The 144,179-nt window shown below is 36.3% G+C and overlaps 7 protein-coding genes across 12 annotated transcripts; 3 read left to right on the forward strand and 4 right to left on the reverse strand.

Moving 5' to 3' along the window:
* Nucleotides 1-877: 877 nt before the first annotated feature.
* On the forward strand, nt 878-9,639 carry rnf5 (ring finger protein 5). Its single transcript, XM_065284370.2, has 6 exons — nt 878-1,187; nt 2,466-2,484; nt 3,273-3,385; nt 3,583-3,637; nt 3,738-3,849; nt 7,459-9,639. Exons 1-6 carry the CDS (start codon nt 988-990, stop codon nt 7,575-7,577), a joined length of 618 nt encoding a protein of 205 aa, XP_065140442.1. The 5' UTR covers nt 878-987; the 3' UTR covers nt 7,578-9,639.
* Nucleotides 9,640-11,736: 2,097 nt separating this feature from the next.
* slc44a4 (solute carrier family 44 member 4) lies at nt 11,737-33,735 on the reverse strand. Of its 2 annotated transcripts, XM_065284350.2 has the most exons (23): nt 33,540-33,735; nt 26,099-26,147; nt 25,714-25,787; nt 24,630-24,708; nt 24,442-24,541; nt 23,180-23,311; nt 23,040-23,100; nt 22,772-22,895; nt 22,246-22,263; nt 20,749-20,832; nt 19,126-19,238; nt 18,696-18,818; nt 18,502-18,601; nt 18,321-18,413; nt 18,109-18,211; nt 17,767-18,026; nt 15,353-15,447; nt 15,144-15,247; nt 14,913-14,986; nt 13,158-13,228; nt 12,983-13,077; nt 12,546-12,630; nt 11,737-12,426 (listed from the first exon to the last, which is right to left on the reverse strand). In XM_065284350.2, the coding sequence occupies exons 1-23, from the start codon at nt 33,583-33,585 to the stop codon at nt 12,320-12,322; spliced, it is 2,190 nt and encodes a 729-aa protein (XP_065140422.1). In that variant the 5' UTR covers nt 33,586-33,735; the 3' UTR covers nt 11,737-12,319. The 2 variants fall into 2 exon arrangements, with proteins under 2 accessions (XP_065140422.1, XP_065140431.1); XM_065284359.2 differs by lacking the exon at nt 22,246-22,263.
* Nucleotides 33,736-34,685: 950 nt separating this feature from the next.
* Nucleotides 34,686-51,642, reverse strand: ehmt2 (euchromatic histone-lysine N-methyltransferase 2). 3 transcript variants are annotated; one of them, XM_065284313.2, is made up of 28 exons: nt 51,494-51,641; nt 50,933-50,969; nt 50,766-50,840; nt 50,353-50,543; nt 50,195-50,270; nt 49,872-49,960; nt 49,626-49,790; nt 49,492-49,545; nt 48,762-48,894; nt 48,580-48,678; nt 48,336-48,469; nt 48,109-48,252; nt 47,263-47,567; nt 46,948-47,181; nt 46,293-46,375; nt 46,101-46,207; nt 45,812-45,934; nt 44,240-44,338; nt 44,056-44,160; nt 43,832-43,986; nt 43,545-43,712; nt 43,330-43,474; nt 43,171-43,248; nt 38,242-38,357; nt 37,964-38,050; nt 37,110-37,188; nt 35,632-35,807; nt 34,688-35,392 (listed from the first exon to the last, which is right to left on the reverse strand). In XM_065284313.2, the coding sequence occupies exons 1-28, from the start codon at nt 51,518-51,520 to the stop codon at nt 35,212-35,214; spliced, it is 3,465 nt and encodes a 1,154-aa protein (XP_065140385.1). In that variant the 5' UTR covers nt 51,521-51,641; the 3' UTR covers nt 34,688-35,211. The 3 variants fall into 3 exon arrangements, with proteins under 3 accessions (XP_065140366.1, XP_065140385.1, XP_065140374.1); XM_065284302.2 differs by having other exon boundaries at nt 34,690-35,392; nt 44,240-44,341; nt 51,494-51,639; XM_065284294.2 differs by having other exon boundaries at nt 34,686-35,392; nt 43,832-44,160; nt 44,240-44,341; nt 51,494-51,642.
* Nucleotides 51,643-51,894: 252 nt separating this feature from the next.
* Nucleotides 51,895-57,709, forward strand: zdhhc3b (zDHHC palmitoyltransferase 3b). Of its 2 annotated transcripts, none has more exons than XM_073812650.1 (7): nt 51,895-51,959; nt 52,808-53,147; nt 54,271-54,395; nt 54,492-54,588; nt 55,562-55,643; nt 55,814-55,944; nt 56,139-57,709. In XM_073812650.1, the coding sequence occupies exons 2-7, from the start codon at nt 52,839-52,841 to the stop codon at nt 56,295-56,297; spliced, it is 903 nt and encodes a 300-aa protein (XP_073668751.1). In that variant the 5' UTR covers nt 51,895-51,959; nt 52,808-52,838; the 3' UTR covers nt 56,298-57,709. The 2 variants fall into 2 exon arrangements, with proteins under 2 accessions (XP_073668751.1, XP_065140399.1); XM_065284327.1 differs by having other exon boundaries at nt 51,938-52,046; nt 52,810-53,147.
* Nucleotides 57,710-59,960: 2,251 nt separating this feature from the next.
* tmem42b (transmembrane protein 42b) lies at nt 59,961-64,279 on the reverse strand. Of its 2 annotated transcripts, XR_010543671.2 has the most exons (4): nt 64,025-64,279; nt 63,462-63,608; nt 62,174-62,413; nt 59,961-61,434 (listed from the first exon to the last, which is right to left on the reverse strand). XR_010543671.2 is itself a non-coding variant. In XM_065284280.2 (3 exons), the coding sequence occupies exons 1-3, from the start codon at nt 64,208-64,210 to the stop codon at nt 62,270-62,272; spliced, it is 477 nt and encodes a 158-aa protein (XP_065140352.1). In that variant the 5' UTR covers nt 64,211-64,279; the 3' UTR covers nt 59,961-62,269. The 2 variants fall into 2 exon arrangements, 1 of the variants encoding a protein (XP_065140352.1); XM_065284280.2 differs by having other exon boundaries at nt 59,961-62,413.
* Nucleotides 64,280-68,575: 4,296 nt separating this feature from the next.
* Nucleotides 68,576-90,865, forward strand: osbpl10a (oxysterol binding protein-like 10a). Its single transcript, XM_065284268.2, has 13 exons — nt 68,576-69,013; nt 73,633-73,808; nt 76,807-76,886; nt 76,988-77,056; nt 77,506-77,697; nt 79,801-80,020; nt 84,332-84,462; nt 84,963-85,106; nt 87,072-87,573; nt 87,970-88,156; nt 88,247-88,429; nt 89,940-90,093; nt 90,369-90,865. Exons 1-13 carry the CDS (start codon nt 68,793-68,795, stop codon nt 90,411-90,413), a joined length of 2,304 nt encoding a protein of 767 aa, XP_065140340.1. The 5' UTR covers nt 68,576-68,792; the 3' UTR covers nt 90,414-90,865.
* A 4,025-nt stretch (nt 90,866-94,890) lies between these two features.
* Nucleotides 94,891-108,377, reverse strand: slc39a4 (solute carrier family 39 member 4). Its single transcript, XM_065281562.2, has 12 exons — nt 108,068-108,377; nt 105,759-106,070; nt 105,439-105,637; nt 105,136-105,278; nt 103,908-104,079; nt 101,780-101,952; nt 100,670-100,837; nt 100,366-100,461; nt 100,207-100,261; nt 99,972-100,124; nt 97,980-98,167; nt 94,891-95,692 (listed from the first exon to the last, which is right to left on the reverse strand). The coding sequence occupies exons 1-12, from the start codon at nt 108,266-108,268 to the stop codon at nt 95,564-95,566; spliced, it is 1,989 nt and encodes a 662-aa protein (XP_065137634.1). The 5' UTR covers nt 108,269-108,377; the 3' UTR covers nt 94,891-95,563.
* Between the last annotated feature and the right edge of the window lie 35,802 nt (nt 108,378-144,179).

Consider the following 144,179-nt stretch of genomic DNA (forward strand, 5'->3'; position numbering starts at 1 on the left):
TACGGTTTCTCGAATCGCTCTCGCGGTACTTTGACGTTATTCGCTTGTAGTCGAACATGCCTATTGGCTTTCTTGCCCTCCAGTCCCCTGGTAGGTCACGTGACTGAAAACTTAGGCAAGCATGTGTTGTTTAAACCAGCAGAGGGTAGCATTTACACTGCAATTATATTTTAGTAATTCAGCAGATTACTGTCTCACTCACATTGAGATTATGGAGGTGAAAAGATCGACCATAAAGTGACTCAATGCCTAATTTAATCTGCTCATGAGACAGATGTTCATGTCCCATATTTTGACCTACTCAGACAAGTATGTTTATGCTACTTTCTGTTTAGGTAGTTTTAAATTTAATAATTTAAGATGGTTTCATATACTTACAGTTTAAGACAATACAATATGTACATAAAAGCACATAGCAAACATAAAGAAACTGTAAAGTTGTAATGTGAAAAATGTTTTTCAGGTATCGCATGAAGTCGAATACAAGTTTTAACTTCAGTCACTTAGAATGATTTTTTTTATTAAAAGTTAAACTGGTTAACATTAATAAAAAAAAACAGGTGTACTTGTAGATTAATTGTTAGAGATGCAGAAGGTCATAGGTTTGATTCACAGACTGTAAGTTCCTGCAAGTTTATGACTTGCTAATCAAAGATAAAAGCGTCTGCCAAAAGCATACATTAAACACATATGGCTTGTTCACCATAAACGACACGTCGATGACGTCAAAGTGCCGCGAGAGCGCTTCAAGAAACGGTACGATGAAGTTTAATTTCGACTCGCTCTCGCGGTACTCTGACGTCATCTTTCTCGTTTCGTTTTGGGGAACAAGCCGTTTGTAGTCGAACACACCTATAAACAAAACACCCGTTCCCGCCCCCTCATACTGACTTCACCGGAAGTAGCAGCCCTGAGCGTTCACGGGCGGCGTGACGTTACGTCCGCGCGAGAGCGATATACGCAGCACCGAACGAGGAACGCGAGAGGATGGAGGCCGCGGAGCAGCAGCGGAGCTCGAGTGACGGCGCGCCCGCCAGAGGAGCGGGGGTCCCGGGCAGCGGCGGTGGAGCGGAGCCCGGTGGAGGCGCTGAGGGCGAGCGAGACAAAGATCGCGCAACATTCGAGTGTAACATTTGCCTGGACACGGCCCGTGACGCGGTTATCAGCATGTGTGGACATCTCTTCTGGTATCTATCAATAACCGATCACATATCAATACACATGCCAGTGTAGATCAGGGATTGATTGACAGTTTGAAGTACAGAGCCCTTACGCATATTTACCATGGTAACCACATTTTGCCCTAAAAATATATCAATAGCAATATTGTTGGAGGTGGTACTGTCACGCTGTAAACACAAACACATGACAGACAGACAGACAGACAGAGAGAGATTGACATGTTGAACAGGGATGATGATGAAGATGATGATGATGATCTGTGTTAACGATGTTTGACGCTAATTTATACATAAAAATTACTGCTGTTCATATAATAAAACTCTGTTAACTTTATATAACACTTTGCTCACGTCAAAAGTACATTAGCACAGTGTTCATTGCTATTAAAGTATAAGAATGTGTAAACAAACAAGGAAATCTGTTATTATATCAAAGTGCAATGTTATTGCTGATGTCATAACTGCACTCTGAACCTGCACGTGGATTTATTGTGTCTGAATTCAACAGCATACACTGAGACCCCAGCCCATAGTCATTCAACTGAGCAGGAAAATGTTGTTACCATGGTAAAAGTGTGTAATATGTGTGTGTTACATTGTTACATCGCTGAGTGTCTGTAAATGTCAAGATGTTATATTGTGTTGATGAGCAAACATTTTCTGCTGAGGATCAAACATGTGATGCACGTAATGAGATGATATGAAACTCTGCAGTCCTTTGATAATTCGATTAAAGCTGTTTGGAGATTTGTGAGATGTTTTGTCAGAGATTCTGATGGAGAGGTACAGAGAACGAGCTGAAGTGTGATGTGTGTTTATTGTCAGTAATGATCAGGTTAATGACAGATTAAACTCTACAGCAAGATTCAGGCCATCCAAGCTTTGGTGTAGTGAAGGATTAAAAATAGATACACAATACAAACCTCACTCAGTTTATCATCAAAGCAGAGATACCGACCGAGTCTGACGTGTTTGTGTTGTGGGGTTGCAAAATACTGGGAATTTCAAGGCTGGAAACTTTCCATGGGAACTAACAGGAATATATTAATGGGAATAATTTGACAAAATTGGTTTGGAAATTGGAAAACTGTTTGGTTCAGATCACACATTTGAGCTGCTTTACTGTTGTCATGAATCAAAACTGCTGGGCTAAACAAGTTTATCAGAAGTAAATAATGATGATGTCACTCTTTGATGGTTTCTCTCTCTCTCTCTCTCTCTCTCTCTCTCTCTCTCTCTCTCTCTCTCTCTCTCTCTCTCTCTCTCTCTCTCTCTCTCATGCAGTTGGCCGTGTCTTCATCAGGTGAGTATCCAGCACTAACATGTCTCTATATTTTATATTCAGTTTTTGAAAACATAGATACATACGTAGATACAGGTCATTGAAAGTGCTTGAATCTATTTTATGCAAGAAGTTTTCTGAAAAAAAAAAATCCATATTATTCCCTGTGTAGTGTAGGATAATATCATAAAAATTCTAGACTTTTTAAGCACACATGCTAAACAGTTTGCTTTAAATGCTTATATCTTCTGTATGCGAATGTTGATTCATACCAAAATGCTTTTTTGCAAAGTTGTGTTTGACACATGAAAACGTCTCGGGTTACGTATGTAACTGTTGTTCCCTGAGAAGGGAACGAGACGCTGCGTCTCCCTTGCCATACTTCCTGCGTCCCTGTAACGCCGTCTTTGGCAATATTTCAGATAGCGATATACTTCCTGACTCCTACATCACCCTGTCTTTGTCGTTAAGCCTCACCATTGGTTGAATTTAATATACACATTCAGACACACTTACCCCTGGAGGCGTCCCCAAAGTGTCACTACAGTGACGCAGCCCGAGTTCCCTCGAAAGGGAACTGTAACAATGTATCTTAAAAGGTAACACGATGTACCCTTGCTCTCACTTGAAATGTGTCCCCACATTTAGTCCTTGAATTTGAGGGTATTGCACCTGGAAAGTCCTTGAAAGGTCATTGAATTTGAAGTTAACTAAGGTGTCTATATTTTAGTGCAGCAGACGTGATGTGCATTTACACCCATGTCTTTATTTGCATTGTCAATGAGATCAGTGATGTATTTGTTTATTAGTGGTTGGAGACGAGACCCAGTCGACAGCAGTGTCCCGTATGTAAAGCAGGAATCAGTCGGGATAAAGTGATTCCTCTGTACGGCCGCGGCAGCACCAGTCAAGAAGACCCCAGGTACTGAATGTCATCTCGACGTGCTGGTTAATAAATGAACACAACTGGTAAATGATTGTGTGTGTTTGTTGTGGCTTCAGGCTTCATGATTTGTAGTTGCTTGTGTATTTGAATGTGTGTGTGTGTGTGTGTGTGTGTGTGTGTGTGTGTGTGTGTGTGTTTGTGTGTGTGTGTGTGTGTTTGTGTGTGTGTTACAGATTGAAAACACCTCCTCGGCCTCAGGGTCAGAGAACAGAAGCAGAGAGTCGAGGGGTGAGCGACTTTAATCATCATCATCATCATCATCATTTTGATGAAGAATGTTGAGCTACTGCATGTAATAATCTCTCTCTCTCTTTGTCTTTGTGTGTAGTTGTTTCAGGGTTTTGGCGACACAGGGTTTCACATGTCTTTTGGAATCGGTGCTTTTCCATTCGGCTTCTTCACCACAGTCTTTAATACCAATGACCATTTTCACAGAGCAGGTCAGTCCTAATCTTCCTGTAATGTCTGTTTACATGTTTATGTCTTCTGTCACATTTGCACATTTTTATAAAATGATGTCACAAGGACTTTAATTTGAATATGCAGATTACAGTTATTTAATAAAAAAATTTCTACAACTAGCTCAGTGATTGTCACTATTGCACATTTTGGCACAAAATACTGAAATACTTTGATTGATGCCATTATAAGCTTGATTTATAAGCATAATTCATTTTTCTTTATTTTAAAAAAGTGTTTTTTGTTAGTTTGTGGTTGTAAATGTTCCAGTTGGGACAGAGATAAAATGTGCCATTTTCAAAAAGATTAATGAAATGTTCATGTTATATATTTTGGTTGCATTTGTAAGTTAAAATGTAACAAAATTATATCTGTAAATTAATTGAATCAAATCATAATTGCATCGTTTTTTTATGTATCGGCAAATAATGCATCGCTGGCCGAGAAAATCGATATAAAAATTTATGTGCAATATGAATTTTAAGTTATTGTAATTTATGTTCAAATCTGCAAATGCAATTTTAAAGGACAAGTTCGGTATTTTAGACGTAAAGCCCTGTTTTCAGATTGTTTATGATGAAATAGAACGGTTTTGACTGAAATTTCAACACATGCGGCTGCCCTGAGAATTTTCGGATGTTTGTGTTTCACCTCCCACCTCTACAATGGGTTTAATGGTGCACTGGAACAATCCTTCCTAAAATGCATTAAACTTTCGTTTACAAAGACGTGAAACTCACCGAGTGGTCAGGGGTGTTCACTGATATGCTCACACAAAAATCGCTGCAAAAGATGCTTGATTACTGCCAACCAGCGGTTACGCATGTGTTTGCACGTCGACACGGACGGCGACGCACAAGTATAAATGAAAACCGACGCGGAACCTACGCCGTAGGACCTACGCACGACTATAAATCACCCTTTACACCCGTACATTCTTCCGCTTAGAGCTTGAATAATAAACACTCCAGCCCAGGTGGTGGCGCTAATCCGCCATTGCCAATTGCAAAAATAGAAACAAAGTTCCCGGCGCGGAGTAATACCGTACCTCACAGCACAACTAATACAAGTCAATGGAGTTGGCAAAAACTACGATAAAACCTGTTGGAATGCGTCTTTTGCAGCGATTTTTGTGTGAGCATACCAGTGAACACCCCTGACCACTCGGTGAGTTTCACGTCTTTGAAAAACGAAAGTTTAATGCATTTTAGAAAGGATTGTTCCAGTGCATCATTAAACCCTTTGTAAAGGTGGGAGGTGAAACACAAACACTCAAAAATTCTCGGGGCAGCCGCATATGTCGAAATTTCTGTCAAAACCGTTCTATTTCATCATAAACAATCTGAAAACAGGGCTTTAAGTGTAAAATACCGAACTTGTCCTTTAAGTCAATATATTTGAATTTACATTATATGCACTTATGCGCTAGTTGCCAATAAAACACAGACATTTGATTAGGGATGGGTATTGTTTGGGGTTTTTTTCGATACCGGTGCCAAATCGGTACTTTTAAAACGGTTCCGGTGCCTAAAGCGGTACTTTGAAAAAAGAGTCACAAAAAGATGGTAGATGAAAGTACAGCATTAAACACAATGAAAATTCTTCTCTGTTTGTCACAATTTGTTTATTAATGTTTGCCTAAAGCACCATCATCTTTTAAGACCTGCATTCTGGATTTCTTCTTTGAGATTTTTGATTTGTGAATTAAATAAAATCTTCTCAACACTACACTTTGAGCTCAGAAAAATGTTCTATGATTGGTTGTTAATAATCTGTTCAATGATTGGTTAAAGCCTACGCAGCTGCCGCTCACAAAAAGATAATGGCTGAAAAGTGATCCTCTCTATGGCCTATTCCCTTCAAAGATCAGATCTCTTGAACTCCAGAGAAAGTTGCGCAATTGCGTCTCATAGTGTGGCTAATTAAATGCACTTGGCAAATGGAGCAATAAAATACAGCGTGTTTTCAAATTTATTTGAATCGACTGTTCATGCGACATCCTCCCTTTAATGGCGCAAAACGGCATTTGGAATTCACCCCAAATATTTTCTTATCGGTTTGCGAAACCATTCACATTTTGACGTGATGAATGTTTGTCTCCGATGAACTTGACACCCGTGACTGCCGCGGCCCATCTCAGGCCATTATCAGCCGAAGTACTAATAAAAACATTACTGAGGTAATATGTTTTAGCAAATTCTCTGAAGAAATTTTACCATATTAGCAAAATAAGCTCTGCCGTCAGATCAATAATTTGCGGCATTCACGTGCTCCTCTGAGGATCTCATTTTCCAAATTGTTCTTTTAAGTCCGAATATAAAAATAACCTGGACATATGTTCTTACAAATTTTTGTTCGATTTGTATTTTTAGGGATGTGCAGATGAGGATTTTTTCACATTTTAAACACAGTGCATATTTTAAATGAAAATATATATGGCAAAGACGCTTAAAAGTTGGCTACATTTAATCTTTAACATTAGATTATTTAATTTTCCATTTATTAAAAACATATATTTTTTAAATGTTTGTTCATTATTACTCTTAATGAAAAACTCAACCCTAATAAAATAGTAGCTCCAATGACAAACTTGCTTAAACAGCTTGTTTATTAATAAAACGAATTTGACGGATGGTATCTGCGTTAAACACAAATAAATGAAAGATTTCATTGACATAATTTTTCATTACTACGAATGCTTATTTGTTCATTATAATTTTTTTATTAAAACAAAACAACAATAAATGAGTAAAATGACTCGCTTATATTAAAAAAAACGTTTAACAAAAACGAATAGACGGAAAACATTTTACCCGCCCTATAACATAAATAAATTTAAAGATCCTTAGATTTTTCAAAACAAATGATTGGTTTCCGGTTTTTTATCAATATAAAACTACAACAATGTAAAATATGAACAAACTCACCTAAGTTAAGCGAAGAAATCAAACTTGAATCCTATGTATTATCAAAGCTTTCCGACTTTCACATTCACGTGAATTTTGTAAGTAAGGAAATGATTTACACCATATGAGTGCAGTATAATTTAACTAGAGATTGTGCTGTGCTTGTGTGATTATGCTTTTTGCGCTACAGAGAGCAAAATACTTCAGTCAACCGTTCATGCATTTAAGAAGGAGCACTGAAATGAGGCACCGAAATCTGTGTTCATTTCGGTACCCAACCCTACATTTGATGCAGTTTTACTTACCGCCTGCGACTCATGACCTGGTTGGGACTTGTTTAGCATGAGGATTACAACTCTTTAACTGTGTTAATAAGTCAAAATGCATGAAATGGCATTAACCACCCCCCCTTTAAACTTTATGCAAACGATGAACGACTCTTCTGTTACTAGAATGATCAGAATTAGGAACGCCTTTGACAACCTCTTTGAAAGAGACGGCGATGCCAAATGCATGAATATTAAAAGTCGTTTTTTTTTTTGCTTTTAAATGCATATATGTTTTAATTTTGGCAATTGTTGACACTCAGATATTCATCCTGTTAGCTAAAATTTCTAAAAATACAGCATGATGTGCAGTATGTCTGATGTTGATTTAATAAGGTTGTATTAACTGTCTGCGCAGACCCTCACTATGCAGGCGATCACCACGGCAACGGAAATCCCAACAATGGCAACAACTGGCAGGACTCGCTCTTCCTCTTCCTCGCCATCTTCTTCTTCTTCTGGATGTTGAGCGTGTGAAGGGCTGAAGTGATGGACACACACACACACACACACGCATACAGAGGTGGATGTCGTCTTCATTCCACCTAACTTTTATTGACGCAGAAGTGAAATGTGTTTTCTGCGCAGACAAATTCTTCATCTTCTCTGTCTGTCTCTGCACATGTACATATATGCACACACACACACACACACACACACACACACACACACACACATCTGCGGGTTGAATTGTGGCTCAGTGTTGAAGAACAGAGACAGTATTAATGAACACTATCAGAAGAAACAGTTCATTCACTCTCATATTGTTTCAAACCCTCCAGATTTACTTTGAAACACAATAAGAGTTTTTATCGATGTAAGCTTATAAGCACATAACAGACTCATAAATGAGTGACTCGTTTTACCAGTCATAAAAACTCAATTCAACTCATTAAATCTCTTTTTAAAAATCAAATCATTTAATGTCATTTTGTGAATAATAATAACTAAAGCTATCGTATGACCTCGAGAGATTTGAGTCTCGACTTTAGTGACTGCTGTTATTTGATGCAAATAAGCATTCATTTCAGAAATGTGTTTTTGGATAAAATAACAGCAGAGGGGTTTGAAATAACATGATGATTTTTAAAAGGAAAACTGTTCTTGTCGTGTCTGTGAGATTCTGATGCCAAAGAAATTCGGACCTTAGAGAAATACGAAACGAATGAGAGAAGGATTTTATGTATGGTAGGTTCATTTAGGAAGAGTTTTGTCTTATCTTCAGGCCATAACACTGTGCTGTCAGTATAAATAAATCTGATGGATGAATGAAATCTCTTATAATGTGAGTCATGTACTCATGTATTTAACATCAATCTCATGATATCGAAACATAACCGGCTTCTTTTTCACCACGTGCAAAAATCAACAGATGTTTTGCTTAAGGAAAATCAAGTCTGTTTTTTGCATTGTGACATTATTGTCGTCCAAAAGTCTCATGACTAGTATTTGCATAATTCTTAAAAGTATTTATATACATCATCATGGTAATATTTATTTTATTTTACCGACCACTGATTTAAATGAAAGTAATATTCATATTTGTCATGAAAGTAATGTTACAATGCAAAAAGAAATCTTTAATATTTTATGATGTTACTGTTTTATATTTTCCTGTAAGAATCTAAATGGTTTGCTGGGTTATAGTAAGATGCAAACTAGTCAAAAGTAAGCTAAACTTGAGAAGATGTGGATTAACCCGCTGTAGATGGAAAATATATGCGTGTTGTGTCACATCTCACAGACCCACAGCAGATGTTTTCACAACAATTCAATCTGTTTGTTGTGTAAAGCAGTTTCAACGACACACTTTTTTAATCTCCTTGACATAAATCCTAAAAGTTAAACTATGAATCTGATTTATAGGGTTAATGATAAAAGACAGTTCACTGATGGAAGAAACTATATGCAGCTATTGAGTTAATGTCATTTATTTTAATATCCCAGAGGATTAAACTCAATAGAAAACATTAAAAAAAAAGTCAACACATTTTAATTGTTAACAATGTAATGAATAATGTTATATATATCTATACATCTATCTAATATGTATTTCTCAGAGTGAGACGTGTTGTCTCGTGAGTGTGTGTGTATATATGGATGTTGTAAATGATGTTTTAAAGCGTCTGATGTTGATTGACAGGTGGTGGGGAGGTGATGGTTTGTAGTGATGTGTGTTTATCAATGCAACAAACATCCTGTGAACATTTCCGTTTTCCTCTCTCGATGCAGATGATTGGCTGGTTTAATCCTGAGCCAATAGATGAGTAGAAATATGGCCACGCCCAGTTTTATTATGTCAACACAGTTCATGTTGATTGACCTCTGCTGGCTGTGGGTTATAAAGGTTTTGATGATTTCTTACTGGTTGATTTAGGTTGAATTTGCTCTTCTTTGTCTTTTTTTGCATATCACTGGTTAATCAAAGCATATGTTTGTATAGAAAGTCTTCTTTTGGTAGATAATAATTATTGTGCAAATGGGGATGAAACTAACGTGGCCTGTTTACTGGCACTTGATAAATAAACATTTAATATGGTGCGTGTGTGATTTGTCTGGTCATCGTTATAGACACAGCCTTTATTTGTGCCACCATATGTTTCTAATGATGTGAAAAATGTAAATTTAATAGTTAAAGCTCCTAAAAAAACGTCTGCGTAAAAATAAAGTAAAATGTAAAAAATATTTTTGCACTTACATTTTTATCTCGTCAATTAAGAGAAAATATTTGCATAAAAATTGTTCCTGATGAGGTTTTATGTTAATCTGTGTTTCCACGATTATCCACTAGCTGGACCATTATAAATTGCGCACTTACCCAATTTATTAAAAAACTGAAGCAATTTTTTTCCAAATTTAAACTTTACAAAAATGCCATTATTTCACATTTTTGCTATATATATATATATATATATATATATATATATATATATATATATATATATATTCATTTATTTATTTATTTAAAGAAAAATACCCATATTTAGAGTTTATAAGCATAGAAAAAAATATAGATAGGATGATTTCTTTTCCCTGTTTTGTTTGTTTGTTTTAAAGCAGATGGTCTGTTCTTACATTTGATATATTTGTATGTTTATATATTTTTAGAAGAAATTTTTCTGCAATGCATTTTGTGAAAATTACAAAAAAGTTTAATTGTTTCACAAAATGCATTTTCAGAAAAAAATTCTTCTAAATTTTTTTTCTTCTTTTTAAAAAAAGGCTGAGGGCAAGTTAAGAAGTTTAAACAACTTGGATTTAGAAGTAATTTTAACTAGTATTAACTTGGGATGACATAACTATAGTCAACTGGATTTAACAAGTTACAGCAACTCTTCACTTGTCAAGATAGTTAAAAGGACTTATAAGTCCTAGTTGATTAAACTAAAAAAACCTTATATATATATAAATTAAATATAATATTTGTAAAAAAAAAACACTGTAAACAAACTTTTTGCACTTTTTAAAACAATATTTATTAAAAAAAAAAAAAAAAAAATTATCAGGACACTATAAAAATGTTTGCACTTTTTTTTTTACTTGTCATTTCCCTCTCATTTTAGGGTTCAGTTGGGGTGGGTTTAGGTTTTATTTACAAAAACCTTGTCCTTCAACAGAATATGTTGCCCTGAGGACATCTCTCACTTGGCAAAATCAGGTCAAGCACAACACAACTATTTAAAAATCTGGAATCTGCACTGTAAAAAATACTTTGCTGCCTTAAAATATTTTGTTAAATCAACTCAGATTTACAAGTCATGTCAACAGAGATGAGTTGTCACAACGTATACAATATAGTTGAGAAAAGTCAACTTAATTTTATAACAACTCACCTGTAGTTATAACAACTCATCTCTAGTCAAGATAAATAATAGTAAGTTGAAAAGACCGAGTTGATTCAACAAAAAATTTTAAGGCAGCAAAGTATTTTTAGAGTGTGAGGGTGCAAAAAAATCACAATATTGAGAAAATCATCCAAAATGAAGTCATTAGCAACACATTACTAATGATAAATACATTTTTGATATATTTACGGTACAAAATATTTTTATGGAACATGACCTTAATATCCTAATTATTTCTGGCATATAATATACATTGTGTTGTTGGATATTGCCTGTGATACTTAAGACTAGTTTTGTGGTAATCACTAAATGTAATTAGAGTGTATTTTAGTTTTTTTCACTTGTGAGAGTAAATATTCTGCGAATGGAAATACATTTGTCAAATGATCTCAATCTATAAAGTTATTTTATAACTAAACCCTTAAGCTATTATAAACCTGTTCTAACCGGCTGGACACGCACACTGTGTTGTTAATCATGGCTACAATGTAGGACAAATACTTTCTTTAAACTGATAACCTTCAAACCCAGAAAGCTTTTAAACCTTTTAACTTTTGTCACATTCAAATTTTGAAGACTTCATTGTCATTTCTAGTTTGGCCATTTAGGCTGTAATGATCAGAAGCATTGGTTAGTACAGATAGTTTTTTGAAGGGGTTGTGGGTTTAAGGGCTCATTGTTTAAAAACTAGTATTTTTCTAGTCAATAAATTTTCATACAAACAGAAGATAACTACAGCACAGATCTGCGAATAACACATCTGTATCAACAGCAAAAGATGAAGACGAGAGTTCATGTGGAAGAGTTTTATTAAACATTAATATTTCTACATAAATAGACTCCATTGCATAATAACAAATCTAGAAATCATATAAAAACAATGTTTACATCTGAAATCCCTTTGCAGCTATAAAAACAAAAATCTTTGGATTTTCATATTGGAGCTCTTTAGAAAACGTACTTTTTTGATTTTGTATTACAAACTTCAAGTAGTTTTGGAAGAACTAATTGTTATTATTAAGGCAATAAAAGTACTTTTATTTATTTTATTTTAATAAAATATAAATATATGAATAATATAAGTTTTTTTGGCTCACGGATATCTTCCATACAAAGGTTTCTTTAAAACAGTGTCTCAAAAAACAGCAAATTTCCTGTCATATTTGTGATTTAAACAGAAATCATGTTGAGAGTTTTTGGCTGGTTAAACCATCGGTTAGTGTTTGTTGGATTGAAGTTCTCTTACGTGACTCGGCTTTATCAACAAAGTATAAAGAAACTTTAAAAAGTGTTCAGGATCTTCTGGGATGAAGTCGAGTTGAAAGTGACTGTGCTTTAAGGTGTGAGGGGCTTAAACCTTCATCATCATCATCATCAGCCCGTCTTCGGTTGTTTGTTCTTCTTGTTTAAGATTTTCATCAAGTTTTTGGACATGTAGTAAGGTTTCTCTGCACTGCCGTCGTTCCTCTCCAGATCCTCCACTGCACAACACAAACACACAAACTTTCAGTGATTAACAAACAGATCAGACGTGTGTGTGCGTGCATGTGTGTGTGTGTGTGTGTGTGTGTGTGTGTGTGTGTGTGTGTGAGAGACTTACAGAAACACAGGAACAGTGTATCTACACCCATGTTATACACACTGAAGAATCCATGAGCAATGATGTATGCACCGAATATCACCGTCTGTCAGAACAAACATAACTAAAAATCCTCTTCATACATAAATACATACACAAATATCTAAAAACTCAGTGATACATTACAAACTCTTACTAATGTAATGCTTATCACCAACATGGTGTAAATACTTCATCATTTAAATATTTTGTGCAAACTCAAAGTTTGGAGAGAAAGTTTGAGAAAATAATGCCAGCATTTGATTATGGATAAATAATAGCATCACTATTGTTGATACTGAAGATTTTCTTAAAAGTTTCATTTTAAAAGCGTGTAAGTCTAAAAGTCATAAAGAGCAGAGCTGATCAGGCAGACAGCCCATCTATCTTTGAGATGAATGAATGTAAACGTCTCTCACTATGATGGGCATCCAGTAGTAGTTGAGAGCGGCTGTTTCAAACACCGTTCCTGGAGACTGAATCCTGCCAGAGAAGAAGAAGAAGGCCAGCACACCTGAGGAGACACGAGACAGATGAATCTCATGATATCTCAAACACATCACAAAACTAAAGTGTACTTCACAACAATCTCACCGACTCCACCAACGACCAGCAGTTTCCCGAAAAACAGGAGCAGATCTGTGACTTTATCCAGCACCACCACCCTGAAGATATCACACAGAGATACATGACACCACAGCAACAACATCACAGCAACAACATCACGGTTCCTCAAAGGTTCTTTAGGTCAATTAAAGTATTTATAGAAATGTGATCCTGGACCACAAGTCATAAGTAGCAGAGGTATATTTGTAGCAATAGCAAAATTAATTTTTTTTATGCAAAAAAATATTAGGATATTATGCCGATCATGTTTCATGAAATTATTTTTAACATTTCCTACTGTAAATATCTAAAAAATGCCGAGCCCCTAAGGTGACATTGGAGTAAATAAAATCTAAAGTTAGTATCATGAGCTCACGCGAAACCTTCATGTGCAGAATTTTATTTTTGCATGCTCACGGGAATCTATTCTTCATTTAATTTTTGGTCCATGTCCCCTTAGGGGCTCCATACAAAATTTATTTATCATAACAGGGCTCAACGCAAATAATTTTTTATACTTGCCCAGTCGGGCCAGTGGTTCAGGTTTTCACTTGCCCTGCCAAAATTTTCACTGGCCACAATAAAAAATGTCAGTGTCACATATTTAAAATTCAAATATAATTGTATAATTGAGTTTTACTCAAGTAAATGTCTGCTTCCAAGATGTTAAATAATATACATTGATGAAAATATATTTTATTGACTGAGGGTGAAGCACTGGCCCAATCGGGCAAGTGACAATACTTTCTACTGGCCCGAACATCTCTCGTGCTTGCCCCGGGCCACCGGGCAGTGCTTTATGTTGAGCCCTGCATTAGTAATATGTGTTGCACTTTAAAACTTAAAGGCGATTTTCTCCTAACAAACCATACATCAATGGAAAGCTTACATAAATGAACCGTACGCGTGATTTTGTGGTCCAGGGTCACATATGGTTTCGAAACAACTGAGAATACAATTCTACCCAAATCTTTCAACATTTATGATCAAATATTTCCTTATAACTATGAAAAAATCTTGTTTATAGTAATGAATTTAAAACTAAGGTTTATCGGAGTCCTGCATCCTAAGGGTTAATGAAAAAATTAAAGGATTACTAAAAAAAAATCTCAATAATTTACCCCCATCATAAGAAATTCCCAACCGAGGCATTATTTTAGTAAAAAAAAAAGATGTTTTAAACCACAACTTCTTGTCTTGCAGTAGCCATGACCTGCCAGCACGACTATGTAAATCACATGGAAAGGTCACGTGTTACATACGTGAAACACACAGTTGTGGATTATTTTAAACAATAAACTGACACAAAGACATTAATTATTAGCATTCACATACAACAACATCTGAACGCTCCTCTTTCAACACATTTGTAAACACTGGAGCTGTAGTTTCACCAACGTCATGCGTGACCTTTCACCGTGATTATGTAATATGTAAGGTCGCGCTGGTGAGAAATTTTGTTTTTTTTGGGGGGGGGGGTGATGATGGTTTTGCTAAATAAGACCTCTGTTGCGATCCTTTAGATCCGTTTAAAGCTACACTGAAACTGCAAACTTTTATGGTGAAGAAAAATCCTGTAATGTTTTTCTCAAAAAACTTAAACTTTATTCCTGAACAAAGAAAGGGATTTTTATATGAAAGTGGAATATAAACGTGAAGCTTGGGCACTTTTGTGTTTTCTGAGCTGATTACAGTTGTGTGTCTTAATCAAGGACAGAATGGGCAACTTTTTGTTGAGCTCACCTCACAATATTCCTCATGAGAAGAGAGAAAGCGTTTTTAGCTGAAACGCAGAAGTTTTTCCCGTATATGGCGATCTATAAACCAGAAGAGACAGGGAAAAAATGTATGAATTTATCAAATTTTCTTGTGTTTCATCCATCAGAAGTTCTTTAGATGAATATATTATTAAGGCACATGATCATGATGGACTTCAGTCTTTGTGTTTGTGTGTTACGGATGAGGTTTATGTACCATGATGTAAGCGTTTCTGTTGATGAACTTGATGAATTTCTCCAGACACCAGAAACAGCATTTCAGACAACACATGAGGAAGCGTGTACACGGGTTCTGAGCGGCTACACAAACAAACACACACGTGTTACACAGAAAGCTCAATGATCATGTCATCTGGTGTCTCAGGAGTTAAATTAATATCAGATGTTGTTTGTCTGAGCTCTTACCTTTAAACTTGTGGTCCAGATACTCCAGAATGATTCTGACGAGTTGCACCAAAGTGAGGATCAGAGCACCAAACGCCAGCGAGCCCACGTGATATCTGATTAGAGATGAGAGGAACATCACAACTCATTCTTTTTCTAGTTTTTCTTCCAATGTGTCGTGAATATAAATGCTTCAAAATATATATTTTTTTTAAATATATTTCAAAATATAAAAAAATGGCCAAAAAATATATTGGCGAATTTTTTTATAGTTTTTAAAAATATTTTTCAGTACATCTTTTTTGGCAATTTTTTTATATTTTTAAATGTATTATGTATTATTTTTTTCCGTATGGGATGAGTCAACAAAATAAAACAATTTTCACTGTTTTGCATTTGCAAGTTTATTTCAAATTGTTTATTTCAAATTGTCCTGCAGTTGACAAATGATGAAGTCAATCAATTGATTGATATTGATAAATTAACACTGCATGTAAAAATAATGAATGCAATGCTTTAAAATAGTTTAAATGGGTTTGTAGCGTTATGTCACATAAAAGGACACAGATCAGCTGCTCACAAACTGATGTGTGAATGAAACTTCATTGATAAATTCAGCTGTAGTCATGCGCCCTCTACAGGCCCATATGATGACTGAACTTAAGGTTTTAAAGGGGACATGTCATGAAAATCTGACTTTTTTGATATTTAAGTGCTATAATTGGGTCTCCAGTGCTTCTATCAACCTAGAAAATGTGAAAAAGATCAACCCGGTAACTTAGTTTTGGTAAACCATTCTCTGCAAGCATGTGAAAAAATAGCAAATTCAAATTTGGTTCCCCTTGTGATGTCAGAAGGGGATCTTATTATAATAATACCCCCCCCTTAATCTATACTATCCAAAACGGCACTGACATTTAGTGCAGAAATAAACTCATTTGCATTTTAAAGGACACACCCACCCCAAAATGGCACAGTTTTGCTCACACCTACAAAGTATCAATTTAACATGTTATTATAAATTATCTATAAGGTATTTTGAGCTAGAACCTCACATACACCAAAATTAATTTAACACCTTAAAAAAAGTCTTGAGAAATGTCTCCTTTAATGCTGGATGTAATTTCATGTTTCACATTAAAATGTCGGCAAAAATATATTTTCAAATATAATTTTAAATATATTTCAAAATATACAAAAAATATATGTAGGCTACTGATATATATTTTGAAATATGTTACAAAAATTTATTTTTCACCCATATATATTTTTTGGCCATTTTGTTGAATATTTTAAAAATAAATATATTTAGAAGCATTTATATTCACGTCACATTGGAAGAAAAACTTTGTATGTTACAAACCTATAAAAATAACAGGTTTGAAAAGATTAAAATTAAATATATTTTCAACTGCACAAATATACTTATAATGTTATATTTTAAACTTACTTATTACACGGCTCTCTGGAATGCTTGATTCTGATTGGTCAGTTGAGACATTTGCAGGTTCGTTCTTTTCGAATAATAACCGCTCCAAAATAATAACGCATAGCCGGTACTACTTTACGAGTAAGATCGCTCCGCGCCAATAAAGATCAATAAAGATTACTGTCTGTTTGGCGCCATCTTGTGACAAACACTGGACAACCACGACAAGACACAGAGAGCTTACTGAGACTGAACTTGACAAAATAGAGCATGACAGCTACGAAGCCAACACACAAAAAAATACAGAATGGGCATTAAAACTTCTCAAAGACTGGCTAAAAGAGAAAAAATGGAGACAGACAAGTATGAAGCAGAGGATCTTAATAAGGTATTACGATCATTTTATGCATCTGTGCAAAGTTTCGCGGAAGGATAAAAATGTTAATTTAAAACAAATATGCCAATAAAATGTTTCAAATTCATATTCATGTCCAGTTTTTTTTCTTATGTGACAAGTAGCCGTGTAATAAGCGGGATAATGTAGAGTCAGCCGGTAGTTATCGGGAAATAAGCCCCTTCAGTGTGATACAAGACCCTCCGCTTCGCGTCGGGTCCTGATCACACTGTCGGGGCTTATTTCCCGATAACTACCGGCTGCCTCTACATTATCCCTTACTTATGAGTATAAAAGTATAAGTATGAAATGTTAAAGTTTTATATTATTGGCCAGGAAAAATAATGTTTTGCCATATGGATTTGTAAATTAGAAATGTATTTGTTGTCCCTTTGAAATATTTTCTCATATATGAAGGTTAAAACTAAATAAAAATATAGTTCATTAAGCTTTACTTTTAACTTAATGTATTTATATTTAAAACAAAAAAGAAATGTATTTTTTGCCACATAGGTTCTGTAACACATAATATTATTAAACATGATTATATCTGCCACATAAAGCAAAAGTATTGATTGTTTAAGTTCAAGCTGGTGTGATTAAAGTTCTTACCGTAATGCTCTCATGAAAGATTGGATCAGAGGGAATGTTGGGATATCTGCTGGTTTCTTAAAGGCCCAGTAATAGGAGGCGAAGGCACCGGCCAGCGTACAGTGACCCAAAGCAATGACAAAATTCACACACCACAGAAACGCCACAACGTTATAAATCTGCAGATTAAAGAGATTCCTCTGAAAGAGCCCTTCTGTGTTATAGTTAATGAAGACGCAGCGGGCGGACGGGCACGAGGGATACTCGGTACTGTTAAACGTCTGGAAAGATAAGAGAGAGACACAAATAAAGATGAAGTTTTGTGAAAGAGTAAAAACATATGTGTGTGTTTGTGTTTGTCACCTCTGGATCACAGCTCTGATTGGCACTTATGGTGCTACAATCTCCTTGCGTGGCGTTCATAGCGACCACCCGGTACACAGGTCCACCTGACGTCGCCAGATATCTGCGCACACGCTCAGTCAAAGATCTTACATCAAACACTTATCATACATTACACAACTATACACACTAGACTAGATATTATTATAACAAAAGAGAGATGTAAAGGATACAGCGCTGTGATGCCCCAGTACGACACGCACACCAACAGCAACACAAATGTGATGATAGGGTAGAAAAGTGTTGACATCATGTGACCCAAAGCTCTAAAAAAACAAAATGATTTAGGATAGCATTAGCTGAGCATAAACAACTAAGCCTTTTATATATGTGTGTGTGCATGTGTGTGTTTACTTGCTGGTCTCCTGAATAAGTGCGACAGCTATGAGAATACGTTTTCTCAAAAAAAGCAACGCCAACAGCAGAATGGCCTCAACGATACACAGAATAATCACTACAACAAAGAGAGACAGTGAAGTATTAATGTATTGATAGATCAACTTCAAAGAGCCGAAAATGTGTCAAGGACAGGAAGTGATGTCACTTACAGAAGGCCAACCAGGTGTCTCGCACCTGCAGGTAGACTTGAACATTAGTGGTGAAACCCACATTATTATAGGTCAGGCTTGAGTTGGCCAGCGACATGTATTCATTATAACAGTACCAGATACCTGAGAGAGGACCAGAGAGAAACCATGAGTACTACAGTACAGTAAAGTTACAGTCCTGCTCATTTACAATGAGAGTTTGACATCTGACCAATCACAGATGGATTTTTATGTGAAACAGGTGAATCCCAAATCAGATACAACAAATCAGAAAATGGAGATGTGCATCTGTCAGTCAAGGTGAACCGATATAAACTTGGATAAGATTTCATTAATAGTTCAGTTTAAATGAATTGTGAAATGTAGTGAGATGAAGCTAGGTGGTCATGTGAATTGTGATGATATTAACCAGACACTTGTAAAAACTCACCAAAGGCACCCAGAACCAAAACCCCAAAGATGAGGACCCACACCAGGACGGGCGCTGTGAAGCGTAACAACAAGAGGAAGAGAACGCTCACCACCATCGCAATGACCAAACCACTGAAATAAAAGATTGATATTAGAATGAAACATTTGACTCTTAATAACACAAAACATTCAAAACTATAGAAAATATAAAACAGCACTTTTTTAACCTCTTTTACCTTCATATGTTTAGATAGAAAACCTTTTTATTTTTAATTTATTGTCTTTGTTCGGGAACTCAGTCACTTTGGGACATTTTTCAGATAAGATTTTTTTTTAAACATTTTGTTCAACCTTCACATCATCAAGTCAGTTGTGCACAAAATAAAAGCAAATTCTCATTTTCTCATTTGTTCAAATTCAGTTGATTGATGTATAATTGTCTGCTGTTTCCTACATTTTAAGTTGCTTATATCATTTTCATCAAAATACATTATACTGATTTCTGTCTTACACCTCAAAACATTTAGGAATTAGTTCATAGTTTAAGTCATGTCATGCAAAATTGTTGACCTTTGTGTCATAATCTGTTATTGTAAGCATGTTCCCATAGGTGTGTATGTGTTGTTTTGTCTTTTGTAAATGTGAATTGATAAATTGCTGTAAGGTGAATCTTGAAATTTTGAGTTTTAGAAAATGTGACATTTCTTATAGTTTCTACAGTTACACTGCAAAAAATGATTTTCAAGAAAAAAATTCTTAGTATTGTTGTCTTGTTTTCAGTAAAAATATCTAAAAATTCTTAAATTAAGATGATTTTTCTTGATGAGCAAAACGACCCAAGAAAATAAGTCTAGTTTTAGACCAAAAATATCAAATTTAGGTGATTTTTGTGCAAAAAAATCTGCCAATCGGGTAAGCAATTTTTTCTTGAATTTTTCTTGAATTTAATGTTTAAGAAAAATGTTCAATATTTTTTTGCTTACCCAATTGGCAGATTTCTTTGCTTGTTTTACGCACAAAAACACTTAAATTTGATATTTTTGGTCTATAAACTAGACTTAATTTCTTGGGAAAATTATTTTTTGCAGTGATACTACCTTTCTAATTTTGCATTTTTTATTTGTATTGTAAAATATATATATATTTTCAATATTACAATGTGTATAAAACTGTAACGTTTACAGAAAAAAGGATGAAAATGTGAGTTTGTCCACATTACATCAGAAAATACACCTATAATTGTGAAGTCTTGTTACACTGCAAAAATGACTTTCTTACTTAGTATTTTTGTCTTGTTTTAAGTACAAATATCAAAAAATTCTTAAGATGTCTAGCTGCCTGTAACTTACTGTAGATTTGAAATTGATGTTATTTACTGGCAACAGTTTAAAGTTAAATGAACATAAAACATTTTCAGTCTTTATCTTCTACAGTAAGTTACTGGCAACCAGCTGCACAATTACAGCTAATTTTTTACAGTGTACGAAGTAAGAAAGTCATTTTTGCTATGTATATTGACAACATGGCTTAACATTTTGACATTCTTGTTCATGAACTATGACACAAGGACCTTTTTAATTTTGATGGCATTGACGTAAAATGCCGTAAGCATGATGTGTAAGTAATAAAAAGCCAAACTCACGCTACAATCCACTGCCATGATTTAGCAAAGTCCTCAAAGATCCGCAAGCCGACGTCCTTGGCATTAAAACCGTTTGCAAGATCACTGTGACCAGAAGAGACCAAGGTATCAGACACAAACAGTATCACACACTAATATATCCAACACAACAGCATCAGACAAACCATCTATAGACACACCAGCATAAGACACTAACATCAGACATGGCAACGCTTCCCACAGTGCAAATGATTTCCTCCCCTACAGCTCTACAAATCAAGCTGTATTCTGCAGAGAAGCCCATGGACAATGAAAGGGAGAGAAGGAGGGAGGGAGAGAAAGAGAGAGAGAGAGAGAGAGAGAGAGAGATGGATGGAGAGTGAGTGAGTGATAGTGAAAGAGTGAAAAACAAACACTAGACAACTAGACAGACAGACAGACAGACAGACAGACAGACAGACAGACAATGAGATAGACAGACAAACAATGATATAGACAGACAGACAATGAGACAGACAGACAGACAGACAATCAGACAGACAGACAGACAGACAGACAGACAGACAGACAGACAGACAATGATATAGACAGACAAACAATGATATAGACAGATAGACAAACAATGAGATAAACAGCCAAACAGACAGACAATGAGATAAACTGTCAGACAGACAATGAGACAGACAGACAGACAGACAGACAGACAATGAGATAGACAGACAAACAAACAATGAGATAAACAGTCAGACAGACAATGAGATAGACAGATTGACATACAATGAGATAGACAGATTGACAGACAAACAGACAGACAATGAGATAGATAGACAGACAAACAGGCAATGAGATAGACAGACAAACAATGAGAAAAACGGTCAGACAGACAATGAAATAGACAGACAGACAATGAGATAGACAAACAAACAAACAATGAGATAAACAGACAGACAGACAGACAGACAGACAGACAAACAGACAATGAGATAGACAGAAAAACAATGAGATAGATAGACAGACAAACAATGAGATAAACGGTCAGACAGACAATGAGACAGACAGACAGACAATGAGATAGACAAACAAACAAACAAGCAATGAGATAAACAGACAGACAGACAGACAGACAGACAGACAAACAGACAATGAGATAGACAGAAAAACAATGAGATAGATAGACAGACAAACAATGAGATAAACGGTCAGACAGACAATGAGATAGACAGACAGAAAATGAGATAGACAAACAAACAAACAAACAATGAGATAAATAGTCAGACAGACAATGAGATAGACAGACAGACAGACAGACAGACAAACAGACAATGAGATAGACAGAAAAACAATGAGATAGACAGACAGACAGACAGACAGACAATGAGATAAACAGACAAACAGACAATGAGAGAGAGAGACAATGAGAGAGAGAGAGAGAGAGAGAGAGAGAGAGAGAGGATCTGGTACACCAGCAGAAAGGCAGACAGATTTTCTACTGCTACACACAGACATATTCTGACTCACTTTGACCCGCCTCCAGCACTGTCAACAGAAGAGACACACAGCATTATATCACAAAACTGTGTGTGTGTGTGTCTGTGTGTGTCTGTTTGTGCTGCTCACACAAACTGTGTGGAAGTCACACGTCATCTGACCCGTTATTGCAATGCCAGAAAATCAGCTGTGCCAAATTATCAGTTTAATTCATAAAGAGAGGAGATAATGCTGGTTACACCCCTCTACAAGTGTAGTTTTTGCAGTCTGAGCAAAAAATGTTGACTCTGAAGAGATTGAGCCAATCACCATGTTCTGAAGGAGTGACATCATTACATTAATTGTGACACACGCGTCAAAAAACCTCATGATTATCTGTGATTGGAATGTCACGAGGTTAGAAAAACTTGAAAATAGTGTACAGAATGAAATTGAGAAGAAGAATTATTTAGGATTTTTCGGTACTTGTAGGTCACTAAAGACCAATGGTAACACCTTTCTACAGGATAAGGGTGTGTTTTTGAACACGTGTGTGTGTGTGTGTGTGTGTATTTACCCTGTTGCATTCATAATAGCAGAAGCAGACTGGTTTGGAGTCATTCCATTAATACTGAAGTTTGAGGGAATTTTACTGGGATTATATGCATCTCCTGTGAAACTGGGCAAACATCTGCCCAATACTACAGAGAGAGAAAGAGACGAGAGGAGGTCTTGAGAAATATTTACATGTTATATTGGCATGTTTTCTATTAGTTTAGCAATGTTGTTGATATTGCAAAGTCTCCTGATACTGATATTTAAGCAGGTATACATCTGTCATTTACCAGAGGATGTAGGCATGTAGAAATATGGACACAACTCTTTATTTATAATATCCATAGCTTTCTGTGAAAACAAGAACAAGAGAAATTCAGTAATGTCTGATCATTAGATCTGATATTTCTTCAGTGAAACACACACTTACTAGTGATGTTCCCTTCAGCTGAAATGAGGGCACACAGAAGTCCTGTTTAAAGAAATTTTCTGGATTTGCATTGGGCAGATAGGCAGCCGGAGATAAAGCCCAGAATTCATTGGGACATGACTTCACGCAGATCTACAACACAAAAACCCAACACATTCAGACATCTGACACATTTAACAATAATTAATAAGAATATTACAGCTCAGATGTTGCCCAAAGCTTAGATGTTTAGCATGTCACTAAAAGTGAAATGGCATTCTGACGTATTAACACAGTTAAAGAGTTGTAATCCTCATGCTAAACAAATGCAAATTGTCAAAAAAGCAGTTGAGCGTGTGACAAAGTATTTCTGGGTCAAACTCACACCTACAAATCTCTGAGTTTTTTCGAACGAGTGTACCCATACACATCAGTGACCCCATATTCCTTTTATGGGCACTTCCCCCGGAAAAGCACGCCCTGCCTGTGACAGCTTTGTTTTATATCAAGACTCAACAATGGCACGAAAGAAGAAGTGTGTTTTTGGATGTAAGGAGAAGAAAGCCTTGTTCGGCTTTCCAAGTTAGCCAGCATTATGGAAACAATTGATGTAGTTTGTTTATCCAGGGTAGCGTGTGTGTTTGTTTAACACTGGAATTCATTAATTTGGGGTGGTCCCAACCGGGTCATGAGTCATAGGCGGTAAGTAAAACTGCATCAAATGTCTGTGTTTTGTTTGCAATCGGCACGTAAGTGTATATAATGTAAACGACATGAACATGTAGTGAATCATTAGTTATCCAGAGATAGTGGGATAATGTTTTGCCGCCTCTGGGATTTTGTACTTTTCTGGAAAAAAATCGCAAGTGCTGATCTGTCTTTTATAAATCTGATCAAACTAAAGACTCTTTGGAGATATGAAGGATGCAATACCATTCACTCAAGATTAATATAAGATGAGCAGAAACAGTGTTATGTGAGCTTAAAATGTTCAATTAAAAATGTATTCATAAAGCCATCTTCCCTATTTTGCATTGTTAAAAACAGCACAAAATAAAAAAAACAAAAAAGTATAATGGTAATGTAGCATATGTACATTCACTCTTCACAGAAATTGTATTTGGTAATAAATGTTTGAGTTCTTATCGAGATCTCTGACTTTTTATCTTGGCAAATCTGAGCACAGTTTGAGACATTATCGAGATCTTTACTAAAGCTCTTAATGGAACATAAAACATTGAGACATTAAAGAGATAGTATGTGTGAATTGTCTTTCTACACACCTGTGTTGTGGGACACTGAAGGCCATTCAGAGCGGCAGCCATGATATTGGTCGCCGTCGCACATTTGGTGATGTCAAAGTACATCACATTAGGTTTATCTCTGACAGACGGACAGAATGAGCATCGATCAACTGTTGACTGTACAAATGAAAATATAAAGTCTCCAGTCTCTAGAAAACTCATCTCACCTGTTGAGACCGCTCCCGCAGAACATTCCGGTGGAATTCCTGGGATACAGCACATGGCGAGGGTCTCCATAAAGCCAGGCTACGGGAAATTAACATTTTAGTATTAACATCATCTCAAAAATAAAAAAAGAAAGTGAGTTTGCTAAAGATGGGGTCATGCCCAAGGACTTGCTTAAACATTCTAAGACTGGACACAACACACTTAAGGATTGCTTCTGTACACAAAGACTGAGGTAAGATGAGAACCGAGATTATGAATGTAATTTGGTTGTATAAACTAATCATGCTCAGTCTAAGTTGTGCTTAGTCTTTGTTTACAGTCATAAGATAAAATCCTTAAGTGTGTTGTAAATCCTTAGGTGTGTCTCCAGCTTAGATGTTGCTCGAATGTTATGTGGTTTCTTATTACTTCAGTTCATCAGAACCACTGTTTACTCTGGAGGATTATTGCTTTAGTTAAAGGTGAAATATAATGAAGTTCAATTGGGAAAATCATCAAATGCTAAATAGGCTTTGGTTTGGTTTTAATGAGATGTGTTGTTTCAGTCTCAATGAGCAAATAAGACTTCAATGAGCATTCAGCTGAGGAATGACAAAGTTTAGAATAAACCCTTCATAATTTGTGACCCTGTCTAAAAACCTTAATGTTCTGACCCTCCCTTTAGAGACGTCTAGAAAGGCAAAGCTGAAAAGTTGAATTTTTATTTTCTTTCAGGAAATGTGTATGGTTTTTATAAGAAACTAATAATATCAATAAACGTTTACGACACATCCTCATTTGTGTAGCTTGTTTCGCACGTTTTTCCACTTGAGTCTGTTGACGCTCAAAGTTATTTTTCAAAGCGTTTCACAATGATTTACCCATAATTCCCTGCCGGCTCCTATTTTACATGCTGACCATGTTAAAGGGGAGGCAGCACGGCTTAAATTTCCATAGAGCAGTGTGTGTACAGTACATCAGAATATTTACTCAAGAGTCACTTCAATATTTACAGTGTGTGTGTGTGTGTGTGTTCAAGTGTTTAATTATAAAATGAGAATGAAAAGAGACATGGGTCATAGAGAAAGAAAGAGAGAGACCTACCCAGAATTCCTACAACCATATAACCAAGGATGACTAGCATGAACAGAATGCAACAGATGATATCAGTACAGCTCCTACAGAAATAAAAACACATACCGTTAAGTGTTCATATAATCAAAACAAACATCATCAATCTTTAACTCCATTACAGCCACAAATTAGATTATTAAAAAAACAACAGAAAAAAATATCATGACATTTTATAGTCATGTGAACATTTTTAATGGTGCGAAATATGACCTGGACATGTTTATGAGCCACACACACACACACACACACACACACACACACACACACACACACACACACACACACACACACACACACACACACACACACACACACACACACACACACACACACACACACACACACAGATACACACCGTTTGTGAATGGGTCCATTGAATGTTGGGTCAAATTGAGCAGGTGCACCTAAAATATAAAGCACAGATCAGATTTGTATATGACTGAGTTATGCATTTAAAGGGGCCATGTCACAAGACTTTTTTAAGATGTCAAATAAATATTTGGTGTCCCAAGAGTACACATGTGAAGTTTTAGCTCAAAATACCATATAGATCATTTATTATAACATTGTAAGAATTTTGATTGATCCTGACCAAAAGGTCAGCCCTTCCTGGGAACACAGCATGGATGCCCGAGAGTGCAGTGTGTGTGCCCTGTAGGTGCCCGAGGCAGCAAGGACATCAAAAGAGAACTTTTTTGCAACACAACAAGTTTTCCTCCAGGACTCACGCCAGGGGACCAAGACCCCCAAAACACCCCTCTCGGGAACCAGAACTTTATCTCAAATACAGGAGACTCCCTGGAGAGTTACACTTGATTTTCAAACACCACATCTCCATACAACAACAGGATTCAATGTTAATCTGTGACAATAAATAAGTAAACTTAACCTAATGTTGGGAGACAACTCCTACCTTAGAGATGTTGACCAATCACCCACTGAATGTATATTAGGCAACACCCCTGAATTTTACAACAACCAATCAGTAGCAAACTCCTATATGCTTTGTCTCTCTGGATATTTAAGGGAATGATGTAAAATGGTTCAGTGGGTCTTTCTGTTCATGGAAACTATCCCCCATGATGCTGTATCTTTGATACAGCATCATGTATTTTATTTTACTTTGAGAAATCTGTAACCAGATATTCATCATTTGCCAGGTATGCATTATTCTCATTTGTTTCCTCGTATTTGAATTGGAATGTAAATTGGCTTCTGAATTATGTTTTTCCTACCTGGTTAATAAATTGTTATGTTTGATTTTATTCTGTGTTGCTCGGTAAATGTTGACACTGCAAGTAATATCGTTGTATCCGTAGTTACCGTAAGGACTGAAATCAGGCTAGGATCGGCCCAATCCCAGTTAGATAGTGAATAATACATCAGCTGAGGATTTGAGAGATACGACTAGCAATTGGCGTTAGTTTAAGTGTACTTAGAAGCGTGGAGGCTGTGTTTCCGTTTAGAGTAACATTTCTGATTACTCTAAATAGGGTCAGCCTCAACCTCTGTTTATTTCAATATTATACTATTCATTAACTTTGACTAGAAATAATTATTGTAATAATTAAGTGTCACCTCTAAGGGGACTAAATAAAGTATGTTTAAAGTTGAGCACGCAGAGAGCGGCCACTTAAGCGTATAGACCAACCTCTGGCAGCGACCCACACTGATTCACTTATGACCGTTGACCAGTATATTAATTATGAGGCCCGTACTAGGATCATGTGCGACTGTGAGAACCGAATGAACGAGTGTAATACCAGAGCTTTATTAGAATAAATAAACAAACATCCATCTAAATTCTGTAAGTTTTAAAAGTAATAATCAATCCGATTTGTAATATAATATAAACTAAATCTTTGTCTTTGGAGTCAGATTAGAGATAAATATACCTAAATTACGTAACGCCAAACGTCATCTGCAAAGCGCCGGAAAAGACCGAACGCGTTATAACCCTTTCCATGCGGTTTGGACTTCGCCATTGGGCCAAACGGATGGATGGGGATATAATATAATTTTCACCCCCTTACAACATGTTAAAATTGACACTTCATGTTGTGAGGAAAAATATGGCGTTTTGGGTGTGTCCTTTAAAATGCAAATGAGCTGATGAAATTCAAACACTGATCACAATGATGGTGCTTTGTTGAAATTAAAACTCAATTGTCCTGTGAATAATTTTCTCTCTCTCTTTCTTTCTGCACTAAATGACAGTGCCGTGGTTGGATAGTGCAGATCAAGGGGGGCGGGGGTATTATTATAATAAGAGCTCCTTATGACATCACAAGGGGCGCCAAATTTCAATGACCTATTTTTTCAAATGCTTGCAGAGAATGGTTTACCAAAACTAAGTTACTTGGTTGATCTTTATCACATTTTCTAAGTTGATAGAAGCACTGGGACCCATATAGCACTTAAACATGGAACAAGTCAGATTTTCATGCCATGGCCCCTTTAAATGTTAAACGTTTCAGAAACAATCGCATGATTATTTATTTTTTTGATCCACCTGGAACTACGTATTACAAGAAGTATTTGGCTTCCTCTTTTTAATAATTAATAATAATTAATACTGGTGTTGCTTTGATGATGTTGGACTAAAGTCTCAGCTTTTGACACTGTTGAATTTTATTAGCATGTTGTAAAGATGATATAAATGATGTGGCCCGAAAGTGGTTTGGTTAAAGGATAGGAAATGCTCGGTTAAGATTGGAGATGGTCTCTCCGACACTGTGGATGTTTTGTGGGGGTCCCTCAGGGATTTATTCTTGGACCAACTTTTTTCTTTTTGCATTTGTTGCCTTTGGGGTTTATTTCAGATAGTAATTATCACATATGCAGATGATTTGCAATTATATTTTTCTTTGGACAGACGTTGCCTCATGGGACAGCTTCAATATATGCTTGAAAGAAGTGAAAGGATGGTTTAAGGGTAAATCTCTGCAATTAAATGAGAACAAACCCGAGATTATGGTTTTTAGAAGAAAAAAAAAAACATTATGCAGGAAATTAATTTGTGAGGATTTTCCTTCTAGCATAAATGACTATATTAGGAATCTTGGTGTCGTTTTTGACAAAGAACTTCGCTTTAACCGTCAAGTAAACTGTGTATGTGTGTGTGTATTTAAAAGTTATTTCAGTGTGCCTTTTTAATTTTTATTCCTGCAGTCTGACTTACAAATCCATGTACTGTCAATGTATATAAGCTTATAATATCACCGCACGATTAATTCTGTTTTACATACACACATCAGGAAACTGCTGGTCTTGTCATGCTGACTACACAAACACTGACGTTGTGTTGTTGTGTAAGACCTCAGATCTCTCTGGTGTAGGTTTATGATTGTGGGTCTGTAAGGGTTTGTTGCTGGGCAGCTACAGTGTTTCATGTTTCTGGCCTCACGAGGGCTTTAAACAGTAAAGTACTGCGTTTACTCTACAAACACAATATAAACATTTCCTAATAGAGACAGCGAGAGAGATCATTTGAATCTTATTTGAATGTAAAAATGGAGTTTCACATCAGTCAATGAACTTCTCTGTAAAACACCACACATTTCTCTCAACACAGAACCCTTTCCTCAAATAAAACCTGCTATCTCCAACAGGTGCCTGCTTTGTGTAACTGGATGTTCTTCTTGTTTAATGAACTTACACAAAATCCTTCCTGGACAAACACACAGACTATTCCTGAAATAACATCTACAGTCTCAGAAATAAAGGTTCAGAAGCTGTGACAGGAGTGGTACTATACCTTTTCTAAAAGTGCACCAAAGAGTGCATAATAATACCTTAAAGGTACATATTGGTACCAAATGTATACTGTACATATCTGTACCTAAATGGTACACATTAGGACCTTTTGAAAAAGTACAGTCATAGTGACAGCTTTTGTATCGTGTATACAATTTTGATTATTTAGTTGGTGGCATGTGCTTGGAAATGAACCTGAGATCTCATGAGTCTTAGAATCTCATTCCTGTAGCTCAACTGGAAGATCATGACGTTTACAATGTGGATTCCCAAGAAACGCAGTAAATGCAATGAAAAGTAAATGCAAAATCCTCATAAAATGTTGAAATGATTAACATCTGAGATAAAAAGTATGAACGGACAGATCAGTCTACCAGCTTTAAAAACCTCTCTTACCCTACTAAAAAGACCAGCTAAACAAGCCTAAGCTGGTTTTAGCTGATTACCCAGCCTGGTTTTAGTGGGGTTTTGGCCAATTTCTTTTTTAAATTTTAGCTTAAACCAGCTACTTCCATATTAAACCAACTATCTTTGCCAAACTTCCAGCCTGGTCAAGCTGGTTTAAGATGGGTCAGCTGGTCTTCCAGCCTGACCAGCTAAGAAATGTCTAAAACGTTTGCTGTAGTTACGCACTTACTGTAGATTTAAATTGATTTTATTTATTGGCAACAATCTGTTCAAAGTTAAATGAACATTAAACATTAACAAGTCTTTGTATTTACAGAATAAAACTATAAAAATAGCATCATGCAAAGCATTCTGGAAACCAGAAATCCTCATCAACCTTTTCAATTTTTTCCTTCAGATTTTGGATCCCAGAATGTTTTGGATGAGGCTGATATTTATAGATTTTGTCTTTACAGAATAAGACTTGTTAATGTTTTATTTGCCAGTAAATAACATACATTTAAATCGACAGTAAGTTACTGGCAAACAGCTGCCAGTAATACTGTAATTTCTACAGTCATTTTTAATCATGCAATCTTTGATCCTAAACATCATTTAATGACCTACAAGAGTTAGACAAGTGTAAAAAATTAACCTGCGGATTAAACTCAAGGTACCAGCGGATGAATCTTCAGTCGAGTGAAAGTGTGCCAACCGCAGTACACGAGGACTCATTCTTTAAATAACAAACTTCTGTGTGATTCACCTCCTTAGCCACAGGCGTGTATTCATACACCAAGAAAAATAAACCACAATATAAACATGCCTTCATCAGATATCAATGAACTTGAACTATATTAGGCTTAGAAAATCAACCACAACTTATAAGTTAACTATTAATGATTAAAATAATTCTCTAGATTCATAATGCACAGAATACATAGCAATATTTTTATTTGACATAACAATACCTCTGTTTAAGGTTAAAAACTATTAAAACACACATGATGAGTCAACCCATACCTCACATCAGACCCAACCAGTTTTTCCAGTTTACCATCCACAATTCAGTATCATATTACGCTAAACACACACACACAATATTGCTTACTTTCCCCTCATGATGCCGCTGTACAGAGCATAAAAAATGTTTACAGCACCTTGTAAAAGAAAGGGTGTATATTTACATTTATATTATATTTGAAATCCAGTAACATTGTTTGAGGCATCAGAGCCGTTTAACGTAAAACACAATGATCAGAGCTGACACAAAGGCCATGTTTCTGCATATAAACATAACAGGAACGATAAACATTGTTTTTAGCAATTATACAGCAGATTACAGTAAAAAACTTATTACGAAATAGTATTTTTTTTGAGTTTTGAGTTGTGAAATCTATAGCTGAACATCGCTTTGTCTCTGTGGTTGAAAATTCACTAAAACTTTCTTTCGGAGGATCTTGTTTAGTAATAATAACCTTATATAAACAATAGAAGTGAATGTTTAGATGGTTAGGTAAACGTGTAAGAATATCTTTCAGGAAACTATTTTAAATTCAGTGTCAATCAAACCAATTAAGTGCTAAAATGATGTCAGCCTCCCCCTTCTCAAATATAAACTGATCTTCCTGGTTTAAATGTTGACCAACAGGCTGGTTACCGAGTGACTAAACCTCCAGAGAAATTACTTATCTCCAGTGTTCCTGACGTACTGACTTGTGCTTAAATGACCAGGAAGTTCAAAAACCTGAATGTTTGACATTAAGAGCACAAAACATGTCAGTAAACATCAGGAAAAACAATTATACTTTTGGTGATATAATAACAGTGATGTTTACTGCATCTAAAACTCAATGCTACGTGTGGTTTTTCTGGTCCAAACATATTTTTCTGCTCTACCTGATTTGATTTGGCAAATGAGAGATGTCTTCAGGGCAACATTGTGTTGACCGAAGGACAAGATTTTTGTAAATAAAACCTAAACCCACCCCAAACCAAAATCCTAACCATAATTAAACCTTTAAATAATTAGTGAAAAACAATGAAGAAGCAGCTAATCCTGGCTGTAAACTTAAACTTGAAACAAACTGTAAACTTATTTCTGAAACTTGATTGGGATAACATTTCAATCAACCAATGTCAACATAATCGTGCCTGAGGACATCAACCACATGGCAAAATCATCAGAGCCTATTGTTTTCTCAAGATATGGCTCAGGTTCAGCGCAAGTCTACAGGAATTATTCATAACTTTTCCACTAGACAAAATAAAAGTATAATCCCATCTATTTCAACCACCTGCACAGTTTGAGGTGTCGTTCATATGTGGTAGCAAACAAATTACAAGGTTAAATACTGAGACAAGAGTCCACAAAAGGCTCTAAAGGGGCCACAAAAAATTCAAGAGATAAAGACAAAGTAAGTTAACAACTTGCTTTCTTTATATTATCACAATTACTATTTCTCTAACTCAGTTCAAATGTTTCTTTAAACAAAATATAGATACATATTTTTAAAAAAGTGGTTCCTCTCTAAAGGTTCATAATGACTGTGGGTGTCCCTCCCCACCTTTAGTAATTTTGAAGACTCCTAATAAGCAAAAGCAATGTCATGCTTGTCATAGCAAAACATTAAAAAGTGTTGTTATTTCCTGAGCATTTAATAAATGAAACATCATGGTGATGCACAACATATCGACTCTGGGACGCAACGGCCAAGTGTTTATGATGCATTTATTTACTTATCTTGTCATTATAACATTATATCTGAACTTTATCTGTAAAAGGTCTTTTTCCCAGAAAAAAACAACTGGTTTGGAAGAAAATGTAAATAATGTGGAAGGTAACTAATGACGGAAATCATTTTGTTGTTAAGTCAACCAAAAATATCCCCATTTGTCATAAATTATGAGGGTTTAAATGCACCTGTGTGATGTAAATTGTATGTAGCCCGCTGTAGTTGAGTTACTACTGTATAAGTTACTAGTTGACCAAAAAACTAATACACATATTTTTTTTAAACATTCAAATTCTTTCCTCTTTCCTGTTGCTCAAATGTTGCACAGATAGAGGAACGTAATACATAAAATATCTGAATGTTGAAACAGAATGTAAAGAAGCGGTCTGACTTCATCAAGAGCACAGAAAGAAAATAAATTAACTCAAAATCTGTCCGACATTAATATGTCCAAATTATCCAGATTAACCCACTGAAAATGGACACAATCATTTAGTAATGTTTAAACCAGGCTGATGAAGTTTCGTTACAGACAAGCTTAACCATTACAAACCAAGCAACTTCTTGTGGTCCAAACAAACAAACATGCATAGTTACTGACTTCTGCTAACTATCAAGACTAACCTGACGCAAATTTTAATCTAAACTGTATCTCAGACACGTCACCACAAACAGCTTCTTTAAAGCAGAATAATGAGCACTAGCACAAATTTACATTTGATTCCTGTTCCGTGTGTAAACATACATGACATCATCATTAAAATAATGAAGGGATAAAAATCTTAATAAAGATTGCAGGGACTGTTTTAAATTGACTATACTGTATTGCGCGCGACCTAATCGACTCTGTTGCATTATAGCAGATGCTGAATATAACATTATCACCACGTCTCAGTAATTTCTTAGAAACGCTCTTACCATACTCGGAGGTGTCCTTCTCTTCATCCTGTTTCTTTCCGCCCATCTCTTTACACTTTCTTCATCGGTTGTTTTTAAATAATAAACTTTGTGAAGTGACCTGAAGCGCCAGCTTCTCTTTCTGTGGTAAATCTTTACTGGAGTAACTAAGCGTCGCCGATGACGTCCCGAGGCACCTGTCGTTGTTCACCTGTGTGCGCGCTCGCGCCCCGCCCCTCTCGCGCCAGCGCAACCACGAAACTGATTTTCCCAAAACAAAATAGGTGGCTTGAATTCATACGGCGCTGCGCCAGCTAATGCGGCGTGACATCAAAGTACCGCGAGAACAGACTGATTCGCTTGCTTTCGAATCGCTCTCGCGGTGCTGTGATGTCATAGCGCAGAGCCGCATGAAGCCGGGCACATTCTAGATCTGAGGAAACAACTAAATAAACACCATTAACTGCTACTTAACATGATTTTATTTAACTTTTATTATCTTAGCAATTTTTCTCTTTAATATACATATAGATAAAATATATTAGTTTTGCCGTTACTACAACTACTTTTTATCGTCTCCCTCATCCTACAACTCCATTCTAAACCAAATTAATTTACTTTATTAACACTATTAGTGTTATTTATGTCACTACTAATTGAATTATCCATTGCTAAACCTGTATGTATTTTTCTAAATAACTTTTATTCATTTTTTACACACACAAAACACAATTATCAAAATGAATTTGCATGGGAATTGAATATGTATGTTTGCTTGTTTTGTTATTTATCACATGTAAATAGACTCACTTTGCATTACATAATAAAAAAGCAATGTTTCTCAAACAACTTGCTTCCAAAACTCCACGTTTACTTACATTAAAAGTTTTTATATAAAACTTTTTGGTTTGTGTAAATCTGGCTATTTATCATTTTATTCAAAAACATACATATAAAACTGTTCACATAAACACTAATTAGATATAAAATCCCCTAAGATGCTACGCCCCGTGGTCCCATTACCATCATCCAAAACAAAAAAATAAGTACCACAGTAAATGCATATGGTAATTATTTAATACTTAAGTACTACAGTATTACCATTGTATACCATCACTGCACCATGGTACAGCATAGCACTATACTCCATTGTAAACATAATTTTTTTATTAATAAATATGCTATGATAAATATTTTATGGTATATTTTGAGATGATTAACATGGTAAACTGTTTTAAATAAAACCGAATTAAATGACCATTAGGCATTATATCTGAATACACAATGGAAAAGCCACTTCTGTATCAAATAGTATTTATTATAAGAAATACACTTATAAAAAAGCAAAGCAACATAATCTCATGGTATATGAAAGAAACAGACAGTATTTTTAATTATCCGATGGTTTGATCTCAAATGTTTCATAATAATCCCATTCTTTATTTTCAATCTGAATACAACTTCCTGGTGATATTTGACAATGGCATTTGTGTTTTAAAATTCAGGCCAATAAAATAATTCATTATCTTCTCTTTCACCTCGCGTAAGGAAATCATTCAAAGCTAAAAACACTGCGTTTACTTTCATACCAAATTAAATCTCCTCTGAAATACTCCGCGTGTGAACCATACATGTGTGCATTTGTCATACAACATAAAAAACACAAAGACTTTCAGACTGTATGTAATGAGATTCATGAGTTTCCTAAAACAGTAAGTGTAGTTTCAGGAGCAGAATCAGGACAAGACTCCAGACGGGCGAGTCGACTCTGCTCCAGAGCGATGGCCTCCGCTGAGTGTTTGCATTTCTCTGAACCGCACTGACAGGTGAAGTACTTGCTCTTAATATCCCAGAAACGATCTCCATAATCAAACCTGGTAAAGAGAATAAACATATCCTGTATAATAAAACTGTACGGCTGCCATAAATTCTTAAGAGCATGCCAAGAAATCATAAACCAATTAAATACACTGACGCATTTGCTCTAAATAGAATACACTTAGGACTTTCCCCTCAAATGCATGTTACAATTAAAATCAAACAATGTAATACATTAACCCTGACTAGGAATTGTTAATAAAAACATCAACAACCGGCACACACAACTGCTCACCCCAGTTCCTGTCCAGTATAAATATCTCTGGAGCTGAAGAATGCGATGCGAGGAAACCTCAGATCCTGATGCAACATGAACACGCGTACAGGAATGATGTTGGGGTCACACAGGTGGTTTATAAAGCGACTGATGTTGCCATAATAACGGGCGTCAATACAGTACACTTCACCATCCTGCAATAAAAGCAAAGAGGGATACATACACACACATTTTAGCTCCTCTGCACAATTCAGTTCTCATTGTTACTAGAGCTATAATAATGCAAGAAACGAAAACAATTATCCTTCGTGTTTTTGAAAAAAAAATCACATACACAACGTTGTCAAAACGATCTCAGTTCATTTGGATTTGCAAAAACGAATAAAAATGCTGTATTATGTGTGCCAGGCCAGGAGATGGCGATGTTACTTTGTAAAAAACTACACGCATGCACACATACAGTACGCATTCGTCTAGAAAGCGATGAATATAACAATCAAGCCAAAAGCATTGAGCAGTTTTGTTGAGATGATCAATGAGGTAGGTTTATTACTAAAATGTGGGCTATAAAGCGGACATTTGTAAACTTTGTTGAAAAGCGTTAATAAACTTGACAACATGCGCAGTCCTGTAGGCCACCATTGTTGTTTTGGTTATACACACGCATGCCTATACACTGAATAAACACATGCACATGACGTCACCATTCACGTTCTCGTACTTTAAACAGATATGACAAGGCATTGTACTCAACAAAAAAAATGTTTTTTACATTCAGGACCCCAAGACGCTGTTGTGGTGTAAACAGCCCTTTAGTCTAGATGCTAAGAAAAGATAGTTCACCCAAATCAAGTCATCATTTACTCACCATCATGTTGATCTAAACCTTTATGAGTTTCTTTATTCTGATCAACATTTGATAAATGATGATAATCCCACAGTTGATGGTAACCATTAACTTTCATGGTATTTTTTCTATTTCTAAGTCAATTCGGTACTTTATCAACTTTATGGTTATTGTCACTGATCAAAATATCTGTGTTCAACAGAATAAAGAAACTCATGTAGGTTTAAAATAACATTAGGGTGAGTACATGACGACAATTTTTTATTTTATTTGATAGGGTGAACTATCCTTTAAAAATAAAATTAATAATTTTTACTTCACCATCAGTTAGATTTAAACAGATTTGATTAAATAAAGCTTGTGTACATTCTGAGTCTTCTAGTTATTTTTTTACAGGAAGTGAAATCCATTTTTATATTTGTAAAAAAAAAATTGTCACATTTCGAAGTATAAAAGCATACAGACATTGTACTAACCTGAATGAACTATAACCTTTGTTAAATTTGATTTAATAGTGTTAGCACATAATGTATTTGTCCACTGTTCTGTCAGTGACTTCTTACAATGTGACTAAATTTGTCTGAAATTTGCATCGTCTTTTAGTGTGAATGAATCTCCATATTATCCAGAATGTGTGATGTCACAACACCTTGTTATCCAGGTCAAAAAGGTACGAATCATCCTCTCTAACATCAGCCTCAGCATCAGAGATCAGCTCACCAACATACCTGCAAAAATACACATACACACATTTACCAGAGGTACATGCTACCATTATTGCATTTAATAAACAACACAAACATATTTAGAGAGATTTTAAAAGAGTTACAGTCAAGTAAAAAAAGGAGTACCCCAAGGATCTATTCTAGCCCCTCTTTTGTTTTCTATTTTTATTAATGGTTAAGGCCTTGAAGTACTCTCTGTGAATATACATTTGTGGATGATACAATCATCTATACTGCAGCCTCATCTCTAAATGAAGCTTCATCAAAAATACAGAATGCATTTCACGTTATTCAACAGTCAGTGTTAGTTAAAACTTTTATTCAATTCAAAAAGACAAAATATATGATTTTTTAGTCGTTCTCATTCCAAAACAACGGTGGTACATGATAAATGGTACACTTATAGAAAGAGTAGATTCATATAAATATTTAGGGGTATGGTTAGATAAAAAAATTTGCTTGACAATCTACTGAAGAAACTCAAGCCAAAGCCAATTGTTTTCAATATGAAGCTAGAAGGAAACTACTTTCTTATCTGTAATTGATTACGTTGACCTATTATATATACACATGTGCCCTTATCCATATTAAGGAAATTGGACTCCATCTATCATCCAGCATTACGTTTTATCTGTGCTGCTGATTATGCACCCATCATTGTACCTTATATGAATTAATATGAATCTATTTTAAAGGTTAAATTGTATGTGTAGTAGAGACTTTGAAGTCTCAGTAAACTTTCTTGGTTTAATAAAGTGTTAATAAAAAAGACACTTACTCGCAGATGAAACTTCCTTGTGGAATATCCTGAAGGGCTCTGACGCCCCAACCCATCTTCTCTGTGCGGTACAGCTGTAAACGAACCCTACAACACACAAAGAAAACACTTCATTTATGCAAAACCATCTTCATCAGAATATCCCATGTGATTCATTTGACATGCAAAAACAGCCAATTTATTATTTAAATCACATGACTCGAGTATGACCCTGCCACTGGTTACACATGTGATCATGATCTTGTTTATCATATATAAGATTGGTTTTATTGTCTTACTTGATTCCAGCTTGTACGACTCTGTTCTTACAGGTTCTGTGGCAGGAACAAGCCATATTGCATTCAAAGATGAGAGGAGGCTCGATTTTATTAAACTCCTGCAGGAGACGATGATCCTGTGAGAATAAAGTTCACATGGATTATACACCGCACATCTGTCAGACCCCCCCAAACATCTGTGTTTACAGTAAATACAGAAAAAGTGGAATCATGCAAGTGTTAATTGTTAATTTTCCATGAACAAACTGAAATAAATAATACGGTCAAGTAGCTGCGTTACCATTGCAGATTTGTGCAAAACTTTAATGTTATTTTCTAAATGTCGACCAAAGACTGTTGCGAAATGACGGTGTTTCCATTAATCGATGCTAAGCAACGTAGTTTTTACTCTCATGATATGTCATTCCAAACATCACATCATATGATGTTGGTAGGTTTACCGCACTAGGCATTATTTTTAACCGGAGGAGACGTAAGAGTATTACCCAAACATTAATGCCAAGGAAAGCCCCTTATACTTAGGAATGGCAACGAAAAGGTGTTTTTTTTGGAGGTAATAGTAGATTAATTTAAATTAAAAGAGATGTAAGTGTGTTATCCAAACATTATTGGCAAGGAAAGCCTCGTAATTGGGAGCAGAAACGTATTGAGGTCAGTGTTGGGTAAGTTACTAAAAAAAAAGTAATTAATTACTAGTTACAAATTACATCTTCAATCATGTAATTAGATTACTTTACAAATTACTCTCTCCAAAAAAAGAATTTAATTTCTTATTACTAATTACTTTCTAAATCCTATTTAGTACATGATACAAGGATAGGCTTTAAATGGCTCGAAAAAACAATATATAACAGTACATCCATTATACTGGTCACACTTTAGGGTCCAATTCTCTTTATTAACTTAAAGGGGTCAAATTGTCAGATTGCCTTTTTACCTTTGTTTTTAGAGTGTTAAATGATGTCTGTGGACATAAAAGATCTGTAAAGTTGTAAAAATTAAAGTTTCAAATCCAAAGAGATCTTCTTTTTAAACGTGAAGCCTCATCCACGCCCACCTAAAACGGCTCGTTTAACACGCCCATGCAGTTTGACGTCATACTGGTTTGAACATTTTCATAACACCGCCCTCATATACGCAAAGATAGAGGGTGTAACTTTCAATCACGCTGTAGTATTGTTTTTCCGCCATGTCGAGCAGACGCTGTGTTTCGTTGCAAAACTACTTTGGTTGGCATTCCAACAGAGTAAACATTAAGAAACCAGTGGTTAGGTTTTATTTACAACACTGTTTCAGAACAGTACAGCCCAAATGTTCGATTGTGTGCTGCACATTTCTAAACATCGCGGAGTACAACCGCTGGATGTACACAAAGGCTTCGTCTAAAAAGTGGAGCAATTGTAACTTTGCAACTACACTGACATCCTGTAAGTAGCCGATGTTTTAATATTTAATACATTTCCTCACTGACGATTCAAAGACGAGTTTGGTGCAGAGACGCGCCTGTGTTTTAATGCATTTCCTAATGATGATCCAAACGCGAGATTTGAGAAGTGCAGATTAGTGATTGTTTGTTGTTTCTACGTTCACAAATGCAAACATGGTTTATGTTTTAGTATCCTTGCCTTACCATCTGTTACGTTCTGCTCACATCGCGCTGGTAAAGTTGATCGATTAGCTTAGCCATCCGTGTTTTCTGGGTCAGATTCAGGCTCGTGTTGATAAGGTAGTAGTGGCTTTCACTATTGGTTTGGATGCTCATCTTCCAAAACTTGGCAAGGAGCGTCATATTTCCGATTACGTTACTGAGGTATTCGGCCAATCACAACGCACTTGGATAGCTTGCCAATCAGTTCACACCTGTTGACACCGCGCGCTCTCACAACGATGAGCTTTGTACCAAACGACCTGTTTCAGATGGGCGGGACTTAGAGGTGCTAAAAAAAAATGTATGGTATGTGGAAAATAATGATTTTTTTGACCATAAACCACACGAACACATTGTATTACACCAAATACACACAGTAATGTGCTTTTTAGCCCTATAATATGACCCCTTTAATATTAACTACTTTGCCTCAATATACTCCAACTACTGCTTATTAATACTTAAGAAGTTGTTAATTTTAAGTATTGGTACAAATGGGGAGGGTTAAGTACGTAGAATAAGGTTTTGCAGAATCAGGCATTAATATGTGCTATTAAGTATTAATAAACAGCCAGCATCTCATTAATATTAATGCTAATAATCAACCAGTAAATAGTGAGACATGTAAACTTAAACCATGTTAAATCCACTATTGTATTATAGTATTCAATTGTTTTAGAGTCTATACACAGTATTTAGTTACATCAGAAGTAACTGTAATTTGATTACAAGAAAAATAAGAGTAATCCCTTACTTTACTTTTTCAAGGGAAAAGTAATTTTATTACAGTAACTAATTCCTTAGTAACTAGTTACACCCAACACTGACTGAGGTGTTTCTGGGAGGTTTTAGTTCATACTGTGTCATCTTCAAATAATACTCATGTGACTTACCTACTGTACATCAGGTGACCTGAAAACGCAAATAAACTGCAGTTTCGTGAAATAAATCTCTTCCAAATCGACTGAAAAACCACCTCATGCGAGCGTAAAAACTTTTTTGCAATATATAAAAGTTTTCGTGAAAATTGACATGTTTCCATTGGTCGTTTTTTTTTTTTGCAATTTTAAGTACACCTATTTAATTGCTAAAAACAATATTATTTTGTGTATTTGATATAATACATTGTGTTTGTGTGGTTTATCGTAAAAAAAGAAACATTATTTTCCACACACTGTACATTGCAGCTCCAGATTTCACTCTCTTACTGAAACAGATTTTTTACAAAACTGTCCCTGATTGGCCAGCTAATCTGGGCTGGGTTTCCCGATAACGATTAAATTTAGCACTTAAGAGCAGTGTTGGGGAAAGTTACTTTTAAAAGTAATGCATTACAATATTTAGTTACTCCCCAAAAAAGTAACTAATTGCGTTACTTAGTTACTTTTCTTGGAAAGTAATGTTTACGTTACTTTTAAGTTACTTTTGCGTTACTTTTTCTTACTTGGCTGAGGCTTGATCTCTTTCAGGCCTTGCAGGTGGTTTTTATGATCGCAAAAATGTCAAGCTCTAGCCTGCCATCCCCGTTTCTGACTCAAACTGTTCCCACTCATGCGCACAGATTGAGTAATTCTACGTTAATATGTTCAGTTTAATTCAGTACATTACTTTATTTTTTATTTGAATTAATTAAACTGAAAAGTAACTCACATTACTTTTTTAAAAAAGTAACTCAAATATGAATGTGTACATTCATAAAGTAATGCGTTACTTTACTCGTTACTTCAGAAAAGTAATATTATTACGTAATGCGCGTTACTTGTAATGTGTTACCCCAAACACTGCTTAAGAGCACTTTCTACGAGCTACTTAACGAACATTCGTTGATCATTTACGTGCGTTTCCCAAAGATGCACGTGAAAGGATCGTTCGCAGCTGAGTTTTAAGTGCTACTTACGAGTCGCTATCCGTTTGTCAAGTGCTGAAATTACACCAATAGAATGACTCGAATTTGTAGCAGAAGTTTGTTTAGGCTAATGATCTTTAGCCGATATGCACTAATATTTTTTATAATATTTTTTATTATTGTTCAATGACCTTTTAAATGTTTTAAAATGGTTCATAATGAAATATTCTTTTCCGTATTTAGTTAGGACTCGTCCCACTGCAAAATGCCTTTTGCATTTTATCTTATAGTTTAGATTAGCCTATTATTATTATTATTATTATTATTATTTGTTTTTATTATCTATGTTTATTTATTATTAGGGATTATTGCATTGTACCGTAAATATTTATTTGGTTTCTTTAATCAGATGCCATACCCTTCAAAAAAAATTTTTTTTACTGTAGCCTAGATGAATTATAGCAGCAATTGGTAGGAACCATTTATCAATTTGCTAGTACCAACTTTTACCAGAATTGTACCAAATACTGTTTCCTTAATTAATTTATGTTTAGTCATTTAAATTTTATGTCTCGTTTGAATTTTAAATATATTATATTAATTTAAACAAATAAACAAAGAAAACCCCAATAAATAAATATAGCCTACATTTAAAACATTACATTATCGTTATTGCAGGAGTGCAATATGCTGGTTGTCCTGCAGGTGACCTTGTAACACTGTTGTCTTACGATGCACTTATGAATGAACGATTACTCCAGACCACTCTTAGATCTACGATGATTTTCAAGTACAACTTAAGCTACGAAGCTTTTGGGAAACAGCCCGTAATTCTAAGATGATTCGTACGATCGTTTTTACGATCTACTTAGCCTTACGATGCTTTTGGGAAACCCGGCCCTGTATGTTGTGACTGGCCCGAATACCTCTGACGTCAGCAGGAAACGTAACGCTCCTTACCATGTTTAAAAGATTCGTGCACAATGCATATCTAACACGAGTTAACTTTGATTTTGTATAAAACTCATCGATTTGAAAAGCTCTGTGTTCCTGATTGGCCGGCTAATCTGTACGTTGTGATTGGCCTAAATACCTCTGATGTCAGCCAGAAATGTGACGCTCCTTACCATGTCTGAAAGACTCGATTGCTAACAGGAGTTAAGGAGTTACATCACCAATCCCAGGAAGTAAACTGTGACTGCCTACAATCCGTGTGTTTGTTGTAGTCCAAGAAAAGAGATTTATGTTGGAGATGATAACTCATGTCATTGTTTACTTTGGGGTTTGAACTTTTGGCATATCGCTAACATGAACTAATACACTCTTACACACCAAAGGAAATGTAAAAACATGAATCGGACCATAGGTGCTTTTTAAAGGGTAATGGAACGCTACTAGTTGAGGTTCAATATTTCAGTTTTTAATCTCTTGTTACCTTATCATACCAGCAGCGGATGCTTAGCTGTCCACAGAGACAGTCGCTGGAAGAGCAGTCGTCTGTACAGCTGCAGTGCTGAAACACAAACAGACAGATTTCATACTCTGCCATGTACATCTGTATTGTGTGTGTACAGTTTTGTGTGTTTGGTGGCACCTGCAGGTGTGTGATGTTGCGGTCGATGTTCATGGTTGATGTTTCGCAGTTTTCTGCAATGTATTTGTAGTCGGACGGGGAGCCTTCGTCATCCACACCGTTTACACACGGGATCGGGACGTTCTCGTACCCTTGTGCTACATCACTAAGGAAACGCACACAGTCAGGTTTCATTCGGAGTGAATTTTTACGAGACGCAAATCTCGAGCACTGACCTGCATATGATCCTCTCTGTGCGTACGACACGATTGGCTACTCCTCTACGCAACTTCCTGTTAATCTGGAGCGCCACCCAGACTGGCGTGTCACAGCGGGCGAGGGAAAGGGGAGTGTCTCCCTCCTTATTCATGATGTCGATGTCAGCGCCCCGTGAAAGGAACAAACTTAAAATTAAAAGACACACGACAGACAAACAGATAAGATGCATAAACGTGTCTCTTCTTCTTTTTAGTTTAATGTTTAGTTAACAAGCATTTCGTCTAGCTGCTGGGTTTTGACTCACGTGACACAGTCGATGTATCCCTCTCGTGCGGCGATGTGTAGCGGCGTGTCTCCATGCATATTTACATATGAGAGAGGACAGCCTGCATTGAGAACCAGCTCTGCTATCTCAGCGCTGCCCGCAAACGATGCCCAATGAAGGCAAACGTTCATTTCCTGTACGGACAAAAAGACAGCGTCACAAACAGAGACGGAGGATATTAAGACGGCATATGAGACATTTACCTTATCTCTGAGCGTGACGTCCGCTCCTCTGTTCAACAGAGCTCGGATGATATCTATGTGTCTGTGTTCAGCCGCCCAGATGACGGGCGTCCAACCGCCGCTGTCCTGCAACACAGAGACGTGAACATTACATCAGAAATCTTAAACTGAATTCAGTCATACTTAGAGAAAGTCTGATCCACACCTGTGCGTTAATGTCCACCTGTCCAGTGCTCAGTAACAGATTCACCACCTCAAATGTTCCCATTTTAGCAGCATGATGAAGCCCAGTAGAACCGTCTTCCTCCTCAAAAACAAACACATAAAGCTTTAACCCTTACTGTCCCACAGGTGGGACGCTTGGAATTAGATATTTAAAACATTCATTTCTTAATCTTAACCAGCACGAATCTTGATAAACTGTATATGGTTGGAAAGCTCTCATATTTCATCACCATTTTGCAAAATAATGATATAGTACGAGTAATTTTTTTTAATGTCACCGGCCAACAAGTGAGCCCAAGTTGTTTTTAAATATTTATTATAAGATAACCTGAAATAATTTTGACAAACTATATATTGTCGGAAAGCTGTAAGAACGCAGTTTCAAATTTCAAGGTCATTTGATGATAGAAATTTAGTTTTAAATAGTTACCCTGTAACTATTATATATATTATAATTGTAATTTTCTATCATAAATCTTAAAAAAAATCTTGACAACCTATATATCATTAGAAAGCTCTAAGAATGTAGTTTTCATATTTAATAGTTCAAATGAAGTTCATATTTTAAAGCCATTTGATAATAGAAATTTAGTAGTGACAGTCATTTTGTTAAATTTCACTCATAATTCATATGAATTATTGTATTATCATAATTGTAACATCTTATAATTACTCTTGATAAACTATATCTCATTGGAAAGCTGTAAGAATATACAAAAATATGTATTTCAAAACCTTTTTCATTTATAATTGATAATATAAATGATAGTAAATTATTAATTTGTGATTTGTGAGTATGCAGCAAACCACTGACACCTAGTGGCCTTTGTTGGTAAAACCACTAAAAGTGTGACAAAAACCTGATTTTACATTGAAATTTGGATCAAATTCAGAACTATTTGGGACTTGTGGCTTTATTTTTTTTAGCATTTTGGGAGTAAAACATTTTCATTTTAATGAGTTTTAAAGGTGCAGTGTGTAATTTTAAGAAGGATCTCTTGACATAAATGCAAAATATTATACAAAACTGTATGATCAGTGGTGTATAAAGACCTTTTATAATGCACCGTTATGTTTTTATTACCTTAGAATGAGATGTTTTTATCTACATACACCGAGGGTCCCCTTATATGGAAGTCGCCATTTTGTTCCGGCATGTTTCTACAGAAGCGCTTAACGTACAAACTTTTTTTACTAAGTTGTCTCCGACGATGACATGTTTGTCCGGTGGTGGCTAACGTAGCTCCTCTATGCTTTTCAAAAGCGAGGGGTGAGCAGTAGACTGAGCCATTGGTTGCAATGTGTTACCTCACCACTAAATGCCGCAAAAAATTACACACTGCACCTTTAAAATAAAATATATACTTAATTTTTATGAACTTAAACTGCTGTAACTATTTTTAAATGTAATATTCACAACTCCAAACACTTCAGTGAAAACTTTAAAGCGACTTCTTTAAAACAAGACCATGATTTTGGTTAAAGAGGATGAACAACAACAGCTTTGTGTAAGGCTTGTGTGTGTGTGTGTTTGTGTGTGTGTGCTACTGACAGCGTGGTAAACACAGGCTCCGTTCTGGATCAGGTACTTCACCACCTCCACATGATTGTTCACTATTGCTTCTAACAGAGGGGTCCTCAGGGTCTTATCTGGGGCGTCCACCTTAGCGCCTGCCTAAAACGAAACACGGATGTTTGCTCTGACACAAACCAAAACAACTAATACTATTATATATTTATGTAATCAATAACAGCAAATTCCCGTTCAAAAACTCAATGTGGGTGTTGATGGATGTTCATTTGTTTTTATTTTAGTTCTGTATTTCCGTGTGCAGCCTCACCTGTACAAGCAGGTAACAAATCTCCAGCAGACCCCGCTGAGCAGCTGCATGCAAAGCACAACGCCGATTCTGAGAGTCTGACTGATACGACGGGTCGATGCCCTCCACTGAAAAGTGAGATAAAGACAGACGGACACTGTAAAAATGAGTTCATTAGATGTAAGGTTTGTTTAAGAATTGTCAGGTACATACTGAGCATGAGCAAAACCCGCTGAGCTTCACCCTGCTTGGCTGCCGGATAGAGCTGACGGGGATGAAAGCGCAACTTCTTCCTCCTGACCAATCACAGCCAACCAAAAAGAGTCAAACAGATCACAACATAATAGGTACATTTACATGCAACCAAATAATACGTCTGTAATCGTATTGATGGCTCAATCAGATGCTAATTTCGACCGTATTGAAAGGGGTGGTGTAGTATGCACGTAAAGTATGCATGAATCGTAGTATTCTCTGAACCGGATGCAGATTTGGGCTCCTTTTAAAGTGTTTCAGTGAGTTTATTTTTTCTAAGTCTTTCATTGATTAATTATTGGTATCTGGGCTGGTTTTGTTATGTGAATCTGGCAACCCTGGGTTTGAGCTTGCACAGACGTTTGGTTGGGATTATATAAAGTGTATATGTAAACAAACATTTTAATCAGATTGCAATGTTTAGGGTGCAAGTAAACTGTATTGGCGTATCTGCAATCGGATTAAATTCAGTGGGATTGACAACATTTTGTGCATGTAAACATAGCCAGTGAGAATGAGCAATATTTTTGACTGCATACTCTACAAGAGACAATAGTATACACTACAGTAAGCAGTATGCTAGTATTCAGTCCCAGTGAAAGTATGCGGTCACCTTTCAGTATCCTGTGTAAGAATTGCTCTCTGCAGCGCCGCCCTTCTGTCTCCGGGGGGAAGCGCGCTGGGGCAAATGGGCTTTCCATTGGGTAGGACAAGTGACGGTCCTACGCTGTCCACACCGCCATCACCCAGAGCGACCGGATCCCCTGCTCCGCCTCCTCCTGGTGTGGTATTTGGAGGTTGTAGGTCCGCCCCTTTTCTGACATCTCCACGGCAACGCATCCTCGCGCTGGATGAAAGAGAAATGAGATGCATTTAAAGCTGTAATTATAAAGAGTACAAATTAATTTTACATTTAAAAATCTCTCACTTGACTGGCTCTCCTGTTTTTTTGTCGTTGTTTAGCAGTTGTGATGTGACAGCGAGAGCAGACGGAAGTAGGGAGGGCGTGGCCGTGGTGGATGACGCGCTCGCCATCACCACATTACTGCCTGAAGGTGGCGCTGTGGGGATGGTGACCTCACGGGCCTCTGATGCATCTTCACCGCAGTGAGGACAGAACAACAGGCCAACGCCCACTCCTCCTCGACTCCGCCCACCACCCAGCACAGACACGCATCCGCGGTGGAATCGATGAGCGATACGAACATCCGGACAACATTCGAGAAACGTTCCCTGAATAGGGAAGAATAAAATCGACATGTTTACATTATGTAATGCAACGCAAAGTCACAAATTTATATTATTATCATAATTATTTAGCCATCACAACTGAAAGATAATGCGTTATATTAAAGGTGCATTGTGTAACTTTTAGGAGGATCTCTTGACAGAAATGCAGTTTCATATAATAATACACCATAATAAAATATAATATTAATTTTATTATCAGTAGTGTATGTTATGTTTTTAGAATGAGCCGTTTTAATCTACACACAACACGGGTCATCTTACATGGAAGTAGGTGTCATGTTTCTACAGTAGCCCTAAACGTACAAACGTGACGTTTTGTCACTACGTTGTCTTAGACGATGACATGTTTGTCCTGTGGTGGCTACCGTAGCTTCTCTATGCAAGGGAGGGGTGAGCCATGGACTGAGCCATTGGTTGCAATTCACAATCTCACCACTAGATGCCGCCAAAATCTACACAAAGCACCTTTAAATATTATAGAGATGTGATGGGAAATATTTTTAATCAAAATCCTGGATCTTACAGAAAGGCAGAAATATCCACAGCCTGGACAGCAGTGATGTTTGACCATGTGTGAGCGATGTGTCTCACACAACACCATAAGAGACACACGGCTGGACGGACGCATCGTCTCCCCTTTCACGATCAAATTGGTACAGCCCACCAACTAAAACACAGAGATTTAAAAACACATTTCACTAACATTTTTAATCAGCAGATCTGTGTCTTACTATCTGTAATCACACACACCTCTCCATTGACGCTCTCGATGGCCATACATGTTCGACTGGAGCGAGAACTGAATCCATCCACACGTGGTGCCTCCATCCGGCAGCTACACAAAGGAAGCTCTTCTAGATGTTCGGTTTCTGCATCACTGCCATCTATAGATAATATTACCCATGTGACTTCAAACACAGCCTTTAGATTGAACTAAAATATTTTCTAGAAAAGAATAGTAAAGGATTAGGATTGTCTCTTGACAAGCACACACCTGCATTCGGAGAGAATCTGTCGCCTGCAGAAATATTCAGCGCATCCAGAGGAACTTCAGTGTAGTCCGTCCCACTCACCGAAGCTGCGCTCGCAACACCTGACACGCAAAATAACATCTGCTCACATCCTCCAAACCTCACATATAGACATGCACACAAACACATCTTGTGTCCATCTCACCTTTATCTGCCTCCATCTGTCCAACAGGGGGTTTATCTCTTCCTTTACCCTTTCCTTGTCGTTTCCATGGCGACTCATCTCTCTCTCCTCCCGTTTTCTTAAGAGCAGCGAGGGGTCTGTCGGACCCAGAGCTCTAACAACACAACATTGAAGTTACAATATTGATGCGTTCACACCAGAAGCGAATGAAGCGTTAATGATTTACACGTTAAGTCAATGCAAAGACGCAAACATGCAGGTGCAATTTGTGCAAATGAAGCGGCGCAAATTGAGGATTTTGCACGAACTGAGCATTTGAAAAAATCTGAACTTTGATTTGCTAGGTTAACCAATCAGGAGCTTGCTCTAGTAGTGACGTGATTACGACATAGTGAGCGAAGGCAGAAATACGACAATACAACAATGGAGGACAAAATCATCACCACTGTATGTGGACACCTGGAGCTGTACAACACATCTTCATACTTTTATAGAAACAGGAATAAAAAAAGCCGACAAATTGAGCTTATTCAAATATTTAGTGCGCGATTGACGCAAATTTCATGCGAGGATTAACTCAAAATGTTCAAACGTCCAACTATGTGCAAATGCCATGATTTATTAGCTTAATTCACATCTGGTGTGACCACAAAGTAATAACTCTTTAACCTTTCAAACTCTCTTAAAGCAGAAAATTCTCATGAATGTAAACATACTGGTTTGTGTTTTGTCATTGGTTAAAAGCACTCACATGTTCAGAGAGATGCCCCGCCTCCTGTGGCTCTTCTGTCAACCCATCATCTGACTGCAAAATAAAGCCAGTCATATCTCACGATCATAATAACATTATGAGCACACAAAAATAATAAGAGAAAGAAAGAGGACCTTGCTGTCCGAGTAAATCAGATCATCTCCTGAATAAGTGTTGTACAGCAGGTGGAAATCTTCCTCATCTGCCTCATCATCAAGATCCTCCAGCCAAACACGATCACGCTCTTTAGTCGCAACTGGCTCCAACTTCTCCACGGGTGGAGACACAGCCAGTAAAGGCTGACAAACACAAATAATGAATAAATATTTAGATAAAGCATAAACAGTTCAATCTAACTGAGCGTCTGGGGTTCGGCTCACCTCTGACTGAGGTCTGGGAACTTTCTCTTGAGTTCCTGAAGAGGGCGATGTGTCATCTGAGACCAACACAACTTTACGCTTCTTTCCAACTACAAAACAAACAAAAAAGTCACATCAAACTAAATGTAACTAGGTTATAATTGAGTTTAAAATGATAATGGGTAATAATACTACAAAATGAGATTTCATTATCAGTAATATGAGAAAAAAAGTTTAATAGCATAGAATAATGTGAATTGTGAACAAGACCAACACACAGACACACGCACACACAGACAGACACACACACACACACACACACACACACGCGCGCGCACACACACCTGCGTCAGTGGCTGTTTTACTGCTGTTGAGAGGTTCCTCAGGTGTAGATGTTAAAATCGACCCTATAGACTTTATCTGACAGAGGAAAAATAGAGATTTTTTTACATTTATCTGACATCACCATGACAACAAGCATGTTTCATGAAAAGGTGCTTACCTGTGGAAACGGAGGTCTGTTCATGGTCTTACGTGCGCGGTGGATTTTGGGTGGGGTAGTTGCTGCAGACAGAACTGAGGAGGATGAAGATGAAGCCGTCTTACTGCCGGGTCCACAGACACTCATCTTAGCTCTACCAGACGCTGAAGATGGAGATGAGATGGCAGAGATTGGTGCTTTTACACCACTGCCTGTGAATAAATTGTTTAAATAAATTTAAACAATTTACCATCACTGGCATCTAATTATCTTTTTATTTTGATATTTATTTGGCAATAAGATTTTATTTATGAAACACAAGCAAAACAGATTCGTGTTCTTTTATTTTTTTATTTGTTTTACAAATGTTGTATAAAACAATTATTTAAGAATGATGCTTGTTTTGACAGACATTACATTACACGTGGACTCACCTGTTAAAGTTTTGCTGGAGGTGGCTGGCAGTCCCTCATCTTCCATCTGTTTTCTCTTTATAGGTGTAAACAACTCTGACAAGAGCACAAATAAATGACATATGATATACCAATGTAATACAAATCAGACATAACTGTAATGAGACCTTGAAGAATGACATGCTTACGTTCATGGCTGGAGTGTGGAGAGCCATCTGATATGATCTGTATTAACAACACAATAAAACATACAGGTTACAAATAACTTAAACCTGACAACTAACTGTCAAACCCAAACTGCCTTTACTCACAATAATATATAACTCAACTCTTAGAGTCAGGAAAAAAGAGTCAGGTTAAATGAAGTTTAGAGGATACTGCACAGACCTTCACTTGTCCATCAGTTCACTTGTATATTGCATTAATAAGTACAAGATTGCGGACCATCTAGCAACCAAATGCATTTATTCATTTAAACTACTTACACTATTGTATACAATAATGCATTTAAATGTAGTAAATTACGTGTAACGCTACAATGCATTTTGTTACACTGAATAAACTCATATGAATACAAGCATCACTTGCAGTGCTTGCACAAACTTAAAAACGTGATTGTTATCCTCTATTAGTAATGTGCACTTATAACATAACGCCAGACAAGCATATGCACGAAAGTGCACGAAGCACGCGGATGTAAACGCGTGTTGTTATTGCTGTTATTGTGTTTTATTGTGTTTTGGGCTCACCTCGCGCGCTCGCTCAGCTGCCGACATGTTGCGTGATGACGTCACGCTAGGAGAGCAGCCACAGCATCAGCTCGCGACACATGTTAAAATAAAGGTCCCACAGAGGCACATTTTATACACAGAGGTAATTCAAAGTGCTTGTGCACAAAATACATCACATTTTTTTTAGACATTCAGGTTAAATTATTTGGTTTTTATTTTACGTTTTGGGTTACACTCGGTTCTTCGTAAGTCAGCTGTCATCATCTTCAACAATCATCATATTAAAATTGCAATTAAACATTCGGATACAACAATAATATATTTTGCTAATATTAACTTGTTAAAAATGACTTGGTTTATTTTAGTTTTTAAAGCCCTTAGACTTTTATGTTGTAATGTAACGCGCGAGAGCGGAAGTATGGAGTGCGTTGGGTGTGTGACCGAAACTTCCTGGTTGTCGCGCCTCATCTATCGAAACCGAAGGTAGGGAACCGTACAACATACAAATTTTACTCACAGTCTGCATATTGGTATTTAATACAAACATTTACCACATGAGCTACATAACAAGGTGAGTGTCTGTGTATAATTTATTGTTTGTGTAGTGTCTGATGTGTAATGTATTGATGTATGTATGTGTGTGATATGGTTGTTGTACATAATACTGTGCATAGAAAAGATGTGTATATATAAGATATTCTTGTGTCCGGTGTGTGTTTTTAAGACAAATGTGGTATGTGTACGATGTGTTAGTGTGTAAATATCAATGAGACACAATAAAGTGTAGAAAATCAATACGTAAATCGCATTACCCTGTCAAAGTCCACTGTGACAATAGTGAATAATTGTATTTCTTATTTTTTCTAAAGCTTTGTATTTTTGTGTGTGTGTGCGTGCGTGTGTGTGAAGTACATCTGATAAGAAGTTATTAATGGTCACGTATGTTAATAATGCAGATATCAGCATCTCGCCACATTTACACAATCTGCTTCATGATGCATTCAAGCTCTATGTGCAAGTCTGCTCAAATTCATTTCTATAATCTGCAATCACACACACACACACACACAGAGATCTTTGTATTTACTACATCTAATTAGTTGTATCTTTTCATTACCTTTGTCTCCATTAGTGGTTAGTACACTAACTCACCATAGTATCAGTTTTAACTACCAAACCTCAATAAACTATGGTTAATTTTAAGTTAACATGCATTATTAGAAAAATCACTTTCAATAAAGTGATATTTAACTCATCTGTTTGTGCATGCCATGAACATTCCTGATGTCAGATCAGTCAATTTCTCCTGTTGTATGTGTGTTTTTGTACATCAGGATGAGGCGGTTGTGTTCTGGTGTAAAGAATGAAGAGTTCCCCAGCTAACCGCAGCCGGGACATCGAGCGGCAGGCCGGTTATCTGCGTCCGGAGCACTGCGTCCCACCGTCTCCACGGATGAGCTCTGCAGATGACATGTGGTTCATCCGTGACTGCTGCGGCATCGCGTGTGGTGTCATCACGTGGCTGCTGGTGATTTATGCCGAGTTTGTTGTCGTGTTTGTAATGCTGCTGCCAGCGAAGAACTTGGCATACAGCATCATTAATGGGGCTCTGTTTAACGGGCTCGCCTTTCTCGCCCTGTCATCACACTTCAAAGCCATGTGTACCGACCCGGTGAGTAACAGACACGTGTACGTCTGGCAGATAGCCCAACCAACAAATGTATGATGTTGGTTGATCTTGTGATGCTGTTGTGTATTATTCAAACAAATAGATCAATATTTGAATATCTTCTTCAGAGGGATACAGTGTTTACAGTTCTTACTTAAATCAGCTTATGAGCAGATTGTTAAAGGCACAGTATGCAAGATTTTTGTAATAAAATATCCAAAAACCATATCACAGTGTGATATATTTCATGCAGTTGTTTATTAACATTTTCCGAAAAGTTCCCAAAGATTTGTGAATCCAGAGAAATTCCTGTTTTAAACAATGGCTAGGTCCCGCCTAGAGTGAACATTACTTCACTGATATCCTCAATTTCCAAAGATCTCTGGATGGTAAATTGTCTTACATTAGCATCATCAAGCATCATCTTGGTTATTGTTTTGAAAATGCGACTGAAAATTCACATATTGTGCCTTTAATAGTAGAAATTACCATTAAAATGGGTTATGAGAAAATATTTTAAAGGAGCACGGTGTAGATTTTAGCGGCATCTAGTGGTGAGATTGTGAATTACAATCAGTCCACAGCTCACCCCTCCGTTTCGAAACGCATAGTGAAGCTACGGTAGCCACCATAAAAGAAACGCATCATCGTCTGAGACAATGTAGGTATGAAACACACTCTGTAGAGCAGTTTTTCCGTTCATGGCTACTGTAGAAACATGGCGGCACAAAATGGCATCTTCCATGTAAGGGGACCCCTAGCGTATGTAGATAAAAACGGCTCATTCTAACGTAATAAAAACAATACAGTTCATTTTGTAAGGACTTTATACACCGCTGATAATATAGTTGTGTATATATAATTGCATTTTTGTCAAGAGATCCTTTTTAAAAGTTACACAGTGTACCTTTAACACCAAAGAAAATTGCATACTTTACCTTTAAAGCACTTAATTTAACAGCCACATAGAGCCAAAGACTTTTAATATTCACATTCATCTTATACTGTGTTTTACTTGACAACTTTGCTTGATGTGAATGACTTGAGACTATTGTGCCACCCTGGATAATCAAACAGTGTTGAAAATTAGTATAAATGTTCTCATTCTTTTGTTTTCTGATGTCAGGGAGCCGTTCCAAAGGGAAATGCCACTAAAGAGTTTATTGAGAGTTTACAGTTGAAGCCGGGACAGGTGGTTTATAAATGTCCTAAATGCTGCAGTATTAAACCCGACAGAGCTCATCACTGCAGGTAACTCACACACACACACATAAAACATCATATGGCTTCTGTATTTATAGAAATCTCCTCTAACAGTGTGTGTATATGTGTGTTTGTTCTGTGTAGTGTGTGTAAACGCTGCATTAAGAAGATGGACCATCACTGTCCATGGGTGAACAACTGTGTCGGAGAAAACAATCAAAAATACTTTGTGCTTTTCACTGTAAGTTTCATTATGACTGCTCACAAACACATCCGAATAACAGGAGAATTACTATACAGTATATGACCCTGTCTGTCATAATCTAATATTGAGTCGATTAATCGCAACTAATCGTATGCAGAATAAAAGTTTTGTTTACATCATATTTGTGTGCGTACTGTGTATAATAATTATGTATATTTATATATAAATACACACACATGCATGAATATATTTAATAAATATTTACGTGTATACATTTTTATATTTATATTAGTTAATAACGCATTAACATAAATACATTTTAACAGCACAAATTTTTATTAACGTGCAATTAACGCAATGCGCAAATTCTGTTTGACCCTATTCCTAGCATGCACACATAGACAGAATTACAGTTTTAAAAATATTATATATATATATATATATATATATATATATATATATATATATATATATATACATAATTATTATACTGGATTTTTAAAATTGTTTTTGCAGACTTTTTCACTAATTATAAACATGCATTTGCATAGGGTATTAAAAACTTGAAAAGTCTTAAATTAAGATAAATAAAGAACAGATAGTTGCGATTAATCACTCATGACAATCATGCGATTAATCTAGATTAAATATTTTAATTGATTGATAGCCCCAATTTATATATAATTTATATTATATATAAATACTTAATATATACATTTTTTTCTTGAAATTATACATTTGAAACCAAAACTTTTATTCTGCACACCATTAGTTGTGATTAATCGCTATGCTGCCCTAAATTGCAGCATCAAAGTTTGATTTCAGTCACTGATTTTAATCTTTGACATGTACTTACTCAATATTAAAGATATCATGGTTATATTTTCACAGAATCTGTGATTTTTTTTTTTATCTAACATTGCCCAATTTGTTAAATTATGTAATAGGTTCACATTAGTTAGTTGACAGTATGTCTCGCATATGTAATGCGTTTAATTTTCTTTCACAGATGTACATTGCTCTGATTTCTCTTCATGCCCTCCTCATGGTGGCGTTTCATTTTGTCTTCTGTTTGGAAGACGACTGGACAAGTGAGTGTTTTTATCTCTCTTTTAGCTCAAAAGAGCAAACCGGTTTTGAATGAGGCATTGTCTTCGATATTGTCTTGGCATCAGATTGTTGGCATTGATCAGTGACAAAGTTTTCCAGCATCGACCCAACATATATTAACTCTTGTCTTGTCTCGTTCCGGTCTCATCAGAGTGCAGTAGCTTCTCTCCTCCAGCGACAGTCATCCTCCTCATCATCCTGTGTTTTGAGGGTCTGCTCTTCCTCATTTTCACCGCTGTGATGTTTGGAACGCAGATTCACTCCATCTGTAATGATGAAACCGTAAGTGACCTCTCCTGATCATTCACCTTTGATGTCATGACCCATGAATTAAGATTCTCTCATCATGCTTATTATAGCGAAAATGTTGATGATGATGAGGATGATGATGTCAAAGGTTAAGATGTCTCACCCAATCTATGGTGGGCACCAACTTTAGGACCAATTGAATTACAATTATTGTGCTATGTTCACAGGGTATCGAGCAGCTGAAAAAGGAGGAGAGAAGATGGATGAAGAAATCAAAGTGGATGAATATGAAGGTGGTGTTCGGTCACCCGTTCTCTATCTCCTGGTTCAGTCCGTTCGCCACACCGGATCAAGGAAAGGCCAATCTGTACCAGTATGTGGTGTGAGACGGGGTCTGGTTTCTCTGTGACATGAGCTCATCACATCTAACACCAAACAATCAGCTTTCCTCTTTTCTTGAAGATCTTATTTTTAACCTGAAGATTTCACTGATGTCTTGCACGTTTCACCCAGAGAAATAATCAATCAAGAACACATAAAACTGACCACAGAGAGAAACATTGATGTACTCAGGGGCAAAGCAAACATTATAACTGTTTGTGTTCACATCATAATTATATTTGATGGCTTCATATGACCCACACTATAAACAGTATCATTTAAAGATGAATACAATGCTTATGAATGGATGAAGTTCAAATGTGTGAATGAAATCTGGAGGCTGACAAGATTATTCCAGACTTTAGATCCATCATGTGTGGAATGGTAACTACACTGTTTTCTTCGTCTAAATGCCTTTATATTAGTTGATCGATTAAGAAATGCCTTCACTTGTAGAGATATCAGACTATAACACACAAGCCTTCGACCAGGACACGACACAGAAAGGATGAAGTTGGACTATATATTATAAAGATGTCTCTAAGTTTTGTCTTTCTTGATCTCAGACACTAATGAAAGAATCTTAAAAAAACACGTCCAGTTAAAATATTTTATATTTAGCATATGAAATGTATCAAATATTTTCTTGACAATCATCCACATTTTTAAACAAATTCTCATTACCGTAGTGCAGCATTTTACTTTTGAGATTTCAAAATGGATTTTTTTCAGTATTGGTTATTGACATGCTGTTATGAGAATTGTGTGCTTGTTTGTCATGAAAATAATTTATCTCTGTAGTGTTAAAAAGACAAATGTATTTATTTGATTCTGGGGTGAAATATGATTCAGATTTTATTCATGAATGCAGTTGCTGGATATCACATGACTATAGAAAGACATTTTCATTGTAAAGGTGCTCAGACCGTCTCACTGCAGTATTCAAACACGAGTCTTGAGTCCTGTCGTCTGCTATGTTTAGTGTTTGTTAAGCACAATGCTTCAGATGACCTCAGGGTTCACATGATGTTACTTCTCCAGACCATCAGACAGACCTTATCTTTCAGCCTGAAGATCAGATTATCACCTCAGCAGCTCATAAACTGTAGAGACTGACAGCCGGATGTTTGCATATCTTTATATCTCTGTATTAAGTTAACTCCTGGATCTGAAAGGTGATTGGATGGATTGGTTTCTGGTCATTTGTTCCCAGCATGCATTGCTGCTGAGGTTCGAGGGGCGAGACATGACACAACTGATATATATCTCACAAGACTTGACATTTGTTATTCTCTTCATTTATTCTGTTTCTCTGTGAATGATTTGCGCGCATGTTTTTTTTATATCTTGATGTTGTTTTGGGTGAGTCGGGATGCTTTCATTTTGAAAGTCTGTTTAATAAATCTCTTTTTTTCCATTTGTGTGTTTGTTAATGAATCCTTAATTGTACCCTTTAACTGAAATAATCTAACCAGCGTTAACTAAGTCAAGTGTTGTGACTAATTTGATGGGAATGTTATAATGAAACTATACTGCACTTTACTTTACAGCTTGTTTCCATTTAGAAGTTTAGGATTATTTGACTGATATCAATGTGTTTCTTATAATCTTAAAAATCTTTATAGGCTTTAATGCTTGAAGTTTTTCCAATACCTACTGGAGACAAATTGATCATTGCTCATACAGGGTTCATCAGGTCATGGGATTTCTTGAATATCATGGTTAAACGTTTTTTTCCAGACATTGAAAGTCAGGGATTTTTTGTTCAAGTCATGAAATATCAGGGATTTTTGTTTGTTCCTTTTAATTTTAGTTTCCATTTATCAAAATGCAATCCGCTTGTTAAATTCTGACGTAAGGAATACAATTCCTGGGTCAAGCATCCGCTGGCTACAATTTAAACAGCTTTTTATCAGCACTGTTTATTTATTTCATGCATTTCAGCTTCATTTTTATAAACTAACAGTTTATCCCGGACATATGGCTTGGAAATTCAGCTTTTTAGTCAGGAAAAAGTCAGGGAATTTGTTCATAACCAGAGTTGGGGGTAACGCATTACAAGTAACGCGCATTATGTAATAATATTACTTTTCTGAAGTAATGCGTAAAGTAAAGCATTACTTCATAAATGTACACATTAATATTTGAGTTACTTTTAAAAAAAGAAATGCGAGTTACTTTTCGGTTTAATTAATTCAGTTTAAAAATAAAATAATGGACTGAATAATACTGAACATATTAACGTATGGCAGGGCAGAGCTTGACATTTTTGCGATCATAAAAAACACCTGCAAGGCCTGAAAGAGATCAAGCCTCAGCCAAGAAAGAAAAAGTAACACAAAAGTAATGCAAAAGTAGCGCGAAAGTAATAAAAAAGTAGCGCAAAAGTAAAGTAAACATTACTTTCCATGAAAAGTAACTAAGTAACGCAATTAGTTACTTTTTTGAGGAGTAACTTAATATTGTAATGCATTACATTTAAAAGTAACTTTCCCCAACCCTGTTCATAACTACATACTAAGTTGCCATCCTTCCAATTGTTGTATCATAGTTTTGATGACTTTATTATACTAAAAGACTAATAATGTTAGTAAATGTGTAAAAAGGTACACTAAATATTCCACATTTAAGTCAGGTTATACATCAGTACATTGTTTAATCTAACAGTAACATTATATTGTTTATTACTGGATACTGTAATTGTGCATTCAAAAGACATCTAATAGTCATTCAAACACAGTCCAGACGTCTAAGCTACATTGGCAAAGGCAACATTTAGGCTGTCCCTATGGTTTAATAACAATAGCCCAAAAATTTATAAAGCAAACAGCAATCAATGTTAACTTTGTTTACATGATGGAATATCAGACATCTCTCAAGTTATTTTGGCAAAAACGGCATGTAATCAGATTCAAGTTAAACAGCAGACGGATCCGTGCCGAAGTCAGCAGCTCTGGTGTGGATCCGGCTCGGAGTCGTCTGCTATTATTCGGTCTAGAAGTGGGTTACTCATAGCCGAACTATATCGGGTCTAGACTGTGAAAGCTGTGATAAGAATCTTTTTTGTTTTTAATGTCACCACAAAAAGCATTGAATCAAACAAAATAGATTTGTTTCTGTATATACTTTAATGAATTATTACTGTATTATAATTTTATAAGGATAAGTTTACAAATCTTTAATTTGTCCATAAGTGTATAAGAAAATATGTTTAAACACTATTTAAAATGTATTAGGTTTCTACTAAAATCTCAGTGTTTTTAATAAACAGATGAATAATGAATTGTGATCAGCCTTGACATTCATTTATTTATTAAACACAACCAGATAAGCCAAGATTTGACTCTCTGTATCATAATCTATTAATTTGGTCCCTCATTATTAAAGCATTTCTAACTGATAATGACAAAAGTAAAGCTCCTGTAAATGACAAATAATTCATATTTTAGAGTTATAAATGCAATTCGACAATGATTTTTATTTTAAACAATTTAATGCAGAATAAAATAAAATGTGGTCATGATTCACTTTGAATGCTTTTGTTGTCTACTGCTACATTGAATGCATCCATATTCTGTATTATTTGTTGGATTAAAATGAAGAATTGAACTTTAACATCATTCTACATCAACCAATAATTATCATAAATTCATAACAGTAATAGGAAATGTCATACAGTGTGTAGTTTTATTACACATTGGTTATTTTTTATAACAATGCATTTGATATTCATTGTCAGATACGCCCTTATGTAACATGAGAAACTGTATTTGGATATAATGTGTTTATAATAATAAAAACACAGCAGGATGAACTTCACATTGCCTGGGACTTAATGCTGACACATTACAATAGATTCAGGAAGTGTTTTGCATTATGTCTACACTTTCATGCGACGCATGTTAGTCCATTTATTTCACAAGATCTACCATTTAGCTGCTCTATGAGTCTCTTGAGTTCATGCAACTACAGTATTGATTCAAGTGGAGACCCAGCAGAACACAGGAAGAACAAGAAGTCACAGTAAGTAAACAAATAAAAAACATCATGACCTCATCCTTCAGCCTTCTCCATTAAGACAGACACCTCCTTTAACTCCACCCATAGTTTTTAAAGTCAACATTATTCCTGTTAAAGCGCACCTATTATGCCAAATCCATAAATGTCATAAATCACCCTACAATGGAAAAAATCCACCCGCTCCTTGTTTTTTAATCCCCATTAAACCAAAGCAGTCTCATTAGACATGCCGTTTTGATTCGCTTATTAATGTGAGGTCACATTGATAAAGCCCCGCCCACTTACAGCCCTGCATTACCATAGTTTCCACCCTCAGCGAGTTGTGATCAGATCAATTTGAACTGAAAGCACTGTTTGTAAGGAAGTTAGGAGCTGGAGCTCATTTGCATTTAACTCTTTCCCCACCAGCATTTTAAAATAAGTTGCCAGCCAGCGCCATCCTTTTTTATGATTTTTACAAAAGTTTAATACCTTCCAGAAAATTATCTTCTTTAAATATATAAACATACAATATATCTGCTTTAAATAAAAAAGTTTCATCCTACCTTTATTTAATTTTTTAACCGCCTCTTAAATATGGTTTAAACTCGTCACTGGCAACGAAGCATTTTCTCTTAATTGACGAGTTAACTTGAGAAAACGCGTTTTTGCTCCCACCCAAATAGGGTCATTTTGGACATGCTATAATAAATGCACTTAGCACTTATTCTGATGACACACACATTTTCTCTTATTGAATCTGATGTTTGTGTCTATTTACAGAAGTAAATGTTGACTCTAAGATGATACGAGCAGTTTTTATCTAACATCTCGCGTCTGTAGATGAGGCTGAAGAAGAGATTTTGGTTTGTGTTCACTCATACAGCTACAGAAAGTGTCTCATATCACATCACTCGATGCCTGCATGCATAAGATATGAGAGCTATATCTGAAAAAGCATCGTCTCATGTGATATTGCAACAGTTGGAGAGGTTTGTTGTTATTATTGCGCCGTCTCCCTCCACACAAACACACACAGATCACAGTGTTGAAGAACATTCACTTCATGAGTCTATGTGATGTTTTCTCATTTCTGCTCGGGGGAAACTCAGGCACAAGTGACAGGAAGTGATGTCATGAAGGCTATAAAATATCAAAATAGCCAGACTGAATATTTAGCTTTCATTTCTATATATTACCAAATTTCTTGTCAAATCGATTATGACTTACTTTAGAGAGAAAAACTTTGTCGTCTTTTTGAAATCTCACCAGGTTGGATATTTTAACCCAAAATCAAAACTATGGGGTGGTGTTCCCCGACAGGGCTTTTAGTCCTAGAATAAAATGCATGTTTGAGCTGCTTTCATTTAAAAACACCATGCACTGACATCTTAACACATCTAAACCCTGTCCGGGAAACCACCTATATATGTTTACATTTTGCAGCATTAATGCATTACTTGCAGTGACATTGTTTTTATGACTATTAAGCTCATTATAGTGAAACATGCATTACAGTGATAAGATCATTTTTTTGCATGACAAGAATGCATGTTAATGTGCTTCATTATATATTTTAATGATGCTAAAATAGACTATTTTTATGCAAAATATAATTTCTTTGATGTTGGGCTGAAATATGAGACAAAGTTTTCATGAGATTCCTCTGATCTATTTTACTGCACCAGTTGATTCAATATATTTGTCTTTGGCATGAGATGAGATTTTTTACATGTGTGATACAGAACTCTCAATCTTTAAATTTAACCTTAAATATATTGAGCAACTTTGGTGCATTGAACTAAAACAATTAAAAAACCTAAATCTGACATAAACAGTTCAGTAAGTTAAATAATGTTGTTGTGGTTAATGCTACTTTTACCTGGAGTTATATCTGATATGTTTATAAAATCCATCGGACTATTAATCTGATAAACGCTCCTCTACAGGCATTGTGTCATCTGTTGACATGTTTGCATCATTCGTCTCTCTTGTTGGCGTGTGATTGGGTGAGATGTGGAGAATTGTGATGTAGCACCAGAAGACCAGAGAGAGTTAGTGAAATGCCCACCCACCACAGAGCAATGTGGGTCTCTCCAAATATTAGCTGCCCCAGAAATGCCTGATGAAAAAACACACAACAAAGCAAATTACTAAAGGTATTTATTAATGCAGGCATTTTTTTTTAAATAACTCAAACTGTCAATAACACAATCATTGTACAAACTAATAAAGTTTTTTGTGATTATTAGTAAAGTATTAGGCCTAATTTGTACCTCTTCAGGTTTGTAAACATCTATTTGTATAACATTATTTGCAAACACTTTGTAGTATGTAAAATATTTTTCCACTTACCTCATGTATTTTTCATAACATTTAGGGTGGGGGGAATGAATTAATTTAAAACTCCAGCCAGTTATTTGCACCCTTGTCTATTTAAGCCACAATGTATTATTTTTGTAATAATAATAATAATAATAATAATAATAAAAAACACCTGTTTTAAATTCCTGCGTAATAGCGACCTCTAGTGGTGAGAATCTACATATTGTGGCTTTAAAGGAATTTATATATTATATTAAATATTATGAATTTTTATAAGATGTAAAATAAGTATTTGGTGACCCCAGAGTACATATGTGAAGTTTTAGCTCAAAATATCCCACAAATAATTTATCATAGCATGTAAAAATGTTCATTTTGTAGGTCCGAGTAAAAATATGCAGTTTTTGGGTGTCCTTTTAAATGCAAATGAGCTGATGAAATGCAAACACGATTGCAATGATGGTGGTTTGTTGAAATTAATTTGTGCTGTCAATTCTTTTTTCTCTTTCTCTCTGCACTAAATGGCATTGCAGTGGTTAGATAAAGGGGCGGTATTATTGTATTTCAACTTGCTATGTCACAAATCAGGCGAAATCTGAATGACGTATTTTTTTCACATGCTTGCAGAAAATGGTTTACCAAAACTAAGTTACTGGGTTGATCTTTTTCACATTTTCTAGGTTGATAGAAGCATTGGGGACCAAATTATAGAACTTAAACATGGAAAAAGTCAAACTTTCACGCTATGACTCCTTTATCTCACTGCTAGATGCCACTTAAAAACCCACATTGGCCCTTTAAATTAACTTCTTTCTTATACAATAATGTATAATGTGTTTACTTACAGATGAGATAAAGTTGGATGCCGTTGTGGTCACAGTGGTGTGGGTAGATGAACAGGAGCTACGGAGAGCCTTCGCCAGGAACGTCCACATCACAGCATTACAGGTGAACAACAGACCTCCACACAACAGTCTGAGTGGGATGTGTAACTATGAGAGAGAGAGAGAGAGAGAGAGAGAGAGAGAGAGAGAGAGAGAGAGAGAGAGAGAGAGAGAGAGAGAGAGAGAGAGAGAGAGAGAGAGAGACCAAATTAATTTATACTCACTGCTACTCTACAACATTCAAAGACATTATGCGTTAAAATACGATTTGAACAGTTGTTGTGTATAAATGAATTAATAATCAATGAATACAGAACATCAATGTGCACGAGAGTAAAGATGACACGTGCGCTCGGGCTTGAAGGTCATACGTGTCTGTGACGTAACCGCAGCATCAGCATCATCATCTCCCAGCAGACGCGCTGTATTATTTTAAGACATTGACATTGAATCTGAACGCGTCCGTCCAGTGATCCATCATCTGAACCCGGCCCAGTCTCGTGCCATCAATAATTCAAACTCACCCAGTCACAGGCGGTGGTCTCGTTGTCTTGTGTGAATCTCCTCTGCTCACCCCACGTCCGCAGACCCGTCTCACACACGCCCTTCAGATAATCGGTACCGAGAGACAGTTTGGCGGACGAGCTCGCCACGGCACCGAGGAACCCGGCCAGCAGTGCATAGACGACACCGGGAAACATGACGATCATCTCAACACATCAACTCAACAACTCACATTTCTGTCTGGGTGCGCGCGCGCGCGCGTGTGTGTGGATGCTGCGCTACCGTGATGCTGTCACGCCAATGAAAACACCATCAGCATCATCACCTGATCAGATGCATTCTGGGAAGAGTAGTCTACAGGCACATTACTGAAAACATGGTAAAAGTCACCACCCACCCATCGTCTCGTGATGTAGGGTAAAAAATGAATTTCTACGTCACAAGCATCTTTCTTGAGTCCACAGAGAAGTTGTTAGTTATGAAGCATTTAAAAAGCATTTAAAATAAATATTTAGCCCTCCATATATTTATATTCACGTCGCATTGGAAGAAAAAACTTTGTTTATGTTACAAAACTTTTAAAAATAACACGTTTAAATAGGTTAAATTAAATATATTTTCAACTTTATAAAATTAACTTGTATTTAGCATATATTTAAAATATATTATAATAATACAATTCTTGCCATATGGATTGTACAATTAGAAAACTATATACTTGCCCATGAAATACATTTTTAAGAATATGTGTATATATAAAAGGTTAAAAAGAATAATATTTTCAAATTCAAAATGCTTTGTACAACTTTATGCCAATGTATTCAAAAATATTTAGTGTAAAGTTTTGAAGTGATCACTTTAGACATGTCTGCAGTCTTATCTTAATTAAAAAACTTTATTATATTATGCACTAATGTTAATAAACATCAGATACTACACGACATGAATATTTATGACGTTATGTAGCTGTAAGTCCAGCAGGTGTCGCTACTTCCCCCACTGTTTATTTAGTACAATTTAACTTACTAAATGTGGACCAAAGTGCTGTACAGAGACTTAGCATAGAAAACATTAATAATCAATAAAATATATTAAATAAAAAAATAAATTAAAAAAGTCAATATTCACTCAGGAAAGGCCTGTAGGTACAAGTGAGTTTTCTGCATTGCTTTATAGACTGAAACAGAGGAAGCAACTTGTGTAAGTTTGTATTAGTTCAGAGAGAGCATTGCTTCTGGTGTTGATAAGCTTAGACCCAAACAGGAGTTTTATACAATGTTTTCAAAATACATTTTTTTTTTGTTTATAGTAAACATCTATACTGAATACACACACAGTATATACAGGTGTATTTGTGTACAGAAGTGTATGTGACCATCTCCTGTGCACTTCACTGCACAAGCAAAAACACAATTTACACATCTGTGTGTGTAGTTTGGTGTATGTGGCTAATTATTTTATATATATTTATATACCATTTATGTATATGTATATATGGTATAAATGATAACATTGTGTTTGCTTTTGCAAAAGTTGTGTGTCGATTTGCATTTGATGTGCATGTTTGGTGGTATTGTGTGTAGAGAAATGGAGCCATAGTTTTAGAAATTGTGTGTAAGCAATGTGAAAAAAAAAACTATAAAATATTAATTCAGGATTTTCTAATTTCTGATTAACACATGCATCACTTTCATTGTTGATTCTATTGTCTATTGTAACCATACTTAAGTGAAATTAGAATCTTAAAGGGGCCACGTCACATGACTTTTTTAAGATGTCAAATAAATTTTTGGTGTCCCCAGAGCACATACTGTATGTGAAGTTTTAGTTCAAAACATCATATAAATAATTTATTATAACATGTTAAAATTGCCACTTTGTAGATGTGTGCAAAAATGTGCCGTTTTGGGTGTGTCCTTTAAAATGCAAATGAGCGAATAAAGTGCAAACACTGATCACAATGATGGTGGTTTGTTGAAATTGAAACTCAATTGTGTTGTGAATTATTTTCTCTTTCACTCTTTTTTTCTCTGCACTAAATGGCAGTGCTGTGATTGGATAGTGCAGATTAGGGGTGGTGTTATTATAATAAGAGCTCCTTATGACATCATAAGGACAGCCAACAACCTATTTTTTACATGCTTGTAGAGAATGGTTTACCAAAACTAAGTTACTGGGTTGATCTTTTTCAAATTTTCTAGGTTGATAGAAGCACTGGGGACCCAATTATAGCACTTAAACATGGAAAAGTCAGATTTTCATGCCATGGCCCCTTTAAAGGGATAGTTCACCCAAAAATTAAAATTCTGTCATTATTTACTTGTTACAAACATGTATAAATGTCTTTTTTGTAACCAAACCATTCATGAGTACAATTCACTTCCATAGTATTCTTTTATCGTACTATGGAAGTGAATGGGGTCCATATGAACAGTTTGGTTACAAACATTCCTCAAAATATATTCATTTGTGTTTATCACAACAAAGAAATGTATACATGTTTGTAACAAGTAAATGATAAAAGAATTTTCTACCACTTTAAGTTTTTTTTACTTTTTTTTGAAATCATAGAGATGTCGGTAGATGTGTTTAACCTGGGCTAGTGAACAAATACCCTAGCAACTACATATCTGTTAACTACCCACCACAGCCACTAGCATCATGTACAGTAGTCACAGCATCTTTTCTTTGTGTGTGGAACGATTCATGTTGTTGTTATTTCAGTGTTAGTTCCTCATGATGGGAAATCATTTCTGGCAGCAGGAAGGACAAATATGTTACTTCCTCTTCTGTTTCCCTGAACCGAAGGGTTGGTTATTAATGGTTTACCTCTGTTAAGTGTCGTAAGATCAGATCGTTCACGCCTGCATGTCCTGAAGTCAGACGTGAAATGCTTAAAAACCTAAAGATACTTTCAGGTTAAATCATTTTTCAAGTGTCCAGTAGAACTGTGAAGATTATTATATTTAATATATTATATTTTTATTACAATTCTATTTTTGACATACTGTACAAATGAAAATCTTTAAGAAACATTTCAGTCAAGTGTTTCTAAACTTTTAGATTAAAACATGACCTTATTACCATGTTACTTTTAAAGCATGGAGGACAGAGACGTCAGGTCTTCAGCTCATTAAGAAACTCTGATGTTCCTCCTCAGATCTCTCCAGAGGTCACGGCACTCTTTTTATTCTCTCATTAGCACAGTTACACAATGAGAGGAGACAACGATTGAGAAATAATTCAACAGCTTCACTTTCCTGTGAAAGATCTTTCCATGAACAACAGACAGAATGGACTAAAGGACATCATAGGTCACATTTTCTGCCTGACTAAGAAGATAATTGGCTTTTATGTAAACGTTTTTCCATTTTATAAGTTTGAAGAACATACCGAGTTCATTATAAAGTCTCTGAAGACAGACAAGTTGTGTGTTTCTCTCTGTGATGTATGCAAACATCTCTTGTTGTTTCGTTCGTACTGTGTGTCTTCAGCCGATGGATAGAAACTGAATGTGTCATCAGGGATCAATGTTTGAAGACCTTCAGGTCAAATATATCCTCTTATCAAGTGTACTTCTTTATATGCCAAAACATTTCTCCGGATTCTGAGAGCACAATCCTGACAGAATAATGTGTGTTTTACTGCTTGTCCAGATCTCACCATCTGAAGAAAAGGTTTCTTTGCTGATGTGTTGCTGTCCTGACAGTAAACTACACTGACACTGCGGTAAACCTCAGCAAGAACCACAGACTTACAGTTAAACGGATCAATTCTAGCAATGCTAGTAAAAACAACCAAGTGGTGAGTACAGCCAACAGACTTCAATCGGGTTTCATCAGTTAATTTTCTGTTCACACCGCACCCTTTCGTCCTTTATGATGATTTATTTTGGTGCGTCAATCCTTTGTATCAAAAAATCTTTATCTGTGACTCACAATCCAGGTTCAATATATTTTTATGATTTTATTTCACATGTAGGAGAAATGAAAGCATTTCAGGAGGAACATGCCCATCTTAACTATAAACTATCATAACTATTAACTAAACTATGTTTACTCCAGCATCCCCACCTCTATAACCCTATACATCATCATATGAAATCTTCTCTATCCATTAGTCCTATATTGGTAAATTAAGAGTTACATCTATGCCAAATTCATTATGTAAACTCAGTGTTAAAGCTCTTATGGTTTGGCCATGTTTAATGTGCATGGTATTTACTGTATGCATGGAAACCCCTGTTAACCTAACATTTGCCAAAATGTGCAGGATACAACCAGAGAACACTGTGTTGCAATAATGCAATGTAGCCTACTCAACTTCCAAAATCTTTCTTGATTATTTGCCAAAAAACATTTTCCCCCACAAAACTGAACCTTTATGAAACAAGAAATGGTTCCTCTTATGGTAGTAAGGAATAATCTGTTCTTTATAAATCTTGTAAATGGTTCTGCTGGGCTAACAAGCCTCATCTGGTGCTATTCAGACCCATTTCACAAGAGTGTAGAGGTACAGTGTGCGCGCGTGTGCGTGCGCGTTTCAGAAAATATTTGGTGAATCAGCCTTTGGATGAGAGGCAGCGCGTCGCGCACGCGTCGATCAGCCCCGCGCGGAGCTCAGACGCGTTCAGATGTCTTTGTAATATCCGGGTTGGAGGAGGGAGGGTCTGAGATTTCCAGCAGAAAACCGCTGGAGGAGCAGAGCCGCGCAATGGCACCGGAAAGACGAACGCGAGCGCGCGGTGCGATGGAAACGCATTGCAGCGCATCTGAGATGATGATTTAGATGCGGTTAAAGACGCACGACGCGATGGAGAAGACCCCGTGTTCGTCGCAGCCCGCCGCTAAAGCTCGCGTCGCGGGTCGGACGGGCTCGGCCTCGCTCGGGTCTCCGGGTCCCGGTCGCGTTTCGGCGGGGAACTGCGCGTCTCCGCGACTCGGACAGAAGCGCGTGATAGAGGGAGTGCTCAGCAAATACACCAATCTCATCCAGGGCTGGCAGAACAGGTACCGACAATGAGTCCACATTTTAATACTTACAGTATACTGTAGTGTATTGGTAATTACTACAATTTGTTAGTCTGTACTAAAGTATCCTTTAGTATCTAGTATTAACTATTATTTTGTATTAACTAGTAGAATGTTTTTATTTGTATTTTATGTACAGTATATTTGTACATGCTCACATACTTGTATAAGCCACAATGCTCATGCACATCAGTCAAAGATAATTTGATATGTGTTGTAATATTCTGGATTCTTATCTTTGATGTAATGAAGTTTCCAGAAGTCCTTTATTGCTAAAGTGTTGCACTTCCTGTTTCGTACTCATATCTGTGTGTTTACATCTAAACTGAAGCAGATCAATGTTTAAATCATTTCGTTGTTTATTCATCTATCTGAAACCAAAGTCATTGTGTTATTTTGTGAAATTAATAATGAAACAAACACAAGTTATTCAGACTTACTTACTACACAAGCTGAATGATATTCATAAATCATAATAACTAGTAAATGAAGTTTCACGTGGTCAGATGGATTGTGTTTGTGGATACATCACGTCTTTAGATCAGATGTTTCTCTAAATGGTGCATGACTTCCTTATTTGACCAGGATGGAAAGCTCTCACTTTTATTGTCTGTTATGTTACTGTGAGATTATCAGATGTGGTTATGAAGAGTTTTATTTCAAATGTTGCTCTTTTAAAGCTCAGGACACTTTTAGCTTTGACTGATTTAATAATATCAACTTTATTTCTCCTAAACTTTAATTTTTGTCAAACTATGTCAATATTTTCTTGAGAGAAACAACAGAGTTGTTTTGAGATCATTTGTTATGTTTCTGTTAAGACTTCTGTAAATTCGCACACATTAGCATGGACCTTGAACATTTCCCAGTGTGAAACAAATGTACGAAACTTAAAACAAAAAAGTTACTGACTGGATATCTGCCTCTCATGACCTTGTTTTCAGTCAGGTTAAATGAAATCTGGCTAGTTTAACAAAGGTTGTAACTCTTTTAAACATTACCCTGGCGAGCAGAAATGTAACTCGACTCTTGGTGTTTCTCAGATTACAGGAGATTTTTGTGTGACTTAATTCCTCTCGATGGATGACCTGAAGCTTTCTCACAGCATTTCTCACTTAGGTTTCGTGTGTTGTTGTTATCATAATAAAATGTGGATCAACATTATTATATTAACAAAGTATAAAGTGTTTTTAGTGGGAAGCCTGTGTCTTTCGACAGCAGCGACTGAATCTCTCAGGTGATTTGTGCGGTGGGCGATGAATTCTGACATATTTATGTCACGACACTTTTATCCCTCAGTTTTCAGAAGAGTTTTAGGTTTTTGTGTTTTTATAACTCAAGAGGCTTTGCTACTATATGTGTGTCAATAATAAAGATAAACATCCACAGGAAACAAAGCTGATGTCATCAGGAAAGTTAATAAAACCTCCATGGTTTCCAATATCACAGTGCTTGTGTTTGTAGCAGGTAAAGTGTTTTTAGTGCATTGGTATATGTGGTTGCTAGGGTGTTCTGGATGGTTGCTAGGTCTTGATAAGCAGTTGCTATGGATGTTTACTATAGGTAAAAAAAAGAGCTCCGCCCCTAATGATATTTTCCCTTTGTAGATGAGATTTGGGTCTCTCTTTCAGTGTCATTACCTGTAATTCTGATTACAAATGATTTGGTGTATTTCTTGACAAAACTGTAAAGAAGTTTCTTCAATGCTCACACACACAGGTGATTCATCAACTTTATTATATTGTGGAGCCTCTGTTGACTCTTGAATAAAAGTAAATGATTTACAGACATTGAGCAGCTATGGTTTCTACTCTGTGAGTCACGCCTGTAAATTTCACCTGCCTGTCTCTGCGTGTATAAACTCTCGTTTCATACTGTGAGCTCATCTGGGCCAAAAGATTTAGATTTTGTAAATATGATCACATGTACTCGCCAGGTCTGAGCTCATTCTGAAGCCATTGATGCCTAAAGGCTGAAGACTACAGAGATCTAAAGAGCTGAGCGTCCAGACGAGAAACTCAAGTGCTGTCTTATTTTGCAGTCAATACAAAGTCTTTGAGAGTTACTTTTTCACATTTTACAAAGCTGCACATTTAATTTTGGCTTGGCAGCGGCTATTTGCACTAAATGACAATAGCATATATTTGATGTTTTTGAGCCCTTTTTGCCTTTATTAGATCAATAATAGGAGAGGACAGGAAAGCATAGGATGGAGAGAGAGATACGGGAACTTGAGCCGGGATTCGAATTTGGGTTGCCGAAAGTGCGTTTGCACCCATATGTCGGAGCACTGCACACTACATCAGTGGCTCTGACAAAAGCTTATTTTCTTACACGCGATATGCTGTTTATAGTAGGTTACAATAGCAATATCTATTCACACCAGCATAGATAGTAATTAAATGCTATCTATACTTTATAGTGACAGATAGTATTTGCACCATAAAGTTTTTGTTCATTAACAGTATGCAATAAAAACATAGATAATTATATTGAATAAAATTATTACATTTATTATTAGGAGAATAAAACTCCTCCCTACACCGACCCCTAACCGTACACTGTGAAAATATGCAGCATTTTTGTCAAATCAACATATATTAAAAAAATTTAATTAAACAATTTCAACTTCATTTTATAGGTTATGTAAATGTTTTACAAGCCAAAACTTAAAATAGTAGGTTGAATTGATTTAAAAAACAAAGTTGTTTTAACTTCATGCTGCATTTTCTTTACAGTGTACCCCCCCCAAAAACCTTTTATTTTTAATAAACACTCATTAGGCACTTTATTAACACTTTTCGTACATTTTCTTAATAAATTAATCAATGCCTTTTTCAATGTGATATGTGATAGGAAAACAGAGAAAAGCGAGGTCGGTAAAATGCGTATTTGAACCATTGACATCGCGGTGTACAAGCCTGGAGACGTAAAGTTTTGTTTTTTAAACTTTAGTCCAACCAGACATTGGTGGGAGGAGCTAATGTAAATATATTTTCCAACAAGGGACACTTTAATTTTTATCTAATATATATTCTGTATCTATAATATTGATCTAATGTGATAAAGATCAACCCAGTAACTTAGACCTAGTCCACACGAACACAGGTATTTTTATTAAAGTTTTTCATAAAACAAATCCTGTGCACACATGCTTGGTTTAAAAGAAATCTCCATCCACATTAAAAAGCAAAGCATTGGGTTTTCAAAAATGTTCAGTTTCAGTGCCCTGATACTGCGTTTTCGTGTGGACGAACGGCCGAACCGCGTAAAAAGTCACGGTTATAAAAATAACCGTGTCCGTGTGGACTAGGCCACAGTTTTGGTAAACCATTCTCTGCAAGCATGTGAAAAAATAGGTCTGGCTCCACTTGTGATGTCAGAAGGGGATCTTATAATAATAATAATAATAATAATAATAATAATAATACCACCTCTTAATCGGCACTATCCAACCACAGCACTGCCATTTAGTGCAGAGATCAGCTCATTTGCATTTAAAAGGACACACACAAAAATGGCACAGTTTTGCTCACACCTACAAAGTGTCAAAGTGGGAAAAACTCATTATTGGCAGGGAAGTGTTTTCCCTTAATTGACGAGTTAATTTGTCAATGGTGGGGAAAGAGTTAACCTGTGATAGAGTTTACAGGTAAATAGGAGACTCAGTAACTTGGTTCCAAAATAATGTGAGGTGCTTATAAACTACTCAGTGGCAGCCGGTGGCTTCTCGGAAATGTATTCAGGGTGTCATGTCAAATAAGTGCCTGCTGCATACACGTCAAAAAGGTTCATGATAAAAGAAACGCTCACGTCACGCAAGACACTAATTTAACACTACACTCGGATTACACATGAGATTAAGCGAGTATCTAAGCGTCTCTTTTATCATAAACCCTTACGAAGCGTCTATAGAAGGCACATATTTTGACATGACACGCGATCACATGATGCACAGAACACATATTTTGACATGACGTTTCACACACATGACGATGTTTTATAGAGTTTCGCATTTGTGCCTCCTTGGAAAAGAAGTCACGATCCGCCACTGCCTACAATGCTGCCTTATAAGAAAGCATCCAAGAATAGATTTCAATAAGCTTAGTGTAAAATTCATTTAAGAGTCTTGCACTGTGTTTCAGGTAACTGATTAAACAATGGTTTACCTGGTTAAAGTGTGAGGTGATAATGAAACATCTGTGGGCTTCTATTTCTTTTTTCATAAATTTTTTAAAATGCAATAATAAACTCAATCTATGTGTGTTTTGGTAAAGCAAATGCATGATGTGTGTGTGTGTGTGTTATTTACATTTACATTGAAGTATTCAGCAAAGCTTTTATCTGAAGTCTTCAGTGCATTTCTGTATGATTTTCTTCTGAAATTGAAATGATTTACGCAGGAGTATCTGCAGTGTGACAAAAATAGAAAGCAAATCTGCACTGCTGTATAATGAAGCACTTCAATGTTGACTGCTAGTTTAACAGTCACGATCCGGTTATGACATCATCATCATCCTTTGTTAATATTGTGGTTTATCATATTGTGATATAGCTGGTGATTCTCTAGTTTAGATTTAATCTCTCTCTGTGTCCAGGTATTTCGTGTTAGACCCTGAGTTGGGTCAGCTGCAGTATTTTGTGAATGAACAGGGGCGGAGTCAGAAGCCCAGAGGTTCTCTCCCTCTGATTGGTGCATCTGTAACATCGAGTGATGAAGCACCTCATATGTTCATCGTCAGCTCAGCCAATGGAGAGCTCTTTAAACTCAGAGGTATGTTTTTGGTCACATCAGAATATATTAAATAGTTTATGTTTATTTAGTTTGGGTTTATATAGCCGTACCTCACCTCTGTGCCATGAGTTTTTAGAGCATCCCTCCTTTAAAACGCCAAGCTCAGAGCTCTCCTCTCAGACAGCATGCAAAATATGCTTTATTATCATATTTGACTACATGTTAATGCAAACTTGAATGAAATGAATGATACGGTGTAGAGGTCTGTCAGAGCAAATACACTCCGGTTCTTATTCACCAACTGTGTGTAAACCATCATTCATCCATATGTTTTGCATAAAAAGTTTTTTATAAATCCAAAGTTTTTAATCTTTTTGTGAGAATGGATTGTGTGCATGTAAGATTAAATGATTTGTATTTTTTGTATTATTAGTGAATAAGACCCAAAGTTTCCAGCACTGGTAATTATATATATATACAATATGTTTGGTAGTGTAGTCTTGAGCCAGATAGAGAAAACAAAGTGTGAGCAGAAGATAAATAAACATTTTGTTTCACTGGGTATCCTTAACACTTTAAATATCACACACATGCACAAACACACTTGCACGCACGCACCCACGTAAATAAAATAAATACATGTGTGTATTTATTTCATTCCCCGTCAGCCTTTTTTTGAAAAGATGCCCGCCAGCATTTTTTGTGATTTTCACAAAAGTATATAATATACATATAAATATATAAACATACAAATATATCAAATGAAAGAACAGACCGTCTGCTTTCAAGCAAACAAACAAACAAAACAGGAAAAAAACTTTCATTCTATCTATATTTTTTCTCTGCCTATAAATGCTTAAATATGGGTATTTTCTTCAAAAATATTTTTTTTAATAAAAAAAAACAAGTAAGTGAATTTTTGTAAAGGAATTTTGTTAGTGATCAGATTCAGAACGATTATCAATACATAAACGCAGTGTAAAATTAATAAATCATTTTTTGCTTCAGTTTTTTTATAAATTAGGTATTACAGATAACCCTAAAACCTCATCAGGAACACGTTTTTATGGAAATGTTTTCTTTATGACTAGATATCTTGTCAATGGCGGGGAAAGAGTTAAATATACATATATGTACACATGTATGTGTGTATTCCCTGCTAACCTTTTTTTGAAAAGATGCCCATCTGCATTTTTTGTGATTTTCATAAAAGTTTCAAAAAAAAACTTCCAGGAAAATTTTCTTCTATAAATATATAAACATAGAAATATATCACATGAAAGAACAAACCATCTGCTTTCAAACACACAAAAAACAAACAAACAAAACAGGAAAACCCGTTTCATCCTATCTATATTTTTCCTCTGCCTATAAACTCTTAAATATGAGCATTTTCCTTCAAAAATACAAAATGTTTAGCAAAAAGCTTAAATAATTGCATTTTTGTAAAGGAATTTTGTCAGAGATCAGATTCAAAACATAAACTCAGCGTAAAATTAAAGTTTTTATAAATTGGGTTAGTGCGCCATCTAGTGGATAATCGCGGTATTACAGATAACCCTAAAACCTCATCAGAAACACTAAAAAGAGTAACATTTTATGCAAATGTTTTCTTTATGACTAGATATCTTGTCAATGGCGGGGAAAGAGTTAAATATACATATATGTACACATGTATGTGTGTATTCCCTGCTAACCTTTTTTTGAAAAGATGCCCATCTGCATTTTTTGTGATTTTCATAAAAGTTTCCAAAAAAAACTTCCAGGAAAATGTTCTTCTATAAATATATAAACATAGAAATATATCAAATGAAAGAACAAACCATCTGCTTTCAAACACACAAAAAACAAACAAACAAAACAGGAAAACCCGTTTCATCCTATCTATATTTTTCCTCTGCCTATAAACTCTTAAATATGAGCATTTTTCTTCAAAAATACAAAATGTTTAGCAAAAAGCTTAAATAATTGCATTTTTGTAAAGGAATTTTGTCAGAGATCAGATTCAAAACATAAACTCAGCGTAAAATTAAAGTTTTTATAAATTGGGTTAGTGCGCCATCTAGTGGATAATCGCGGTATTACAGATAACCCTAAAACCTCATCAGAAACACTAAAAAGAGTAACATTTTATGCAAATGTTTTCTTTATGACTAGATATCTTGTCAATGGCGGGGAAAGAGTTAAATATACATATATGTACACATGTATGTCATGTGTGTAACCTTTTTTTGAAAAGATGCCCACCTGCATTTTTTGTGATTTTCACAAAAGTTTCCAAAAAAAAAACTTCCAGGAAAATTTTCTTCTATAAATATATAAACATAGAAATATATCAAATGAAAGAACAAACCATCTGCTTTCAAACAAACAATAAACAAACAAACAAACAAAACAGGAAAACCTGTTTCATCCTATCTATAAACTCTTAAATATGAGCATTTTCTTCAAAAATACAAAATGTTTAGCAAAAAGCTTACATAATTGCATTTTTGTAAAGTGTTCAGAGATTTTTTTGTCAGAGATCAGATTCAGAACGATTATCAAAACATAAACTCAGTGTAAAATCATTTTTTTTTAAATAAATTGGGTCAGTGCGCCATCTAGTGGATAATCGCGGTATTACAGATAACCCTAAAACCTCATCAGAAACACTAAAAAGAGTAACATTTTATCCAAATGTTTTCTCTTAAATGACTAGATATCTTGTCAATGGCGGGGAAAGGGTTAAATATACATAACAATTACAAACAATACACACACACACACACACACACACACACAAATATATTATGCAAACACAAACTTTTATTTTGTATGCAATTAATCGCAATTCATCTTTTGACCGCCCTAATCTTTTGTCTCTTTATGAAAATTAACCAATTTTTTGTAGCAATACCATGGTTATATTGTGGTACCTATATTGTTGCTTTGAACTGTAGTAAAACCATGTAAGGGTTGTAAGAGTTTTTTTGTAAGTGTTATGTGGTTTCTGTCTCTCATGTTTACATGAATCTGTCATAATTCCTCTGTCCAGCGGTGGATAGCACAGAGCAGCACGTGTGGATGACACAGATTCAGGCCTGTAGCAGACGCCATTCTGACAGCAGTGCCAAGGTACAAACTCACTTCACAGAGTCTACTGGAGATGCTTGAAAAATGTGTTTTGAGTTGTCATTGAATCGGCGTAATCTGATTGGTCGGCTTGTTATTTACAGTTGAGGAAACTAAAGGATTGTGAGGAGCATCTGTGTGTTGACCGAACTCAAAACACATTGGACACACAGGTAAAAAACACACACAAACTCACTTAAAGACTTAAATGTATTGTGTGTGTTTATAATAAAGTATTCTGGTGCTTACAGTAAATTACAGAATGTTCAATGCACTGCTATCTATAGTGATGCTGCATTGAAATAACATACAGGAGATTTTTCCAGAAATCCAGTTTGCTGTATTTTTAGTGTCTGTTAGCGGTTCACCTTCAAACTGCATCATTAAATGTCCCATTTATATTTTCTCTAGTCTGTAATGTGTTGTTTGTTGTGTATTTTTGTCCTTGGCCAGATTTCAGACATGCGGGATGGTGCTTGGCTTGGTTTGCTTTAGCACCTACGCTCGCTGTCAAAGTCGGTTCAGCCCACCTGAGAGAGATTCAAACCCTCCTGTGTGTACGTGTGTGTGTGTGTAACTCTCTCTCTCTCTCTCTCTCTCTCTCTCTCTCTCTCTCTCTCAGGCTTCATCTGGTCGAGCACAGAGTTTCTCTCCTCTTCCTCATCTTACTCCATCTTCCTCACCTGCATCTCAGAGACATCTGCCTCATCATGGGGCTTCCAGCAACATCATTACCATCACACACCACAAGTCGCCTGCAGCTGCCCGTCATGCCAAAAACCAGTATCCACAGCACCTCCAGGAGGTCAGAGAGGTAAGGTAAACCTGTAGTTCATTTGGTAGAGAGCTTTCTGTTAACAGTGCCAAGGTCATGGGTTTGATTCACACATATTGATAAAATCTATAACTTCAATGCACTGTAATTCAGTTTGGGTAAAAGTGTCTGCTAAATGCATAAATGTAAATGTATGACACACCTGCGGGAGGTGAAATATCTTTGATACACATTGGACTTCATGAGAGAAACAATCACTTTCTGATTTGTGTGTTTTGATATCAAAATATTTGAACAAAACTATGTCATATACCTTGTATTTTCTTATTTGCAAACGTCTTGTTACCAAATTTTAACTAATAACTTATAGATTAACTAATAGATTTAACACACACAAAGTCAAAAACAATACTATAGGAAAAATATATGTTCAACTTTTTTCTTTTACTGTTTGATTGACATTAAGACAGACAGCTTTAAAATCTACTGTAATGCAAGGGTCTAATATAATCTTACACATCAGATATTTTTAAAACTGTAATTCTGTGTAGATATGTATCAGGGTCGGCCGCTCACGCGTCTGTGCATGCTTCAGATCTGTCAGTCAGCACGAGGAAAAACGGTTTTATGTCTTATCTATTTTAATAACTCTTTTAAAATTTCAGACGCACATGTGGATGGAGCTTTTTGTATTAGATTAAGCATTTAGGATGGTCCACGTCTAAAAAACCCCATACAAATAAAGATCAGTTTAGATCAGCCAGAAAAGAGACTCTGGGTGTGCATCCGAAAATCTGGGTGTGCCACATTTATTGTCATATTACTGTGCAAAATTATTAACCATAAGCATATAACCATGATGTTATGAGTGAGAAGACGGAGGCAGATCCAAATGCAACAATTAATTACACAAGTAAGCCGGGCAAAAGTCAGTATCGGAATCAGAAATATTCAAACGGCTTTTGCATGTTGGTTGGCGCTGAGCCAGAGACGGACACGATCAGCACTTGTCATATATCACAACTAATATGCAGTGTTTTCAACCAACCACATAATGTTTATTTTATGTTTCAGACATTTAAATACACATAAGTACTAGTAAAACAATACACTGGGGAATTCAGGTGTTGTAAATCCGGTTGACAGGACTCTCCGAACTGCAATGCTCATTTTGGTATAGATCAAGATAATTTATAAATGCTTTTAAATGAAGAATCGGAATATCAGATAGTTGACATGATAAGCAAGTTGGTGAATATTGTAATAAAAAAGGAAAAACAAAATAAAACAAATAGCATACATCTGTTAGTTATTATGGTGCTGCAGTGTTCAATCATGATATGTCGCCACGGACACAAGGGGTCAGTTCAAATATTTTTTTACTTATGCATGAAAGGGTTGATTTTAAACATATATTCTAAGGAAACAACAATAGCACAAGTTTGGTAAACTTTTTTTTATTGAGACTATATTTTTAGGTTTGTCAGCTGCCACTGTGGGTGGGACCGGCACACCCTGGCACACCCATGGCTACGCCACTGGTTTAGATGTTTAATGACTATTTAGACCATCGATATCGCTAGATGAGGGCTTAATGTACTTATTTTTATGAAAACCTCAATTTCGTCAAAAATCGACATTTATATTTTCTTTTGCATAGCTCAAAATAAGACAGTGCACATTCTGACTTATTTTCCCAGCACGGGTCACATCTTATATGATATCTTTTAATGCAACATTTTTTTCAGGTTTTTGGCCAATGAATTGTACTCAAAAGACAAGACGACATTGTGGCTCTTAATGCAAAATTTTAAATGGTTGCTAACTTTTTTACAACATTATCATGTGTAGTATTAACACAATATTGATCAATATTTTTTGTCGCTGTTACTGATGCCGGTGTCTTTTTCATATATAAAGCGTGTCCGTTTCAGCTCTGGTGGGTTATTTGTTGTGTATCTGTGCCAACACATTACTTAGAAAATTAAATAGTTTGTGTGTGTGTGTGTCTAACAGGCTTTATTTACTTAAGACGGTGAATAACTAATAGCACAAAAATGACTCACAGCATCTTTAAAATACTGTCTTATAGTCTTTCTCGAGTATTTGATGGACACGCTCTCTCTGTCTGTGTCTTTTTAGGTTATGAATCAGGCCGAAGGTCAGCAGAAGAGTCTGGTTCAGTCCATCGAATCTTTACCCACAAGAGGATCTGTGTCCTGTCTGGATCAAGATCTTCTTCTGCTGAAAGCCACGTCTGCCGCCACCCTCAGCTGCCTTGGAGAATGCCTGACTATCTTACAGCAGAGCGTCGGACACAACAGCAACATTCAGTCGACGTACGACCGCGCTCCGCCCTCTGGTGAGTCCAATACGGACACCCTAAAGACACCCGGCGGCCCCGAAGGGCCCTTGGTTACGCCGGACCCTGATCCCAGCAAAGATCAGGGCGAGGTAGACTGTGGCTCCTGTCCGTATTTAACCGGGCCGATGCAACTAAACGTTTGCAATAAATGTTGTTGAAGGGCTGTTTTTTATTTTGCATGTTCTGTTTTCTTGTCTGTGTGTTTGGACTCCATCTGTATCGACGGTTCATTTCAATTGTTTTTTTTTTGTTCTGTGCCTTTCTGTATCATTTGTAGTTTTGCTTGTGTAGCACTTTGGATATTGTTTGAAGGGATGAAATAAATCCCTTCAAAGCATGTGAGTGTTTTATTGGTGTGTAAGTGATCTTATTAGTGTGTGCTGGATGAGTCGGATGCCAAAGAAACACACAGGTGCCTGAATTAACAATCAATGCTGACCCAATAAAAAACATTTCAGATCATCGTTCACATGGACTCAGGTGCTTCACCTCCACAATGACTTTTACATCCTGAATTGCTTTTAGTTCATTTGATATTTTGGGTTTTGATTTTTTCATTTTCACTCACTAAGCAAAAAGATCATTGGAAATCTTCCAGCGGACAATGTTTTTTTCCAAGGATAAACCCTCAAATATCTGAAGTAACCTGAAACACTTGTTTTAAATGTTGTGCTTTAAATTCTGTTCTGTGAACAAGCATCATTTAGGTGTCATCTTTCATAAACTTTATTTCTTACATTTATTTTTTATTTGTGTAAACAATTAAGTGGGGCACAACACCGGAGGTTAAAGGGCTCTCGGTCTTGTCACTTCAAATGAGCTCAAACTGAGAATAAATAAGACAATGTTGTTATTCTGAATGATTCAAAGAAGTCCTTAAGCTTTTGTTGAATCACGAAAATGCATCATTTCTTTTCTTGTGTTTCTATGGAAGAATAAAAGACAGGGATTTAAATGAAATGGAGTTGAGAAAGAGAAAGAAGTCTCAGTATTTTTATTTTTGGGTGAATGGTTTCTTTATGACACCACAACATATAAATTGAACTGTACATGGTTTTATTAAAAAGTTCTGGGGGCGGGGCTCTCATATGGGTGGAGTTTTAAAGGGGCGGGGCTCAGACAGGGGCCTTGCAGATCCAGACAAGAGGAAAACATCAATCAGGTAAATATTTATTTGTCTTGTCTGCATGATCTGTTTGTTTTTATAATAATGAGCAGCCAGAACATCTTGAATGATCTCTTTTGCTCTGTGCATGTCTATTCTCTGCATGTTTTTGTGATACTTTATGTTTTTGCATTGATCTGAATATCACACAGTATTTGCATCTCATATTCAGGAACGTGAGGTTTAACAAGAGATACTTTAAATGTTGACATGACAAAACTGATTTTAATACACAACATTTAGAAGTAAGTGTTTGAAGGTTATTGTTTTAACCCATGGTTGGGTCAAATATGCATATTTTCTAGAATGCACGATTGGGTATGTCCATTTTTTACCCAACCATAGGTTGAAACCACCTGGTATATTTTGTTTTTAACATCACTGTTGGTTAAGATGATATTCATTTAGTTTTAATGATGCATTAACTTGTGTGAAAAGTGTGTGATGAATTCTTCTTGAATAATAAATGATGTCAGTGTTCACATATGCACTGAGATCAATCGAGAGCAGTGGCCGGGTTCCAGAAGTTATTTTCTCCATAGACAAATTCATTTAAAACCGTAGCTTATAAACATAAGATCCATTGTAAGCTCTGAGGTTAACCAATGGCACATGATTCTGTTGAGGTCAATCCTTGATTTAAACTTGAATCCATATGGACAAAATGTATTTTTCAAACACTTTGTTCAACCTCCACATCATAAAGTCAGTTGTGCACAACATAAAAGAAAATTCTCCTTGTTTTGGGCAAATTGCAAATGCTTGGTACGATCATGCAGATGATTATGTGCAATTGTCTGCTGTTTGCTACATTTTCAATTGCATGTAATTATCATTAAATATCAACTGGTGTTGAATAGTCTTACATCTCAAAACATTTAGATATTAGTTCATTGCATAAATCATGACATGCAAGATTGTTGACCTTCTGTCATAATCTGTAATTCCAAGCGTGTTTTCCATAGTTTTATTTTGTCTTTTGTAAATGCACTGCAAAAAATGATTTTCAAGAAAAGAATTCTTAGTTTTTTTGTCTTGTTTTCAGTAAAAATATCTACAAATTCTTAAATTAAGATGCTTTCTCTTGATGAGCAAAACGACCCAAGAAAATAAGTCTAGTTTTTAGACCAAGAATATCAAGTTTAAGTGATTTTGTGCATGAAACAAGCAAAAAAAATCTTCCAATGGGGCAAGCAAATATCTCAAATGTTCCAAGATTTTTTTGCTTACTCCATTGGTAGATTGTTTTTGCTTGTTTTATGCACAAATCACTTAAATTTGATATTTTTGGTCTAAAACCTCGCCCCATATTCTTGGGTCGTTTTGCTCATCAAGAAAAAGCATCTTAATTTGAGAATTAATAAATATTTACTGAAAACAAGACAAAAATACAAATAAATGTTTTCTTGAAAATCATTGTTTGCAGTGTGTGAACTGAATTGATAATTTGCTTTCAAGGGAATCTTGAGTTTCAGAAATTTTGACTTTTTTTCTTTTGTTAAAATTTTGTACATTTTATTTGTACTGTAAAATATGATTATTTTACAGAAAATCACAATGTGTGTAATTTGTTAACAGAAAAAATGTAAAAATGTGAATCAGAAAAATACTGACACGTAATTGTGTACACTTGGTATATTGACAAGATGCCTTATCATTTTGACTGTCTTGTTCATGAACTATAACATAAGGACTTGCCATTTTGAAGCCATTGACATGTTCACTGACAGAAAAAAATACTTTTGAGAGATGTCATACCGACAACGTAAAAACCCAATGTCATACCTACGTCAAAACCCAACGTCCCACTGACATCGAAACCCAACGTCATACTGTCGTCAAAACCCTATGTCCAACTGACGTCAAAATCCAACGCCGGCCTAACGTCAAACCCCAACATCTGACTGACGTCAAAACCCAATGCCGGCCTAACGTCAAACCCCAACATTGGCCTGACGTTAAACCCCAACATTCGACTGACGTCAAACCCCAACATCATACCGACATCAAAACCCAACGTCCAAACCCAATGTCATACTGACGTTAAAACTCAACATCATATTGACTTTAAAACCCAGCATCGACCCCCAGCTTCTTCAAGTGCGCTGAAGCACTGCTGAAAGAGTATTATACTTTTAAATAGTATACTTGTAGTGTAGAACTTTATCATTTTAATTTAGCATGAAAATGACACTTTGCTAGTATGCAAATGGTGTGGTTCAGTGTGCCAGCCAGCAGCTGCTATTAAGATGATTGGAATGCTAATGCAAAGATTTCTAGATAATTCACATCAGGTTTAATTATGGAAGTGCTGTTTTGTATATATTTATTTATTTAAAACCTACCCATTTATATTAATATAGCTTATATCAGATTTCTGTACAGAAAATAGTCAACATATTATACACAGATACTGTATGTGAATTGAAGACGAGTACAAGACCTCTGTGATGCTATCTGCAGTGTGTCAAAAGGTCATAGATGTGTTGAAGCTTTAACACCATTGATGTTAACAGAAGGTTTTACTGACATTAGAAGGAGAAAATCATTATCCTGCTCTTCATCATCTTCTGACTCCTGCTGGAGCTCTGAATGCTAAAAATCTCATCCCATCTCTGAGCTTCTTTTAAACGTCTCTCCACACAAGGCATCCCGCTGAGTGTGAGATAAGACCTGAGCGATGATGATGATGATGAAGATCTGACGAAGGTCTGGTATGAGTTCAAGCTCTCAGGCCAATGAGTAATTGTCAATAGAGAAGATGTTTGAATGAAATACTGAGATGTTTGGACTCATCCCATGATCTGGGATTCTCATTGTTGCCGTGAAAGTCCATCAGTGTAAACCAGCTTTAGATGTTTTGCTGGTCTTAGCTGATCACCATGCTGGTTTAAACTGGTTAGACAGATCTTGTTTGGTATTTTAGGGCACATCATAGCTATACAAGTTTGGTTAGTCTAGACTGGGAGACCAGAATAAATGCTCAGACCAGCAAACCACCTGGGGGCTTACATTAGTCTTTTATTTTCAGATTCATCACTGAGTGATAAAAAAAGAAGATTAATAGATTAATCACTGATCAGATATTGAGTTTTTTGGTTGTGATTTCTAACCGCTGGCCGTGTTGTTCTGCGTCCTTACAGATAATGTTCCTGTGTGGACCGTTGCAAAGTCACCCTCAGGTCAACATCTCAGAAACGGTGATGCTTCTACCCTGCCCTCCGCTGAGCCCTCGCCCTCCCTCAGGAAAACAAACTTACTGCAGAACACAGAGGTAAAGCAACTTTCTGTTAAGAGCATAATGCATTATGGGTAATCATTAACGCTGTAAAGGGTGTTTTGAATGTATATTTGATTCAGTGAAATCTGTGTATTTAGCTTGGACCCCAGACAGTCATTGAATTTACATGAATAGAGTAGAGAGTTGCAAATATTAAATTCCCATTTGTAATTTTGGCATAGCATTGATTTACAGTATTTACTTTATTGTAAGTACACACAATCCCTGGGGATCTACAGAATTTTCTAATTTTGTCCTTTGAAAAAAATCTAAATCTAAAATCATTGTAGTCTGGGGTCAAATCTAATGAGGCCTTTACAGAAACTCCAGCATCTGAAGGACTAAGAGAGGATACTAGAGAAAAGATTGCACTATTAGTATAAAATGTAATACAAAATGTACTTTAATAATAATAAATATTATATCATGTATGCATTTTGAATCATTTTAAAAGACTCTTGCTGTTAATCTTACTGTTTGTGTATTTGTTGTAGGATGTTACGGAGGAGATTTCTGTCAGTGATGAAGAGATTGATACAGAAGATAATACTGAGGAAGATCTCGGTGTGATGGAGGATCAGAGGAGCGTTATTCTTCATCTGCTGTCTCAACTCAAACTGGGGATGGACCTGACACGAGTACTTATTAAAACACTAACACACAGACAAAACAATCACATAGATTATTCATATCACAGAGTCACTACTGAATTCAACTGTTTTCTTCTTCAACATTATGAAGTTTATTTACTTAAGTTCGGGAGGAGCATGGTCATGTGATCTACCCAAACAGCGGGAAGAGGTGCCTATAAATAGCAGTCCCTCACCTCTGTCCTGTGACAGTTTTTGCAGCATCAGGCCTCGCCCAAGTGTCGCCATGTCCAAAATCGATCTCTTCCCGTCCACAATGAATCGTTCATCTTTGCGTAAGCTGCCGGCCCAGGGAGCGAATCCTCCCGTCCTGTTTCGCCCGTCAACCACCAATCTTGGGGGCACTGGCCATACTCCAACACTCCGAGACGCAGAGACCCGTGAGCATACCAGCCAAAGCCCCCGTCGAATGCGGTGAGGGTCTCCCCGGTCAAACTTTAATCTCTCATTTCATTCTTCAGCCGTCTTGTCCGATGCTGCGAGTATCTCAACCAAAGCTCCCGTCGGATGCTGCGACAGCCTCCTGATCAATTTGCCTTAATTTGTTTAATTCCGCATCTCGTTCTAGTTCGTGAATAGGGGCGGGGCTTTCCCATCCGATGCTGCGAGTATCCCTGCCAAAGCCCCCATCGAATGCTGTTAGAGTCTCCACAGTCAAACTTTAATCTCTCGTTTCATTCTTCAGCCGTCTTGTCCGATGCTGTGAGTATCTCAACCAAAGCTCCCGTCGGATGCTGGGACAGCCTCCCGGTCAATTTACCTTAATTTGTTTAATTCCGCATCTCGTTCTAGTTCGTGAATGGGGGCGGGGCTTTCCCATCCGATGCTGCGAGCATCTCAGCCAAAGCTCCCGTTGGACGCCTTGAGAGCCCTCCTAGTCAAACCTAGTTTTCTCACCGTGTTTCGTCGGTTTTTACACTAACATTTTTTTGGGAATGTTTTTTCTGGCTGCTGTCCATCATTTACGTGAAGTACTCTAGGTTCGGGCAAAAAAATCTAAGCTCGGAGCCCTCCCCTTGCTTTATCTCTTCCCTATCGATTACATGTTAATGCAAACTCGTGATATGAAGTTTATTTAAAGTTGGGATGAGCATGGTCATGTGATCCATCCAATCAGTGGGAGAGGTGCCTATAAATAGCAGTCCCTCACCTCTGTCCTGTGACAGTTTTTGCAGCATCTGGCCTTGCCCAAGTGTCGCCATGTCCGAAATGTATCTCTTTTTGTCCGACGATACATCGTTCATCTTTGCGGAAGCTGTCGGCCCAGGAAGCGAATCCTCCCCTCCTGTTTCCCCCGTCGACCACCAATCTTGGGGGCACTGGCCATACTCCAACACTCCGAGACGCAGAGACCCGTGAGCATCCAAGCCAAAGCCCCCGTTGGATGCTGTGAGGGTCTCCCCGGTCAAACTTTAATCTCTCGTTTCATTCTTCAGCCGTCTTGTCCGATGCTGCGAGTATCTCAACCAAAGCTCCCGTCGGATGCTGCGACAGCCTCCCGGTCAATTTGCCCTAATTTGTTTAATTCCGCACCTCGTTCTAGTTCGTGAATGGGGCTTTCTCGTCCGATGCTGCGAGCATCTCAGCCAAAGCTCCCATTGGACGACATGAGGGCCCTCCTAGTCAAACATAGTTTTCTCACCGCATTTCCTCGGTTTTTATGTTTACACTTTTCTTTTGGGGAAGTACTCTGGGTTCGGGCAAAAAATTCTGAGCTCTGAGCCCTCTCCTCGGACAGCACACCAAATTGGCTTTATAATTCATGTTCCTGTAGCTCCATACTGTAGGTAGAGCATTGCATTGGCAATACATGGGTTCAGTGCCAGGGAACACACATACTGAATACAAAATTTATCTGAATGCACTAGAAGTCACATTGGATGAAAGCATCTTTCAAATGCATAAATGTAAATGTGAAACTAAAACTCTTTGCTCTCTCTTTCCTCTCTTTAGGTTGTGTTACCTACATTTATCCTGGAGAAGCGTTCATTACTAGAGATGTACGCTAACTTCATGGCTCACCCCGATCTGTTTCTGGCCATCTCTACTGGAAGCGGCCCCGAGGAGCGCATGGCGAGATTCGTCGAGTATTATCTGACCGCCTTCCACGAAGGCCGCAAAGGTGCTGTCGCCAAAAAGCCCTACAATCCTGTGCTTGGCGAAACCTTTCATTGCTCCTGGGAGGTTTCACGAGATCGAATCCGACCTCTGAGAACTCAAACGCCTCCGGTTGGGTCAGCAGCGCAAGAGACAAACACAAGGACCAATCGTGAGGCAGCAGAGGCGGAGCCGGACTGTTACAGGGTGAGATTTGTGGCGGAGCAGGTGTCCCATCATCCACCGGTGTCGGGGTTTTACTGTGAATGTGCTGAGAGAGGAATGTGTGTCAACACACATATCTGGACCAAGAGCAAGTTCATGGGCATGTCGGTGGGAGTCTCTATGGTGGGTGAAGGTGGGTGATGATGTCAGCTTCATTATCATTCAAAATGATCAGTATGCTGTATGGGCTCATTACCCAGCTTCAACTACAGAACACAATAAAATCAAGTATGTGCGAAGTTTCAAATCACTACAGTTAATTAATTGCATGAGAATAGATCTAATTGCATTTAATGTTTCACTTTTTCATCTACCTGTCCTACAGTATGTTTATTATGTCTATATAGGATGGAAAGAGAGACAGATAAACAGACAGACAAATGGATAGTTAGACAGACAGACACTATATTAATCTCCTTGATAAGATGATTTCTATTCCCCAACATAATGTATGAAATACTCAAACATAATGAAGTTAAACTATTATTTTTGTTAAGTCTTGCTTTGAAATTTAACCTTTGACTTTCAGGTGTGTTGTATTTACGGGATTACGATGAGGAGTATGTGTTTACATTCCCGAGTGCGTATGCTCGCTCCATCCTTACTGTACCATGGGTGGAGCTGGGAGGAAAGGTCACCATCAGCTGTGTTAAGACAGGATACTCGGCCAACGTCACATTCCACACCAAACCCTTCTACGGGGGTAAAGTTCACAGGTCTGTGACTTACTGTCCTTATACAGATCTTCTGATATATTGATGGTTTAATTGATTTGTGATGAATGTGTGTGTTTGTGTGTGTTTAAGGGTAACAGCAGAGGTGAAGCAGAACTCCAGCGGGATCATCGTGTGTAAAGCTCAGGGGGAGTGGAACGGGACGCTGGAATTTACATACAGCAGCGGAGAAACCAAAGTGATTGACACCACTAAACTACCTGTAAGCAGGAAACTGATTCGCCCAGTGAAGAAACAGGGACGGACCGAATCTAGGTGAGAACAACAAGACACCAACATAAGAGCCACATAGAGAATTCACAACAGATTTACATAATGTTTAAATCAAGGTGTAATGTACAATGACTGCGCTATAGAATGAGAATTTCCCATCCAGATATAAACACCACCAATCTAATGTTACAACTTATAGTCCATTTCAGTGGAGGATCAGGAGTGCCGCTTAAAAATTAAATGAAGAATCAATTTATCTTTTTATAATGTTATAAAGTTCATGTTTTAATGATGACAGATCTTTTTTGTCCAATGATATTCCATATTTTATTTACTTTAATGTGGAAAAGGGGGTGTTAAGTCAAAAGCTGATTGGTTGCCCCCACCTGTCCAATGTTGCAATGACATTTTTTGAATTCAATTAAAAAATAAATAAAGAAAAGCATTTGGCAAAACGTCAAAGAAAAGCAAATTCTTAAAAAAATGCAATTTTAAAAGGCCATTTAAAATTATCTTTTAAAGGGGAAATTTCAAAAGAGGTTTTTTAAGATGTTAAACAAATCTTTGGTGTCCCTGGGCGAACGTATGTGAAGTTTAAGCTCAAAATACCATATAGATAATTTATTATAACGTGTTAAAATTGACACTTTGTAGGTGTGAGCAAAAATGTGCCATTTTTGGGTGCCTTTAAATGCAAATGAGCTGATCTCTGCACTAAATGGCAGTGACGTGGTTGGATAGTGTAGAGTAAGGGGGGTGGTATTATTATAATAAGATCCCCTTCTGACATCACAAGAGGAGCCACATTTCAATGAGCTATTTTTTCACTTGTCTGCAGAGAATGGTTTACCAAAACTAAGTTACCGGGTTGATCTTTTTCACATTTTCTAGGTTAATAGAAGCACTGCAGACCCAATTATAGCAATTAAACATGGACAAAAGTCTGATTTTCATGATTTGTCCCCTTTAATTTAATATTTTATTATTGGATTTATCGATCTTTTAAATCATGAATTAAAGAGTTTAAATTTTATATTTATTCTTCTAAATGATTTTCAAATTCACTTTTTATTGTTTTATTTAACTGGATTTTAAAACATGAATAACTTAATTTAAACAAGTTTAAAATATGTCTGTTAATTTTTCCTTTTAAAAAAGTAATAAAAAAAATAAAATAATTAATGCATTGATTCTTTCTATTCAGTATACCTTCTTTTTTATATGTGTATTCCCTGAAATCAAACCCGTGATCTTTGCACTGCTCACACAATGCTCTACCAATTGAACTACAGAGACACAAATCAAATCATTTGTTGTTTATTTAATATTTTTTCATTTTCGTTGTTGTTTAATAGCTTTGGACGACTTAAGGACCATCGGTCTCTGAATGTCATAGATAAGAAATTCTCTACTGAACATGAAGTCATTCTTCATTATGTTTATCGATATAAAAAATTGTTTAGGAAATAACATTTTGTTAAATTTTTCTGTAATGATTGGTTTGCTAAACATCTATAGGAGTTTGTCTGATGTGTATGTGTTTTGAATGTAGACGTCTCTGGCAGTACGTCACGAGAGCATTGAAGGATGGGAACGTTGACATGGCTACTGAACATAAACATCTGTTAGAAGAAGACCAGAGATCAGAAGAGAAACAGAGATCGGAGAACAACACACCCTGGAAACCCAAATACTTCAACAAAGAGGTGCATCAATATTTTTCCTCAATAACACTATTAATAAAGGTTACATGTGTTACTGACAGAATTGCATGGTATAAATGTGACAAACTATCTGTGTACTGCTGTCACATAAGTGTTGGGAAACTTACAAATACACTGGAGATGAACAGACGACAGGTTGATGTGTTTCTGCAAGAGGATACTGGAAAGTGTGTTTGTTCTTGTGCATTAAAAATGATCTTTTTTTCTAAATGCAAATTGTCTAAAGATCATCAACATCTCTGTTTTTGTGTTTGTAGGGTGACAGCTGGGTGTACAGAAACCCATTATGGAAAACAAACTGAGAGATAAAATACAACATAGATGCTGAAAACAAACGGCAAAGACTGCAGGTCACATACTGAACTTCAATATAACATACAGGAATCTGAGAGATTGTACAGAAATGTAAAGTATATTATTAACATGATCATGTAGAATTAAACTTTTATACACTGTATTTAAATGATATATTATTTTTCACACTAACCTAACCAATCCTTTGTGGTTATGTACATACATATTTTATGTAATAATGTGCCATGTGAAGTTTTGTTATAGAATAAGAGAAATATAGATTTTTGTTAAATCTCCATTAAACAGCATGAAAGCTTTAAAGCAAAAACTCTTCTTGTGCCATATTTCAAAAACATGAAGAAAAACATTTGTTATACTGTAATGTGTTTGAGTTTTGTATTATATAATGACTATATATCACATGTACTCAATTTATATTAAAATAATCTCACAATGCAAATTGAGGCTGGATTTTCATAACACACTGTAAAAAAATCTTTGCTGCCTTCAATTTTTTTGTTTAACTCAGATTTACAAGTCATTTTAACTTAGGGGAAAGCAGGGGGGAAAGTTAATTTCTTTCAGAAAAAATTCATTTTCAAAGATAATGTTAGAGACCGAGATATATTTTTGCTGTGGTCAATAACTCACATGTGGTCTATCAATACCAGGTGAATTTTTAAACAAATGTAAAACGACTTCAGTATAATTTCACTTTGAACATAAGTAGCGCATTGTTATCGTTTATCTTTGCAAAAAATAATGAAATTAACTTTTCATTTGAAATGTCACTTTTATCAAATGTTTCAAAAGCAACCTGACAGTACAAACTTGAATTGTTGAAAAAATATATATATATATTAATTTTGATTACTAATAATATAATTTTAACTTAATGAGAAGTCAAACTTCAGGATGTGTTAGATTACTAAATAACCTGTAGACTGGTCAGTACTGTAACACATGAAACCAGAAACACAACGCGTTATAAGAAAAAATGACCGCTTTAGGAATTTACTTATCATGGTTGAAAACAGCTTTCTGGACCTACACGCGCAAAACATTAAGGAAATAACGCGACATTTGTCAGCTCTGTCAAGGGTTTGTGTGTAAAGATGCTGTCATAGTTTGAAATGCAGATGTTATCAAGGCTCTGAGAAAATCGCTTTGTTACTTCCATCCCACATAACTTTAACCCCGGTTCTCCCCTACTATTATTTATCATGACTAGAAATAAATTCTTATATCTTATAAAATTGAAATATGTCAACTTAATTTTATAAGTTGTAGCAATCATGGCCGTAGCTACCCTTGAGGACACAGAGCAACTCATCTTCTGTTTTTTAAACTAAATGTCAGTGCTGTGGTTGGATAGTGTAGATTAAGGGGCGGTATAATTAAAATAAGATCCCCTTCTGACATCACAAGGGGAGACAAGTTTGAATGAGCTATTTTTTCACATACTTGCAAAGGAAAGGTTTACCAAAACTAAGTTACTGGGTTGATCTTTTTCACATTTTCTAGGTTAATAGAAGGACAGGGGGCTCAATTATAGCACTTAAACATGGAAAAAGATAGATTTTCATGATATGTCCCCTTTAACTGGCTACACTAACAAAACAAAGAACTTGACAAAACTTTACTTTTAAAATATTCTTTGGACAAGACTTGACACATGCATGTAACAAAACAAATCTACACAAGACAGCAAACACAAGGGCAATAAATAAGGAAGCAAATCAAGAGGGCAACATTAATGAAACAATAACAGGAGACGAGGGGGTGGGGTCTGGAAACAAGACAAGGAAAAAACATGATTTTTCTGATCAATATGGTTACTACACTTTTACCACAATAAAACCATGGTTTTGTAAGGGTAGACTAGAAAAACATGAACAAGGAACCCTGGATAATTAAACAAAAAAATTAAAGGCAGCAAAGAGTTTTTTTGATTTTGGGGCGATCTATGAAGACTTTGATGGATACACACACACACACAGACATGGTCCAGATGTTTAACTGATCTCCAGGAGGACTTTACATGCTTTGATCAGAATCAACTTTTTGTTGTGTAAAATATTATGGTTATGGTTCAACTGGTGCTATACTGGTGCTTTTAAGATGTTGACCTGCACTTCCACAGTTTGCATGTAGTGGGCAGTATTGTCCTTTTACAGTTTCAGCCACATGCTGTCTAGTCTGTAATATACAATTAACCATCAACCCAATTTTGAGGAATTCACTTTTATAATCCAGACTGGTTACGTAAATTTACGTTACATAAATGGCAGTGTTATTTATGATGATTAGATAATTCATGTTACTGTAATTCGGTCTTTGATCAGACTTTCTCACTATCAGACCTCTATTATCTAACCCTTCAATAAACTGATGATCATCTATAAGCACAAACTTACAGTAAATGAATCTGGATACTGAGTCAGGATTATAAATGCTTTTGATGACTAGAAAAGATGCAGTAGTTTTAAATAAGAAATGACTAAGAAAAATATACAGATCACCTTTAAATGCATCTATATCTGTATATCTACAGATTTACTATATATATCACATGAAGCAGCTGTTTATGTCTAAATTAACTTTGATTGATATTAATAATCAGGTTATAGTTTCATAAAAGAAAAATGTTTGAAAGAGAAAGAGTTGTGGGTGGAAATGAAACTGATTTGTCATTTTTTTTCTCTGAATGTAAGAGTTCAATTGTTGAAAAAAAAGGATAAAAGTCTCAAATAATACATTAATCTCTTCTCAAATCATTTTATTTTACCAGATGGATTTGTATTGCTTAAAGCATTTTTATAACTATGGGGAAATAATGGAGCTGGTTGAGAAATAGAAAGAGTTTAAAATAATTCAAGGGCCTTGTGGTCAGGAGACATTTCTGGAGAAAAAATGTCCTATATCATCCACATCCACCCCCAAATATATACGGCATGTAAAGAGAGCTAAAACGCTTGTAAATCTCTGATTGTTATTAGGGGTTTAAACTGGTTTCAAGGGACTGTATAAATAAAATGAAAATTATGTTTTGTAATTTGTGATACAATCTTTGACATGATCTTGCTCAATAACTTGATAGTAATAGGTCACCGGGGCGGACCCATAATGGGTTCGCTCCAAGGTCGGCAGCTCCGGTCTAGATCCGTTGCGGATCCGGCCCGTAGTTTATTGCTATCAGGATATTAAACCTATCAACACAGCAAAATCAACACTGCTGGTGTTTATATGAGTAACACAGACCTGGTGGTCCCCATATATACGCCAGCAGTGTTGATTTAACACTGATGATTTTGCTGTGAAGGTATTTTCACAGAATGGTCTTTACATTATATAGGATGATATTATATAGAAAACAGTAAATCACAAAAAAACGACATACATCAGGATTAAAGAAACTAGAAGTTGTCATTGTCTCTTTGAACATTTACACTGTGATGTAAACTTTATGAGCTGTAATTAGATTTACATGACCTCGATGCGTGTGAACTTTGTGCTGCCAAGACTGCATGCCAAATCTAATGTTAAACTAGATAAAGAAGGTCATACTGTACTGTATCTCACATACATGACACAAAATCACATGAAAGTCAGTGTCCTTCACTACTGTTACAAATAAAAGAGACATTTTTGATGTTTTTACGATTTTTTACTGTATTTGTCTTATTTGTGTATGACATCGTAAAGCACTTTGGTCAACCATGGTGGTTTTTAAACATGCTATATAAATAAATTGAAGAAAACTCCCTTCACCTCCTTTAATAAATTGTGAATAAAGGAATCCAGTCAATGTTCTTAATAATATACACTGTAAAAATGTCTGTAGAAATGACGGTATTACTGTGAGCTGTTTGCCAGTAACTTAATGTAAATTTAAATTGATGTTATTTACTAGCAACAGTTTGTTGAAAGTTAAATAAACATTAAAAATGAACAATTTATATTAAAACTGCAATTACAGCCTTATGCAAAACATTCTAGGAAACAAAATCTGAAGGAAAAAACTGAAAAAGGTTGACAAGGATTTCTGGTTCCCAGAATACTTTGCATGTAGCTGTTATTTTATAGTTTTATTCTGTAAAGATAAAGACTTGTTAATATTTCATGTTTATTTAACTTTAAACAAACTGTTGCTAGTAAATAACATCAATTTAAATCTACAGTAAGTTACTGGCAAACAGCTGTAAAAATTTTTTACAGTTTACAGATTTTTACCGTTTATATCCAAACAAATGTTTCTACAGCACCAATGTATATAAAATAAGCATGAAGTAACAATATGAATTAATAATAGGTTTACAGATGAAACTCAGTTTTACATTTATATACTGTAGTGCTTTTCTACAATGTTACAATGTTTTAAAGCAGCTTTACATTTTTTTTAAATGAATAGGATAAATAGCCTGTATACAGAATGTTTTTTTTCAATGTAATCTTTAGGCCTTATGCATTTATCTGAGATAAAGTCAGTATTTAGAGTTTGACCTGAGGATAACAGCAGTGCCTTTATCATGACAATACACATTCACCGACTGACTCCACATGAAGTTTATGAGCTTGTGTACTATGAACGCTGATGGTGACAGATCATGATGTCTACTGTACTGTAAGAGATCTCAGTCCAGTTTGATATCAATTATTTGGATTTTTTTACAGTTTTATTTTTTATACAACATAACAGAGAATATAAAAAGCACTCTTTTTCTCTTTTGTATGAATCTCTTTCTTCTGTGTTTAAGGTCAAACACTGAGCAGCTCATATGAATTTAAACAACGGTGAGTAAATAAAACTTTGCCGAATCACACATCACACAGTGTAACTATACTAATGTGCAAATACACTGGTCTGGGCTTATATCTTTAACTTAATATTACAATTAAAACAGAAAATGCCTCACACGTATTAACTTATAAAAACAACTTTTACAAGAATAAAAATAAGCAACATGAAAGAATAAACATTACAGTAAAAATTACAAGAAAATCTGCTAATACTGCTTGTTTGTTTTCTTTGCTGTAAGATAATTTCTGCACAGATCCATCCTTAAAATATGTAGTATAAAACACAAAAAAACTAAATTGCACATAGTGTACATCTTCTAATAACTAATACACAAATAATTTGACACATATCAAAATATTAAACCCCTATCTGATCTTCATAAAAAGACAACAGCAACAGAATCCCCCAGCCGCTCAAAAGCCCCAGATTCTGGAGAACAAACATCAGCCAGGGTCTCTTACTGTCCACATGAATCATAGACGGCAACTAGATAACAAAACACAGAGAGAAAAACTCATCATGTTTACCTGAAGATATGTAATAACCTTTAGAAAATAATATTTAAACTCTGAGAAAACTGAAAACAGAGTAAAATACTTCACTGCTGCACTCTTAAAAATAAATGTACTTAAAGTCACCATGAAATTAACATTTAAAAACTTTAATTATTGTAATATATATATATATTGTAGTGTTTTTATAAATAATTTATCTGTGTACTTCCATCAAAATCCATCTTGGTAACACTTTACTCAAAGGGTTGTTCATAAGACTGACATGACACCTTCACAATCAGGACATGATGTGTTATGAACATGAAGGAGATCTTATGCACATTTATGACTGTTATTAAGTGTCATTTGTTCAATTATGTCATTTTATTGCAAGGATGACATTGTTTGAGATAGTCTTTGTTATGATAGCTTGACATTAACCAATACAATATAACTTGTCATGACAGCTTGACATTACCAAGACAACATAACTGACAACTTTTTATCAGATACAAATTGAATTTCTCATTAAATATCATTAATACTTTTGTCAAGTAGTTTTCTAACAGCATCATGAATATTTTTCTTGACCTCAATATTTGACGACACTTGACCATGCGTCAATATGTTGACCCGGAGGGTATACCTTTCGCGTCATTTTTTGACGAACTGGGGACTTCAATACTATTACGTCCGTTGCATTCTCTTTCCTATTTTATTACCATTTGCGCGTCGGTTTAGGGTTAGATTTACATAATGACATCCCTACCCAAACCTAACTCTAACCCCAAGGCCAGGTGACAACTGTTTCTAACCCCAACGCCAGGTGACAACTGTTTAATTTTCGCGTACACTGTTTAATTTCGCGTACACTGTTTAATTTCGCGTAATCTAACCCTAAACCGACGCGCAAATGGTAATAAAATAGGAAAGAGAATGCAACGGACGTAATAGTATTGAAGTCCCCAGTTCGTCAAAAAATGACGCGAAAGGTATACCCTTCACGTCAACATATGACGAATGGTCAAGTGTCGTCAAATATTGACGAAATGGGGTGAGACTGTGTTACAACTACAAATATATTATTTGTCATTAAAATGTCATGAAGTGTTAATACTATGGCAAACACTTTTATAACATGAATGTGTCATGAATATTCTTCAGTTTCTATTTTTTTTTAAGTTTCCTCCAGGTATTAGAAAAAATAAAATCAATCATCCAATAATAATACTAATTAAAACGGATACAATTATATTTTATTATATTTCAAGACTGATTCACCTAAAATTAAATGAAAACAGTACAGTAATGGATTAAGCCATGCAGTGTTGGGTCCATATCGCTGCAAAAACAGTTAATTGAATTGAATTAATTAATTAAATGAATTAAATGTTTTGTTAGTTTTTTCTTATGTGTCAGATACTTTTAGAAGCCTGTTAGTTGTTTTTATATGTATTGTGCACATACATAAAGTTAAATATAATCTTTTGACGTGCCTGTCGCATTTTGTTAAGGTATTTGAAAAGTATTGACACAGTATTAACACATAATGACATTTAAATGACAAGTTCAATTTGTTACACTGTAGTTGAGGTCAAGAAAAATATTTATGATGCTGTTATAAAACTACATGACATAGTATTAACACTTAATGACAGTTTAATTTAATGTTAACCCATAAAGCTAAGTAGTTTCTTAAGTTTGATAATTATTCTGCTATGTCATGTTTATGACACATTTATTGCAAGTTATGATGTATTGGTTCATTTCAAGTTGTCACAACAAAGACATCTGAAACAATGTCATCTTTGCATTAAAATGACATAATTGAACAAATGAACTCAATGACTATTGTCATAAACGTGCTTAAAATCTTGTGTCATGTCAGGATTATGATGGACCTTATGCACAAGCCTTCAAGTAAAACCCTCGTCACGATATAGAAAAGAAGACAATTGCTACTTACATTTAATGACGACTTTAAAAGGTTCTTCACAGTGATGCCTTAGAATTTTTTTTTCCTGCCTATTAATTAGCTAAAGAACCTTTTGTAAATTGGAAATCCAGACAGCAGATAACTCCAGAACTGCAGACTTTGGTGCGAATCCAGCCCGGAGTCATCCACTGTCTAGGAAGGTTCTTCAGATGTTAAAGGATGTGAAAAATGTCTCCTTCATGGCATCATGACCTTTAATTTTAAGAGTGTCTATTTGCTTTTCAGTTCAAAATGTGTTTGTCATGAGAAACATTTTTTCGCGTTTAAGTGAATATTAACGTACCATGTCTGCAAGACCAACATACAGAAAGAGTCCAGTGGTGACGGCTGAGATCCACTCTTTAGCAATGGTTTCAGTGGAGACGGAGAGGGCGATGTACAGTCCAATGAAAGAGGTTAAAGCACTGCCCATGTTCAGCAATAAAGCTTTTCTTATTGACACACCACAATGCAACAGGATGGCAAAATCACCTGTAACCACAGCAGAGAAATATTCTCATTATAATCACAGGAGATCATATGAGCTCTTCATTGTCTCAACTGTTTCTCTCAAACATCAATGAAAGAGAAAACTGAGACTTTTGTTTCTTCTCAGAGCCTCACGCTTCAGATCTCATGTAAAAACTCAAAAGAATCACTGTCTGAAACACTGCTCAGGTTACTAAAGAGACCAAAGTCTGCAGTTAAATAATCTCAAGATGACCTCAAACTTTTCACATCAACTTCTTCCAAGACTCATTTATTTTTTATTTACACCATTCCAGCATCTATGCCTGGCAAGAATTGGTTAATCCATACACAAGTTTAATCCATACACAGGTTGGAGAGGGCAATTTGGTATCTCCAATTCACCTAACTTGCAGGTTTTTGGCACACAGAAGGGCCACCTGACCTAGCCGGGGCTCAAACCGGTGACCTTCTTGCTTTGAGGCAACGGTGCCACTGCAAAAAAATGACTTTCTTACATGGTATTTAGTATTTAAATATTCTTTAATCAAGAAGCATTTTCGTGATGAGCAAAATGAACTAAGAAAATAAGTCTAGTTTTTATCAAAAAATATACAATTTAAGTGAATATGCGCCTAAGGAGCGATTCACATTTTATGTCTTTTTGCTCGCTCGAGTTCATTATTTCAAATGTAGGCACGTTTCAACTTTCTAAAATGCTGCAAGCGCATGGCAGGTCATGTGACAAGAACCACCAGACGGTCGTGTTTTCCGCATGGATTTAGACACGAAATGTGAACCGCCACTAAAACAAGCAAAAATATCTGCCAATGGGGTGACAAATTTTTGACAAAAATTAACTTTTTTCTTAAACATTTTTCTTAAAATTTTCTCACCCCATTGGCAGATATTTTTGCTTGTTTTAACCACAAATTCACTTAAATTATATATTTTTTGCTAGACGTATTTTCTTCTGTCATTTTGCTCATCAGGAAAATGCATCTCGATTTAAGAATTTTTAGATGTTTAAACTGAAAACAAGACAAAAACACTAAGTAAGAAAGGTATTTTTGCAGTGCTATACTGCAAAAAATTATTTTCAACAAAATATTTTCTCAGTATGTTTGTCTAGTTTTCAGTAAAAAATCTAAAAATTCTTAAATTAAGATGCATTTTCTTGATGAGCAAAACAACCCAAGAAAATAAGTCTAGTTTTTAGACCAAAAATGGATTTTGTGCATAAAACAAGCAAAAGAAATCTGCCAATGGAGTAAGTAAAAAGATCTTGAACATTTTTCTTAAACACTAAATTCAAGAAAAATTCAAGAAGAATTAGCTTACCCCATTGGCAGATTTTTTTGCTTGTTTTATGCACAAATTCACTTAAATTTGATATTTTTGGTCTAAAAACTAGACTTTTTTTCTTGGGTCGTTTTACTAAGTAAATCCTAAGAATTTTTTTCTTGAAAATCATTTTTTGCATTGTACACACTGAACCACTGTGCCCCCCCAAGAGAAATATCTTACAAAGTTGAAACAAACTGAAAATGCATGCAGGAAGTCTGAAAATAGGAGCTTTTATAATATTTTACAATGATATGTAACACCATGGTAGACTTTCAATCTCATAATCCTATGCTCATGAAGTAAATATCATAAAGTAGAGAACCCAGGTGTCAACAGTTTCTTTATGCATCTGGGAAAATCTGAGACTGAATTTAGAGAAAGTTTGTTTGTCTGTATTTGCCAATCAGCGCTTGTTTGTCTCAGTTAAACTGTGAACAAACACTCAACAGAGATCATGTCATACAGATGGTGGATCTCTCACCCAGCTCATGTGGGAGCTCATGACACAACACAGCCAGAGATGTGGCCAAACCCGAACGCCAAGACATAGAGAACGCTGCACCTATCGCCAAACCATCAGCAAAGTTATGAATGCTGTCGCCGATGGTGATCATGAGAGGAAGCAAACGCTGCTCTGAATAAAAAGAGAAAGATGATGAGAATCAGACGCTTAATGTGTGTAATGATTGACAGCGTCTTCTTCGGCTGTATCTCACCTCTTCTGAGCTCAACAGGTTCAAGGAAAGATTTCTCATTCTTTTCTGTGTCAACCTACAATCAACAAAAGTGTCACTTAATACAAACAAACACGAGATCATCCAACACTGTTTCTTTCTGACTCCTTAACATCTTGCGTGATCTTAAATATGTCTCACCAGATCCATCTGTGAGCTTGAGTTTTTGTTGTGTTTCTCTTGCTGGAACATCTGCAGGACTTTGCCGTGGTCACAGTGATGAGGATCAGACTTCTCCTGTAACAGAAATCAGACATCAGACTTTTCTTACAACATCCATCGTTCATCCAGTCTCAGATCTGATCACCTTCTCTCGTCTATCGATCTAATAAAACCCATCACAGATCGACAAGTCTCTTCTGAGGTTTTAAACTCTTATCATCTCTATTTTTAGCCTTAGTATATTGGTGTGAAAAGTCTTATAAACATTTCTTTAAGGACTCACTCCGTCATGATGATGATGTTCACCGCGGGTAATGATGGCGAAGATGCTCTCCATCAGGTAGAAGAGATAGATGCCAGCAATGAGCACCAGGAGTTTGTAGATAAAGTCATAGTTGTCCCCTGAATGGTCATTATTAGATCCATCTTCATGCTTGTGAAGCCCTAAAAACTACACAAACACACAAACACATGATTGGACACAGTAGTTGTGTTTGACTTCATGCAGCGCCGGAAGAACCGACAGGCGGATGGCGTAAAGGTACCACGCAAGCGCTTAAAGAAATCATACGGACAAGTCTAATTTCGAATCGATCTCGCTGTACTTTCATGTCATCCGCCTATCAGTTCTAGCGGCGTCGCATGAAGTCGAACAAACTGGACACATGCGGGTCACATGAACGGACACACTAAAGGCTTGTTCAACTTCATGCAGTGACGTCAAGGTACCACAAGAGCGATTCAAAAAATCACACTGAGAAGTCTAACAAACATCACAAGTCACATCAAAGGTCAAATGATCAGACATGCAAATATCACAGGTCACAAGACTGGACACACAAACATCACGGGTTACACAGCAATGAAAATCTTCCCTGCCAATGAAATGAACTCAAAAATGAAAAACTTTCTTGTAGCGCTTTGTAATAATGTCTGTGTGAGCAATCCTGTTATTTTCTCTTCAGGGTGATGACATGATCTGACAGGCCTGCAGTTATGTCAGCGTGGATCTAAATGAATGAGGAAATGTGGGAGATGATCGCTCACCCGGGGGAAATAAAGTGTGCCAGGCCTGCAGTACAGAGCCGAACGTGACCAAATCTGCCCGGTTAAACCATAAAACATAACCTTTTGACCAGATCAAGTGTGATAAGACATCCATCAGAGGATCATTTAGTTTTTTGTGAAGGTCATGTGTTAAAATAAGTTTATGAATGCTAGTGAATGAAGTTAAAGGCGGGGTGCATGATTTTTGAAAAACATTTTAGAAAAGGGAGTTGGGCCGAGTACCAAAACACACTTAATGTATGATTAAAGTTAAAAACTATAATGTTTGAGGGACATGGCATCGGCATTTCCACTTTTGAGACAGATTTGAGAAAGGTTTGCTCACCGTGGGCAGAAGATGGAGAATGGCATCACCCGTCAGCGAGCCCACAGCCAGACTGACACAGAACTGAATACAGAGCTCAAACACTTGAGTACAGGAGGAAAACAACAACACCGCGATACCAAACATGGCCATCAGACAGATGATGAGGTTGGCCAGGGTGGCGTATCCATATCCTAAACACAAACATCCAGTAACTGTGAGATAGGGCTGAATACTGGAGCACATTGGGTTATTCACTATACTACAGTGGCGGTTCGTGACTGCTCATCCGAGTGGCAAAAAATCTAAATATGTGTTCGGAGTGTCATGTGTGTTGCTTGTGTTTTCAAAATATGTGTTTGTTGCATCATGTAAATCATGTGCATCACCTGTTTTGTCAAAATAAGTGCCTGCTGCACACGCGTCAAAACCGTTTATGATAAAAGAGACGCTCATGTTCACAAATACACACAAGACACTCCTTTAACATTAAACTCTGATTATGCATGAGATTAAGAGAGTATCTGGCAAACATGAGCATCTCTTTTATCATAAACCCTTTAGATGCATCTGCAGCAGGCACTTATTTTGGCAGGACACGTGATGCACATAGGATCACTCGAAGCACAGAACACATATTTTGAAATGACGACCCACACACATGACGGGTTACATACATGTTGTGATGAACTTCTCATCGAGTGCCCTCGAAAAAAGAAGTCACTGGCCACCACTGCTATACTAGACTATACAGGTCATTCAAACACATTTATTATTGTTATTAGTACAAAACAGCAAGTTTTTCTGTATAGTTTTTATTGGTTTACTAATTTCTCACAGGTCAGCACCGACTGGCAGATGCCAACAGAAAAAATACCCAAAATATTTCAATACAGCAATATGATTCATATGATAAGGAACTATTAAACGTACTGTATAGAGTATAAATTTTATTAATCTAAAAATAAACCAAAAAAATACAGCTAACATTTTTAAGACAGCATATGAGCTTTAAATAATTTATATTAATCATATTTAATGTAAAGCAAATTGAGATATGAGTTCTATAGTATTTAAATAGCCATGTTTATTTTTAGGTTTATTTTTGGCACTGTATTTATCCATCTTTAAAGGAACAGTATGTAAGAAATGTATATCAATTAATCATAAAATGGCCCTGATATGTCACTAGACATTAAGAAATCATTTTCATTTCAAATACTTATATCACTGACAACAGTGGTCCGGCCAGGATATTGTCATTTAAAAAGTGGAGTTGCAGCCCTCAACTGATGTTTATGTTGTCATGTTGTGTATTGGACACCAGTTGTGTGATTGCAGTACCAGTTTTAGCCACAAGTTTTGTTATTGCAATACCAGTTTTGGCCACAATCCTACATACTGTTCCTTTAATTTCATAAATGTCACCCTGGACTCAAATCCAGTCATAAGGGTCAATTTTTTTTAAATTAAGATTTATAAATAATTTGAAAGCCAGATAAAAAAGCTTTCCATTGATGTATAATTTGTTAGGATAGAACAATATTTGGCCTCTAAGACTAAGGGTACAAAAAAATACTTAAAAAATCAGCAAATGAAGTCCTTAGCAACACATATTACCAATGCATTTTTAATAAATAATTAAATACATTTTTGATATATTTGTGGTAGGAAATTTACAAAATATCTTCATGGAACATAATCTTTAATATTCTAAATTTTTGGCAAAAATAATAATTTTGACGCATTATTTGCAATTTCTACAAATATTCTCATGCCACTTATGACTGGTTTTGTGGTCCAGGGTAACAAATAGATCCAAAAATAAGCATTAAATAAGTGAAAAAAAAAACATCAGGATTAGGGCACGATGATATTGTGAACTTTCTCTACAAAGTTATTGTGCCCACATGGAATCACAATGATGCTATTATTGCACTAACTTGTGCTTTTTAATTTTATAAATAAATATTATTTATAATATCTGTCAATTTAATCTTTTGTATTATTTTTTACATGATTGATTCATATATATATATATTTAAACAGTTATTGTCAATACCTCTATACTGTGACACTGCTCATCATGATATCTGTATCTAATGACTAAAACATTGTGATCATGCAGCTGTCATTGTTGCTCACTCACTTTCAGCAGTGCTCATAGAGTCGGGTCTCTCAGGACTCGGACTGATCTCAGAACAGACACCACTGAGGATCTGCTGAATCAGCGCAGGGCTGAGCTGGGTGAACTGATCTCTGGTCAGTATTGAAGAGTTCAGATGGTAAATTCTCAGCAGGTCTTCAGTGCTAAAACAAGTCTGTATATGAAACATAATCTGTTTATGCATGTGAAAAAAATGGCATTTGACATTCATACATGAAGAGCTCAGATGCAAAACCCTCTAAGTGTGTCTGACATGTTTTCTTGTAAATAAGCTTTTTTTAATCAGACTCTTAATGGATTCTGCCAACAAACAGTATTTCTGAATGACATAATGCTGGGATTAAGCGTATTTGAAGGAAAAATATTTGATGAATGTGTAATAAGCGCCAAAAGCATTCAATATCATGATCTCATTTTTGGCAGAGGTGGTGTTTAGTGGCTTTTGCATCTGAGCTTCTCAATTAATTTCACCCGACAGAGGCGCTCCTGCTTTGATAATCCTGCATGAAACACTCGGTTTAGGGTTTACTCTTCTCTAAAAGTTTCATTTCACAGGTGTGAAATGAAGACCTTACTTTAAACACCATATGGGTTTACAGAAATTGAAAATATTTGAGCTGGATAAAAGGCAGCATGTGTACAGATTACCATTACAGACAGATAACAGCAGATTCCAGATCAGTGTACTTCAACACATCCATCAAGACATATAAACATTAACAGACACGTCTTACACATCATGTACAGCTCTCAAATCATCTCTCTCTTTATCAAGCGTCACAGATAAATGATTCGATTTCTGCAGGATGCAAAGATTTCCCATGATGCACCAAACAAGTTCTGGATGTACTGGAAAAACTGACTTTAACACTGATCTGAGACCTGTTGTGAGGTTTAGCTTGTAATCATGACGGCTGATATTGTAGAGATTTACGGTGGTGTGTCACTTCTGCCCCAAACAAAATCACAAAAAAATAGATTTGAGGATTTTCTGCTGAAAATGTGATCACGGTTTGCTTGAACAGATCGGCTCCGTGAAGCTCAGGTGCCGTGGGTGCTTGCTAAGGGGTTTGAACGACAAAAATAATTAAGTTTCATTTCTGAGAAAAGTAACAGCGCATCTGACTCCTCAGCATGATCTCAGGGATCATTTGTGTGGTACAAAACAGTCAAAGTTTATTTGTTGAAGTGAGGGCCAAAGAATGATTACCTCATTCCAGTTGCTGTTGCTATGGTGACCCTCGGGATGTGGATCTGGATGACTCTGTCTGTGGGCCTTAGCATCAGTGTGGTCGTGCTTGTCAATGTGTTCAACTTTTCCCAAGTTAAGAGATCTCAGAATCCCTTCAAAGTCTGAGGAAGAATGACATTAAAAATGCATGAGAACCACTTGTGGAAGAGCAGAAAAAGGTTAATCAATAGATTGAAATCTTTGAAATAATTAACTCTTCATTATTCAATATTCACAGTGTAGCGAAATTTGAAGAAAAAGGTGACGCTTTAAAAAATATACCATGCAGACTGAGATGATCTGTGTTGTTGAAGATGTAATCCAGAAAGTATTGTTGCTCTGGCAGGACGTTCGCTCTCATGCAGTCTCCACGCAGGACGTGATAAATGATGTTTCCCAACACGACATCCAGATGTACATGTGTGTGATCTCCATGATGATCGCTGCTCTCCTCCAAGATGTCATTCAGAGAGAAACAGGGCTAAAAACATAAATATATATTTTTTTCAAATCACTAGCCCTATATGAACGATAATAGCAAACAATTGTTTTATCTATACATAGACATTACAAAACTGAGAAAGGTTCAGTTAGCTACTGACCTCATGTTTGTCGGGCTGATAGTTTTTCTCTATATCGAGAAACAATCTCTCCAAACCCTCATATTCTGTGATGCTGACATCAGCATGGGGATGATGGCTGCTGATGTTGTCGTTGTCGTGGCCTAAAGTTGTTTGGATGAAGTGTTCGGTCTCCGCACCCCATCGGCCCTCACGTACGGCCCTGCAGGTCTCCGCTGGAGAGCTCAGATACAAACAGAGACCAGCAGAGGTCATGAAGAACTCCTCCATCTGTAGACCATCTGAACTACTGGAGTTACTCAAGACCTGAGACAGACCAGATACAGAAAGACACTACATACACATAAGAGAGAGAGACAGAGAGAGAAAAAACTTTTTATTAATTTTTATTAAACTGCATCTCAGAGGAAAACGTTCAACTTTTTTAATAGTACATCAATAAATCTGAACACATGCAGTGTTTGTAGCATCTCAGAGCAGACATCTGAAAATCAGGAGACATAAATGAAAGTCTTGTTGTGTGAAAATTTTTTTAGCCTAATTGGTTTCACCTAAAGCTATTTACAATTGCCACAAGAGACAAATGTTACGTAAAAACATTAAAGTGTTATCTATACATTTATAATGTAATGTTAATATTTAAAAACAAATGTCTAACTAACATAAATCTTCAATATGTAAAAAAAATAAATGCTTCATTCATAAATTCAAGTATCTTACATTAAAAAAAGGGCCATATTCATTTATAAAAAAATTACAGTAGTAAAAATAACTTACAGTAAGTAACTGATTGCCAGTGTTGGATAAGTTACTCAAATAGTAATTGGTTACTAGTTACTAATGACATCTTTAATCATGTAATTAGATTACTGTGAAAATTACTATCTCCAAAATGTATTTATTACTTATTACTAATTACTTTCTAAGCCCTATTTAGTAAATGAGGCTTAAAACAGCTCGAATAAATCTTATAAAAGTAAATATATTGTTCTGGTCACACTTGTTAAGAGGCAAGTCTCACTACTTTTTAAATTGAGACTACTTTTGCATCAATACACTACCATTGACTGCTTTTTAATACTTAGTAAATTAGTTTAAGTTTAAGTATTTCTAGGAATTGTGTAGGATTAAGGATGTAGAATAAGGTTTTGCAGTATCAAGCATTAATATGTGCTTTATAAGTATTAATAAACAGACAAATCTCAGAAATATTAATGCTAATAACCAACTAGTTAATAGCGAAATTACACTAGAGTGTTACCATTATTCTTATTAACTCACCAAAGTATTTAAAATGAGAAGGATACATATAAAACATGCATTTTATCCTTAGACTTTAGATGTACATTATATATTATTGATCGACAGTTCATACACAATATTTAGTTGAATTTCATCAGAAGTTACTGTCATTAAATTACTGGAAAAATAAGTGGAATTTACTTTACTTTTTGAAGGCAAAAGTAATTAAATTACTTTTATTTTTGTAATTATTTATTACTTTTATTGATTAAATTATCAATAGATTTTAATAAACACTCACGTTTTATATTATATTTGCATGTGATGTTTGTATAATTATGTTATGTATTTCACTTTTACAAAAACATTTGAGGGAGAGCCCCGAATTTGTCACACTGGATAGATATTGTTATCTATACGTACAGTGTACATGTTATGTAATAGCTGATATGTGAGGGCAGTAAAACCACACCAGGCTACACATTTAACTGCTGACGAGGATGAACCTTATAATACAGCTCTTACATGGTTAAAACTGTTAAGAGTTAAGTACAACTGTTTCATAAAATCAGATCAAAACAGCTGTGTCAAATCTGTTTAATATATTGTAATTTTATAGTGTATTGTTTTTACATTTTTATTTATTGAAGTGTGACAAGTAGCCCCGTTCTTAATAAGGAAATGTAGTGACACATTTATTTGTTTAATATATATTTTTTAAAGATTTCACAAATAATAACAATAAAACAAGTCGATCATGAAGAGTATATAAGAAGCTGGTAAGCGATTTCAAATGTATTTCTTAAGCCTTACACTAAATACAGAATATTACAGGGAAATATAAAAATGTATTTTACCATTTCGCTGCGGTGTAAAAATAATTTAATAGTATTATAATGAATAGTGATAAACATAACGAATTATTTATTTTATACTCTTTCTTTAAAGTTATAGTTTAACTTTGTCGTTTTCTTGTGATGCAGTATATTTTAAACGCGTATTCTTCAGCCACAAGTTTTGCGCACGAGACTACAAGGGCAGGCGCGCGCTGGACCTCGCCCTCTCCCAAACTGTCAGACATATCTTACCTTTTCACACGACACACCGGAGCACTGCACACGTTTCTCCAACTGCTCAAAAACCAAGCGAACCGCATCATCTGTGAGGATCTTCTCACCAGGAGCCACCAGATCCACAACCCTCCTGTAAATGTCCTCCTTATCTCCATGCGCCCCGCAGCACAGACCGAGACAGGTGAAACTGAGCATTAAAACAACCCTGTTCTCCATAATCGATGCGTTTTCTCCTGCTTTATTTTTTCTTTTTTTTGGTACGGACGAGATGTTTGTGGTGAGGTGGGCTCGAGAGACTGCGCGCACACATGAGCTCCTCACCTATGATACCTGCTCAGGTAGAAGCTCTTCTTGCCCTCTGATTGGTCATTTCTCCACCTGCACTCATACACGTCTCATAAAGCTCTTCCATTCACCTGCTCTCAGAGTTTCGGATGGGGGCTGCCATACCTGGAGATCACATTCACTTCATATTTAACACCTGCACTGCTGAAATACTGTAATGCCACATCTGTGATGTTTAATAAAGAATGTATAGGGAATATAGAATATTAAAGATTTATTGCAGTAATATAGAGTAGCTGCTGCTCTCAGAATGGGCCTATATTACCTGTCTGTCTGCTGGAAGAAGAAAGCCATTTTACTACAGTATTGGTTGCAATATGACATTTGGAGATTTTAGTGATGTTTCTTTCTTTAGCTGAGTATAATGAGATGTTTGTCCTGTTGTGATTCATGTGACCTCTCTTATGTCTAGGGTACGTCCTGACATCAACCTTTCACACAATTCACAATGAACTCAAGGAGATGATAAGTCTCACAAGCAAATGTATAGTTAAAGTATTGTGCTGAGGATGTTATCTCATCTGATAGTAAACATGGAGTTGTTTGAAGATCTGAGTTGGGCAAAATTTTCAACAGTGTGTGACGAATCTACGGTCCATCAAACAGCTCTGTGAAACCGGATATACTGCTGAATACAATGAGACCATTGAACTAAAGGACTAAAGACCAAAAAGTCCAAAGCTTTGATTCCCACACTGCAAAAAAATGACTTTCTTACTTAGTATTTTTGTCTTGTTTTCAGTAGAAATATCAAAAAATTCTTAAATCAAGTTGCATTTTCTTGATGAGCAAAATGACCTAAGAAAATAAGTCTAGTTTTTAGACAAAAAAATATACCATTTAAGTGAATTTGTGCTTAAAACAAGCAAAATTATCTGCCAATGGGGTGAGAAAATTTTGCTTAAATTAAGAAATCTTATTTTTAGATTTTTTTCTCACCACATCGGCAGATATTTTTGCTTGTTTTAAGCACAAATTCACTTAAATTGTATATTTTTTTTGTCTAAAAACTAGACTTATTTTCTTAGGTCATTTTGCTCATCAAGAAAATGCATCTTAATTTAAGAATTTTTAGATATTTCTACTGAAAACAAGAAATACTGAGTAAGAAAGTCATTTTTTTGCAGTGCACAAGGTGATGACGGTTACTAAAACATCCATCGTATGTTTCAAACTTAAATAGCTTATTATTTTATAACTCTCATTACCTCTTAAAAATACAGATCATTTGCTCTAGAAAAAAATATGAAACTTTGGTATTTTGGTATGAGATGAGATGTCTTCTGAATAGACACATATGTGAGATGACTCAAGTCTTTGTCTCAGGGGATAAGCAGACAATTTGAGCAAAATTCCTGATATCTCTAGAAAGAAAAGAAAAAGTCTGTTACAGGCATGTGTGATTTTAAGTTTTTAACAGGAAACAGTGAAGTTTCACACCTGTGTGATTTACCTGTTGCTGTATCTGAATCTTTATGTGTCATCATGTGTCGTCTTATTTAACCTGAAATGCAAAGAAATGTTCTGTTGCATCTTATCATCTCCAACCTAAAGCACATTTAAATCGCATGGACTATCTTTAACAATAATATTAAAGTCAATTTAAAATACTGTGGATGATCTGCTCGTACTATCTCTGGCCACAGGAGGGCGTCCTTGTCTCTGTTAATTCAGGATTCATTTAGGCACACTGCTGAGATCCTGTTGGACTGTAAAACATGGAGTAATCTGAGTATTCAAAGCTTAATGCTTTACATTACATTAAAAACAGTCGACAACTGAAACTGCAAAAATTTCTCTTCACCTTTACCGAAAGAACAAATTAAAGGCATTCAGCATTACATTTAATGTATTATATATAAAAATTTTTATTTACAGAATATGTTTTTTTTGCAAGTCATTTCTGGACCACCTGCAGAAGTTTCGTGTTTAAAAATAACATAAAGACCAGACCAGACCCAAACACAGGTCCCTTACGCCAACAGCCTTTATGTCTTTAGTTCTGCAATGTATTACATTGAGTGGCACAAGTGTTCGCGTTTTGAAAACCACAGGTTCTTTTAAGAGCTGACAGAGACTCTTTTCAGGAGTTCAGAGGTCACTTCATCTCTCCTGTGCACTCTTCCTTAAAACCTTCTCAGCACACAAACTCCACAGAGACCTCAACAACGTCAATTTAATAAAACTCTCCAATATAACATTCTGCTTACTGTTGCAACCCGCTGAGATTAGACAAAGGCCTGCAGATAAAAGCTTAATAAGACCTCGCCACCATACGCTACTGCCGTTTTTACACGGCTAATAATATAAGCAGCGCAGCCCCTGAGAGCAGAGAAACAGGCAGAGAAAGTAGACAAGCAGATATTAAGCACCTTGCTTTATTACAAACAGCTCCCATTACTGCTAAAGATAGCCAATCCCTCTGTACTGTAGGGTCTCAAGTGTAGCGGGGGGTAAAAGACTCCACTGTTAGCCGGTAATTTAGGATGAGAGGTGCTCTCTCGTGATATTGATCTTAGCTCGGCTTTTGCTGAGCAGAGTGGAAAATACAGAGTCAGAGATGGTACGGAGCATCGGAGCCATCCCATTGGTTCCCGGCCGGGTCTATTACCAGTGTACTCGGACTGATTTGGCCTTCCTGTGACAGGAGTCAGGCTTCTATTGTTATGCTAAGTATAGTTTATTAGCAGCTTGCAGTCTATTTAGGAACAATTCAGATGGATGCATTCACAGAAGGTTATTTTAACTGTGCAGATGGGAACCTTTATGAGCGAGGAAAGCACGGATTTCTATTTGATATGAGTGAATATCTTTCTTATTGAATATCAGCACGCAGACAAATCAAGAGTGTTGGCCCTTATGTATGCATGGAAATATTGAGAAATGACTGCGCGTGCTTTGAAAAATCACAGAAGCACCTGCATCTGCATAGAAAAACAAGATCATTTCTTTTAAAATAAAAACAAATATAGTTTATTAATGCAAATGTTTTATTGCATGATAAAAAATAAAATATATGCATGCATTTATTCAATAAACAGCGATGAAAATAAGTAAAAACGGTAAATAATATGTAAATGCATTAATGCGTGCATGCATACATTTGAAAAATAAAGAAAAAAACCATTTTTGTAGTGTAAAATGTATTTTAATGAGTTTCAAAGGATCTATTTATGTTTAGCGTCTGTCTGCAGCAGTTTATTATTTGTAGCTGATTTGATTTTGCATTGTGTAAATGACAAGATTGATAGCCCCTCTCTCTCTCTAGTTAATGATCTTCATATTAAGATGACTCTGGGACAGATAGTGAAGAGGGGCCCATCCCACACAGGGGCCGCCTTTGTGTCTGGATAAATTCAAGAGAGACTGGGACATTAACACCACCCTGAATTATGTAGCCCACCTCCCACTGACACATGCACGTACACACACACAAGCACACACACAAACCAAAACACACACACACAAGTGATGTGATTGACCACATCGGCACATACATGTTTATGTACAGTTATGGTCAGTATAAATTAATGAATACATTTTTTAAGTGAACTATTCCTATAAACATGCAAATATAAACAAACACATTAAATATGGAGCGTTTCTGCAGCTCAAAAAGTACCGAGAGCCGCTAGCAATGACTTGATAAAAAGAAACTTGATATGCATTACCTCACATTCAATTCTCAAAGTGCATAAATGTAATGTAAATATGGAAAACCAGCATGCACATACACACAAATACATTCATCTGCCTCTTGTTGTGCTTGCACACGAATGCATAAATGTCCTCAGACACACACACGTACGCACGCACACACACACACAGATCAGGCCTGACAGCTATCACAAATGAAGCGTTAAATGAAGAAACATATAAGACTGTTCTCTAGGGACACGTGGCTTCTTACACAAAAGGATCATCCCGGCTGAGCTTGAACCATCATTAGCTTCTGTCTCCGCCTTAACACTTCAGCAGCCAATTAAAGGTCATCTTCTTTCTCAGCTGCTGTCAGACGGGCAAATCTAAAGCACAGAAAGATCCGCCTCCTGTAAGACAATGACAATGATGCTTTTTTACAATATCTCTTCCACGTGTTTCATTATTCATCAATAAACAAGTTTGATTGTTTGTTTTTTTTTGTTTGTTCCAAAGTAACCAAAATATTCTCCAACATACCACATTTACTACAGTAAAATCATCATTCATTTAGGATCTCCATCAAAACTGTAAGTTAGCTTTTTATAGTAATAATGGTATTGAGGTGAAAATAACGCCTATCCGTATCATAGTATCATACGCTTCCAGCAACAAGTTTATTAATACTGAAAGTGATTGATGATGTTGTGTGACATGGCATAATCACAGCCAATCAGAACAGATTTGATATTAAAAATAAAGCCAATCAGGATTGTGTAAAAATTAGATTTTACTACAGCAAAACAGAAAATTAAGATGACAAACCAAACTTCACAAAAAAAATCACATTGAGATTTCAGTTCAGTGACATTGCAATGATGTTAAAGAAAGCCAAACAAACAGATCTGGCATAGATGAGACAAACTGAGCTGAAATGCCAGAGGCCTTGAACGAAAACTCTCATTTGACATTTTCCACCATTCTGAAACCTGAAAACCAAGACATGTTTTGCAAATCTCTGTTTCTTACATCACACTCAAAAATGATTTCCAGTTTCACAATAAGACAAAACATAACAGTGTGCATGCAACACCCACAGTCGATTTCTCATGAAGACTGATCTACGTTGTTGCACCAAATTTGAATGGTAATATTTCATAAACGCCTAGTAAAGCAAAACAACAAAAAAGACGATCTGTTTCAATTCCCATCGGCCATCAGATATCTACCACAGGCTTTTCTAAAGTACACGTGCAAAGTTGCTATCAATCTTACGATGTCTGTCAGAAATGGCATCATCGTCTTTGTTTTACTGGCTTGTTGTCTGTTTAAGCGAAGATTTATGACGGCTAACTTCCCGATGATGGTTTTACAGCATAACAAGTCTTGTTGTCTCAATCAGTGTTGCAGATGATGGATCTGTTTTTGAAGTGAAGGAAAAAACTCAGCTACAGTACTGTAATGATGAACTCAATGAAGCGAGATTAATCTTCTGCCCGGCCACCGCGTGACCTCAGCTCTTAACATCTCATACCTGTTATCTTTTTGCTTTCTAATGAAATCCCATCAAATCATTGTGAATGTCAATCCGGCACTGCAGCAATTGTATGAATTCATTAGCATTAATATTATCATAACTGCACAAACATGAAGTGATCTGATTATTTATACTGTGGTTAAAGACACTGAATTGTGCTGAGCATCTCTTTAAATAACAGGTGTATACAGGTTTTGTAACCTGTTGATATCTGAAAAATAAGCTTTAGTAAAGAGTTTTACTAGATAAGTGGTTTAATACCAGTAAGGTTGTGCATCTATTAATGGTTTATTGGTTGCTAACATGAGCCGTTGCTTATAAGGTTAGGGATTTGTTCAAATCTCAGACTATGATATTCTGGTCTCATATTGATAGCTCAGTATAGAGCATTGCATTAACAGTGCAAAAGGCCATGGGTTCGAACCCAAGGAACACACAAACTGATAAAAAATGGATAGCTTGTTATGTACTGTAAAATACTTTGGATAAAAATGCTTGCCTAATGCATAAATGTAAATGTCATATCAAACAACCAGAATGAAAACAACACTTGAACTTGGACACTTGAACAAAAAAATGAACTTGGTTGGAGTCAGTTTTACAAAAAAAAATTTCTATTTGCACAAAGTAACTGCATATAATTAATTTAACTTAATAATTTCAACAAAAGAATGTGTCTTGTCATCTTTACTTTAGGCACTTTTGTTCAGTCAACAAATCATTGTTCTGTAAAACACACAAATACAAGAAAACCAAAACGCGATGTCCCTCTGGACACACCGTATGTAAATGCAGCAGTGCCAAAAACAGATGAACGTTGAGGAGATGAAAATGGCAACTTTGTGAGGTATGAATATTTTGTTTAAATCATTTGCCATCCTGAAAAAATAATATTTAGTACATTTTCTGAAAAACAGTAGTCTAGTTACCTATTTAATGGTTTTCTTGAACACATGTATGGCAAATTATTGTAATTACTAAGCAACATTATTATTACTAGGATTTCTTACAACATAACATTAAGTATAACCTAGATATTGTCTTTACTTAAACAATGAAGTAAACATCACTTAATATTTTGAGTTTTGGACCAAATACTTAAAAAGTTTAGTTCATTTAACTTTTAATCGTACAAAATCCATTAACCTAAAACATACATGTAAATTGAACTTAAAATTATTAATTCATATTGTGAGGAATACCCATAATCCTTTGCCTCTGAATATTTGGATTATTTTCAGCTTTTTCACAGAATAAAAACTGATAAAAAACTTTCACCACTTAAATATTTGTTAATAAAATGTCATATAGGTTTAAACTCTTATATTATTGATGTTGTTTTGTTGTCACCGTTCGTAATCAGTGTTTCCGTACATAAACCCTGTTTAGAACATTTTATTGTATTTCTCTCCACAGTATTAACAATGCATGTCAAAAACACAGATTTGTGTGTGTTTCTGTGGAGAATCACATTTATTCAATGATTGACTTAAAGTCAGTTCTAGTACTAGTAGGATTTCTTTAGTTCATACAACATAACATTATGTATATGTAATAGTGACTTTACTAGGATTTCTTTTGTCCATGTAACATTTAAATTATACACAAACAATTTAGTAAATGCAACTTACATTTTCTTGTTGTTTTTACTATTGTATTTAAGGAGTCTTTGTAAACTTTACACAAACTTTTTTATTAAATACAACTTAAATTTTATTGGTTGAGATTACTTAAAGCTATGTGGAACCCACTTGACAAAGTTTTTTTTAAAAGTAAATCCAACTTTTTATTTTTTTGAGTGAAGTATTGGGGCAGTTAACAAACAACCATACAGCAATGCACTAGAATCCAATCACCTTTAAACTTGATACTGAGCCTTTAGATTGCAGTAAATCTGAAGTCAATCTGAGATAGCGCTGGAAGAGTTTCTGACATTCTAGAGGAGAGATGTTGTCTGAGAAAGCTTCCTACTCCATGTACACTTCAAGACAAAAATTTAGAAAGACCTATAGCAATTGCCATTGTTTCAATACTTACAAAAAATGAAAGCATAGCTGAAAGCACAGCAGGTTTTATCAGCTTCAATTTGTGCATGCATGCTCTTGAAAAACTGGAAAGAGAAAAAAATTCAACTGGATTAGTGTTCATGCCTTATTTTAGCTATAGAAAAATATCTTCTTTAGTAAAAAGAGCTGAGCATAAGGGCGATGATGATGTAAAAATACAGACATCATGAGAATTCTGTCATAAAGACATCACACGTGACCAATTCTTCCTAGCACTTCAAACACTTTTGCCGTGGAATGAGCGCTGCTTTGATCTGAAGGCCGTGTCTGCGTCCGATTGGCTTTGCTCCGTGAAGAAAGCAGAAGAAAGAAGAGAGAAAGAGATAAAGAAAGAGAAAACCAGGTCAGCGGGCAGACGCCTCCAGGGAAGGCGGATTACCAATGCCAGACTGACCACAGCCAGTGGAAGTGAACAGATGTCCAGAGTCCCATGAGTCTCGCGAGACAGAGACGACAGTGCAGGAATCCCCAAAACAACACACATTTACTGTACACACAGACTGTGTATGGAGTCACCAGGGAAACTCTCTGGTTAAATCCTCACTTAAAGGATGAATGGATGCTCTTTTAAATGCTGCGAGTCTCTCTGGTGGGTTATGATCGAGTTCTGTCCTAAAACAAAAGATTCAATATATAAACTGTACCACTGTCCACCACAGGGTAAATCTCCTGTTTTTCAAATATTTTTCATGAGAAAGAAAGCCAGAAATCTCACAAATGTCTCAATTGGAATTCAGAAGAGATCTCAACTCAGATCTGGCAGGTCTGCAATCAGAAATTAATTTTATTCAAAAGAGTTCAATATGAACTTAATCTGAATTTGAGTAAATCTGACGAGAGAGAGGATTGTTTTTCCTATGGATTCTGCAGTAATTGTACAGCTCCAGCTCTCTTTCTTTATACAGTATTTGAGTTTTTTTTAGAAGAAACATCTAAGACTAAGACTAAATTAACCAGGAATTTCCAGGAAAATTTTCTCATATAAATAAATAAACATACAAATATATCAAATGAAAAAAAGACCCTCTGCTTTCAAACAAACAAAACAGGAAAAAAGTTTCATCCTATCTTCATTTGTTCTCTTTTTTATAACCTTTTAAATATGGGAAATAGGATATATAAGTCACAGTGGACTATACGTCGCATTTATTAAAAAAATTATTTCACAAAATCCAAGCCAAAGAACAGACATTTAATCTGGAAAGGCAAGTTATTCAACTAAACAATAGCACTGAACAGCAGGCTGAATAGGTGTCCATACTTGTTAAATTAACATAAACAGTTATTTACACGATACACGGTAGCATATACAGAACAAAACTGAGAGGCCGAATAGGCTAAATTAACACGATAAGCCAAATCAAGTTCCAAAAGGGCCCCAAAACGTCATTCCACATCACTGAATCCATTGAATTACATAAATACAGGAGCAGCATAAAGCGGACTCTCGCGGATGTAGACGGTAATGGTTTGTTTTGGTTCATATGAAATAATTTTGACGTATAAGTCGCACCTGACTATAAGTTCCAGGACCCGCCAAACTATGAAAAAAGGAAATACAGTAGGTTTCTTCGAAAATACAAAATTTTGAGCAAAAAGCTGAGATAATTGCATTTTTGTTAGAGATCAGATTCAGAACGATGATCAAAACATACACAGAGTTAAAAATGTTGATAAATTCGTTTTTGCTTCAATTTTTTATAAATTGGGCCATCTAGTGGGTAATAGCGGAATTACAGATTACCATAAAAACTCATCAGGAAAGCGTCATTGGCAGGGAAATGTTTTCTCTTAATTGACGAGATAACTCATCAATGGCTGGGAATGAGTTAAACACAACACCATCAAATCTTCTGAACTATGAAAGAACCACATTACAACATTAAAAAAATCTGATGATTTTCTGTGCATATCAGAGCTTTGGAAAAGTGAAATATGTTGAATTCAACACTACATCCCCCATCCAGAACCCTGCGGTCATCAAATGAAAGGGTAAAGAATATGATCTCCTAAACTCCCAAAATCTGGTCAGCAACATCTTTCACAACATTCAAAGACCTTTTAAAGAGCACATATGGTCCAATTCACGTATTTACATTTCCTTTGGTGTGTAAGAGTGTATAGTTCATGTTAACGATATGCCAAAGATACAAACCCCAAAGTAAACAATAACGCAAGTCTCCAACATAAATCTCTTTTTTTTTGGACTACAACAAACACACAACTTTAAGGCAACAGTTTACTTCCTGGGATTGTTAAAGTAGATCGACATTATCGTAATTCCTCCCGCTTCAGACTCAACCTGTAAGACTCAACTCCTGTTAGTCCAGCCAAATCTTTCAAACATGGTAAGTAGCGTCATATTTCCGGCTGACGTCAGAGGTATTCTGGCCAATCACAATCATTGCATTGTGAGCGAATCTTTCAGACATGGTAAGGAGCGTCACATTTCTGGCCAATCACAACGTACAGATTAGCTGGCCAATCAGGGACACAGAGCTTTTCAAATCAATGCGTTTCAGGAAGAGAGTGAAATCTGGAGCTACAAAAATGTACAGTATATGGAAAATAATTACCCACATGAACACATTTTATTATACCAAATACACAAAATAACGCTGTTTTAGCAATGAAATATGTGCCCTTTAAAACACAGTTTTACCATCAACACATGACAGGTAAAGTTCTGACTATTCAATTAAAAAAATAAACTAATATTCGGTCTCTCCCTAAACAAGTTTTGTCTTGAAAGATCGGTGAAACTTTGTAAACAGCTAGGAACATTGTACAGCACTTCTTATGTTATTGCTTTCCTTTGACAAATCCCTTTGCTGTTTTATAATTCACTTTGAATAAAAACGTCTGCTAAATGCCTAAATGTAAACGTAAAGTAGGTTTTCACAAGACATTAAACTGAACTGACTTCTAGAAAAAGACACTGGGACAAATGTTGAACGGTTGACTTCCGATTGTCAAATCAACAAAATAATTAGAAACATTTCTCAGCATAGCATCCTCAACATATTCTGCCCTTTGAAATGGTTGATATTTATATCTTCACCGGCTAACTTATTATCTAAACATCGGATAAATTAGAAAGGAAGAAGGTTAATTAGTTACTGTAATATTTCTGTGTCTAATATTTAAACAGGCAGAGGGATTGTAATAAAACGTACGGTGCATTTGCAGATAAGACATCAAGAAAATCAAGACAACCAAAGCACCACGGATGAGTAACTCCACATGTTGCAAATCCAGATGAGACGGTACAGCCACCGTCTATAATTAAAGCAATTGCACGAGCTATTCAATTATACTGGCACTGATAGGCATTCAGCCCTCCTGTACTCCTCAACTTGAAGAACGAGGAGGAAAGGAGATAGAAAGTCTCATAATTACCGACGTGCCATATGGTCAGCGCAGGGATCGTGCAGAAATATTTACTTTCCTGCTGTATTTTTTGGAAGCTGCGATTATGTCTTTGTTAGTGTATGCCAGCATGCGCTGTCAGAGTTTGTCAGAGCTCGCCTGCGTCGCAGACCACCATCCAGCACGCGGCTTTAATTAGCGTCTGCGCGGCAGTCATTACTGCAATTAGCGTGGCTGCGCGCGTCTGCCCGGGGTACCTGAGCGGAACCCGGCACACCATCGGCTCCTCTCTGGGCCCAACATCTGCTTTGATTCGCTCCTGTGTCTGCATCTTATTTTACTTAATTATCTGCCTTTTATTTAATTATTTATTTCACTTCTCTAGGCCTTCATTTCGCTAATATTACGGCTATAAGTACGCTCAAAGTCTACTTGTTTTAACTGTTTGTGATAAGTGTTTTAAACTGTTGAAGGAATACTTTACCAAGATATTCATCAAAACAAATCCTCCGTTATTTATTTTTGCAGATACTGTGGCTCTTGTATTGCAAATTGCTCATGATGTTCCTCATTTTTAAAATAAAAGCATCATATCCAAGAATGAAGCCTGTGATTAACACATAAGCAAAGCCCAGATAATGTAAAAATCTGCTTCTCTACTATACGGTATTATGCCGTATTTAAAGATAGACTCTCTGCTACAAAATGCATCAATTATCAGCTGTTGCCTAAAACTGCATTTATACAGAAGCAGAATTGAATTATCTCGCTTCTGTTTTGCGCTTGTTGTTGTTTTTTATGCCTGCAGCTTTTGTGCAACAATCCCTGTAGTATTTTTAGTGCGAGAAGTTTCCACTTGCTGAGTCTGTTTCGGAAGATTATCGAGTTTGCTATTTGGGTCACAGCGTGCTGTGCTTCCCTACAATATGTTTGGGAATAGCTGTGGAGAAGATACATATCTCCGGAAACGTTCCGCAGTATGGCCGCTGCCTCGTGTTCCCATCGCGTCCTCACCCTGTGAACCAGATCTCGCAGTATCTGACAAGTCGCGTGAGCCTATCGGAGCCGTGGCATGACACGGGAAGATCATTAGCTGAGCGATTAGGTAAACAATGGGCTTAATTGAGTAATCAGAGAGGAGAAACTGTGGAGGGTACGATTAGAAATCTTCAGCTCTGATGCTGAGTTTGTTTTGGAGCTAAAGACGGATTTAATTCACAGGATTCCTGGAAGAGATGTGCGATCTTCCCTCTGGAGCGCATCGGAAACTTTCAGCGAGTGCATCTCTCTCTCTCTCTCTCTCTTCACAGCAGATAAAATCATTTTATGATTTAAAGCACAGATTCGGCCTCGGGTGTGAAATCCAAGTTCATGTTACGGCTGGTGGTGATAGATATTTTTATTGCTTTCTTTGCTTTCATGCGTTTTACCCTTTAAGCATTCCAACAATATTGCTGTTTTAGCATATGAGCCTCTTTAACCAAAACAACCACATTTACACCCCTTTAGGTAAAGCCAAAACCTCTATGCCGTCCCTGACCTTAAAGGAACAGTGTACCCAAAGCCTTATGCCATTAATCTTCACAGCATGATGCATATGCTATAACTCTTCTTAAGTCTTACAATAGCTGTGTGTCAGGAACAGACTGAAATGTAGGTTATTTATAATAAACTATATTTATTTATTTTGTGTGTTGCACACTACATCACTTTTGCACATGTCATGTTTTTAAGCGCGTATCCGAAAGCATATCCAATAAAATCCTTTCTAGAATAAGAACGCACTTGCTGTTAATAGGTGTGTTCGAGTTCATGCGGCGCTGCGCAGACCGATCGTCGATGTTTGTCGTTTGCAGGCGAGGGAGGAGTTGAAGGCGGAGCCAGGAATTCAGACACATGCTGCTTGCCGTAGTGACATGTGCGCCGTGTTTTCTTTTTTAATCGCGAATTAAGTGAATTAGATGGTGAATTTGTCAAAAATGTGTCAAAGATTTTCACAAAAGTTTTTGAAAATGCCTTCCAGGAAAATGTTCTTCTAAACATATATAAACATAAAAATATATCAAATGAAAGAACAAACCCTCTGCTTTCAAACAAACAAACAAAACACACAAAAACGTATCATCTTATCTATATTTTTTTCTCTGCTTATAAACTCTTACATATGGGTTTTTTCTTAAAAAAAAGCAAAAAGCTGAAATAATTGCATTTTTATGAAGGATTTTTGTTAGAGATCAGATTCAGAACTGTGGAGCTCCAAAGTGTCAGGGATGGTGGAGGATGAACCCAAGTGCAGACAGCTCTCAACTCAAAAGACTTTTATTAATAAATTAAAGCTCCCTCGAGGGGGGTAAACAAGACAAGAATTAAATAAAAGACATGGCAAAAACACGACAAAACCTCTAACAGTGTCACATAAATACATACAATGATACCACAAAGACAAGAGACACAAAGGCATTTAAATAGGGAAACTAATTAGGGGACAATAACAAACAGGTGAAGGGAATAAACTAATCATGAATAATTAACAAGGAAACGAGGGGGCAGGGTCAAGACTTAAGACAGGAGAGCATGCGGTACACAAAACATAAACACAGACCACATGACTCTCCACACAAACACGTATACGGGGGTGTCAGGATCCCGGCACCAGAAACAAGACAAAATACACTTAATAACATTCGGGATCCTGACACAAAGGGGACATGGAGAAAAAATTAAATAAAGTTTAGTTTCGTGAAACTATCGCGTTTAGTTTTGCGCACACACGTGAAACTATCGCGCGCGCACGTGAAAGCGAACGTTTCATATGCGCACGCAAAAGTTTCACGTGCGCACCCGATAGTTTAATGTGCGCATGCGAAACTAAACTTTTTAAACAATTCTGCCCATGAAAGTTTCACGTGAGCACGCAAAACTAAACTTTTGATTTTTTTACTCCAATGTCACCTTAGGGGCTCGGTACAGAACGATAATCAAAACATACACAGAGTTTAAAATGAATAAATAACGTTTTTACCTCAGATTTTTCATAAATTTGGTAAGTGCGTCATCTAGTGGATAATTTCGGTATTGCAGATTAACATAAAAACTCATCAGGAACATGTTTTTTCATGCAAATGTTTTTAACTTGTAAACTCGTCATTTGCGAGGAAAGAGTTAATAAAGGTTGCAAACAGAAACCCTAAATATTTTATTATTGCCATTTATACTGTATGCCCAAAAATAACTGGAAACATTATTAAAATACCAATAGAGTTTGGTCTTTCGCTTATTTAGATTTTTATTTTATTACATGACACAATATAACATATTTATAACATGTATATAACATATGTTTTACATTAAACATAAAATGCACGTGATCGTTGTCATAAGTGAGGCGACCAATCACAAAGAGCTCTGTCGTTATCAGAACAACGTCCAGACGCTCGGAGAAGATGCACCAGCTCAGCCGGCCGGTTGTTCGCGAATCGTTTTCACTGTACTTTAATGCTACGTCACAGTCACATGCCATCAGCGCCAGCACAAGTCGTACAAAATTTCTAACCGGCATGCACTGCTTCAAGCCAGTCACCGATCGGTCCGCGCATAGCCGCATGAAGTCGCCCACACCTTTTATCATCTGTGCTCAGGACCAATAGTAAACACCAAATAAAATAAAGGCTATTAGTTATTTTAATACAGGTATAAACCAGTTTAGGCAAGAAAATCTGTGTCTGTGTAAAAAATACAATCTGCAATGTAAGATAATGATATTGTATTCTGATTCCTGTATTACAAAAGTGACAAACATTAATATCACAACAGACACACACGTGCGCTCCAACACACAGCTGTTAAGCGAGAACTCTCTTCTCCAATATCCCAGCAGCCCTCCGAGTCTGAACACAAGACCCCAGAGACAAACACTCATTTATCACGAGCTGTCAGGACACCCGGCCACAGTGTCACGCTGTTGTTGATTTAACAGAAGATGACCTGACGCGCTGAGGCTTTCCGGCCCGTAGAGAACAACTACTTGGATTTACAACACGTGAACTGCAGCTATTATCTCTCAATATTTGTCGAGTGTATGTAGGGGACTCTCACACAGAAACATCTGATCAGTTTTTTATTATAACAGTCCTTTAGGCCTCTCGTACACATGAGCGACAAAGCGTCTGATGGATAGGAGTGTGTAAGATGAGTTTGGAGAGCAAAAGGAAAGAGTCGGATCTGATTGATATCAGGCGGGAATACAATAGGTCAATAAAACTGGATTTATTCTCACAACTTTATCCTCAGTTCTTGCTGGATAAAAACAAGACATCCTAAAGGTGGTTTGCTGGCTACTCACATGGCCAAGCTGATGTTGTACTGGTTAAGTTAGTGACCAGATGACGAGTTTTGATGGTATGGTAATATCATGGTAATATTATCAAAATAAGCATGACGCCATGTTAAAAATGTGTTAATACCATGATGCAATCTGGTTGTGTTTTGTAAGTAATTTTTAAGTGACGTCACGGGTCACAGTTGGTGATCCTTCAACACAGGACGGTCGTCTCTTCGTCTTTAACCTCGGACAGCCGAGCAGACTCGTGGATTAGCAGCCCGACTCATTATCAGCGTTGAGCAGTGGAGAAACGCACTTGAACAGTTTCTTTCCAATTTCTCACATGGTTGATCTAATATGTGAAAGGAAAACGAATCGAGCCATGTCATTGGGTTATTATTTTGCTAATGTGAAAGTTTTTTCCGATTGTGCTTTTTAAAATCCAATCAACGTTCCTGACCGCAGAAAAAAAGGCCTTTTCCGTGTGTTGAGATTAAAACCGCCCCAAATTAATAATCGTTAGCATTCGACTCGGAAACCAACCACTGTGCAGGCTTTAAAGAGCCTTTATTTGCATATTTTAACATGCTTTGCCAACCTTGACCACTCCAGACGGGATCCTCCTGCAGTTTGGATGGATGATAAGGTTGTAGGTGCTCGCTGCTGGATATGATGGTACCATTAGGGCACGTGCAGATGGCTTCTGTCTCAGAGACGTCCATGATAGGCTGCTGTTAACCGCTCAAGAGAAACGGTAAGATACTGGGTGATGCTTGAAAACAGTGTGAGTACATACAACCCAACTTGAGTATCGTTTGGACCCAATCACGTAACTGAAGGAGACGAGAAGGTCGCACTTTCTGCCTGTCGGAGAAAAAGACCCAAAGATTTTTAAGTATTCAGCACAGGGTCTTTCCTGGCCAGCAAATACCATCTTCCCCAAATACAAGCATTTATTTCGCATTACCCAGAATCCCACGCTTTTCTAGTGTTATCTGTCCTGGGAGTCAAATCCGTACTACATGGCTGTGTTAGGAATACAACATAAGCTGACTGCTTGCTGAATACTGTGCAGTAGTTAATGAACATTTCAACGTGTTCTCACATGACCGTATCACATTTGCATGTTTTATTCAGTGAGATTTTCATTTAGAAAATCTGTTTTGAATCTATTAAAGAGCACCAATTATCCGATTCACGATTTTACATTTCCTTTGGTGTGTAAGTGTGTATTAGTTCATGTTAACGATATGCAGAACATACAAACCACAAAGTAAACAATGACGCAAGTTGTTGTTTCCAACCTCTTTTCTCGGACTAAAAACAAACACAGGGATTGAAGGCAACAGTTTACTTCCTTTTACGTCAAATACACAAAATAACGTTGTTTTTAGCAATGTAATAGATGCTTTTTAATATATGTCATACTGATCAAATAATGAATCTGAACAGAGATGTTATATATGATAATGCATAGGATCACCAGATCATTTTGTGCATGCAAAAGATTTGCATACTCACAGTTTAAATAGTACAGAAAGAGCACAACTTTAGGATTCATTTCTTTCACAGCTCTTCTTTCAACAGTCTATAAAACCATCAGTAATTATTAGTTTTATTATTTATTATTTATATTTCCGGTTTTGTTATTGATTGGCTTATAGTCTATAAAGCTGATCAAACCGTGCAAATCCAGCCTAAGCTCATGGAAATTTGTAGGCATTTTACAAAGTCGTATGATTTTTTACAAAGTTAATTGCACAAAAAACATACAATTATTAGAAAAAAAACAATAATGAAACCCTAACCCCAACGTCGCAGGTGCGAAAGTGGTCATACAAATTAATACAAATGAAGCTACAAATGAAGTTTAGTTCTGTTTTTACGCATACGAATTTGATTGAATTTTTGTAACCACACACACTTTGTGCTCGTAGGTTGCATACAGACTGATCTCACGGCAAGTCGTGTTATAGACATGAAAAATTTGATTCATTTATTTGTGTCCATGGCACGAAATTCTGCATTTTTTCTGCACTATTTATAGAAATTTGTGCCGAGTGACACGAAATAAAGCTGAATTTCGTGCCATAAACACAAAATAAATTAATCAAAAATTTCATGACTACAACATGACTTGCTGTGAGATCGTGGAGAATGTAGTATGAAGCCCAGGAGATGCATTGCATTTTGTCACAATGCACATCAAATGCCTACGTACACATAATTATGCTTTGCAAGGCTGCGTGTTCACGTATATGTAAAAAAACTTGACACCTTGTAAAATAAATACGGATTGCCATAAGATTGTGTTGGCAGATCTCATATAGATGAATGAATAATCTCACTTTGCCTATTGCCTAATCACGTCACTTTGCTAATAATACAAATAACAAACGCACAACATGTTTGTTGTTTTATATTCGGCAGGCAGATCTTTATCCATATGGGAAATGAGTGTTTACTGTGGTTTTCTTGTTCTCATTAGGAGTCAATTATTAATGTCTTACGCTTTAAGAGAATGACAAATTAACTGTTTACACACTTAGCATAAAATGACTCGACAACCTTTGCAAATGCATTTTTTAATACCTTTATACATTGCAGGGAATATTCTTTTTAATTTGTCAAATGGAAATCAAACTTAATTAAGGAGAATGGCTACATCTGTTCTGCGTATAGCTTGTAAGGTCCATCAAGCCCCAGGTGGTCTGATAATTAAAAACATATTTCTTCCTACTTAAATGAAGTTGTGCTCTACACGAACATCTGTTTGCGGAGATCTGCCGAACCTACACAATATGACACATCCTTACCATCGACGTTTATTAATTATGTTTTTCAGAGACTGAAGAAATTACTGTCGTGTTACCACGAAATCTCGAACAGCGTGTGTGTGAATGTTTACATCAATGTTTCAGATGTGTTTTCAGGGTGAGCCAACATGTGTTTCACATGCGCTGTTAATATTACTTTCAACTAATATCATGAATGGTTCTTTAAACATACAGAAGGAGAGAAAACATAGAGAGTTATTAGTGTCTTAGAGCCGTAACTTAGTGTTTAATGTATGGGTGCTGTCAGGTGTGATGCTCATGAGGTTTAGCCTGCGTCCGAAACTACCTACTTTCGCACTATAGGCAAAAAGCAGTAGGCGAGGTGAATAGTATGTCTAAATTCATAGTATTCGAAAAACAGTAGGCGAAAAGTACCCAGATGACCTAGTGTACATTCGATGGACACTTGCTATTCCGTTATCCCCAGGAGAGAATTTATCCAACGAAGAAGAAGAAGACGGTGGGACGTTGTTTAATTCCAAAAATGCCCAAAACCGGTAACGCAGCTCTATTCAAATGCATATACATATATTAAACAACTGTTCCTTGTGGTTAAATTGCACTAGTTTAATGTCATTCCAGTTGTTATGATGGCGTATGTCAAGTCATGTATCAACATGGCAGGTGTAGTACATCTGAATTCATTCAAACGGTACTATCCATATTCATACCATAAAGTTTTAATGGTCGATGAGTAGGTACTTCATCTAATTCAGAACATACTGTCACAGTATGCAATTTTGGACGCAGGCTTAAGGTGGTTGCACACCGGACAATAAGTGCCGCATGTAGGACAACTTGCAGGTATCACACACCGGACATGCACATCAAATTGCCTGAGCTTAGTCAGATAGCATCTACTTCAAGATGCAAAATATGCGTTAGTTAATCATTCATGATTTTGATCAAATATGATGTTATTTAATGTTTAACTATGTGAGTGGCGCTCTGTGGCATGGCAGGCATTTGGGTAAAGCATGGGCGAAAGTACCATTTTTCAGAAAACGTCATTTTTAAAGCTAATGTTTTAGACAGAGATATATTTTTTGCTGTGGTGAATAACTCAAAAGTGTGGTCTATCAATACAAGGTGCAATTTTGATCAAATGTAAAATGACTTCAGTATAATTTCACTTTGAACATATAGCGAATTTTTACTTTTAACCCTGTCAGCAGGGAAAGTAACACACAAGTGGGTTAAGGCTTAAGGGCAAGGGTTGCATGCTAATTTCACCCCGGGTCTCCCCTACATTTAAAAATTGTCTTATAGTGTCTTATAAAATATATGTTACATTGAAAAATACTTTTACAGTGAAATATTGTTAAAATTTTAATATATAAAATAACTAAACAATTAAAACTAGTTATATGAACTGTATATTAGTAATGGATGTCTTTTTGTTTAAATTCGAATTTCTGGCAACCAAACCAATTTATTTTAAATTGAACAGGATATTTTACAGTTTATCCCTGCTGTCTAATTCATCCGCAGTAGTTTTCTGTCTTGAATAAGCAGGTGAGATTCTTGCCATTGGCCATAAGAGATTACAGCATTACTCCAAACTAAATTTTGCGATATAAGCGCTGTTTAGCTTCAAACTGGGCACCTGGTGTGTTTTGGGCATTTATCTGGTCATTGAAAGGCATAAAGATGGAGAAGATCTTGGGTCGCCCTGTTTCCTCAATGCTAATCCTGCACCAATTAGTTTCTGCCCAGGAGGGCTGGGTATAATGGCTCATTACAGAACGAACACTCTCTTCTTTAAATCACCCCCCCCCATTCACTATCAAATTAAATATGATGGGACTTCTGAACAATGTCTTATTAAAATCAACAATTGATCTCCCCTTTGTTCACCCGGCTCATTCAATTTAAGATGTATCAAACCACCACATGTTGTTTTGGGGGTATTTGTAGAGTTTAAAGTCATTACTTTACATCCTCGCAGTGTCTTTGAAGATGTTTTAAATCCCTGATGGTCTGATGGTGTCATGTTTAGATCGTCTCTTAACCCAGTTTCTTTCATGGTTCCCACCCCCAGATGAAAAATTAGCTGCTTAAATAATCTAATCATCTGTACAAATCTGAGTTCAAGTGATATTTAAAATAATGGATCTGTTCTGTTTAAATAAGACCCACACCTGATCTGAGGCCAGTAACAAAAACATATAGCATCTATAAACAACACACTATTCAAAAGGGTTTGTGAGGAGAGATGCCTATGGGAAATGTTTGAAACAGTCCCGTAAGAACCGAATGAGAGGACACAGTGAGTACGAACCAATCGTCCCATCATCATTAGGATCTGTTGATTCCCTCAAGAACATTTTTACACCACTGACACCATCACCATAAAGACCTGAGAGAGATTGCAAAATTACACCTGAGAACAGATGAATATTACCCCAAAAATGCCTGTTTTTAAAAAGCTCACTGTTTGAGATGGCAACAAACCTAACAGAATATTCTAGGAAATATTTCATTTTAAAAGATAGTGTGACCCGTGCTGGCAAACTGAGTTGGAATGAGCTAATTTTCAATATGTTTGTATTTTGACATTCTTTATAAAAAATGAGAGATTTCAAAACGATGTATGATTTGTTGGAACCTGACAAAAAATGACAGAGCTACATATGTTTGAAGTTGACAGAGTCAGCAAAGTCAATTAAAGGAAAAATCGAATTAAAATAAATCTACTCAAAAACAAAATCACTGCAGATTTGACACACACAAAGTCAAAAACAATACTATAGGGGAAATAAATGTTTTTATGATCTACTGTAATGCATGCATCTAATATAATGTTATACATCAGATATTTTCCCCCAACAGTTAACCAAATATTTAATTAAGAGATAATGCAGCTCAAAATAGGCCGTGCACATTCAGACTTTTTTTGCCAGCACGGGTCACATCAGTCCATAATTTTTCAGACGAACATATTTTCAGTTATTTTAGAAAATGTCCTGGCTCTTCCAAACCTCATAACAGTTATAAATAGGGTCCACTTCTTTCAAGTCCAAATGCTTCAGACGAATAAGCATTCTGAGGGTAATCGATGCAATTTTGTTAGATAAATATCTATATTTAAAAATGTACAAACGGAAATAACTAGCTTCTGGTAACAACGCCATCTTGGACTCCTCTGCATTCACTACAGAGTTTTAGCATGGTGATGAATGTATGGGGGGGGTCACAAAGCAGGGAGCAAAACAACAACAACAGTCACAAGTTAAAATGAGGATTTTAAAGAAAGTAGTGGAGGATTTCCATATAAGCCGAGAGGATATTGAGTTATCTGTAGCTAAAACAACTCACAATGTGTGGTTCTAGTGAGAATCTTTTCTTACCGGATCTTGCGCATCGTACGCTACGCTATATCTGGTGCATGGATTTTAACGGTAGCTAGTCATTTTACTTTATAATGTTTTACAAAATCGATTACTTGGAGAAACTCACTGAAGCCATTTGGATTACTTTTGTGAAGGATGGATGCACATTCTTTGGACTTGAAGGAAGTGGACCCTGTTATAAAGCTTTTTCTAAAATAACTGAAAATATGTTTGTCTGAAAAATGATGGACATTGGATGGCTTCAGGGTGAATAAATCATGTACTCATTTAAATTTAAAGGGACAATAAGTAGGATTTACCCCCATCTAGTGGTGAAATTGTATTTTGCATTCAAACGCATAGTGCTCTCTAGCGCCTCGACTTTCCAAATGCGTGTTGCAACTACAGTAGCCGTTATGTACTCAATGATCTCCTTGTTCGTTTCAGCTTCTTCACGTGTGCTGAATGAAAATGCATTGATAGGCTAGTGCTTTTTGTCCCTCTCTGCTATTATAGTTTATCAATATGGTGGAATGATATGGAAGCCTCTTTGGACTTACCCGTTCAATGTAAGTAAAGAGGAGAAATTCTAAGCTTACAAAGAAAAGTCAGATCACTGGCAGAGGTCATTTGACACCAACGAGGGCATATTTATGAATAAAGACATTGATTTTGATTAATAAAACACTTAAAATCCTAGTAGTGTTTTTATTTGAAACTTTACCTGAATCATTCTTTTGAGGTGAAACTATTAGATAATAGAAAACAAGTGAAACTTTTCGATTTGTCTCTCTGCCAAAATGATATTAACAATGTTTTAAACTTCACTCATATTTATCACCACACCATAGGCAATCAAAATATACAAACATTGCCCATAAAGTATCCATGCACAGTTATGTTCTCCACGTGCATTTCATAACTAAGAACTCAAATAAGTCTCCAGAGAAACATCTGTGCATGTGTAATAATGTAATCTGTGCAATACATTTTTTTCTCTGTGTATGAGATTCCTGTGGATGCAGTTTCAACAAAAAAAAAACAGTGTTAAACATTACATGAGCTTTGAATCCTGTGTTGGTCACAACTGAAAGTGACCAGAACACTATAAATGTCTAAACAACAAAATAAAAGTGCATCCAGTGGTGCATGATCTACTTCTTACTCTCAATCCCATAATGCTTTGTGGTTTTAAGCTCCCTGGATTTGGTTTGTTTGTGTGGGAGTGTATGAGCCTTACTGGGGAATTAACCACTGCAGGCATCTGTGATTACGTCCCAAAGGGCATCTGGACCCCAAGGCCCCTGCGGAGGTATGGGTTTTGGGTTTGGTGTAGAGAGGAGGGGGGGTGAGACCCTCACCTGGGAACTGATGTCTTTTAAAAGCAGCTTGTGAACACACTGGGGTCTGTTTCAAACAGTGTGACACATTAGCACATTACAGAAAAGCTTCATTATTTTGCCTTGTAATGCAAATACTCATATCACTGTCAAACATTTATAAACTCTGTACAGCGTTGTGTTTCGTTAAACAGGTGAAGGCGCAGCAGGGGTTAGAAACAGATCAGTGGTTCTCATGACACAAATATGTTTTGGAAAGAATTTTTGGATAGTCACAGTGTTAAATGTGAATAATCACACAATCAAATAAGATAACAGAAAAGAGTGTTGATGTCAAACGGTGTCAATTAAACTTCATTGTGTTTTGAAACAAATACACGTCACATGCTACACTAGCTGCGTTTCCATGTGGCATTCACACCAGACGCGGAAGAGGCAGCAAGCGCGAGTAATTAACATGATAAGTCAATGCAAAGTAGTGAATAGACATCCTGCGGCGCGGTACATGCCAATGGCGAATTGAGCATTGCCGCAGGAAACATGCGAGTTGAAAAATCTGAACTTTGGTGGATATTCACGCCATGCTAACCAATAAGGAGCTTGCTCTAGTAGTGACGTGATTAAAAGGAGCGAGTGGAGTTGCAGAAGCCCCTCCCATGACGCAAATTTCCGCTTGAATGTCTTTGATGACTAGCTATTTCAAATGCGAATGAAGTGAGTAAACTCAAAATGTTCAAGCGTCCAACTATGTGCGAATAGCGCGTTTTTGCCGCCACTACCGTACAAAAGTACACTTCAAATTGTGCAAATTAAAATAGTGAATTAAAAATGTGCCCAACTCCCATATAAACTCCCATAGACATCAAAATTACATTTTAGTCGCATGAAATCGATTAATGGAAACTGTAATTACGCAATCGTTTTTGTCAACATTTAGAAAATAACGCTAAACAAGCATCTTAGAAGTAAATATCTGTACATGTGATATGCAGTATTTAACACCTACAGTATACAATGCAAAGTTATGAGCAGAGATGAAACAGTATGAAATTGTATTATTATAGTGACTAAAATCACCACGGTTATCAATATTATCATGGTTTTGTGAACAATTTCAAGAAATGTAAATAAGTACTGATGCAAAAAAAGTGTGCTTTCGTTGGCATAAACATCAAATAAATATCATTAACATTAATCATGGCACATTTGGGGTCATGAGATAAATGTTCATATAGTTCAGATAAAAGTGAGTAAATCAGATTTTCGTATAAACACAAGACAAATCAACAAGTCTGTGTGCGTATACTGTAAGAAATCGGGTGCACTTTATACGCAAACGGAAACTTTTTTGGGATTCTGATTGGCTTACTTGAGCTTGAGCTTCTCGTTAGACCGCCACCTAGAGGTTTGGCATGCTGTTGACGGCATATATACAAGGGTACATGTCAATGAACACTTTTTTGAAAACTAACATGTGTGCACAAAGTTATTTTTGAAATTGGAGAGGTTGAAATGTTTGTTTTTGAAAATAGCTGCTCAGGTGTAAACGTAGTCTTAAACTTATCAGATCACATCATTAATAGAAAACGAATAACAAAGATGGCTCTGTCTAAAGAAATATTAAGTAAACATGTGTCAGTACAACTAGATTTCCTTAAACATTTAAATTCAGTCAGTGAAGCACTGTCATCACAAACACATGGAAGCAGACGTGAATGAATGTGTTTGTCTCACGTTATTGCTTATATTGGTTGATGACGGACATGGGTTTTAGAGCCGTGACACTGTTACGTTTAAATGATTATTAAAAAATGACACAGTAACCGTTGGACATTTTTATCGCAGTTAATTTCTGCATTAAATTAAACTGCATGCAACTCACTGAATTACACATGAAACATGATGTCATGTAAAACAATGTACATATAGCTCGATAAAGAGTCAGTACTGTTACTGAAACAGAGTAATACTACAGTAAGACTTTAATTGCTTCAGTGTGTTTGTGTGTGCGTGTGATTCTCACCTGGGACACGACAACAGAAGGTCTACGGGAAATGACAGCTGTGTTTTTACCCTTAAAATTTCCACAAACACATCTTCTCAGAGAAACCGAGAAAGATCAAGTCAATCAACAACAAAAACAGACGATAAACATAAACTACATCTGCATTGATGGAACACTCTGGGTTCAAAACAAGTATTTCTGATACCATAACAATCATTTTGACTAAAACCTTCAGAATATCTTGTGCTCTGCTTTCTGTTGGAGATTTATGTTTGTTTAAGTGTATTGCATAAACTTAAAAGTTGTGCTTTTGTTTGTGTTAATCGACAAACCCACTTTTTAATAATCATTTGAAAATCTGAAATTTAAAAAGATGTGAATCCACAGATTCTGGCAAATTTTTCCATCTTTACTGTCATTTATATTTGTTTATGCAGATTGAATAAAACACATTCCCCTGAAAAGCCACATGCCTTATTAAATTTAAAATATTCCATACAGCTCATTTCTGCTTATTTCTTTGTGAAGAATATCCAGAAGAACTTTCTCACCTCTCCAAAAAATCATTCACAACTTCCGTCACTCGCTCTTTGTTATACTTTCATTAATATTTTCTTTATTTAAGGTCATCAATATGCGCATATAAATACGAAGCGCCGTGGTAATGGCTCACATAATGGAGCGTGGTGAACAAAGGCGTCCCCACCAGCGGGCCCCGGGTTCGGGGGGGCCGAGGGTCCGGGAAGGGGGGAGATTCATCTCTGTCTGCGGGAACAAAGGAAACCTGTAGCGTGTTGAGGGGGCTTCTGCTGTCAGCCTGCAGGAATACATTACAGCCAACACAGCCATTCACACTCTTCCTATCTGCACACCCACTTTCTTTTGTTTTCGGTTTTATGAGCGGACGATGGCACGTTTCATGCAGGACAGGTTTGGGTGTTTTCTTAGTTTGTACTGTATAGGATTTTTAAATTAATGAACAAACCAATGTTGCACTTCTGCATGCACACTTCAACAGAGATTTTCAACTGGTGTGCTGCAACCCAGAAATGCAAAAGATAAAACTAAATCCAAACAATATTACGCAATCATACAGTAGCTATGATTCTCATATATTTTGTGTCTGACAAACTCACTATGCAGAAGCCATCCAAAAGAACTGAAAGCATATTGTGAGATGTTCACAAACTAAAACTACACTACGAGCAAAACCACGTTTTACATCCAACAAGAATAAACATAATTTCCTTTTTTTGACGCAGCGTCTCGTTCCCTTCTCAGAAAACAGAGGTTACACATAACCAAGAGATGTTTTGTGCGGTGAGTTTTTGCTGCTGCTTTGTTTTAAGACTTTTGTACAACAAAAGTGTTGATGCAGTGTTGGGGTGCCGCTCCGATGCAAAATCTGGGTCCTAAACGAAAACCAGTTGAAAGGAGACAAAATGGTGTCTGACACACAGATGGTGTTCCTCAGAGGGGTGGGGTTAGAGTTCGCTCTGTGATTGTTGATATCAGTGAGGTCCCAGGCTGCTGTTCCACAGTCTATTTGCCTCTCATAACAAAGCCTTTTAGGGGCCAACACTAATCAGGCTTAGCTGGGTGCAGTGCGCTTATCAGGGACCGTCAGACCGCTGGGGCTGCCAGCTCGTTTGCCACTGATAGCAACATCGGCAACTAAATTAAATCTAGATTCCAAAAAAACCCCAACTCCTTTCTCCAAATGATGAGACCGGCATCCGCCCGGAGCCCCACACCCCCCGTGGCTTTTTTGAGATTTTGGGAATAATACTTCCCTTTTAAAAAAAAAACACATTATAGTCGCCGCTGGACTTCGCCCTGACGCGCGGCTCATAAACAGTCGGCCTTTTAATTCGCGTTTGGCCTTTTCTCCGTGCCAGCGGAGCCAGAGACACGAGAGGCCGACCGCATCCCGAGCCGCTGTGATTAATTGCCCATTTGTTGATGGACGATAACGATCATCCTTTCAAGGACGAAAAAGAGGATGGAAAAATCTGCGGATTTTATTGTCGGTGAGTTTTCTTGAGGTTGCACGGCCGAGCTATTGAGACGATGAATGACTACTTCAGGGTCATTGAGGCTCGAGAGCTCTCGAGAGCGCGCGGAGCTGAAACAGCAGGGAAATGAACTCCACATACACTCCTGTCTCTGAATAGGGTCTGAATGATGCAGGAAATCATTAAAAGGGCATTCATGTTTGTGGAGACGCTTCCCCTCCGCCGTGAAAAGGACGCAGAGCGGCTTAAAGGTGCACAATCAGGATTTTTTCACAGCGGACGAATCAGCAATCGTTTGTTAAGCGTTTAATTCGTGCAGCAGGTGAATGTTGTCGAGATCTTGAGGAGGTAAACTGTCAGGGTTAATGCTTGACATTGTTCTGCGGTATTGATTGTGTTGGCCTTATGCAGACATTTCGGCACAACACAATACAAAGCCGTTTTCCCAGAGCTGGGAATGTCTTTGTTCAGACTCTGCGCAGAGGGCACCTGCGATGGATTTGGCATCACCATCTGTGTCACAGATTTTTTCATACACACACTGGGGAAAAATGTGCGTGTGACCTTCTTTCTTCTCGGGGAACGAGGCATCGCCATTGTCCTGTCACATCCAAACACTCAAAAAAACAAATATAGAGAAAACATCAAATAAAGACAAACTCATTATCTTATGTAAGATAAGCACTAGAAATTGTGCCATTTTGAAAAAACAAAAAACGCATCATCATGATTTACTTAAACACTCAAGTACAAAAGATCACTATTACTATCACCTATACTGTGAGTTAAGAAAAAAACTAACTACCACTGCTGTGAAGGTTCATGCTTGTTGCATGAACCACATAGCAACATTGTGTGAAACACTTTTGCACTTGTATAGCAATGCCCTGGCAACCACCAAATTTGCACACATATTTAGATCTTTACTGTCACTATATATGTATAATAAATAACAAATGATCATGTACAAACCTATAAACCGGGATTTTACACTAAAAACAAAAAACTGTATTGGTACACATTTTGGTTTTAAAAAAGTTGGTTTAAAACTATCTACCAAAAGAATAAACTTAAAGTAAAGGCAGAAGCTTGTTTGTCTTTGAGAAGTCATCATTATCATTCCTGTCTGTTATTTCTTCGGCCTGTTTCAGTCTACTGATGTGCAAAGCTCAGATTGCCAGCTGCTGAACAACTTAAACCTCATGGTGCGTTCACACATGAAGCCTTAAGCGCAAGTGATTTACATGTTAAGTCAATGCAAAGATGCAACATATTCTGCAACACGACCGACGAGGTGCGAATTGAGCGTTTTGGGCATTTGACGTGCGTAACCAATCAGGAGCTTGCTCTAGTAGTGACGTGATTATGATGTAATGAGCGGAGGCAAAAATCCGAAACAATAATGGAGGACAAAATTATTGTCACTGTACGCGGACACTCGGAGCTGTACAATACATCTTCATACTTTTATAGAAAACATATATATTTGATATATACATATTAAGACTAAAACCTGGCTAAAGCTGGCAAATTGAGCGTATTCGCGTCTGAATTTCATGTGCAAATGACGTGAATTTCACGTGCGAATGAAGCGAGTTAACTAAAAATTTTCAAGCATCCAACTACGTGTGAATAACCCGTTAAAATCCTTCGTTTTGCCTTCTTTAATCATTCTTTCACATTTGTAGCCTCCTCGCACATACTCGCACTAACAAACCATCCTACAAAAATTTTTAAATATACAGTTGCAAGATAAATTGTGTGAACCCCTAGGAATGAGCTGTTTTTCTACAGTGATTTGCCATAAAATGTGATCTGATCCTCATCTAGGTCACAACAATAGACAAACACAATGTGCGTAAGTTGACAACACACAAATAAATCTAGTTTCTTGTGTCTTTTTGAAAAAAAAAAACATTAAACATTCACAGTGCTGGAGGAAAATGTAAGTGAATCCATAGACTAAATACTTTTAATGAAAGCTAATTTGTTTCAGAAATAAAATGAGTTCAAAGGTGTGGTTTAGTGATACTTTGATTGATAAAAAGACACTAAAACATTTTAAGATTGTTGTCCAAAAGAAGCATCAGCTCTTATGAACCATGCCTAGCAAAATGAAGCTCTCTAAAGATATCCGATCAAGAGTTGTTGTAAGGCTAAAAAGGGATACAAAACAATCTCAAAATGTTTAGACATCTATCAGTTTACAGTAAGACAAATTGTCTATAAATGGAGACAGCTAAATACTGTAGCTACACTTCCTAGAAGTGGGCGCATAGCCAAGATTACTCCAAAGGCAGAATACTCATTGAAGTAAAGAAGAACCCACGAGTATCAGCTAAAGGCTTGAAGACATTATTGGAACGGCACATATTTCATGAGTCTACCATACGTACGTCTTTGAACAGACATGGTGTTTATGGCAGAACACCACGGAAGAAGCCACTGCCCTCCCGAAAAACATTGCTGTGAGCCTGAAGTTTGCAAAAGAGCACCTTGGTAAACCCCAGTGCTACTGGGAAAATATTTTATGGACTGATGACATTTATTGTCTGTATGCCCTGAGGATGGTCGCTTGACCGAAAGCTTGGTGATTAAATTTGCTTTAAGGATTCAAGTGTTCAGACAGTTTATTTATTTTATAGACTGATGAAACAAAAGTTGACCTGTTTGGGAATAACACTATGGGGCAAAAAGGGTACAGCTTAATTACAAACTTCAAAACATCATCCCAACAGTGAAGTATGGTGGAGGGAACATCATGATTTGGGCATGCTTTGCTGCCTCAGGGCCTGGACCACTTGCCATCATCGAGGGGAAAATGAATACCCAAGTTTAACAAAATCTCCTACAGGATAATGTCACGGTGACTGTCCGCCAGTTGAAGCTCACTAGAAGTTGGTTGATGCAGCAGGACAATGACCTTAAATCCAACACAGACTGGCTTAAGAAAGACAAAATGTGCCAATAGGAGTGGCCTAGTCAAAGCCCAGACCTTAACCTCATAGAGATGACCTCAAGACAGCGGTTCGCACCAGAAATCCTACCAATGTGTTAAAGTGGTTTTGGCAAATATTCCTACTGAACGGTGTGTAGGTCTGTTTCATAACTACTACACTGCAAAAAATGATTTTCAAGAAAAAAAAATCTTTGTATTTTTGTCTTGTTTTCAGTAAAAATATCTAAAAATTCTTAAATTAAGATCCTTTTTCTTAGAGAGCAAAACGACCCAAGAAAATAAGTCTAGTTTCTAGACCAAAAATAATCAAATTTACGTGATTTTGTGCATAAAACAAGCAAAAAATCTGCCAATGGGGTAAGCAAAAAAAATCTTGAACATTTTTCTTAAACACTAAATTCAAGAAAAAATCAAGATTTTTTTTTGCTTGTTTTATGCTAGACTTATTTTCTTGGGTTGTTTTTCTCATTAAGAAAAAGCCTCTTAATTTAAGAATTTTTAGATATTTTTACTGAAAAAAAGACAAAAATATGAAGATTTTTGAAGTAATTGCTGCCAAGGGAGGTTCAACAAGCTATTAAATCCAAGGGTTCACTTACATTTTCCTCAAGCACTGTGAATGTTAAATAGGTGTTTTCAAAAAAGACACGCAAAACTAAAATGATTTGTGTGTTGTCAGCTAATGCACATTATGTTTGTCTATTGTTGTGACCTAGAGGAGGATCAAGAGTGATTTATGGCAAATTACTGTAGAAAACCTGTTCATTTAGGGATTTACATACTTTTTCTTGCCATTGTATGTAGTATTATAAAATATGAGTTGTTTAACTAGCTATAACATGATATCATTATTTATTTATTTTTCAATCAAAGAAAGGCATATAGAAATAATCTGCATTTGAATGCACAAAAACATCCAAATATTTTCATATAATGGCTCTTTAGAAAAATAAATGATGTTGTTCTGCCCACACTAATATGTATTATTTACCTGCAAAACAAACAAGATGGGACAATTTGTTGGCAATGCTTAAAGCACACAAACACAGACAGACGCACACGTTTGATCAGAACAACAGCCTAGCAGCATTTAATGAGCTGAACAGGGAGTTTATCAGGGCATCGCTGTTTCTCTTCTGTTCAAACGTCGATTGCAGTTGGCCGAGACCTTTGACGTGGAGGTCACAGCTGAACCCAGAGGACATGAGCTCAGGTCACTACTGCTCTCTAGAAAGGTCATTACTCAAAGCTGTTGACCACTAAAACAAAACCTTCTTCATGGTTGGACTTGAATTGTGTTACTTAGTTTCACTGGGGTGGTAGCAAAATATCCCACACTTCCAACCTGATCTCACAAATTTCCGTGAAATAGTCACGCATTATTTTGTTAAGTTTTGTGTGGCATTACGTATTTCCACCAATCTATGTGCATTCCTTTTCCGTGTCAGTTTCACGTATTGGTTACTCAACTGGTTTTCCTATTTTTAAACAATTGTCGCTTCGGTTTGGGGTTAGATTTGCTGTTTGCTAAGGATGTCACTTTAAAAAGCATACGAAAAAATGGTATAAACCAATATACTATTTTTAACCGAGTTTGGTTTGGCTAAGAATGTCATTTTACATAAAGTTGTTCTAACCCCAAAACGAAGTGACAATAGGCTTTATGCCCAGCTGCACTACTTCCTGAACTTCAGCCAGCTCCTTGTTTCCTGTCTGCCATTATTGGACAAACTGATTAATCCAGGTGTGTCTGATTATTGTTGTTGTGACTACTGAGGTCAGGCACACCTGGATTAATCAGTTTGTTTGTGACTACAGAGGTCAGACACACCTGGATTAATCAGTTTGTTTGTGACTACAGAGGTCAGACACACCTGGATTAATCAGTTTGTCCAATAATGGAAGACAGGAAACAAGGAGCTGGCTGAAGTTCAGGAAGTAGTGCAGCTGGGCATAAAGCCTATTGTTTAAAAATAGGAAAAACAGTTGAGTAATACGTGAAACTGACACGGAAAAGAAATGTGTGGCACGGGCACGTAAAATGGTGGTCATACGTGACAATGCCATGCAAAACTGAGCAAAATAATGCATGACACACTCCTCAAGTGAAAGGTAATAGTTTATTTTGTTTATTTAGCATAGGTGCAGGTAAATCTGAAATAAATGATGTCATATTAATACAGAACTTCTGAGAAATAATAATGGACATAGATAATTTCTTAATCAAGTATCTTACATTAAAATTCTTAAAAACAAGATGTGGCATAATGTTTTAAGTGAATTATCATACATTTTAATTTGTTTTTTTTTATATTTCTTGTGTTAAGAACAAATCTATTAAAATCTGTGATAAATGTAAGTCAAACATTCATTTACCAGTGAATTACAAAAGTTATTTAGCATAATATGCATAATAGTCTGATGTGTGAAAGACAAAGCACACATTCACCTAAACTCTAAACTGAGATCTGATAAGATGATGAGATCTCTCTCTCTCTTCACATCATCTCGTCAGGTTAGCTTTTCTCCTCGTCTGACGGTGTTCATCAGCACTTTCTGGTCTCTGGAGGACGAGGACACATTTCAAACAAACAATCCAGAAACAGCCCTGTGTTATCGCAAAAAAAAACTCAGCGAAGAAATGAAGGCAATTCTCGCAGTCGTGCAGAAATCAGAGGCCACCGAGCTGCTTATCATATTGCATGCAAACTTCAATAAACTCTCCTGCGTGGCTTCAGCAAATTGGTGGCAGGTCAGAGAGAGAACGCTGGTGATGTATTTCCAAGAGTCCCAGAGGCACGAAGCGGCCGTAAGCGAATAGCACGCCTGAGCTCACCATAGTTTCTGCCCATGCCAGCAGGTCTGAAGATTAGAACCTTACACAGCATCACACCCAGAGGATCTGAACACACAGTCTACAAACCCGTCACAAGCTCTTCTGAGGGACTATATTACACCCATCACTCACCTGAATGATAAACCCAATTCTGTTGCTTTACATGAAATCGGAGATACGCAAATTTGATTGTTTTTCATTAATTGTGTGTTTAATGCGAGAGTAAATGCTTTCAGATGTGCACAGAAACTGACATGTCTCCTATAAATTCATTTGATCAATGTTTAATAGCTGAAAGAGATGTCAGAGCTCAGCGTTCACACCCTCAGGTCAACGTGCAAGTTTACACCTCAGTGTTTCTATTGGATGTGTCTTCTGATTGGTGATATATTTAGAACAGAGGTCACACGTTTTGACACTGGCAAGATGCAGAATGTGATAAATTGCTTGAGGTTGTAAGCAGCCTTTAACATTTAAAGACCTTTATGTTCATCATGTGACTGCGGTCAAAACTTTAATCATCTTATATTTCACCAAACAACAGGCTAAGAGGAGCTGGCCCTGACTTCACTCTGATTGGATCGCAGAGGTCACATGGTGTCATGTCAGCATGCTAGAGGTCAACAGTTTAAAGTCGCCATGAAACAGAAGTAGCAATTGTCTTATTTTTCCCCATGGTGACGTACGGTGAAACTGCTTCTGAAATGAAAAAAGAAAGTTTGGGCTGGACTTGAATTCGTCTACTGAGAACTGATTGGATTGTTTGAAGTTGGGTCATGCTGCTATTTGGCCATCGCTGCAATCTTTTCCCAGACCCCGCCCATCTGCTATACCACATGACCGGACGTAAAGAAAGATCAGGTGTGTTCGAGTTCACGCTGCGCTGCGTAGACCAATCGGTGAGATTTGCAGCGTTCAGTCGAGGGAGGAGTTAAAGACAGAGCCGTCAAGTTGGAAACCTGCTGCTTACCATAGTGGCATGTGCATAGTGTTTCCTTTTTTTATCATGAATGAAGTGAATTAGAACAAAAAACAAATCTTTTGATAAAAGTTGCAACCAGAAACCCCTTAATATTGAATATTTTAGCTGCTGTTTATACCGTATGCCCGAAAATACATGGCACAATATAACATATTTATGCATGTTAACGAGGTTTACTTGTTATAAAAAATGAATTTATATATATATATATAATCTATTTATAAATAATACACATAATTTATGATCGTTGTCATCAGAACTCTCCGGTCTAGAGAGGCTGCACTAGCTGAGACGGCCGGCTACTCTTGAAACAGTTTCGCGTTACTTTAAAACCTTACGTCACAGTCACATGCCTTTTTTTGTTTTGAGGATGGGAAGAGATTTGCATTTTTGATTAAAAATTATGAGGGCACATGAATTTTGAAAAAAATAATGAAGCTCACAGATAAGTCACAATGTTCCAAATACAAACTACAGTTTTTCATTTTCATTTCATTACAACTTTAAACCCAATCCTTTGGAAAATAAACACTACATAGTGGAAGGCCAGACAAGTTGATTCAACTTAAAAAAACATATGGTAACTTGCTGCCCTAAAAATGTACATTTTGCCTTGTGAAACAAACAAGTAACTTTAAGTAAAATCTACTTAAGATTGCTGAACAGGCTATTTACATTTTTCGTTTACTGAACATAAAATGTCTCGTTCCAGCAATATATTCATGTTAGATTAACAAAGCATTTCCTGTTCTACAAATGGTCAACAATATGAGAAACTTTATTTCACGTCTTATTTGAACTATTTTATAAAACTCGTAATGGTAAAGGTCCCTTTTTTCTTGTGTTTTCATTTTGATTGTGTTTACGGTTCACAATATAACATGTGTTCATGTTTCTTCTTAAAAAACAACAACAGTATTTTTCACTGTTTTCACTGCCAAAAAAGCAAAGGTTTCAACTTCACACAAAGTCTCAATATTGATGACAATCTTATCAAATCTCATAAAGTGAAAAGATGAGCTCTTAACTTTACCAAAAAAAAATAAATAAATAAGCAACAATGAAAACAAAAAACAACTGCAATAAATAAAGACAACAAACAGCAAAACCACCCTTATATAACAGCAGTTCATTTATGCATGCTGCAATGTAACATTTTCAAATCCACAGATTTAAATAAGCTCAAATAAATTGATTCAACTCAAAATTTCTTGTCTAATGAGAGAAATCATGCAATTTGTGCATTAAACTAAAACACTTGAGTAATGAAGGACATTTTTCAGAGTTTAGGTTAAGTGCACCTATTTATTTGGGTTAAAACAAAATGAAGGCAGTTACTTACACTTTTATATAACAAATGTTTCAGTTACAACCGAAAATGATTATACAGATGGAAAAAACTTTGTATTGCTGTATTTAATAACAATTGTATCATAATGTGACATACTTCTGAGTGAGAAGAAATAAAGAACTGATTTTATCCATCAAGAATGAATTGACAGGTTAAAATGGTCTGTATATGACATGTGTTGAAGATCTTATCTTAAAGAGCACCTATTGTCCGATTCACGCTTTTACATTTCCTTTGGTGTGTGTAAGTGTGTATTAGTTTATGTTAACGATATGAAAAAGGTACAAACCCCAAAGTAAACAATGCTGCGAGTTATCGTCCCCAACAAAAATCTCTTTTCTTGGACTGCAACAAACACACAGATTGTAGGCAACAGTTTACTTCCTAAGATTGGTAATGTAGAGAAGACATTACCATAATTCCTACTAACTCCTGTTAACATTGCATTGTGAGTGAATCTTTCAAACATGTTAAGGAGCGTCACATTTCCGTCTGACATCAGAGGTATTCAGGCCAATCACAACGTAGAGATTAGCTGGCCAATCAGGGACAGTTTTATACAAAATCCGTGCGTTTCAGGAAGAGAGGGAAATCTGGAGCTACAAAAATGTACGGTATGTGGAAAATAATGTGTATTATACTATATACCAAATACACAAAATAATTTTGTTTTTAGAAATGAAATAGGTGCTCTTTAATAATCTTAATAATAAATGATGTCAGCTAAAAGTCATTTCAGAGGACAAGTAAGATAAATTTAAAAATTAAGCTTGATTTTTTTTTTAATCATGCACACCAAAGCATAATTCATAGACATTTTTATTTAATGTCTTGAAGTTGCATTACAGGTTTAGATCAGTATTTAGGTTCTGCGTTCAAGTCAAAATGAAAACAAAACTTAGCCTGTGTTTCGGGTCTTATTATGAGCTATTCATAAAAGCTACAAAGAGCCACCAAAGGCCCATTTTTTTGGGAGAGCTTCATGCTCATTCTCTCTCTCTCTCTCTGTATTTGAGCATGCACACCCCTCGCTCTGCTCCTGACATGTGTCTGCCTCAGGTGTGATAGCAGATCACTTAATGTCCATATTTTACATTCCCATTTTCTTTCCAGTCGTCCCCCATTGTTCCGACAGATCATCTCACTCTTAAGACGTTAACAAACACATCTGAGCAACATAAAGCTGGCGTATA

This window comes from Paramisgurnus dabryanus, chromosome 19 (genome assembly GCF_030506205.2).
Source record: "Paramisgurnus dabryanus chromosome 19, PD_genome_1.1, whole genome shotgun sequence".
In the NCBI taxonomy this organism is placed as follows: domain Eukaryota; kingdom Metazoa; phylum Chordata; class Actinopteri; order Cypriniformes; family Cobitidae; genus Paramisgurnus; species Paramisgurnus dabryanus.

Bases quoted from the DNA above. Each gene is read 5' to 3' on its own strand.
- rnf5 (XM_065284370.2), top strand. From the start codon at position 988: ATGGAGGCCGCGGAGCAGCAGCGGAGCTCGAGTGACGGCGCGCCCGCC. The intron at 3,386-3,582 runs GTACTGAATGTC...TGTGTGTTACAG, and splicing joins ACCAGTCAAGAAGACCCCAG to ATTGAAAACACCTCCTCGGC. The intron at 3,850-7,458 runs GTCAGTCCTAAT...CTGTCTGCGCAG, and splicing joins TGACCATTTTCACAGAGCAG to ACCCTCACTATGCAGGCGAT.
- slc44a4 (XM_065284350.2), bottom strand. From the start codon at position 33,585: ATGGGCGGAAAGAAACAGGATGAAGAGAAGGACACCTCCGAGTATG. The intron at 18,212-18,320 runs GTATCCTTTACA...GCGTGTGCGCAG, and splicing joins TACTGGGGCATCACAGCGCT to ATATCTGGCGACGTCAGGTG. The intron at 15,248-15,352 runs GTAAGAGCTCAG...TTGTTTGTGTAG, and splicing joins TCTGGACCACAAGTTTAAAG to CCGCTCAGAACCCGTGTACA.
- ehmt2 (XM_065284294.2), bottom strand. From the start codon at position 51,520: ATGTCGGCAGCTGAGCGAGCGCGCGAG. The intron at 49,961-50,194 runs GTGTGTGTGCGC...TTTGTTTTGTAG, and splicing joins TAAAACAGCCACTGACGCAG to TTGGAAAGAAGCGTAAAGTT. The intron at 47,568-48,108 runs GTAAGATCCAGG...TTCCCTATTCAG, and splicing joins GTGGATATTTCTGCCTTTCT to GGAACGTTTCTCGAATGTTG.
- osbpl10a (XM_065284268.2), top strand. From the start codon at position 68,793: ATGCGGTTAAAGACGCACGACGCGATGGAGAAGACCCCGTGTTCGTCG. The intron at 77,698-79,800 runs GTAAGGTAAACC...GTGTCTTTTTAG, and splicing joins ACCTCCAGGAGGTCAGAGAG to GTTATGAATCAGGCCGAAGG. The intron at 88,430-89,939 runs GTGAGAACAACA...TTTTGAATGTAG, and splicing joins CAGGGACGGACCGAATCTAG to ACGTCTCTGGCAGTACGTCA.
- slc39a4 (XM_065281562.2), bottom strand. From the start codon at position 108,268: ATGGAGAACAGGGTTGTTTTAATGCTCAGTTTCACCTGTCTCGGTCTG. The intron at 100,262-100,365 runs GTGAGACATATT...TGTTGATTGTAG, and splicing joins CAAGCTCACAGATGGATCTG to GTTGACACAGAAAAGAATGA. The intron at 95,693-97,979 runs GTACGTTAATAT...TTTGTTATCTAG, and splicing joins ATGTTGGTCTTGCAGACATG to TTGCCGTCTATGATTCATGT.
- tmem42b (XM_065284280.2), bottom strand. From the start codon at position 64,210: ATGATCGTCATGTTTCCCGGTGTCGTCTATGCACTGCTGGCCGGGTTC. The intron at 63,609-64,024 runs GTGAGTTTGAAT...TCTCTCTCATAG, and splicing joins AGACCACCGCCTGTGACTGG to TTACACATCCCACTCAGACT. The intron at 62,414-63,461 runs GTAAGTAAACAC...TTTTTTCATCAG, and splicing joins CATCCAACTTTATCTCATCT to GCATTTCTGGGGCAGCTAAT.
- zdhhc3b (XM_073812650.1), top strand. From the start codon at position 52,839: ATGAAGAGTTCCCCAGCTAACCGCAGCCGGGACATCGAGCGGCAGGCC. The intron at 54,396-54,491 runs GTAACTCACACA...TGTTCTGTGTAG, and splicing joins GACAGAGCTCATCACTGCAG to TGTGTGTAAACGCTGCATTA. The intron at 55,644-55,813 runs GTGAGTGTTTTT...CGGTCTCATCAG, and splicing joins TTTGGAAGACGACTGGACAA to AGTGCAGTAGCTTCTCTCCT.